This window comes from Bacillus rossius, chromosome 15 (assembly GCF_032445375.1).
Source record: "Bacillus rossius redtenbacheri isolate Brsri chromosome 15, Brsri_v3, whole genome shotgun sequence".
NCBI classification, from domain to species: Eukaryota; Metazoa; Arthropoda; class Insecta; order Phasmatodea; family Bacillidae; genus Bacillus; species Bacillus rossius.
In genome coordinates, this window is record NC_086342.1 from 40,881,290 (window position 1) to 41,025,468 (window position 144,179).

A 144,179-nucleotide genomic window follows, 5' to 3' on the forward strand; every position below is an offset into this window, starting at 1 on the left:
TGGAACGGGAGGACATGTTGCCACCCGGACCCAACGCCAAACCCCACCATCCAATGGCCACCTGTTCGCGAATAACTACTGATGCCAACCAAACCGACCCACCACCTGACACAGTGACCAAAGTAGACCAGCGAGTCATGACGGCCCAACGACAGTCTCCGGAGATGACACGACGACGACTCCAAGCGGAGGATGAGCAACAGACAGCATGGCAAACCTGGGATGGCAGGGTCATGAACCGAGCACCTGGAGAGGTGGGGTCATGGATGATGTACGTGCCTCCCGAAGCAGGCGAGGCCGTCTTGCAGTTCTGCCACGACCACGACCTGGCGGGGCACCCCGGCACGTACCAGATGCGAAACGCGGTCTGCCAACACTACCACTGGCCCGGCGTGGCATGAGACATCCGGTAATACGTTCGGGAGTGCGAGGTGTGCCAGGTCACAAGGCACGCCGACGCGACAAAGAGCAGCAACAGCACCCACGACAACTAACCCATGCCTTCCAAACCATCGCTCTCGACCTAATGGTACCCTACCCCCGATCCACCAGAGGAAAAAGGTTCCTCCTAGTGGTGACTGATATGTTCACGCGGTGGACGGAGGCCTACCCATGCAGCAATGCGAGAGCTGCCACCGTTATTCACCTCATGACCAGAGAATTCCTGCCTCGGTGGAGCTATCCAAAATTGGCCTTGACTGATAACAGCAGCCATTTCATCGGCAAGCAATGGAAGGACTGGTGCACTCGAATGAGAATACAACACCACACCACACCGGCTTACCACCCCAGAGCCAACCCCACCGAGCGCAGGAATCAGGATCTGAAGATTCAGCTCTACATTAGTCTAGGCGAAGACCACACACAATGGGATCAACAAATCGCCGATGCCCTGTTCTACACACGTCGTCGCGTGAACGCAGCGACTGGCCACACACCAGCCGAGATGGTGCAGGCGAGTGGGCCACGCACAGAACACCACAACCCGACAAAGGAGTGGGAGGCTGCGACCAGCGCAGAACAATGATGCACAAGGACACACGATGATGACAGACGATCTACTCCCAGGGAATCACACCTAAGACAACGCTGGAACCACCCCCGGTCGGTAGCAGGAGACCAAGTGTATACCCATGTCTACCCGCTATCAGTAGCACCCAGGAACTACTGCGCAGTTCTGGCCCCTCGCTGGAGCGGGCCGTACAAGGTGCAAAGGTGCAAAGGGAGGACTGCGTACTTGGTTCAATTTGGGGGTCGGCACGTCAAGAAGATCCAACGCGACAACCTACGACTCGCCATGGCACCTGGTGGACAACTCCCAGAAGAATCCGACCACGACGAGACACCCTACGCAGACGAGATTGCTGACCCCGATTACCTGGTCGCAGAGGAGCCTGAACCAGCCAGGTGGGCCAACGACCCAGACAACCGACCACATACACCAGGGAAGACATCGACGACCAAGCGACACTAAGGGACCCACGACGTACCGACTATAATGTAGCCACGACGTCACAACAACCAAGACAAGAGACCTATCATGGCCACCTCACCATCTCTGACGTATCACAAGAAGAGACGGAACACCAACCAGAGGACACACCAGCCATCATAGAAGAGCCTGACGACATAACACCAGGCAACTCCGAACAGAGGATACAACTCTACACACCCGGACCACAAATTACGGACGTGTCTCATGGTTGTAAATAGCGCAATGCCCATCATGGAGGAAGCCAACGAAGAGATGGACGAGGTGCCAGGTATCCCTGAGCGGAGTCGACAGCCCTACTCAAACGAGGCACCTGTCAACCATGATTCAAACACTCCACACACACCAATAACAGAGGACCGACAATCTGCAATAGTAACCACACACACCCCACACGAACGAGGAGCGACACCCACCGAACCACCACAACTCAGCACGACAAGACCAGTGAGAGAAAGGCGACGCCCTGGGTACCTGGCCGAGTATGATCTCGGGAGACCCCAGAAAGCCCAGAGTGGCAACCGGGACTCTGAAACAACGATGGAGGAGGATCGACCCCCGGTGACCGTAAACTACCAACTGCAACCACCAAGAGCACCACCAGCGTGGACATGTTGCCAAAACTAAGGCCTCACCACCACGAACAAAACCACAACACCATCGCACCGCCTCCCGGCCCAGCTGCCATCTCACCACCGGGGCGGCGCCCACCGGGCAGACCATACGAGCCACAGCACCAGGTCCAGAGAGCAGACCCTATAAGCTGCAGCACTAGGTCCAGAGTGCAGACCCTATCAGCCGCAGCCCACACAGGTACCCTGACGCTGAACCAACATCATGCTAGGAATGTAACCACACCGCGGAGCCTAATCGCGTGCAAGACCGGGCTTCTTCAGGGGGGGGGGGGGGGGCTTTTGATGTCATACCGCCAGAAGTAATCCGAGTCCGGTCGCAGCCCGCCAGTATTGGCTCCCACTGGTGGAACGCACCCCTAGCAAATCTAACCCATTTCAAGCGCGGAGCTGTGACGCAAGTACTCCCAGTGTTACAATTTTGCCACAGAACTCCACCTAGCGCGAACAACCATTAATTAATCGTTGAAGGCACTCGTAAAACAATCCCATTTAATAAACACATTATTCGAAAAGTATGTCGTAGCACACGAGTGCAAGACCCCTCAGGGCACAGTAATTAATGAACACCTTTAAGTTTCATCACGACCCAAGGGCTTAAATTAAGTGTAAGGTAAAGTGCTGAAGAAACATCCAGAACAAACCACAAACATAAACAGTACAAGTGGTTTTTAACATTTAATTGCGAGTCTTTCTTTTGACTCATTTTTCAAATAATAAAGTTTCAATGTTAGCAATCAAAAGTTTAGTCAGATTTTAGAAATGAAACTATCACCTGAATAATTAATCACACAAGGGTCATGTACATTTAGTGATTAAGTTATCAAAAATTAAACCGAATAATGGTAATCTCTTTCTTGACTCGTGGCTTGGCATGCGGTGGAACTGTTCTCTCTCTCTCTCTCCCCCCCCCCCCCCCCCGCCAACTCATACATGCCACCTCCGGCAGTTTTGATCAGCTTGCGGCCCAGGGTGAAAGTAATTGTTCCGTGGGAAGCCTTCAACTTGCAATTCTCTGATTCTTCACACTGGTAATTATAGTCATGTCTCAAACCTTCATTAAAGTCAACTATACACGTGACCATTGGTCGGTTTTTACGGTGCAGGGATTAACCCGGCCATCGTACATTTCTGCCTTAAGGCCACGGGCCACAGGGCCGCCTTAAGGACAGCCAATATCCGGACCTGGCCGGCTCCAGGAGACAGATCTTTAGTTAACGCAACCGAGCAAATGTCTGCCGGCCTCAACTACATCCCCTCGGGATTAATTTAATGTGAATAATTCACACATTCGAATTAGGTTTACCGCCTGTTATCTTTAATATACAGACGTGGCCAACTCCAAGTGACCACTAAACCTCCCCTATGACGAACTGCCCTAGGGAGAGATATTCGTACCACAATCAAGAGTATAGTGTCATGAAATTATCGTGTATCCATTTCTGTCCAAAGAAATAATCAAGTCTAGTGCCGTGTACAATCCATGTTCGTCAATAAATACATGAAACACACGATCATGTGTGCAAATGAGTGTTTCTGTTGCGTAGTTAGGCTCCAGCCATCTATGCTGAATAGGGAGTGCCATCATGTTTCATTAGCAGCTAGATTACACTATTAAATACAAGCCAAAGAGTCTAGGGAAGCACGCTAGGCCGATCGACCCATACAAATGGTTAGACGCACGAGCTAGCCTGGTGCTCTCCCGGAAAATCAAACCATAATCCACAACAAGCCCCTTAGACTCGCCGCGGGAATTGAGAACGAGACCCCGGCTGACGGCAAGACATTAGAACAGAGAATATTATCATGACACAAGAATTGTAAGGTTGTCGTAGGCTGGTCGACTAGTCCCTGAAATATTTCTATTTTGCCAGATACTCAGGGTTCGGTAAAGGGGGGTTCAGGCCGCGTGGCCGAGGTACTTAGTCTCCAGAATTAAAATTAAAAACAACTCGAATAAAGTTTCATGGTCCTTTATGCACAGTAATATGAACACTTTACATGGGGCTGCCGCATTTCCGCCTGTGACTATTTCTCTAGGGCGAAGCCCGGGTCCACGCACTTATATTGTACTGACAAATACGGGACGTCCCGCCCGTGACGAGTATTACCCACACTGCAAAGACTTGAATTCGCTATGACTCGCGTGCAATAAGATGGCTGTCTGACTGTACACCACAATGACCGGGAAGAAACGTAAAAGCACAGTACATGCGACTGCGAATGACCAGTTTACAAAAATACTCCGCGACTCGCAAAAATTAAGAGAAGAACACACTTGAGAAAAATGACAAGATGTGAGACGCGACTGAATGACAACATAACAAACTCGACTGAATGACAAGGCGACTGTAAAACTAAAAACACTTCTGCTCGGCAAAGTCTGAAGCTACAGCAAATACTGCGCCCGTTCCAATCTCACCGTCCCTGAGCGACGTCGCAAACACGTCCGTTGCCTCTCGTGCTGGGTCCACGACTGCCTCCCACACCCCTGGCCCGTCCGAGCACCCGTGTCTCTCCCCTCTCCGCGAGCCCGAGGAACATGCTGATTGGTCACAGGCGGAAGCCACGGCCTTGGCGCCCGGTGAACGAATAAAATACTTAAACAAATACATAAATCTTCAATACAAAATTAATTACAATAAAATATAAGCAAAATATATACAAAAAACGTAAAACAAAAAAAAAATATTTACAAGAAAATAATAAGTCAAATCCTGTAATGAGATAACACGTCGCACATCAGCTACACTTGCGTCGCACTGCACACGCAAGAGATGGTGCTGGCGAGGCATAACGGCCTGAAGGAGCCGGGGAGACATTGGGTTGACGTCAAATGCCCCTCCTCCGACGAGGCTGTTATGTCCGCCAACGCCTCTCATTTATCCACGAGTTTTCGTAGCCGCGCACTTCGTAGCACTGACTGTTGTAGTGGGGACGACATCTGGTACAGTGGGTCGTGAATTATATACCTCCTTAGTGACAAAATAAGGCAGTAGGCTCCTGACACTATCTCAGGGCTCCGATGGCAAGACAGGACAACACTGTGCCCATCTGCGAGCACACGAAGTCTCGCATATACCCTGGTGCCTGTCGTGTCCTAGTGTGACGTGTCAGTTTTGCGGGTGAAGTGCTAGAAAATGTGTTGGGTGAGGGTGGGGTAGATCATCCCCCACGAACGGTTCCAGCTGGCCATCGCCCGCCATCGAGAATGTCTCCTGGACATGACCCGGTCCAGCTGTTTCGCGGCAACTGCATCGCGGCGCCCGCCGCCCGAGTTGAGAGTAACATTCCCCTCCGCCAGCTTCCTCCTCGTCCGATGACGTCTCCGCCTCTGTCATGTCTGCAGACCCGTCTGTTCGTTCCTCGTCCGTCGGCAGGGGCGGTGAACCCATTCCGTCGTCTTCCTCCTCGTCATCGTCTGTCTCGGGATCCTTGATCCGGACCCAAAAGTCATAGTCAGGTAGGCTAATGTCTAGTGGCCACAGGGGCTCCCCAAGCCTCTGGGGCTCCTGGTGTCTCCCGGCCAGAATCTTGAACCATACTACCATCCTGGTTGTGACCCGTGGCCTGTCGTCTGTCGGCACTTGTCCGTCCATCGGGGGCTCCTGTGTATGCCCTTCGTCCGGCTCTTCAATCAACCCAGGAAGAGTCACGTCTGTCTGGCTGTCCTAAGTTGACCACTCGGACAACTTGATGGCCAGGTCCTCCTGCCTCTTCCGCCCACTATGTCCTGCCTGTGCCACCGCCTGCGGCTGGTCATGCCTCTCCTTGCCGTCCTGTCTCATGTTCTGTCCTTCCACCGGTCATTCACCCGCTCTTCTCGTCTGTTGTCAGCATCCCGCTCGTCCCGCGGCCCGTGAGAAACGCCCCTCGCGTCGTCTGATGAGGACCCGTCCTGTTTTCCCTGTCCTCGTCGTTAACCCGTCTCAAGTCGTCACTGTGTATTTTAGATGGGTGTCCACTTGGTGTGTGGATGTAGTAGGATGTCTCGCCTGCACGACGCAACACCATTCGGGGCCCATCCCACTTCGGGGCCAGCCCCGCCATGAACTTGTTGGCGCCCGATGACAGATGGTGCTGTCGGACGTACACTAGGTCGCCTGGCTCAAGAGGTTAGGGAGGGCGATTTGTCAGTGGAGTGTTGTGCTGCAGGTACTGCTCCTGCCGCTGACATGCCCGCTCTCTCATTTCAGAGAGTTCCACGTGGGGGTTCTCTCCCCATCTTCCCTCTGTCGCTGCCGCACCTACGCGGCACTCTCCCGGGAGGGCCAACTTTTGTCCCTGCACCAGCTCCACGGGCGAGTAGCCGGTGACGGCGCTCGTCCGCCGCCGTAGACAATATAACAGATTAGGAATGTGGACGTCCCATTTTGAATGGTCATTTCCCAACCGGAGGCGGAGCTGTGCCTTGATCTCCTGGTTCCGCCTCTCAGTTGGGTTGGCCTGTGGGTGGTAAGTGGGGGTCGTATGATGTTCGACACCCCACTTCTGGCAAGCCGTCTTCCACCTGGTTCCCCTGAACTGCCTGCCATTGTCACTCAGTAGCACTGCTGGGTAACCGAAGCAAAGGAACACCTGCCCTTCCAGCAGTGCCACCACAGTTCATGAACGTACGTTGGACACTGGGTATGCCTCAACCCACCTTGTGAAAAAATCTGTTACCACGACCAAGAACCGCTTCCCTCTTTTGCTACGTGGATATGGCCCCATTATGTCTAATGCCACGGTGTGAAAAGGCTGCTGGGGCCGACGGGGCCGTTGCTGTTCCTCTCCGTCTGATCTCCGCACCTTCCTATGCTGACAGATTGGACAACGGCGGACATACTTCCGGATGTCCCTTGTGATGCCTGGCCAACAGAATGTCTCCCTTGCGGCTTTCAGTGTCTGTTCCACTCCCAGGTGTCCTGCAAGAGAGTGGTCATGGAAGAAGGACATGCATGCCATCCGTGCCCCCTCCGACATGTAGATATTCCAGGACTCCATGTCCCCCGGGACTCGGACCAGCAGTACTCCCCCTCTGCAATGCCTGAAAGGTAGGTCCTCCGCATTTAACTCCTCCATCTCGCCAAGGTCGCCGCGTATCCCAGTTGCGCCCACTGCACTGCCTGTACGAAGTCTGAGAGTTTATTCACATAGCCCTGGTCAGTGTCAGGGCTGGCCTGCGTTGTCAGGTACAGGGCCACGGGCGACTGCCCCTCTATCGTGGACGAGACACCCCCTTGGGGTGGCACCAAGTCATCCCAGCTGCCTTCGTCCTCGAACACCATGGCTGGATCATGATGTCTGGACAACTTGTTTGCCAATTGATTTGTCCTCCCTGGTACATGTTCGACCTGAAAACCGAAGTTTTCAAGCGTCATGGCCTAGCGGGTGAATTTAGACTTCATCCCTTGCATTGAGTTCAACCATTTCAGGCACTGATTGTCCGTACAAAGAACAAATGACCTCCCCTCTAAGTGGTGATGGTACCTACCTACCGCTCATACTACTGCCTGGCACTCCTGTTCGTTGACATCATACTTGCGAGCAGCAGGCCCGAACTTAGCGCTTGCATACTCCAGTACCCGCCGCTGGCCCTCGGGCCCCAGCTGGTAGAGCACAGACCCCATGCCCACCTGGCTGGCGTCTCTCTGGAGGTACAGGGGCTCCTCCGGCCTCAGCCTGGCCAGTGTATGACACTCACGAAACAGGGCCTTGACAGCAGTCAGTGCCTGGTCCACAGCTTCTGTCCAACGGTACTTAGTTTTTGGGACAAGAGATCAGTCAGCGGTGCAGTTACTGTGGCAAAATCTGGAATAAATGTCCTGAGCCAATTTAGGAGCCCCATCAATCGTTGAAGCTGCTTCCTCATCCAGGGTAATGGCTTGGCCTCGAGGAGATCTAGGTGCTCGGATAGGGGGCGGCACCCATCCCCGTCGATAATGTGGCCGAGGAACCGAATCTCCTCCGCCTCGATGTGGCATTTCTTTGGCGCGCAGGTAAGACCATGTCTGGCCAGCCGCTCGAGAACCATGGCGAGGTTTTGCGCATGGTCCTCCCACGTGTCTTACCAGACGATGACATCGTCCAAGTAGGCAGTCACGAACTTTCTCACATGCACGTCAAGGACTATGACCATCATCGTCTGGAATGTCGCAGGGGCGTCCATCAGCCCGAACTTCATGGCACAGAACTGAAATCTGCTGCCATCGGGGGCGGTAAAGGCAGTCTTCGGTTGGTCCTCCTGGCGCACTGGCACCTGCCAGTACCCAGACTTCAGATCTAAGGAGGAGAAAATTTTGGCCTTTCCCAGGCCGGCCAAAGCATCCGTGATGTTTATCAAGGGTGGTGGAGCGGGAATCGTGATCGAGTTCACACAAAACCTCAGGGTCCCATCTTTTTTCTTTGCCAACACCACCCGACTGTTGTAGGGTGAGTCACTGGGTTCAATTACCCCGTTCCTTAACATTTCACTAATCTGTTCCTCAATTCCCTGCCGTGCCCCGTGCTCAGTGTCATGTGGCTTCACGAAGATGGGTGTGTGGGGCCTGGTGGGTATGGTGTGTTCGGCATAGGTGGTGCGGCGCAGCATGTCTGTTGCCGCAAACACCCGTGGTTGCTGCGCGAGCACGTCCTCAAACAGCGACACAAACTCCTGAGGCACGTTATTGCGAATGTCCCCTAGACTAAGGGGTGGGGAGGACTGGGGTGGAGGCCGTAGGCCGATCCGGTACAGGGTACGCCTGCCCTGCCGACCCACATGCACCTTACCTTCACTGACGTCTATTGCCGCGTCTTCCTGTATCAACCAAGCTAGGCCAAGTATCAGGTCCTCTCTCAGTCCCGGAATCACCAAGGTGGTTGTCTGACTTAATTTATCACGAATGCTGATGGTTACCTTGGCGCACCCAGACGTGGGTGCGTAAATTCCCTGCATTACCAGCTGGACATTCCCCTCGTACGGCTCCACATCCCCCTCTGGCACCAGGTGAGCAGCAACAAAGGTCTGGCTGGCCGCCGTGTCCACTAGGGCTCAAACAGGGCGCCCGTTCAGGTGGACTGGCACCCGGAGGAGCTCGGCTGTATCGTCCCCCAGCTGTCCGAGATAGTGGAGACGCGGCCCCGCGTCTGCCAGGAACAGCCGGGACGTCTGGTTACCCAGGTGGCTCGCCGGCGACATCTGCTGGTTCGGCGTTGATGGCTGGTGCCCTCGATGTGCTGGTAGCTCTGGGTGTTGTCGTATCCTTGGAGAACCTCGTGGTGGTGTCCAGGTCCTGCCTCGGCGATTCCTCTTGCTGATTGGTCCACATCAACGTAGTCCTGCCCTGCTGCTTCCGCCCGTCCGGTTGCGCTGAATTGTCCGGGCACTCTGGTGTCAACGTGACCTAACGGTTCGTGCGCCTCGTCACCGCACTTCGGTATAGTCATTTTGCCGTTCGCGTTTTCTGCGCTGCTGTGCCGGTGTTTTCTGTGGCGACCACATGATTCAGTCAAGCTGAAACTCCGGGAACAGAGGTTGACTGTATCACTGTTCCCTACTGGTATTTTACCGGCTGGCATCCCTCGTCTGCCATTTTCTTCCACACACGGTTTCTTGTCGGGAATTCCACGTGCCAATGATATTCTTCCGCGGGACAGAACAGGCACCTAGTTGGTCGGCTCCCAGTCACGCGTCTGTCGATGCGGCGCTCTTCCTGATGTGTCGCCAGGTCGTGTCTAGCCACCGATCTTGCTTGTGAATGATGCGGATGGGGCGGGGCCACGTAAAAGACAACTGCCCAGGTCTCTTCCCAATTTTTCTGTTCCGCGACAACAGATCTCTGCGCATTGTCCTTCGAAGCATCCTTGCACCTAATCACCTGTAAGTCCCCTTCTACACTGCGCGCGAGCTCCACAAACTCCCACAAGTCTAGTCCGATAGCACTGCGCAAAAACGACCTCAAAGTCGGATGCAACTGTTTGAAGATCATTGGCAACACCGCACTCAATGGTTGATTTGCGCCTAAACGTCGGTACAGGCACACTTTCCTATGAATAAATGCCTCCGCACTTTCCCGTTCCACCTGCGGCGTACAATAAAGCTGTCATTCGCAACTGAAGCGCGCCATTGGTCCGTCGTAGCGTCTCAACAATGTACGTTCGAACTCATCCCACTCCGCGAGAAAATGCCCGACCTCCGCTCACTATGTCTGTGGTGTCCCCTTAACTGTTGACTCACTTTTGACACCCATCTGTCCCGCGATATATCCTTCAAACTGTCCTTGCAAGTTTGGAGAAACATACGTGGATACTCATATGCCTCCCCCGAAAAACTTCGTAACAGTTCCGGCACCTCCACTACACGCATGACTACCGGTAATTGTCCATGCCCGCATTGCCCGCACTCAGTCACTTGTCTGCATGCTTTGCGCCACACTTCCCCCTGGCTACCTGCATCTGACTCTGTCGGTTGCTGCCCGTGACTGTTTTCCGCACTGTCTGTGTCCGTGTTTCCATGTTGCACTGTTATTTTTTCCGACTTCATCGTGCTACCCAAAGGACATGAGCAAGATACCGCGCCGATCAGTTCCGTCTGCGGTAATCCGTACCACTAGCACTGCCTGTAGTTATCTGCCATTATCCGTTACTCGTCTTCCCGACGTATATTCGATCTCCACCTTATCTCGTATTTTCCCGCGATGTTATCTCCCGCTGGTTGGCGATCTCTTCCCGTCGCGTGTTTTGTGATCCTGCGCGGCAAGCGATAAGCCCCGCTGCTCCGCCGCGCGAAATACGATGCCGGGGTGAGACGCTCAGCGTTATCTCGCTTCCGCGCCGCTGTGTCGCGCTCGTTTCCTGTGCAGCTGCTCCGATGTCTCACGATTGTCTCCGCATCTCGTTTCACCCCCAATGTCTGGAAAAAAAACTATGTCCGATGTCCCGCGAACTATGACTTTTGCCACTATTCAATATTCCGCATGTGTAGTCTTTTAACATAGACAAAGTTCGAAAACGTACGTACTTTGGCTAGGCCACACTAGTTCGGGCGCCACTTGTCGTAGGCTGGTCGACTAGTCCCTGAAATGTTTCTATTTTGCCGGCTACTCAGGGTTCGGAAGAGGGAGGATATGGGGGGTTCAGGCCGCGTGGCCGAGGTACTTAGTCTCCAGAATTAAAATTAAAAACAACTCGAATAAAGTTTCATGGTCCTTTATGCACAGTAATATGAACACTTTACATGGGGGTGCGGCGTTTCTGCCTGTGACTATTTCTCTAGGGCGAAGCCTGGGTCCACGCACTTATATTGTACTGACAAATACGGGACGTCCCGCCGGTGACGAGTATTACCCTCACTGCAAAGACTTGAATTCGCTATGACTCGCGTGCAATAAGATGGCTGTCTGACTGTACACCACAATGACCGGGAAGAAACGCAAAAGCACAGTACATGCGACGGCGAATGTCCAGTTTACAAAAATACTCCGCGACTCGCAAAAATTAAGAGAAGAACACACGTGAGAAAAATTACAAGATGAGAGATGCGACTGAATGACAACGTAACAAACTCGACTGAATGACAAGGCGACTGCAAAACTAAAAACACTTCTGCTCGGCAAAGTCTGAAACTACAGCAAATACTGCGCCCGTTCCAATCTCACCGTCCCTGAGCGACGTCGCAAACACGTCCGTTGCCTCTCGTGCCGGTTCTACGACTGCCTCCCACACTCTTGGTGCGCCCGAGCGCCCGCGACTCTCCCCTCTCCGCGAGCCCGAGGAACACACTGATTGGTCACAGGCGGAAGCCACAGCCATGGTGCCCGGTGAACAAATAAAAAACTTACACAAATACATAAATCTTCGATACAAAATTAATTACAATAAAATATAAGCAAAATATATACAAAAAACGTTAAACAAAAATATATTTACAATAAAATAATAAGTCAAATCCTGTAAAGAGTTAACACGTCGCACATCACCTACACTTGCGTCGCACTGCACACGCAAGAGATGGCGCTGGCGAGCCATAACGGCATGAAGGAGTCGGGGAGACACTTGGGTCGACATCAAGGTAAGCATGAGATTAAATACGAACATGAAATATTGACGTCACTCCCGCTGCCTGTTTAAGTTTTTAATTAAATATTAGCGTCGGAAAGGATCTCAGGGGTTTTAACGGGGTTTCGGCCTCGTGGCTGCAGGCAGGAGCACGTTGTGGTTCGGAACCTACCTGGGCTGTTCAGGCCACCCAGGACGCTTTGTAAATGATTGGTAAACGAGTTACAGGACACTGCACTTTATTCAGTATTGATACTCTTATTGATCCCGGTACTGGCCGCGTCCGTTGTCGGACCGCTGTTACACGCGTATCTCTGAACGTAAATGAAGCGCCCGACCAGGATAGGTTGCATAAGTAATATCGACAAGCTGAAACGGTGGGTACACGTCCCTATGAAGGATTTGGCGGATAGTCGCGGAGCTCCTATATTGTAACAACATAGGCAGACAAGTTAACATGAAGAGTAGCACCTCTGTTCAAGATTGTTTGCAATCTAACATGCGGCGAAATATTAATGTTTCGAAAATACGTAAATACGGTAAGCTGGAGACGTACACGTTACAGTCTCTTTTGGAATTGAAAGTTATTCAGTTAGATTACACGTTATGAGTTACACGTTTAAGATGGTGAAAATTAAAAGGCGAAGGTTAGTCAGTAAGCATTCAACACTCGTTACACAGAGTCTTCGATGATGAGAATTAATTGGATATGAAGCCGAAACTGCGTACCACTATTACGCTGTCCTTAAGCTGGACATGGAATTACGTAATATAAGTAAATTTCCCTGTTGGGATGAATTTAATAAGTTACGAGTCGCACGAAATATCGTGCGACTGGGGTGGGGTCGGCGCCGAGCTAGTTAAAGGATTTTAAAAGACTTACACTATTGCTGATATGGAGATGAAGCGCGAAAGTTGATGGCCCGACGTTCGCGGAGCGCCCGACCTCTTAGAGCTCTCGACGGTAACTGAGTTCGAGACCGCCCTGCGGCCTCGCGCCTAAACGCGTGGAGCGCGGGAAAACCGACCCGGCCAGTTTTGGACTTAAAGACAAGTTACACAATATATGCTTATAAGACAATTAGACATAATTTCCCTTACATGAATCCTCTTTTAAATTATTAATTTAGTTGTTTTAATTTGACAGAATAATTATATAATTAATTAGGCGCATTGCCACACCCGGCCGGGCGCTGACGTCGCTTTGGTGTTCGTCGCGGCGCACTTTCACACACTCGGCCGACATCACGCTCGGGCGTGTTCGGCGCACTTAAGAGTAAGTGTTGTTGTGACATAACGGCCTGTGCGAACCAGAGGGAGCACCGGTGGTCGGCGTCAATATATAGTGTTCCATTTAGCATTAAGGCACAATACAAGCACATACAAACAGGTCAAAACACGATCACTATGTGGGTCAAACAGGATATCAATTTTTTTGAGCTTACAAATGCAAGGGCACAATTTAGAAGTTACAGCTGAAAAATAAGACACAAGTGTCCAGCAACTCCAGAGGGAGCTGAAAATTTCATTACAAGTAAAAAAACAAACAAAAAATACATAGAAACCAAAGCTAAAGCAAGGCCTAACTAAAAAACTAGTTCACATAAGTGTATCATTCCAAAGTTCGCAATGACAAAATAAGTACGGGGAAACTAACATGATGACAAACTCACAAAGTTTAAATCCAGACAATAATTTTGATGTGGCAAACAGTAAAATATACTTTAGAGACTTTAAACTTCTAGGCTATAAGTTAAAGGTACGGCCATACACACCAGCTCAAAACATTCACCGTACTTACGTTATGTCATGCATGCATCTCCGACATTTGCCTTGCGGAATTCCCTCACTAACAATTTGCAAGAAACTATATGCGAATACCAAACACTCTACCCATGTAACCTTGGTCTGAGAAATCAATTAAATATATTGAAATTATGCTAGCAGTTGCTTAAATTCCCTAAAGAGGTGCCATCATTCCAGCGCAGCAGTGCACAAAAAGGAGGAAACATACCCTTATGGAAGGTTTGGAAGGAGGAGTGGGAAAAGGATGGTTGTTGCGTGCATGACAGTGTCGCGGTCTCTTCTCTGGTGAAGATGTGGAGATGGAGTGGACGTCGCTCGGTCGTTCGGTTGTCGTGTTGTTTGCCCGGCGCCAGCTCTTGGGTAGAGCAGCCTCACACTCTGAGGCAGAAGTGGACCGTTCGGCCCAGTGCAGCTGACAAGGAAGGTGCCATCGGTCTCGCAAGGAGTCGCTAGCAGAAAGTTTGGGACTAGTTAAGAGGGATGCCCGCGGTCTCATGCAGAGTCGCTAGCGGATGGGTACAAGTGAGAGGGGGAATGAGAGAGAGAGAGAGAGAAGGGAAGCCCGCGGTCTCACGAAGAGTCACTAGCAGGGGAGAAGGAGAGAGAGAGAAGGGTAAGCCAATGATACCATTATTTGCTGTGTTGGTATTTATTCTCCCAGATTGGCTAGGAGAGGGGAGAGCTGTCTATATATACATTTTACTTCTATAACTGTTCGTGTTAAATTTTTCATATTACTATCACTTTGGCTGATTTGCATTTACAATGTTATTCACAAGAATTCGAAACATGCTTACACTACACACTTAATAATCTTCATAAATATTTACAATCATAACATGTCTAACATAACATAACATTGTCTGTTCATATGTACAACTGCCATCTGGTGACGAGTGGTGGCACTACAATGGAATGTTGTGCTGTGGACAGGACTGTGACCCGGGTTTTTGTTTAAATAAAGAGGAGGTACGACGTCAACATCATGAAGAGGACGATTCTACTTCAGTAGATATTTGGAATTTTAAATTTAATCAACCATACATTAAAACTATCAAGTTACGAAGGTTTTGGTGGATGGCCGGAATTTTTCGGCCCATCTTATTGACTGAAGGTCACATGATTGTTGGATGGTCCATGTTGCTTGTTTGTTTGGCCGATTTACGGAAGGGGGGGGGGGGGGGGTTGAGTGTTGTACTATAGTATTGTTGGCTTTTGTATTGAGTTCGTAGCTGGTTTCCCGTCACTGGAGCCACCCTGTTGTCTTGTATAGTTGGAGACAACAATTTTCTGGTGTGATAGGGCATTTACTGATGTGGTGGCATAAACATTATACCAATTCACATAAATATTTTCACATCTTATCTATTTACCAGTATCAATATTTTTGTTGAGCTCACTACATTCTGACCCAGGATCTTTCAAATTTTAATAAATTATTTTCCATATAATTAGTTTTCAAAGAATCATGAACTGTTTTCAAAAATGTTTAGAACTATTACTTATGTTTTGATATAAATACCCGATTACACTCTCTCATGCGAATAAACTTACAGAATTCGACAACAGTCACAATTTTTGTCTATAGTATGAAAGTGTTGGTGATATTGGTGTATCTTCTGTGAAATGTTTGTTGACATTTATGTTTGTCTCTTGCGAGTATGTTAAGCCTACTACACACGGGACTCTTTCTTGTACAAGAAAGTGACCATCTAAAGTGTGCAAGAAAGTGACCTCTAACTTGTATACTAGCTAGTGTGAACCATACACACAACTCTCTTTGGTGAACAAGAAAGTTTGTAAACAATAGTGTTTCAACAATGGAGAAAAATTCTGACATTGAAGCAGTACTTGGTGTTGTAGGTGTTATTTGTGCTATACAAATAGCATGTGCATTGAAAAGTAGCAGATGGAGAAGGCGTAGGTGGTGGACAAGACCTTGGATACAGAGGCGTGATGAAGGGGCTGGCTGTGTACATAGGCTAGTGAACGAGGAGTTAAAAATGGAAGATCCAGAATCATACAAAAACTACCTCCGTATGGATGAGCAATCATTTCAAAAATTAAAAAGGGTAGTTGAATCACGCATTAAAAAAAAGAGCACAAATATGAGGCAAAGTATTTCTGTTGAGAAAAGGTAGGTATATGTTTATATGAGAAAAACATAACACTTGTAAGCATTTTGAATGAGTTACAGCAAGTATATTATATTTTCAGGTTGTCTGTTACATTGAGGTTTTTGGCAACGGGCGAAACTTACCAAAGTTTGAGCTTTGCATACAGAATACCTGCGTCCACATTGAGCGGAATCATTCCACCTACCTGTAGAGCTATTTATGATGCCTTAAAAGACGATTATTTAAAGGTAAGTAAACATAAATAGGTAACAAAAGTTTGGAAAACAGGATGAAAATAAATACAATTTAAAATACAAACAAATATGTTACATTTATCTTGCACACTTTTCTTAACAAAATTATTTAATATTCGGGATAGGTTATATTGTTCGTTGGTCGGCGTTTCCGCATATCTTGTAGTTGCGCTTCCATCACAACTGTTTGCAGTTTGTGTTGTGTTACCAGCCTTAACTCTTCATCGTGAATCTTTTCAAGCTGTTCAGCCAAAAATCTGACAAACAATTGTGTGCCGGATTCTGAGCGTGACTGGGAGCCAAGTCTGGACTGCACAGTATTCAAAATTGTATCTGCTTTTTCAAAAAGTGGTGCCATGTCGCTATTCACTTTCCTTCTTTTCCTACTTGGTCCAGAATTTATACTAGATGAACCGGAAGGGGCAGGCGACAAATCATAGGCAGTAACTGTCCCTTCATCTGGAACCTCTTGCATGCACACATCAATTGTTTCTTCGTGATCTACTGGAATAGACTGTTCGTGGGTGAGATCACTGGCAGGCAATGATTGTGAAAAAATCTGTGTTTCTTCATCCTGTAACAAGAGCGTGTACAAAAGGTACATGACAAACATTTATTTTACAGGTTCCCAACACTACAGAAGAATGGTTAAAGGTTTCTCGAGACTTTTATGATCAATGGAACTTCCCCAACTGCCTAGGGGCTATGGATGGAAAGCATATTCAGTTTCAAGTCCCCAGATGTTATGGATCATATTTTTATAACTACAAAGGTTTTAATAGTATTGTACTTTTGGCTGTTGTTGATGCAAATTATAGATTTCTCTTTCTCGATGTTGGTTGCAATGGCCGTGTTAGTGATGGTGGTGTGTATAATAATAGCGAATTAAGTTCATTAGTCAAGAACAATTCTCTTAACTTCCCACCACCAATGAATTTACCTAACACAAATATTGTATCGCCATTTACATTAGTTGCAGATGATGCATTTCCTTTACATCCGCATATAATGAAGCCATACAGTCAAAGGTTTGCGACAAAAGAGCACAAAGTATTTAATTATCGCTTAAGTCGTGCCAGGAGAGTGGTGGAAAACGCTTTTGGCATCCTGGCGAATAGGTTTCGCGTGCTCCTTACAAAAATTAATCTGTCAGTTGACAAGGTTCAAACTATAACACTCGCTGCTTGTGCACTTCACAATTATTTAATACAAGAACATTCAAGTAGTTACCTAAGTGGCATAGAAACTGAAGATACTCAAAATTCAACATTTAAACAAGGGTATAGTCTGAAAGGCCTTAGGGCACACATAGGCAATAGATGCCAAAATAGTGCAATTGAAATAAGAAACAAATTATGTGCTTATTTCAACAATATTGGCGCTGTGCCTTGGCAGTGGGAATGTGTCAATAAATTCAATTTCTAAATTAATGCAGTACACAAAAAAGGCACATCTGTTCCTAAACAAATAATGCATTACTTAATTTTTTTGCTTGCTAGCCTTGAAAGCATGACTGTGTATGTCATTTATTATCATAAATTTTGGAATACAGGTATACAGGTCTACAATTTCATAACCAAACTTTGTTGTAAATATGTATATGAGTGGAAATACACTTGAAGCAACCAGAAATTCCTTTAATAAATACTTATTGTTCATTGATGCTTGGTATAATTTATATCTGGTTCATCAGTTAATAAAGGTATTGTACTGTATTAGGCTGTAGGTGCTTGGCTTTATTTCCATGCTTGTAAATATATATTTGGTTAAGTTATTATTTAACATTAGTGATGTGGCCTTTGGCTTTATGTTTCACAAATTAATTTACTCATACATTTTACAGGATTGTGAATGTGTTTCTGCAATAAAAATAAATCTAAAACACTGTGTTTCCTATTATTTTACAAGAATGTACAAACAAAGATGTAATATTTTACTCAAACAACTTCTGTAATCAAAATAAGCACAAATTCATTGCAGTCATGTACCTGTATGCAGTGCAGGTATTTCATATTAAATCAATTACCCATAAATGTCTCATCACCGGGCAAACTCAGAACAAGGGAGACTCAATGCAGTCCTACATTGAGAAGGAGAAGAAAAACCCACCTCTACAGTCAGCAGTGTTCCAGATACATTCGCTGATGCTGGCTCTCTGCATTGCAACGAAGAAGGCATTGTTGACTCTCCTTTTCTGGCCTGGATGTGGTCTTTCACGAAACCCATCAGAGGAAACCACCATACTGTAGGTCTGTAAACACTGTCAGCTGCAGCACCACTTCGTTGACTTTGCTGTAATTTTTGAAGCTCATGACCATAGTGAGTCCGCAATGAAAGAAATTTTTTTTTTACATCGTCCACTGTTGTTTGAGGGCGCACCTTCTTAACTTCAACAACTACTTTTTCTAAAACATATTTTCTGGAGTGTTTATTCAGATATCCCGGAAGTTTGCTATTATACAGAACTTCGTGCTTTTTGTAGGTCTCAATTAAATATTCCACTGCTTCTTTCGTCCAGTCCGACATTTCACTACAAACACTTACCAGTTCCACACTCACAACTGTTTGTATTATTATTTATGATATTTATGTGTTTAGAGACTATTTAATAATCCATACCAAATACCAGCAATAACAATGTTTGTTTACATTAAAAACATTCGCGCGCGCAATAGTATTGTTTATTTACATTTGACTCGCTCACTAAAGAGAGCGAAAAATAGTACCTGCTCTAATCGATACTAGCTAGTATACACTTCAGATTATGCGAGTCGCGCGCATGCGAGTCGGGTGTTCACACGACACGATTTGGCTACTAGTCGAGGTAAGCAAGAAAGTGTACACCTTTCTGCTCACAAAAGAGTCCCGTGTGTAGTAGGCTTTATTTGAAAATGGCTATAATGCACTGAAAAGAAATGTCGGCACCATATCTTTGGCCTTACAAGTGTGCAGCTAGTGGTTGTAAATCGAGGGGCAAAAAAAATCGTTTGTTTCGTTTTCCTCAAGGAAATGGCCCTGCTGGAAAAGCTAGGTTAGTAGCTCTTTGAAGAATTCAAAGATGAGTACTAACTACTTTCCGAACTGCTGCAATTGTGCTCGTTTACGTTTTAGTTATCGTAGAAATGTCTATCGAGAACATACCTTGTCACTTAGGTCACAAATATTTAGAAATAATAGAACACACACTGCCTACGTCCATTCAGTTGCACGCAGCGAGTAGGTGTATTAAATTTCTTGTAATGGGGTTTTTAAACGTTTTTTTTTCAATTTCTTGATCTTCCGTGCTCCTTTGGCCTCCCTTCGACAACAATGCCATCAAGCACGTTCTACTCCTTCCCAGACTTTAGCAAGGAGCGCTTTCCTCTTCCCCTTCTTAAAACACTTTGTTACATCACTCCTTACGATCTCTTACTGCTGTCCCTGTTCCCAGCCCATTCCACCCTCCCTCATCCATCCCTTAAGGTCCCCGCCCACCCGGGCACACACACGGTGCGCAGAGCTTCAGAAAAAATGTGATTTATAAACTACACAAGATATCCGAGTGGGGTCTGCTTACGAAGGGCATTTAAGAGTTCGCCGAAGGCCGACAAGTACTTTTGTTTCCGTATCAGTTTTTAAACTGTATTTTTGGAAGAGTTAAAATGGGTAAAACACATGTTTTCAGAGTAATTTTTAGGCGTAAAACAACCGGTACAGATTCTTGAAAGCACTTACGGGACTTGCATTACCCCTTTATCATCATTTCTTGGCCTTATAATGTTACAGTCACCGCTCATATGCACGACGAGAAGACTGCGCGCCAGCTCAGAGGCGACACAGCGCTAGAAGCACCAGCGAGCGTCGCGCATACACCCCTGATGAGGCAGGCACTTTAATAGCCCCACCAGTCTTTCCATTTGCCTCCTACCTTGCAACCTGCTGCACTGGCTTTTCCGAGCCCAGATACAAAACTTTCCAAGGTCATTTGAATGATTTATTTAAAAATTAAATTAATAACTGGATTTGGTTGGTTCAGGGCCGAAATAATTTTGCTAAAGTAGGATTTTAAAAGGCTAGTAATAATCTGTAGGGATCATGGGTGCTAATTGTTAGTTCTGGAAGAGAGCCAGTTTTCTAAATAAAAATAATAAAAAGTTTAATTTTTTTAATTCCTGACATATTTAACAATTATTCTCTAAAAGGGCATTGTGATATTTAAATTAGTTTACAATTTAATGAATGGTGAGGTTAAGTTACCTATTAAAAATACTGTGATATTAAGAATAATTGGTTAGGTTACTTAGCTACATTAAAAATACTTTATAATAGTGTGGATGGTTTGTTATGTTATGTTAGTGATATTGAAAATACTTTAATGCATTTTTTGGGACATGTATTTACCAGATATACCACTTTCAGAAGTTATATCTTTTCAGAAGAGCACCTGTTCTAAAAATTTCCATTCTGAGACCTTGTGTCTTGTGTGGTATCGAACGGATCTATGAATAATAAATAAATAAATTTCCTTCCATACGAAAATAAGTTCATTATATTTCTTTTAATAAACTACTAAAAATGTTATTTATGCAGCAAAAACATATTTTAGTTATTGAAGCATACTTAGGTACATAAACCTAACTCATGTCTAAGTAGTATGTAGTTTCAGTAAAATTGTACTTATATGTTCAAAATTTGTATTTGGTACATTTTTTTTTCAATACTCTTGTACTGGTAAACATTGTCATCTTTATAATTAACTTTAATAAATATTGTTTCAGGGTCCAAAAATGGCTTGACTGTGCACAGAATCCTAAGGTAAACACCACGCATGCATACATGTGTGAGTTACATTTTAATGAGCGCCAATTTCGAGACAATGACAGAACTATGCTCATTTATAGAGCTGTGCCAACAATTAGATTGGAAAATGGTGTGTACGTGGACACGGAACCTCCTGTGAATTACTGTTTGCAGCTTCCTGAAGATGCATCTGTACAGCACTCTAAAGACACATCTGTAGAGCATCCTGAAGATTCTCCCACACAGTGTCCGGAAGATTCCTTTGTTAACTATTCTGAAAATGGTTCGTTGGTGTACTTAGAACATACTTCTTCACAGCATCCTGGAGATGATTGTGTAGAGTACACTGAAGATGATTATCTGCAGTACTCTGAAGATCCCGAAGATAACTCTGATCAGGTTCCTATCGTCACATCAGTTTACCGTACCGAAGATGCTTCTGCTGAGGAGACGTCACCGGGAGCGGACGGGTTCGATCACATCTACGCAAAACACTCCGAACTTCCAGAGAGTCAACTTTTCTACGCACAAGACATGGCTCAGACAGGCAATAAACAATATAATAGTTCCAAAAAAATTAAGAAAGCCTCGTTTACAGTGTACGTGATCACACCAAAATCCGAAGGGTCACCGGAAGTGATTTCGATTCCCCGGAAGGAAAAACGAAAATCGTCTGACAGGAGCACCAACTGGGACAAGGTTCAGGCCAGCGAATTAGGTTTTGAAGAAGCTTTCGTGACGGATGTGGATCAGGAGACGAGCTCCATGGTTCTGCACAGCAGCGCTTCCTGCAGACAAGTGACGGCCAGAGAGAAGAAGCTGATCATGCTGGTTTCCCACAGAGTGCGTTCCCTGAAGCAGGTCAGGAGGAAGTACGAGGGGCAGAGCCCGCCCCTGAGGAGCGTGTGCAGCGTGGACAGCCAGCCGGTGAGGGAGCTGGACGAGCTGTCTCAGTCCATGTCACTGGCCGCCACCAACTTCCTGGCATCGCGAGTGTTCGGCAGGAGGAGACAGCGCAAGGGCCGGAAGTGGTCTCTGGAGGACAAGGTGCATGCTCTGGCCTTGTACAAGAGGCTGCCCAAGTGCTACACTCTCCTGAGCACAGTCTTCGAGCTGCCCTCGAAGAAGAGCCTGAGCAACACTCTCGCCAGAATCTCCTGGCGACCGGGCTACAACAAAAACATTTTCGAATCCCTGGTGAAAACGGTGTCCGGCATGGACGCGATCGATCGCACGTGCCTTCTGCTGTTCGACGAAATGCCTCTCAAGGAACGACTGCAGTACGACAGTAGAACGGACTCTATCGTGGGTTTCGAAGACTGGGGGCACTTGGGTAAGCGTGATAAGTTTGGAAGCCACGCCCTGGTGTTCCTGTTGAAAGGACTGCGAAGGAAGTGGGTGCAGCCGGTGGCATTTTACGTCACGGCCGGGAGTTTGTCCGTGGAACTGCTGCGCTCGGTTCTTCAGTCGTGTTGGAGGGCGGGCCTGAACGTCGTCGCGACGGTGTGCAACATGAAGGCCAGCAACAGTCGCATGCTGAGACGCTTGGGTGCGACGGAGGACAATCCGTCGTTGCACATCGGCTGCAACTCTGTGGTCACGCTGTACAACCCCCCACAGCTCCTCAAGGCCACCAGGAACATGCTGTTCAAGCACAATGTTCTCGTGAAGCACAACGTGGCCGGCAGAACCAAGGAATCGACAGCGTCGTGGTCTGTGTTCGGTAAAGCCCGCGACATCGATCGTCGGCGGGAACCTTTCAGGATCCTGAGCAAACTGACGGACGACCACCTGGAGCCCCGAGGAGAGGCTGTGGAGAACGTGGCGATGGCAGCCCAGGTTCTGAGCAGCACTGTGGCCACCACGATCCGTCGCTTCGTGTCCGCCGGTGAGTCCTTGCGTTGTTTACACGTACACGCGTCAGTCAGTGCAAAGTAGACCTCGATGTCCAGATTTAGTCGATCCAGCTCTAAGAATACTTTAGATTTTGTATTTAAGGTCATTAAAAATATTACGTTGTATTGCCCAAATTAGTCAAAAATACTATTTAAAAAAAAACCATTTTTATGTCAGTACCTGTCAACCGTATAATTTATAACATCATGTTGTTGCTAAATTAATTATTAATATTTGATAGTGGTTGCATCTAAATTGTGCACACATGATTACCGGTGTTCTGGTTAGTGTTAATTCTTTAACATAGTCAGTTTCAGTATCAAAAGTGATGAAATAGTGTAGTACAGATGTACAAGTGTGGCAGGCCTGCTGGAGCCGAGCGCCCTGGCGACGGCCCACTTCGCCGGCCTGTGCGACGCGCTGTTGGACAGCCTGAACGGCACGGCGGCGCGGCCGCAGGGGGCGGGCGGGCGGCGCTGCCAGCTGCGGGCGGAGAGGGAGGCCCTGCACCTCAGCTTCTGGGAGCAGTGCGAGGGCGAGCTGAGGCAGTGGCGGGCGGGCAGCTTCCGGCCGGAGTGCCTGAGCGGCTGGGTGTCCACGCTGCGCGGCATGGCGCTGCTGTGGGCCCGGCTCAAGCAGCTGGGCTTCACGCGCGTCCAGCCCCGGGCCCTGAACCTTGACCTGCTCCACCACCTCTTCGCCTCCGTCCGGGCCAGCAGCGGCCGTACGGCCGACCCCACCGCGGCGCAGTTCGCCTCCGCCCTGAAGACCCTCGTGCTGAGCGGCCTGCCCTGCGTCCAGGAGTCGGACTGCGAGGAAGGGTGCGACGCGTTCCAGCTGCTGAGCGATCCGTGTGAGTGGGTCGCTCGTTCGCCCCGCAAGATGTGTGCTCACGGGACGTTCGGCTGTCCGAACGATGAGTTTTCCCTCGCGTACGTCGTGGACGGCATCGTGAAGGAACTGGACGGGAGCTGCGAGTGTGACGACTGCAGAGGTGCTCTGTTTGCCGCGACCCTCGAGGAACACGCTCGTTGCGCGGCCATGTTCTGGGCGACGTCCGACAGACGCCCGTCCAGGAGCCTGCTGAGGTGTGTCGCGCGGGCGTCGTGCCTGCTGGAGAGGGTGCTCCCCAACGTGGCGCACGCTGACGCCGTCTTGTCGCGCCTGGTGACTGCCATGAAGGAGCGCGTGAGCTTCGCCTGGCTGAGCGAGGCGTGCTCGCTGCATGCGGAGCACGTTCGCAACCTGATCCTGGTGACGCTGTGCCGTGCCTTGATACCGCGGTGGTGCAGGAACAGATGCCACCGGCTGTCGGACTGCACGGAGATACAGCTGCAGGTTTCCAGGGCAGCATTGCCGGAGCAGAGGTGACTGACGAGTGCTCTATCAGTTGCACGTGAATGCCACGCGGCTCTATTTCCTGAAAGATTACAGATTTGTTGGACATTAAAGCAATGTCTCATTATAGTGTTTTAAAATGACATTTCTTGTGTCTTTAGATATACAAAATAACACTAATAACTATTGGTGGCAACAGATGTGTGGTATGCTACATTTCCTTGTGTTTGTATCTTTGTATGCTACCATAAATTTTTTTATTGGTAACGGTTGCTATATGTCGCCATTTCCTAATGCGACCTTTATGAAATGATGTGCGAGCGATATAACAACAATTGGCACGAGGTCACCCGTGCTAGGTACGTAATAGCAGCATAAAAAATCTTGAATCAAGTTCATTCGGAACCATGACCATGGCAGATTATCAAGTGTCAGTATAGTTTTAACAGTAATACCACGTGTGAAATGTAACCTGTTAGGAAACACTGCTGAAATGAAAACAGACAGCAACGATAAACTCAGAACACTACAGAAATCTACCGAAAAAAATCTGAATGCCAGCGGTTCAATTGGTGCTAGGTTATACAAGGTGCCAAACCATAGACTGCAGAAATTAAGATATTTCACTGTTCTGGTGTGTTTATATTTGTATAGGCCACAGCTCTGGAAATTGCTTACCTCAATTTACAACTGTGGCAGAACTCAAACCACATATACATAAAACAGCTTGGAAAAACTGGCTATCTAGCTATATATAATAATAAAATAAAAGACGAAGCTATCTGGTTCAGTGAGTTTTTAGATGTGAAGTAATTCTGCACCGCATGAATAGTTGGCTGTTGAACTCAGCGTCTTGAGAGGGCTATCAACACATTCTTTCATTTTCAAAATAATTCTAACCTAAATTTCAAATTGTTACTAGTAATATTTATTATCCTTTTGTACATAATGCAATGGTGCATTTGAGTCACTTCTGAGCTTAAAGTAAATTTATTTTCCACAGACTCAAAGCCTATAAAAAAATTTAATTTGGCAAATTTTAATATGAAATTATTTTTTATAATCCCATCTCCCTTTTGTGAGTTTAAATTTTTATGGCTCTAAACCTCAATATTCAAGCCTGAAACACTGCTTTCAATATTCATCAATACTTACTTATGTAATATAAACTATATAATTAAAGTATATAAATTTTAAACAGTAATAACTTAAACCATTCATAAAATGTAATGTCATAAGTTAATATTTTTGTTTTAAAAAAAGTTACTCCTCAACTCCAATGCTGTGGAAGGCAATGAAAGGACGAATTTGATGGCAAAACTTGACCGTGGAGTCTTCTGGAAGAAAGAGTGTGTGTATAGTTGTATACATACCAGGTTTTATCGCATAATCGTCGCACATTTTATACTAAAATCAAGTTTGAAAAGTAGGGGTGTGATGTTTATGCGAGAAAAAAAAAATTGCCAGGTAAAGTTATTCATAAAAACTATTCATGGAAAGTAAGTTTATTTAAAAAGTGAAGTATAAAAGAGCACGCCAAACAATTTAAATTAATAACCTTTCTTCAACTTTAAATAGAAAAACAAAATCTGTGATCTGAATGCGAGCCTGAACTAACGCATAACTACCGTCATAGTACACACCACGAAAGAATGCGGGCCATCAAATGTAGTTAACTCGGCACTTGACAGAGCGCGCGTTGCATGCAATCGGCGAGATATCGATATTCGACTACGTGCGCGCGCTCTATACGGGAAGCAACATAACCAAACATGAAATATGCCAACATGTTCATAAGCGGTACACCGCGGCGACGCAGACGAACAGATAAACGTTATAACGTTTAAAAACATCTTTAAAAGAAAATTTACACATCAGACAACTTTGTATTACAGTTAATTAAATAAGTAAGTGGTAATGTCCGAATAAATATTAGACTTCTACTTTAAAATACATCGTTTTTACGGAAAAAATACCTACACAAAGAGCTCAGAATCTAATAGCGGGATCATGAACATCATGCAATGATTACGCGAGAGGTTTTTTCAATCCAAATTTTGACGCCCTAAAATATGGATGCGATGAGTATGCGATAAAAGAGGGTACATGTGAATATAAGAAGACCTGACCTAGCCAGAAGAACAATTCTCATACTGACTCCTACCACTATACAACGTGATCCCGTTCTAGTTCATTAACAGATCACTACTCAGTGGGCACAACCAATTAGAATGTTCTATGGTCGGGTACAAGATTATATGGAGAATTGCGTGCGGAAAAAAAAAAAAAAAAAAGTTTGAAATTCAATGAATGTCATTATTTCCCTACAAAGTTTGTACCAAAGTGCCTAAATTAGAAATAAATTATTTACATGCTGGTGCTTCTTGTATTAAATCACTTTTGTTTGAACTACACTTTGAATGTATCTGACATTTACGAACATATTTAATAATTTATCATAAAAATGCAGTACTATGTCGACATTACGCTATTTTAGGGGAATAAGTATTACAAAACAGTATTTGCAAATATAAAAACCCCCAAATTTTGCATACCCCTGAACATCGTACACTGCATTCAGAAGGAAATCAGTGTACCTACTTGATGCTGCAGTCACTCAAGCTAGTCCAGAACAGGTCTGAAAATAATTGTTGAAGTTATGCAACATAACTGTGCTTCATTCAGTGTATAAAACAGGATGCCATTCTGGAAACCAGGTGATTTATTTGATAGCCTTGAAAAGTCATGGAAATTCCTGTGATAACCTGAACGGAAAATATGCTCCTGTTTACAATCAACCAAAGTATGAAAGCATTTTACCCCCTGGATAGTTTTTTAGTGAACTAGTGTAGCAAGATTCTCCTTAAAACAAAGCAAGCAGAGAGAGAATACACCAGTTATGAGAATGTTTTTTTTTTTTTTTAAATTGCAAAATAGCCTAAAATAAGTATTTTGTATTATATACACATAAATGTATACTTTCAAATGTGTAGATATTATTATTAAATATATTGCTATTATAGATACACACTCAATAACTGAATATGAGTACAGTAGAATCTCGTTATAGCGAGCACGGTAATAGCGAGAACACGGCTATAACGAGGTATTTTTGAGGAATTTACGGCGTGATCGCTTGAATGGCGCTTTTGTTATTTGTCTGCTTTATCTCCACCCCTCTCGCTCGTCACTAGACATCTTGCCGTTGACGCCTGTCACATTCTTCAGCCGTGCAGTCGCCACCTAAGTGCGTGGCTTAAAAATAGAATCCCATCCTTTCTTTCTTTCATCAAACTTCCATTAGTTATCTGTGCCATGTGTAGACAAAGTTTGAGATTGGAACAGAAACAACGTAAGAAAGTATTTTTTACAAATTAGAAATATGTATGTTTTTGTTTTTATAATCACGTATTTTAATGTTTTTTTTTGGTCGTCATCTTAAAAGAGATAATATTAAAAAGCCGCTCTAATGAGATTTAATTGTTTCTTGGTTAACAAAAACTATTAATTATCAAGTATTGTTAATTGTTTATATTCTATTTATTATTATTTACGCATTACGCGACGTCATACTGTACGCGTACGCAATACGACTGGATTCGTTGCTGCAACATAACATAGCATGTTATGCAGTATCATAAGTAACGTAACGATAGTAACGAGTACTAATTGTTATAGTAACGGATACATACGGGTACACTTTTTTTCGTTACTTTTACACCTCTAGTAGGCACTACCGTATTTATTTCCGAATCGCTAGGGCAGTTTTCTTGTAACTTTTGTTTCGGTCAGTTGTTGGGGTATCTGTCCGGGAAAGGGGTGGTGATGGTTTGAGTTTAATCCCAAATTTATTTTCTAAAAAAAGTTGACAGGTTTCTTTAAATGAAAAAAGTATAGTTTTCCAGCGACTATTACGTTTGAGGCGTACGTGCATTGCCGCAGCCGCACTCCTGCTTTTTATGTAAAGAATTAAATTGTCGCGCTACACTAGCACCACCTGTTAGCAACATCTCGAACCAACATGGCCGCCAGCAGACAGCCCGCATCGACAATAGATAGCAGGACAATGCTGCGTCGGCCGCGGGCTGAGATGCTATACTTACGTGGCTTGGTAGGGTATTCTGGTTATTTTGACGCAATCGGTGATCGCATCTGTACTTATGGGGTATCGTTTTAAAGAGAATTCACACATCTGCTCACAGAAATTAAGATTTCGTTAATATAACCTGTTATTTTCCAATTATACAGGTTTAAACACAATTTTTATGCTATTTTCGGTTAATTTTTATTGTTTGGGGGCCAAAATTTGTCCAATTCGGTTATAGCGAGGACACTGTTATAGCGAGGATCAAACCCGGAACTGTGACACCTCGCTATAACGGGACTCTAGTGTAATAATTATTGGCTTGAAAGATTCACTGTGGTGAATAAACAGAACACAAAAGAAAATATAACTTTTCCAAGTGAATAATACCTACATATATATATATATATATATATATATATATATATATATATATATATATATATATATATATATATATATATATATATATATATATATATATATATAATCTATCTGGCTGTATTGAACTACTTACATTTACGAGACACAAACAGAATTCACTATATTTTAACAGAACACAAAATAATTACTCCACAGGTAAACTAAAAACCATTCCAACACTTTGCCCAATAAAATGTAAGAAAGTGTTCTAATATGGCGTAGCGAGATACGATGTACACGACTGTGCAACAGTTCATTCAATGTTCACAATTAATGATATAGATTTATTTTGATTTGCCGGGGATTCAGGTCTGGAGCAGAAAAACAGCCTCCCTAAACTACTGGATGTTATTTAACTTCTAAGTCACTCGGGGATTAAATAAATAAATTTTATCATGAGTGACATCAGTTACTATGGGCCAACATAGCGTACGTTAGTATCGTTGACATGGGCACACTATTATTTATGCCAAAATACGACTCGGCAGTGATTTATGTACATCACAAATCTTGTGAATCAGGTAGTTCATGCACGTATAATTTATGCCCACGCTCGGATTTTACATAATGTTTGTTTCTGTGGGGCAAGTCCCAGCGGAGAAACCCAGCATTCACAAGCTGGTCCCCAAAAACCTTCTTTTTCCCAGAATCCTCAGTGCCGGGCGCCTAAAACCACAAAAGTTCCAAACGGCTGCGCCACTGAGAAACTCTGGCCAATCACAAATGGCCATTTCAAAACGGTCTTTAAAAATTTGAATAAAAGCTTGTCATTGAAAACATTCACAAGCAATGTCTTGAAATGTGTTTGTAACACACAAAAACATACAGTAGAACCCCGATTTTGCAAACACGGATTTAACGAAAACAGCGATTTAACGTAAAGGTTTTCAGGAACCATCAAAAAAACACCAATTTATTAAAATAATAATATAGATTTCCAAAAAATGAAAGTAAATTGTAATGGAATCTTATTAAAAAATACACTCTGTGGTGTCAGTAATAGAATGGAGGTACTATATATTAATATGTGCCTTTGCATCATCTGTCTAAATACGAAAAAATTAAAAAAATTGTTCAAATTGCTTAAAAACTCCGGGCACTGTAACTAAATTGCGTAGGTGCGTGCCATTGCGCGCGCCTGGATAGAAAGACTGTCCGCGACACATGACGTCATGAAGGGTTTCTTTGTCCGCATCCCCCTCCCCCTCCCCTATCCCTGGCTTGACTCACCACGCTATCTTCCAAACATGTCCGCATAGTAACAGTGCTAGCCAATAATCACACGTTTCCAAATATTCCCTTTCCCATCCTCCAGGTTTTTTCAACTTGTGACCATGTCACACCAATACGCCATTATCATTATTCTCTAGAGGTGTAAAAGTAACGAAAAAAAGCGTACCCGTATGTATTCGTTACTATTACCTCATTTAGGGTAAAATTTCAATCCGGATTGAACCTGGAGTGGAGTGAGGAATCTATATTGAAATTTTACTTAACACTTTGTGTGAGATAATCCACTCCACTTGTTGAGGTGGACTGGACTGAAAAATCCGGATTGAGATTTTACTTTAAACACGGACTGGAGTGAAAAGAAAACACGCACGAGCAGGCTGCCGCCATATTGCATTGTTTGTTAGTGGTCTCGTTGCATTTCAGGAATAATTTGTGAAAATGGCAAAAAAAGAGCAGAGGAATGTGTGGACAGAGATGGAAGTACAACATTTTAAGTCCATGTTGACTCCAACTTCTATCTTGTTTATATTTCAATCTGGATTGTGATATTTACCATAAACGCATTTCGTCAGTCTATGTTCGTTACACATTCACTCCGAGTTCACTCCACTCCAGGTTCAATCCGGATTGAAATTTTACCCTAAACGAGGTATATAACAATTAGTACTCGTTACTATCGTATCGTTACGTTACTCGTTACTTCTGATACAGCTTAACATGCTATGTTATGTTGCAGCAACGAATCCAGTCGTATTGCGTACGTGTACAGTATGACGTCTCGTAAATAATAATAAATAGAATACAAACAATTAACAATATTTGATAATTAACAGTTTTTGTTAACCAAGAAACAATTAAATCTCATTAGAGCAGCTTTTTTAAATTATCTCTTTTAAGATAAGAACAAAAAAACGTGAAAATACGTGATAATAAAAAACAAAAAACATACATACTTCTAATTTGTAAACAATACTTTCTTACGTTGTTTCTGTTCCAATCTCAAACTTTGTCTACACACACAATACCTTTAATAAACAGTAAAAAACTTGAACAACGAATTTCCAAATTATACTTAACTTAATAAACAAACATCGTTCTTTGTAACGCAAAATCATCGAATATGCGCGTGCATGCGTAAAACATACGAAAAATGTGAGTAACGAAATGCAGCCGTGTGTAACGTTTTGTTACTCGTAACTAGATGGCGCACCCGTTACTCAGTACCGAATACATACGGTTTGCTACAGCTCTATTATTCTCAGTAAGAGTTTTGTGCGCGGTGTTTAGTTTTTGGAATATGGTTTTTATAAGTGCTGTTCGGACTTTGATTTTTTGCTTTTCTTCTTGGATTTTTACTACAGATTGCGATTGGAATTGACTACACTGCCTGTTGACGACCTGCTTAGCTTTTTTATTGGTACATGACTTTATATACTAACCATTTCTTTCTGGGGATTGTAAATAATTCATTGGTATCAAGACATCAAGATGAACGTAAATTTGAACATGTTAAGGCAACGAGAAAACTGGTGCGTATACCAATAAACTGGTATTAGAACTGGACACAACTGGAACACGGGCGGTGGAGCTTTTATTTTTTTCCGCTAAGCTCGCATCTATTGGCTGGCTGCTGATGGCAGGTCATGAGTCTGGGCGGAGCATAGAGTGAGTTATACTGCACATGTGCAGCTCAGAGAACAGAGAGAGCCAGCCGGCGGCTATGCCACGCCGTAACAACAGCTGATCAAGTACAATGACCTTTCTCCGCGCACGGCGCGCTATTGACGATATATTTCCATCAATTTGCTGCCATTTTTTTTTAAATTTTTTTACTGTGACATAATGTGTATGTAGCTCGTATTTGTTATAAACACTGCAGGTTGCGACTGTATTTTAATAAACTTTAAGGTATTTCTTACACTTTTCATATTTTTAAACTTTTTTTATTTCATGCCTCATTTTTCACGGTTTATGAAAATCTATATGTACGACCGTGGTGTACGTACGAACCGGGGGCCGTACGAGCAAGATCAAAAACGTTGAAGATGGAAAGTTGACAAAGTCTGAGATAGCTTGGCAGCTCAAGATATCAGCATCGACCCTGTCTACGATATGGAAACGTAGGGCCGCGATTATGAGTGCGGGAGTCATTGAAAATCGGTAAATTGGATTTAACGAAACATCGATTTAGAGTAAACATTTACGGTAACCATAGCACTTCGTTAAATCGGGGTTCTACTGTATAAGAGTTATTGTTCTGTTAAATGTAAACACCTAAACAAAAGCTGCAGGTTACCTAGTGATGGTCTCAGCAAAAGCAGTAATACAATTTCAGCAGCTTTGCACCGGTACAATTTAAAAATAGAATATTAGTCACAGAAATTTAAAAATTTTGGTCGTATAAAGTCAGAAAATTTTTATTACAAATTTGTGTATATACCCTGCCAAAAAAATCACGTGTATGTGTAACAAAATTTTTATTTATAAGGTACATATAGGTACAATACACACAAGATTTTAGACTTTACTAAGTAAAAAATACTTGAGAATTTTTTTTTTATTATAAAAAACTGTTCGATATACACACTAGTGACAATTTAATCAACAGCTGCCACTATCAAATAAACCCAATAAAAGTACATATAATCGTCACCTCAAGAAACAGGTATAAAATATGGCGGATATATAAAAAAGGAATGTGTGACCAGAGAGCCCTGGTGATAGTTGTGAGTACATGCGGGGGCGTGTGATGTCGCTGCTGGGGCCCGAGCTAAGGGCACGTCACGGCTGGCGTCGCCGCCGCGCCAGCCACGTCGCCAGCAGGTGCAGCGCCAGCGGCCAGCCGAGCACGAACACCGCCGTCGGCACGGACAGCTCCGCCAGCGGCCACCAGCCGGGCTGCCGTCTCTGCGGCACACACAGTCCTGCTGGCTGCCCGACTCTTCCATGCTGCAATGACTGCCGCATAACCAGCTTCCGAAAATGATGGAAAAACCAAACAAAATGTGTTCAAAAGCAGAAAATCTTATTAGAAGTGCGACTTTCGTGGGTTGAATAGTTATGACGATGTTCGGAAAATATACAGTAGTAAATTCTACATGGAATTACAAGTTTACTTACAGGATTTTCATTGCGGCAGGAACTTTTAGTGACAGTAAAAATACTACTGCAACATCGAAACAATTTTATAAAATAATTTGTATTAATTTAACGACGTTTCAGAAAAACTGACAAAAAGATTTCACATTCACATTTTAAAAACATAGTTTTTTTTAATTTTATTATTGTTAATGGCTGTGATTTAAACTGTATTTTAGTTCAGTAAAGGAAAGACACATTTACTGAAAATTTCCTCTCAAATCCAAAATTTTATAAACGTTTTTTCTAGTCAAGTCTATTTCGTCATAGATAAATGTGGCAAGTAAGCTGACTATCAATTTATACACAGGGGCAACTATTGTGTTCACTTCTTCTTAATGTCCTGAAAAGTGAGCCAGTGTTATCTGATGTAGTCCTGGTGTTATAAATTGGTTTAGTTTTATCCACTGTGAATGTTTGATGAAACAAAAACCAAAATAAAAGTTTCCCTCAAAGTTTAAAAAAAATATATTGTACTGTGCAGTTGAATACAGTAAAACCTTTTTGTTGCAACCCCATTTATTGCGACCACCTCTCTATTACAACCCGATTTTGAGGAACAGTGAAAAAATTGCCGAAAATCCGAAGAAAATCGGACAGAAAATAAGTTTCTTGTGGTGAGTAGTGTGTTACTGCGTTTCTCTTGCCGAGTGCTGTACTGCCGTAGGCAGCGCAGATCTAAAAATAGATACCACTTCCCGTCGACCGCTGTCAGCGCTTGACAACCCCCATTCCACGTCCCTTTGCCGGCAGGGTGCAGATAAAGGTTTTTGTGGCAACGTGTTTACGTTTAGCTTTTTGCGAGTGTCTAGTGTGGTACGCAGTTAAGGCAAAGAAAGCTACCTGCTGGATTTCTCTTGATTCTGATTACTATCGGTTGACGATACACAGGGACCGACTGGATGCACGCCCGCCTCGACTTGTTTTAACTGCCGCAGCGATGTTTATTTTGACAGCTCAAGCAATTATCTTTTCCCGTGGGTTGATAGAAAAAGGTAGCTTCACCCAGCATAAAAATAAAAGGCTACGCCACTTATTCCCCACGCAGGAAACACACTGGCTGCCGTCTGTCTCCCCCGCATTTATCTTTATTCTAACATTCCACGTCTCACCTCTCACGCAAGCAATAACGAAGCGACCACGCATTGGGCCGTTTTATGCTTTGTTTGGTGACAGCAGATTTATTTTATTCGGTATATTCGATTCCTTTTCATAGGACCCTTGCTATTAAAATACATTTATATTTAAGTTTGAAAGCTTGTAAATTCCTTGCCAGAGATGACTGAACTCGAACTTGGTGTGAAAAGTGACATATTTTGACCCCTCCCTCACCGCTTTAGTACCCCATTCATAATAGCCTAATTTTACGATAGAAGGGAGGGTGAAATGAGCATTTTCTCACTGAAGGTTTTTCAAAGGAGAGCGAAGGTAGGACACTAGATGGATTGTGTGTCTGGGAGGGATGAGCGAGCCTTGAAGAATGTGAACGAGGGGAGGGAGGGGTGAGCTCATGTGTCATCGTCATGAAGCCGCTGCCCCCAGCCAGCCGGGCGAGCTTCGTGTGCGCCCACTCGCGTTGCAGAACCTACAGCTGCCATATTTTTAAAGGAAATGTCCCATTATTTTTTTGTTATTCTTACATGAACATTATTGGAAGTATTTTAAGCCGACACAAAAATACGCTGTGTTAAAATTAACAGATTTTAATGATCTTTCATTTCGTTTTTTTATATATTTTTTCTTCTGATTTTCACATTTTGGTCAAAATGTTCAATTTTTGACGGTTCCCGCGAATGTATTCGTAAAATCACGGCTTTGTTAAATCTGCGGTTCATGACATCGGGGGTTCTAGTGTATTTAACTACGGAAAGCAGAAAACGTACATGTAAACTAACATATATTTTCTTTAGAGTTGGCCTGTAGGGCGACGGACTTGTCATGAAGGTTGAAGTGGGTTTAAAGCAAAGCCGTCTAACATTGTGAGTGACAGCATCCTGCCATTGTACGGCTGGTTTCTTAGCGAGCAGCGGTTTTTGGGGGGGGGGGGGGGGGGGGGGGGGTGTTTAAAACAACTGAAAATTTCTGAAAACAACTATTACGACCTCCCCTCTAATACGCCCCTATTCCTGGGAACCGTGAGGGGTCGTTTCAAAGAGGTTTGACTGTGTGTGTGTAAATAACTAACCTGTAATGATTTTTAATAAATATAACTTCATGAGTAAGTATAAATTGTTTAATCAAAATACGTCAGCAGTTGTGTGAAGGAAGTTCCGTGAACAGTGTAGTTATTGTACGTGTGCTGTGTCTGCCGCCCGACTGGTCATAGGATTGGAACTTGGACATTACATGACAGACCTTTCTTGTTGCTGATATCACTGACGAGGGTACCGTGTTTTCTCGCATAATCGTCGCACATTTTATACTAAAATAAAGTTTGAAAAGTAGGGGTGCGACGATTATGTGTAAAAAATTTTTTATGTTAGTTAAAGTTATTCATAAAAACAAAACCGTTCATGAAAAGTACGTTTATTTAAAAAAATGGTGGAGTATACAAGAGCACGCCAAACAATTTATATTAATAATTCATGCAACAAAAACCTTTCTTCAACTTTAAATATAAAAACAAAATCTATGGTCCGAACGCAAGCCACTTCAATATGTGACGTGAACTAACGCGTAAACTATCATTGTAGTACACATTTACCACGTAAGAGTGCGGGCCATCAAATGTAGATAACTCGGCACTCGAAAGATAGCGCGCGTTGCATGCAATCGGCGAGATATTGATATTTGACTACGTGTGCGCAGTCTATATGGGAAGCAACATAACCAAACATGAATGATGCCAACTAGCGCTGGCTACAGTTTTTTTAAGCGGTACACCGCGGCGACGCAGATGAACAGATAAAGGTTATAACGTTTAAAAACTTCTTTAAAAGAAAATTTACACATCAGACAGCCTTGTATTTCCATTAATTAAATAAGTAAAATATGTAGTTAATTTCCGAATAAATATTAGATTTCTACTTTAAAATACATTGTTTTATACGGAAAATATACCTACACAAAGCGGGACCAAAAACATCATGCGACGTTTACGCAAGAAGTTTTTGATCAAAATTTTGGTGCCCTTAAATATGGGTGCGACGATTATGCGAGTGCGAAAATTATGCGATAAAAGTGGGTATACAGTGAGCAGTTTTAATGTATAGTTAAATATGATGCAGGTCTAGAAAAAAATTGAAACTTGTTTGTTTGAATTTTTCACTATGTGTAAATAAATCAGTTTATAATAACGTTTTTGGAATATATTTTTGGACTCGTTTTAACTAAAATGCAGGAACACAGTAGCTGCTTACAAATTTCCTGTCTTTTCCTGTCTAGTGTATGTGTGCTTGGTAAAAGAGGCGAAGTTTCTTCTCCCGCACTTAGTGTGACCCCTTTTTTAGGCCACAAGGCGTGAGTGAAAGGAGCGTGAGTGTGGGTCTGTATCCGGTCGTCATTCACTGTGTATTATCCACCAGAAAAACATTTTCTTAGGTTGTTAGGCTTTAGGAGTCTTTGCTGTGTGTATGCGACCAGATGCTTTCCACGAGATTTGTACTAGTTCACTATACTTCACCGCCTTGTTCTGAACGAAACTGATCACAAAGCTGGCATACCAAGATTCTACCCCCTGATCTGAAAACTGTCAACTTTAACACCCGCGCAGTGTTTTGATTTTTACAGACATATTTATCAGTATCAGTGTGCTGTCTTTTCTAATCTATTTTTATAAACCTGCCGGACTATCTTCTCCGTAAAATACTTTAGCTGATAATCTGGGTGTTAGTAATGGTTCCGAATTGCTGTGTCTTCTCAACATTTACATGGCCAGATGTAGCGAAAAAATTCCACATAGATAACATTACGTAAATCTTGTGGAAATTTTCTCCCCGCCTAACGAGAAAATCTTCTTTGATCCCTAAAATTTTCCAGACTTTCGAGATCCCGTACAGCTGTATTTGTAAATGACTGAGTATTAGATTTCAAAGTGTTAGTTTTGAAATTCAAATTGAATATAAATAATAAAACTTTGTTTTTACATTAAAAAATTTGAATATTCGCACAGGCCTTGTAATAACACATTAAAGTTAGAAATTGACAGATTTAAAACCAAAAGATGCCATTACTAAAATCAATGTTTGTACTCACGTCGCCAAAGTTTGGTCCAAGGTTGTATGGTTTACCATAGCACATGGCATAAAAAAAAAGGTGGTTGTTTATAACATGCAAACGAATCTAGCATGACCACAGGCAATAACATATAATAAATACCATAATCTTGAAAATCCACAACATTCTCTTTAAACTGAATTGTTCTGTCTAACTGAACTTTATATGATAATTTCTACTAAATCCAGAGCTGTTAAAAATGTAAATTGCAGGAAAAAACTTCTGCATGAAGCGGGAAAAAATTTTACATATTTAATACTTTAGGGAATATGACTGTGCAAGTAAAAATAAAAATAATTAATAACTAGAATTCCAAATATCCCTGGCACATAAAAATTATGTTCTACTGTAGTCAAGACATCTTTAATCTGTGGGGAAACCTACATATAGTGTATTGATCTGAATATGAATCAGCTGAGTAACAAGAATCTTAATATTTGCATCTGCAGTTAAGTGTCACCGATAACCTAACAACTACGTGCAGACCTGCCAACATTCAAATTTAAAAAATCATGAGGTCCTCGATAAAAATTTTCTGGCCCATAAATACATGTCAGATATAAAAAACAACAAATGAGAATCTTTAAATTTAAGTGACATACCTGTACATATCCTACATGGTCTCTGCTTCAAAATTTATTTCACCAAATTATAGGTTGCAGATTTAATTTAGTTGAACATAATTTAGCGCTGTTGTGTAGTGATCATGCAGGGCCGCAACTAAAAAAGATGTAAAATAACATTCTGCTCGTGTAACACTACTATCACTGTTCACAGCAAAATTAAATTTTTTATTGGAAACAAAACACTTCATGTGTTAGTTGTGTTTTTTTGTAGCGACATGTTTCAAAATGTCTCCTCTTCCACTATGTGAGATAGAAAAATCAGCACGGCACACGCTACAAAATGCAAAATTGCTTCCTTTACATGACTCGAGTATTGATGGAAACTCGTTACTGTAAGCTTTCATAAAACTTGTTTTGTAACTTTTACAAACAAAATCTCGGGGCCCCGAAAAATCGGGAGGAAACACTATTTTGGCGTGAGGGTGTGAGATGGACCTTAAAATCGTGAGTCTCGCACCAAAATCATGAGAGTTGGCAGGTCTGTACGTGAAAACGAACTGATAAACTATCTAGAAGTTGGCCACAAAACAAGAAGAAATCACAATCACGGCCATCCATGCGGAGAAAAAAAAATGTTTAAAGCACGTAGTTGTGAAGTAATTCAACGTATCTGGATGCTTCTACTCTGGGGGACGAGGCTGGGAACAGCGTGGACGATGGTGGACGAGGCTGGGAACAGCGTGGATGATGGTGGACGAGGCTGGGAACAGCGTGGACGATGGGGGACGAGGCTGGGAACAGCGTGGACGATGGTGGACGAGGCTGGGAACAGCGTGGACGATGGTGGACGAGGCTGGGAACAGCGTGGACGATGGGGGACGAGGCTGGGAACAGCGTGGACGATGGGGGACGAGGCTGGGAACAGCGTGGACGATGGTGGACGATGCTGGGAACAGCGTGGACGATGGTGGACGAGGCTGGGAACAGCGTGGACGATGGGGGACGAGGCTGGGAACAGCCTGGACGATGGTGGACGAGGCTGGGAACAGCGTGGACGATGGTGGACGAGGCTGGGAACAGCGTGGACGATGGTGGACGAGGCTGGGAACAGCGTGGACGATGGTGGACGAGGCTGGGAACAGCGTGGACGATGGGGGACGAGGCTGGGAACAGCCTGGACGATGGGGGACGACGACTGACCTGCGCGGGCGCGAGGCTCGGCCCGCTCAGCGCGGACACCTCCAGGCTGCGCACGCGCGCAGTGACGCGGTCCAGGTCCCTCTGCAGGTGCAGCACCGTGTCGCGGATCTTCTCCGAGATGCCCGGGCTCAGCGACGGTGCGTCCTGCCCGGGGACCCTGCCGCCTGCACCTGCCGGCCACGCACACGCCCCGGGCTCTCGCCAACAAACACTCCCGGCCGATCAACCAGCCGGCTTCAGTCTGGGGCCGCGGATTTGGAGATCGATTTTTTTTTCCTACCTCATAGAAATCAAAAAAGATTTCTGCACGACGGTTTTCTGTTTTCTGATGTTTCACAGATAGACGTCTGCAAAAAATTTTGCCAATGACTTTCCCCTCTCCCTTGTCATTGTACTTTCCTGAATCCGTGTAGCAAACTTCCTTATTCTGGAGTAAAACAGATAGTTCGCCGCCCCCCCCAACCAGTGATCGGCCTCTGCGCCCTCTGCCCACGCTTTGAATGAGTGAAAAGAGCGAAATTATAGAAAATGTATTTCTCTCTTCCCACTGTCAACCCATACATGCCAGTCCTCCTACTGGTTGGAGTCTGCGAACTGGACTCTCAATTCAGGCGCTGAGAACCTCTAGACAACCCCGGTTGAAAAAGATTTAATGGGAGAGAACAATAAGATAACCAAGTTTACGTTAAGCTATAAATTCTTTGTCAAAATTATAATCCAAAATTAAATTTTAGTGTCAAAAATAAATCGGTGCAGATGATCCCAAATTTGTGGCACAATGTAATTTATTGTCAATATCACAATGAATCTGCAGGTGATCTCCAAGGGAGGGACTCACGCGAGGGGGACGCGTGTCGCGGCCGGCCCCGCTCCTGGTCCTCCGGCTCGGCACGGCCGCTCACCAGGGCCGGCGGCTTGTGGGCCTCGCGCTCCCTCGGCGCGGCCGCCACGCCGTTCGTGTGGGCGTGCTGCACGGCCCTCTTCCCCGTGCTGTCCTTCCTCAGGCGCTCCGGCTCCGCCTGAAACACCGCAGAGTCCAACACTGTCGCCCAGCATGTTGGCATACCATCATTCATTACAACAAGTTACTATATATATTTTAATTTTACTATTTTTTTATTATTTTTTCTAACACCATTCAATGGTGTTGAACTGCAACCTCATATGTCAAAAATGTTAATTTTACAGGGCAGTCAAAAAACACTTTTAAATTACTATATTTACTAAATATTAAACATTGACTGTTCATACATGTTTACAATCAAAGTAAACTCTTTAAAATTATGTAACCATAATTTTTCATTCAATCCATTTTTCTCATAAGTGACATACAAGTATGCTGTATGTAAATATTGGTGGAATGTTGACATACAAGGTTGCAGTTCAACACCATCAATATACTTAATACCATTGACAGTACTATCACAGTGTAGCTACACACCAATTATTATTTCACAGGAAAAAAAATATTTCTAGCAGCCTGTCACTATAGATAACAAGGCATTCCATAAAAAAATGTGCTATGCTCAAATGAGCCAAACATTCAAATATCAAATTTTTTTTTTTATTATTTTTTTGCAACAAGCAGCAGGAAAGTGTATTACCAAAATCCTCATTTCAAATTTTACTTTATAAAATATAATGTTTAAGATATATTTAAAAAAATTATCATTTCACAAGCTGTTACCTGACTGCTAGGCTAGGTGTAAATGAGACTTTAGTAATAATTGATTTTTTAATTATTTTTTTCTAGAACTTTTATTATGATTTAATTATAATGAATACAAAACTATAAAAATGGAAAATATAAAAAATTGGTTGTCTGTAAAGTTGGTTTACGGACGATAGTTTAACGTGACGTCATAACAAAACATTGATGAAATGATTGATCCAGAAGAAAAGGAAATATCATATTCGGCCTGAGACTGAGCCGTTATAGGTTTTTGCAACCAAACCATTTAGGCATTAAAAATATTATATTCTTTGAGGAAGAATTTTTTTTAAAATTTTTCTATCTTTTGTATGATAAAATCTACATCTGCATACTTTTATGAATAAAATTGAATCATTTTTATTGAATTATCACTATTTTGTATGGATACAAAGGAGTGAAATGAAATGTACAATTTAATTAATAAATTTACTTTTATTTGCATTCATTATTCAAATATATTTATTACTTTTGAAATGTTACGTGCGTCGTATTTATTTTTACAAGTTCAAAAAAAAAATATTTTGCACCTGCTGGGATTCAAACCGACAATCTTACAATTAGAAGATAGCGCCGCTGATCGCTCACCCACGAGGCCATTTTCGATAATTAATAGTTTCAGAGGTTATATATACATTTATAAAAATTTTGTTCACGGTAGGGGAATAATATTATTTCGTTTTTATAACTCGATTTTATAACAAATACGCATCCCAAATACACCAAACTTATTTATAATGTGTTACAATATTTTTTAAAACATTGTGCAAAAGATCCCGGTTGTAATTTGAATTATTATGTGTAACTGTAAAACACCATTGTTGGTTCAAAACGTATTTCAATATTCAACATTACTTTTAAATAACTGTACCGATTGTGCTGAAAATCGGCGGACAATCGTTAAATTACATAATATTAATAATTCAAACGACGAAAATATGATTGAAAAGTCAAATCGATGGTCGTTCCAATTGAGTGGAAGAGAGATGCCACGCATGCGTACAATGAGCAAATAGGACACATCCGTAGTGGGACACTTTTTCGTGCGTGCAGCCGGCGTTCATCGATTTATTAGACGTTGTCACGTCAAAATCAGGAACATTTGTGAAAATATTTTATTTCAATACAGCTCGGTATACAATATTTAATGATTTACTATATTTTCAGCAAACACACGTAAATTTTTACGATTTGATACTCTATAACAACCGACATACAGTTGACCATGTGACAAACATGACGTGCCCAAATGTAGACCATCTACTTTCAATGCTTGTACTTGCGACTTATTTGAAAACGCTAACTTTAAAGGAAACTGTAACTTTGTGTAAAAAGTTGAATCCAAATTGCATTAGGATTAGGATTACAGACAAACCTCATTAATATGAATCTGCTTAGTACAAAATTCCAGTTTATGCAAAGTTCTTTCACAGTTCCAGAAAAAGAAAGATGCTTTCCTATGTTATTCAGTACTTTTAATACGAAATATAGTTAATATGAAAGAAAAAAAAGTCTGGTAGTAAAATTAGTATTAACTGTTTAAAGTTCAAAATAAATAATCACATTTTCATACACAATCAAGTAAACAAAGATGTATGTATTCTACAGCGCAAATAAGTTGTAAAACAAGATGAAAAGTGTAACTCTAGTGGCGATGTTCGTAATTACAATGGAAAAGACGCCATTTTGTAAACTCTATATGTACCGTATTTATCGTTGGCAGCGCACATATGAAGAAGTTTGGATTATCTATGGTAATAAGTTTGAGTATTTTCTTTTGTTCGCATGTATGCCATAACCTGAATTTTGTGTGTGTGTTGTACTGTAAAATGATTGAAAAACGTAAACATAACAATATTACATTGAAAGTTGAAACTAAAATTATCAACGAAGTTGAAAATTGAGAGAAAAAAAAACTGTAATCGCTAGATAATTAACATCCCACACTTGTCCTTGTGAAAAAAAAAAAAAAAAATATATATATATATATATATATATATATATATATATATATATAAAATTCTTGAAAAGACAATCAGCTATTGCAAGCTAATGTAGGCATATAAAAAATACTATATATAAAGAATATATATACAAAGAATGAGATGTCTAAACATGAAGAAACACGTACAGCCGATTTGCCACGTTCTGGACCTATAATGCAGAATACTGTGAGGTGGACTGGAGCTTACCCCAATGCCCTAATAAAATGGCAGTTAAGCCACTTTTTCTAACTGCTCCGAAAGCAGTATTGTCTATAGCAAGGGAGCTGTTATTGGCTAGGAACTACTTTCTTGCGCCCTGATCCACCTAGTATTTAGCTTGAAACTTTTGCGTTGTGAACTAACTTGTAGGACGTCAATAATAGTGGTTAAACACTTTCTGAAATTATGCTTCGTTAGAATAAGTGAGCTTGCTAAACAGTGTTGAATTCAAATTCCCTTATTTGGAGTGTGGCGGAGGGATACGGAGTGCCGGCGGAAGAGGGGACAGAGGAAGAATAAGGGAAGATGGAGGATGGGACGCTGAGAGAAAACGTGGGTGTAAGGTGCACAGGGGAGGAGTAAGGAAGCGAGACTGCAAAAGGACTGGATCAACGTGTTGGAGTTGGTTGAGTGGAAGTGATGTGACAAACTCTTGTGTAGCCATTTCTCGGTAACCACTGAACCGCTGGAAAATCCCTTTGGTTGGGGAGTCGTGCAACAACCAATGGCGCCCGAAAAAACATGAGTCGGGGGTGGAAAACGTTACAATACGGCAGATTACTTAGCATTGAGGTTAAGGATTTCGGAATTCAAATTCAGCAGTGGTTGGCTACACTGGTTTATATAATACAGTGTATATAATATTCTAAATAGTATAAGAATTAGAAGGTAATCAATTTTTTATGTTGTAATGTTTTCCCAATAGTTTCGTTAATACAAACATCGTTATTGCAAAGTGCTAAACTTATGGTCCCTTAAGGTTTGTATAGATGAGGTTTGACTGTATAAAAAGTACCCTATGTCTATTACACAATGCAATTAGAATCAGTGCAGCCGTTTGAGCCTGAGGGAAAAACATTCAAACATACTTTCGCATTAAAGATTATAATTAAGATTAATAAAGTAAATTATGTCCTATCCCACGACGTAATTGACTTCTATACCAAATGTCATTAGAATACGTGCAGCAGTTTGAGCATGATTGATGAACAAACATTCAAACAAACATTCTTTTGAATTTGTAATACTTTTAGGATTAGGATTACAAAGTTGTGTCTAAAACTTTTGTACTCTCTGGCATATACCTGACAAGAAACCACACTGAAACCAGGACAGTGATAATGGCAGAATAAGGATATCATACATTGGAAAAACAGAGTAAATTCAATACCATAACCTGGAAGATTTTAAAATGCACCTTTGTTGCTATTTTTTTAAACCTTGAAATTGGGATGCTGCCTACAACTGACTTACTAGGAAGTGTAAATTAAGCAGGCATATCATTAGGCGGTAATTCAGGATGTTGTGTAAAATACAGTTGTGGCAAGTCAACCATCGCATTAAAATAAAACATTAATAATTACAGACAAACCATGATGTTAAGACTGCTGTTCATTTCAGGAAGACACCAGGCTCTTAATATATAAAACACAACATCCCCTCATTCAAAGCAAAGGCAACCAAATGGGTTAAACACACGGTATACACAAAATCTGTGCCGTATAACTGTACAGTTAATGAACTATCAATGAAAACCAATACAAAAAAAATTGACATCCTCAACTTTATCAAAAAATATATTTTGCTTCAAGTTAAGTGTCTCTTAAAAATCACCATTTTTTTATTAAGAAGACAACTGACTAATAAATATGGTATACATGAGGTTCATGTTCGACATGTTTGGAAATTTGAAACAGTATAAAAGAGGGTGAATTTCTGGATTTGCAAGGCATTGTCAGATGCATTCAGCTAATTCCAATCAGGGTGTCCACAGTTAGTACTTTCGTACTAGATCTAGTACTTTTATAAGTTTTTTAAGTGGTATAGTACAGATCTAGTACTTTTTTCTTTAATATAATATTATTACAGTAACTCCAATATGTTTTATTGTTAAGCGTAATTATTTTTAAAAACTACGGAATGTATGTGTGTGTTTGGTGTGATATATTTAAGTTAGAGCATTGCAGTGTCTTGATAACTTCCTAGATTGTTAAAACCATAACAAATTATAATTTTCAAATCTAGTGCTTCTTTCTCGCGGACAACATGGACTAGTTGTTCCGGGGACAGACCTCGACGGTGTCGATGAACTCCTCGTCCTCCTCGTCCTCCTCGTCCGGCCCCGGGGCGGGGGGCAGGGGCGAGGCGGAGTAGCTGCTGGCGGGGCTGACGTCCAGGCTGGAGAAGGCCCGGCGCACCGGCGACGTGTCCCGGGAGCAGACGGGCGAGCCGGGCTGCGAGCGCACGCGCTCTATCACGTTGCCGATCAGCAGCTCCAGGTCCTGCATGGGCACGTGGTCGTAGAACGAGCCCAGGCTGCCCAGGAAGTCCGCCACGTTGTCCGTGTACGACATGGTCTCCACTATCTGCGGCACGGCACGACACACCCCTGTAGGCTCCTGACATTATAACCCGTTTACCTTCCTCGCATTTGCTGTTCCGCCGAATACAGAATGAGGCAGAATGCAGTCCCCCAGTTCCAGAATCAACCAGAGGTGGCACAGGTGCCGTTAGGCCGGGGTAACAACGCAGTTCTCAGTGGACAGGTGAGCAACGGGGCTTTGTCGTGGAGAACACTTTTTTTAAAAACCGAGGAAAGTGCAGTGGCGACGCAAAGGGCCTTTCGCAGGCGGCTCAGTTTGAATCGTAACGACGGTGTTCCCAACACTAAAACCATTCGAAAAACGGATCAGTAATATCGGGATGGCAGGATCTGCTGTTCCTAAAAAAAAAACATGCCGGGCGACCTAAAAGTGTGAGAACTCCCGAAAACACAGGGGCAGTTAGGGTAACTGTTGAACTATCTCCAACACATTCCGCACAGAAACATGTTGCTGCCTTTGGATAGTCGTGCAGAACGATAAGGCAAATTTTGAACACGAACCTTCAGTTACACCCTTACAAGTTCATGATTGCCCAGGAATAGAGCCCACAAGGCTGTGTGAAACATTGAGATGCTTGCAATGCAATCCTAACAGAAAACAAGCAAAATTTTCATTACTGGGCAACTGCAAACCTTTGTAAACTACACCGAAAACCACTTCACATCCTTAAAGTGACAGTTTGTTGTGCTGTGTCCTTGATAGGCATATCTGAGCCTTATTTTTTTGAAGGATGTTAAACTGTGGCTGTGACTTCAGCACACTATTATAAGATTCTGAAGAACCTTTTACGCCCAAAAATGGAAGAGTTTGACAGGGAATATGTCAGAGACGTCTTCTCGTTTCAACAGGATGGAACCATGGCTTATACTGCCCATTCATTGTTCACGCAAAGTTTTGCAAGAAATTTTTCCTGGCGACCTGATTTCCTTGCTCCACAGTTTGAGCTCCTGTGTATTTTTTCAAAGCTGTGATTTACAAAGTTTGACCTTGAACCTTGGAAGCTCTGAAGGATGCAACTGAGGAAGCAATCACCGGGATTCCACAAGATATGCTGGCAAGTGTGGATGAAAACTTTATTGAACGGCTCAATATGTGCATTGCCCGCCAGGGCCACCACTCACAACGATATTATCTTTTAAAGTTAATAAAAAAAATTGCATAATATGTACTTTTCAATAATAAAAACCATTTTCTTTTATCTAGAACTGTTTTTTCACAATTCACCCGCCAAATCAGGGATTGCATTCTGCCCCACCCTGTATTATCAACAGATGTTCATGTGTAATTCATGTATGTAAAAATCATCATAATTATCTTCACTTGACTGACTTTCAAACCAAACAACTTCTTTAAATGCTTGTAAAATACAAAATAGGTAGGTACTGATGTGGCACAAATTTTGAAACATAATTTATTACGAGTGTAAAGCTCAGACGTTGAATGATGATAAAATAAAAAAGCTGTTCCTGTGCAGTTACAAAATGTCCTTAGTAAGAATAGATCCACACTGGATGTGATATATAAGTTTTATAAACATTACATTTTTTAATGATGTAAATAACGTGAACTAAAAAAAACAAACTGCACAAATAAATCTAGCAAAATTCCATTTAATACATTTATTACCATTTTAAAACCAACAATTATAAGAAAGTTTTAACTACATATTGCAACAGCCTTGAAGAATCAAGCTTGGAAAAAAATTCACATATAAAAAAATTTTTTGTCAGTAAAAACCATTTTGAGATAAGAAAAAATTATTAAATTTACTTTTAATGTACAAATACACTAGGGTCTCGATAATCCGAGCTCCGATAATCCGAGTTCCCAATAATCCGAGTCAGTTTCGGGGGTTATGAGAAAGAAAAAAATATGAATTTTGCAAACACACATACATGTAGGGACGGCCAGGGCTACGTTGAGGAGGAAGGCCTGATGGGGTGAGTTGGGTAAGTGACTGTACATAGCAGGTAGCGGCCCACCCCTGTCAGAAGTCGCAAGCATCTATTTTTATAACATTGGGGGAAACCCCTTTTCTCCGTCGGCCTAGATCCTCCACCCCCTCGTCACTTCCCCGCGTTCCCTCCAGAGGGTAATTGTTAGTTCCCATAAGTTCTTCGCCGTGAGCACATCTATGTAGTTACGTCCCAGTTATATTACGAACCAGTATGAGTAAAAGAAAACATACTGAAATATCATTAAGTGATAAATTAGAAGCGCTGACGCGGGTTGATAAAGGTGAGCCGCTAAAAACAATTGCGCGTGATTTAGGAGTGAGTGCTGTTACTGTGGGTGACTGGAGGCGCAACAGACAGAAATTGGAGTTATGGCAAACTCAAAAAAATCTTTCTCAGGCTACAACGTCCAGATCTCGTATGAAAAAAAGTGAGTACGAAAAAACAAGTGAAGCTTTGTTTTCATGGTTTTTAGCACAGCGGCAAAAAGGTGTCCCTCTTTCTGGGCCTATATTACAAGAAAAAGCGCAGTATTTTCGTAATAAATTACAAGAAGGTGAAAGCAATTTTAATGCCAGTAAAGGATGGCTGGATAAATGGAAAAAAAGATACGGTGTGCGGCAATTGCATATCACAGGAGAAAAGCTTTCAGCTGATGCTGCTGGTGCTGAAAACTATGTTCAAAAATTTCAAAGCATGATCGAAGAAGGGGGCTACACACATGATCAATTATATAACTGTGATGAGACTGGGTTAAATTTTAAAATGCTACCTGACAAGAGTCTAGCATCCAAAGACGAGATTTCCGCTCCTGGGCATAAAAAGAGCAAGGAACGAATTACTGTTATGCCATGTTCCAATGCCTCTGGGACACATAAGCTTCGTCCCTTGGTGATAGGAAAATCAAAAAAACCTAGAGCTTTTAAAAATGTAAATATGAACGCACTACCCGTCGCATACAAAAATCAAAAGAACTCGTGGATGAATACGACCATTTTTAAAAATTGGTTTTTCGAGGAATTTGTTCCTTCAGTAGAAACTTTTTTAAAAGAACGACAATTACCGAGAAAAGCACTGTTGGTTATTGACAACGCTCCATCCCATCCAAACGTAGAAGAGCTTTCAAGTGATGAAATTAAAACTGTTTTCCTGCCCCCAAATGTGACTAGCCTCATTCAACCTATGGACCAAGGCGTCATTGCGACAATAAAGAAAAAGTACAGACGCATGCTTCTGACATATATTTTGCAAGAAGAAGAAATTTCATTAGTAGATATGCTAAAAACAGTTAATATAAAAGACGTTATCTATTGGTTAGTTGATGCGTGGTCAGAAATTAAACAGGAAACTATACAGAAATCCTGGTCAAAACTTATAAAACTCAGAGTTTCACAAAGTGAAGAAGAAGAAATAGTTGAAGATGACTGTGATAATATGACTCTATTGAATTTAATGGTGACAATCCCTGGCTGCGAAATGGAATCCAGTGCTGAAGAGGTTAAGAAGTGGTTAGACAGTGATGAAATTGAAGAATTGACAGATGAGAAAATTATTGAAATGGTCAACAACCGGGATGAGGACACCGAAAAAGACGAACAAGAGGAAGAAGAAACCAACAAAAAAATTAGCCATGCAGATGGGTTTCTATGCTTAGAAAAGGCACTCGAATACGTGGAGCAGCAAGATGACGTCACGCCAAATGACGTAATGTTTTTTAAGAAGTGGAGCACACGAGCAGCTGAGAAGCGAGGAGCATTAAAAAAACAAAAAACAATAATAGATTATTTTAAAAAATAATAATTATGTATATATTTCTAATCTGCCTTTCAATATGTTTGTATTTTATTTTTATTAAAACATCGACATACTATGTATTAGAAATTGATTTTGCGTGTTTTTATTCGTATTTCCAATAATCCGAGGTTCTGATAATCCGAGTTGGCCCCGGTCCCATCAAGCTCGGATTATCGAGGTTCTAGTGTATATATATAAATAATTTTATTAATTTTCAAAGCAAAATGTTGAGTATGATATCTAATAGATTAGTGTGATTTGATTAGTAACTTTACACCAGACACAGTTAAATAGAATTTGAAGGAGTTGTATGTTAGGCTTGTCACAGAGGTGATTTCTTTTTTACCAAACAGCAAAGCCCCTGAAATGCATTTTGTTAAATGGTAGCCGTCACACAGGGTGCTGGCTCCACTGTGCAACATGTTTGGTGCACTATTAATTTTTCCCTTGATATTTTAGTACTGTAGCAACCATTCCACAATCTTTTAATGATTAAAAGCTGCACTCACTGCACTCATTACCTTTTGGGCTTTTGTCAATGTCTATTGCCTTTCGGTTCCTAAATTGACAGCCTCAGACTGAGTCACCCGCCTACGTATACGGACGAATTGTGTGTATGAATTTTTGAGAAAAAAATTGGAAAGATTTCAACCCCCTTGTCAAGAAAACAAATTACTAAGGTGAGTGTGATGAGACATGCACATAAAGAAATTAGTTTATATGCTATTTAAGTTCAGCCTTAGCTGCGTTTTTCATCGGTGTTGTAAATAACCAACAAAAATCATGTTTGGCTTTTAATTTAATTTAAGAACTGAATTTTATCACCACAAGAAGGAATCATATTGGAAACGGAAGGAGTCTTTGACCACCGAAAGACATCGACACAGCAGCGGCACGGCACACGAATGTAGGCGTGAAAGGACCGAGTGACTATCAGATACACGCGACTGCAGGCGTGAAAGGACCGAGCGACTATCAGATACACGCGACTGCAGGTGTGAAAGGACCGAGTTACTATCAGATACACGCGACTGCAGGTGTGAAAGGACCGAGCGACTATCAGATACACGCGACCGCAGGTGTGAAAGGACCGAGCGACTATCAGATACACGCGACTGCAGGCGTGAAAGGACCGAGCGACTATCAGATACACGCGACTGCAGGCGTGAAAGGACCGAGCGACTATCAGATACACGCGACTGCAGGCGTGAAAGGACCGAGCGACTATCAGATACACGCGACTGTACGCGTGAAAGGACCGAGCGACTATCAGATACACGCGACCGCAGGTGTGAAAGGACCGAGCGACTATCGGATACACGCGACCGCAGGTGTGAAAGGACCGAGCGACTATCAGATACACGCGACTGCAGGCGTGAAAGGACCGAGCGACGCTGCAACGCAGGGTCTCACCTTCTTGAGCTCCTCCACGTAGTTGTTCATGGCCTCCTCGCGGGACATGTTGCCCAGGCGGTTCCAAGCCTCCCACTTGACCTTCTTGATGACCTCCCAGAAGCCGGGGCGTGGCGCCACGCACGGGCCCTCCGTCGCCTGCTTGTAGTACGCGTAGAAGCGCAGCTGCAGGTCATGGGCCGGCTGGTACGAGCCTGCGGCACAGGGGGAGGGGGCGGTCGCCTCCAGCAGTGACACCGCCCACACCGGGCACCCAGCTGGCTGCTCACCTCGCCCACATCGCCAGCACTGTGCTTCCAGCTTTTTGGCGGGCCGTACACTCGTCATGCCCATCAAAGCCACGTCGATGTTCCGCAATCCGGTCAAACTACTTTTCTGGCACGACCCTGGTCCTGAATGCGCTGGATCCCAGACCTTGCACTGATTAGCGGAATAACCACAATTATAAAATCGGTATTACAATAGGGTTACCGTATTTGAAAAGAACTGACGTCGACCGCGGCTACGCCCTTTCTAAGCCCGATGTGTCTCGCCCCACCAGCACCCTCTATGGTCCCGTGTGCGTGTGTGTGATATCTGCCCCGAGGCGTACTTGGAGTCTGTGCTACGGCCGCCCTCTTATCTTGAGTAATTTAAATATAATTGTCAGCTTTGTTTTCTTTTTATATAAAACCCAAATAGTTTATGTTTTCAGGTTTTAGTATGTAAGGACTGGGCAGCACAAGCTCTGAACTATCCTCGTACTAGCAATTTACATCTGAATTTTAATAACTAGTATTTAAATAATTAAAGTATGTTTATAACTAAAATAATTATTTTTAAATTAATAGGTACTTAGTTTTTAAGAGGTAGTTTAACTGTTTCCTGCAGCCATGACACCCTTGCCTCAGGAGTCTCTTCCATTCGCCGCTTGGGGTAGGACGTCCTCAACGCACCTCGTTGACTTCAACTTGTTACACAACTGATCTGATAGCATCTGCCGTGTATTAAATATTCTTAAATCTTTTTATTTTTTCTTCAAGGCCTACTCCAGGCGGAAGATTGTTTAACGTAACTATTTAAGTTTGTACTGAGCATTTTCAACTAAACTACATGACTAACTTTCTAGGCAAGGCCACAAAGTGCCCTGGTCAGCACCTAAACTGATTATTTTGCAGTTTGATATGTAATGAATTTCTATTTTTCTTTTTGTGTAACTGTCAATCTTCATTGTACCACTCGACGTGAATAAAACATGTACCTTCTGCTGATTTGTGAGTATTTGTCCGTACAACCACGTGGAGGCATGTGGGACACCTAGAGAGCCCACCAGTGACCGTCAGCTAGAGTGCGACAGCGTTATCGCTGTCGAGAGCGGCTGGTAGGATGTATTTCCACAGCTTACAGGGGAATCGAGCCTAGCATCCACACGGACCACGTCACACGATGGCACCTATTGTTCCGAGCAACGTACCTGTTGCCTATCATGCATGTTCACCCAGGCAACCGAACAAAAGTAAGTTATTATGCACAGCCTTAAAAAGTAATCTGGTTTTTAAGTACCGATGATGTATGCAGCTGGTTAGCTACAATAAACATGTAAAATTTATTTTTTGGAGTAAAAGATTAAGTTGTAAAAAAAAATGGGTACATGTACGCACGTGAAAAGTTATACTTCTTTGGCATCATTAAAAAATAGTTTTTAATTGCATGCAAATAATTAATTACAATAAAATAATAAAAGGGCTGGAAAAAGATAGTCAACACAGTCAATAAAGTTCAGTTTAAATTTGAAAAATTAATAAATAAAATTTAGAGAATATTAAATATATATGACATAATTTATACTAAGTATTATAAGATTCTTAATTTTAAATATTTATTATTGATTATTTAATATTTTAAAAGAAAATAGATACATTTAATAATAAATTAAAAAAAAAATAATTTAAATTTATTCATTTTTTATATATTTATTATTTTCTTAATATTTATTATTTATTCAATTTAATAATAAATATTAAAAATTAATATTTTAATTTGATGTTCGATTTCAATTTTTATCACAATTTTTTTTATTAAATGTTTTAAAAAATGTATTTCTTTATTTTGTAAATATTAAAAAAACAATAATAAATCTTTAACATTAATAATTTAATAATATTTAGTATTAATTATATTAAATAATATTTTAATTTATATCAATAAATAATACATACGGATAGTTAACCTCAAATATATTGGAGCACTTGAAAAAGTATAAAAGCACAATTTTTTTACTAATATTTACGAATAGTAAATAATATTAATCAAAATATTTAATTTAAATCACTACTGAATATAATTTATTAGCACATATATAATTCACACTTGTATGAAACTAAAACACGTGTTGTGAATGTAGAAACTAGAAACATGTACTTATATAAATATTATAAATATGAAAACAGTGATCAGAGGTGACGAGCATGCCAACATGCGCGACTAATAGAGGTTATATTTCTATTTTGTTGGTAGCTTTTTTCGAGATTTAATGAGCGGTTTTGTGGGTAGCTTCAACCTGTTAATTTTGTGTTACAGTGATGCGCACACATTTTTAAATTTCACTCTCATCATTTTTTCGTTACTTGCCTAAAGAAGTATAACTTCAAAAAATCAAAGTGATTACTAGTAGCCGTTTGATAAATTGTTATTCAGTGACTTAAGTCTCAAATTTTCAGTGATGACAGAATCTGCAGAGTAATGACTGATGTCTGGAAACACTCTGGCAGACAAAGGGATTGATAGGTATCCCAACTAATTCAGCAGTGTTTGAAGAGCATGATTACACACGCATAACACCTACATAACTTGTTTTCTCCAGCTCCATGATATAAACGTCAAGACTTTGCTGAGTGTATTTTCTTGATCAATTATAAGGAAACACAGGTGAATTCAAATACTGACAGTAAAATTACTTTTATTCACAACTGTTAATCACAACAATTTTTTTTGTGTACGTAAATTATTGCAATAAATAACCTCAGGAAAGGTCCAACTAAAATGATGAAAAATGATAAAGCTTTTATTGAATTTTATGAACTGACACTATTTCCACGTAGCAATTAAAAAAAAGTCAGCTCAACCTTGCAGACAAAACTCATATGCAAGTCTTCCAATGTTTAGTTCAACACACCAATATGCCTGTGACAGCCCCCAATGTTTGCGAGAGTTCATATCATACAGACAAATCAAGCAAATCCGCCATCACTTAGAGATTTCCGAGACTTCCTCACAAGGCAGCACCGTGCTTAAGGTATATGTTATGTACTTACCTACCTTAGTTACATGTAGTATATTCCACGGTGTTGTAATGCATTATATTTCCTTTTTTTATTATCTTTTACTTTGTTTCAATTATTCACACTAGGTATAACTTCAGATTGTGTGTCTGTTGTCTGTGTCAATGTTTTAATTCATTTTGTTTTGTATTTGTTGTCATTTTTTTGTGTTTGTTTGTTTTTATGTATGGTGGCCACCACCCTGGCTCATCACTGTTGGTAGTCATCTCACAACTTTAATAAATAAATAAAATAAAATAAATAATATTTCTGTTCCAATCAACTTCCGTTCCACTCAAAAGATTACTCCCACCAAATGCTGTGAACCAAGAACTAAGATATTTACACATTGGAAATGCACGGTGACGGTACTGTTATCCCCGCCGGCGCGGCCCGTACCGGAGGCAGACTGCATTGTAATGCAGGAGAGAGAGTGCGTGCAGACACGAGGTCAGGGTATCCACTGCCAAGTAGTGTCGCACGCTTTCTCCAGACACGCGTGCACACCACTCGGATTCCTGGGTGGGCCCTACCTCTCATCCACTCCCTGGGTACTTTTGGGGAGCAGTTCCAAATGCATAAATAACAAGTGCAATTTTGTCTATATCTGTGCCTCTGTTTATTTTTCTTTTATAGATGAGGGAATATGAGTACACAAAACATTATCTTAATAACAATACATGGGTTTGGTGACAAAGTCGATTACTTAAAAATACCTGATTACTAATACATGGATACCAAAAAATTTGCTACATGGACTGGCCCTAATCAAAATATTATTAAGGTGTTTTATTTGCCATATTCAAACAATAAAAAATAAAAATAAACATAAAAATAAAGTAACTCAGAATTTTAATTCTTAGAATATAGCTTAATTAAAGTTGGGTAGTTATATAATTTTTCAGGATCTCTCAGGATCGTCGAAGTAGTAGCCTAACTGAGCCTGACAAAGATTAAGTGGGAGTGCACAGTGTGTGAGGAAAAGTTTTAAATTTTAGCTACAAAATTACTGCTAAAATAATAATTTAAAAGCAAATAAATATGCAATTGTGCCAAAAAAAATGCTAATTGGCAGCACATCGCTCATATGGTTCACAAACAAGTGCAGCTTTAAAACTTCTCAAAACACTTTCCCATTGCTGTACAAATAAATTTACTGACTTGAGTACTGCCTGACTGAATATCTGGCGATCTTCTGCAAACCAGGCCAAGCAGTTCAACATCTTGATAAAAGCAAGCAAACATATTCTCAATGGGTATTATGAACTGTTAGTGATGTTATTTAACAACTTCACAGCTTCATGTGAAGAATCAAAACTTTATGTAATTAGAGCCACCACACAGATAATCCTGCGGTCCAAAAGAAGGCAGCAGAATAGGCGGAAAGAAGACACTTTACATGAGGTACCTACTCAGTTTATACATCTCATTACATGATTAAATTTATTCATAAAAATGGCACACTTCAGAAGGGGAGGGGGGGGGGGGGGGAAATCCCTATTGCAATCATTGCAGCCATCAGCAAAGTGAAGCTTTGTCACACCTGTAGTCCTGGAGACGAAATGTCACCAGACAAGCCCTCGCCATCCAAGACCTACGTACAGGTGTGTGAGTCTGTGACTTGCACCTTTCCTAAAACCCAAGTAAACTGTAGGATATTGTTTGAACTCAACAGAGCTGATGGCTTTTTTAAATTTAAAAAAAAAAAATATGTATATATCATAGCCTAACTTTGCCGAGTTACGTGAAAAAGAATAAATTCCTGATTATAACTAAATACCTATTACTAGGGACCGGAATAATTCGCGGTTTCCATGGCCTTCAGGATAGACTGCACTTTCCCCTGTACCCTTGGGAAAATAACGCAAGTTCATTGGCTGCCGACTTGTAAGTCGTCTCAGCTGGTTTATCTGTGATTCGATCCTTCTTTGGTTAAAGGGTTTAGGGTTTATAACTGGTAGAGATTCGTCCAAATGAACAGTAAGCCAATAGCAAAATCATATAAAAGGTATATGTATTTGTATTCTAGTTTATCGCCGAATGAATCCGCGAATTTTTTCGGTCTCTACCTATTACTAATTACTATTAATTTACTGTAAGTAAATTACTAACAGTTATTACATTACCGATGAGAGGCATAAGTGAACTATGAATCCCTTGAATGTAAGTGCAATGTTACCAGATTCATCCATGGATTAGATGTGAATGATTGTTTCTTACGTAGGTTACCTGGAAATGCTAAGTTTTTGCCGGACTGGGTGATTGTCTAGAACAAGTGGAAAATTTAGGAGAAAATCTAATAAATGATTATTAGTGATAAAAAGTACCATAATAATTTATTTTATTTATTATGATATGTGACATTCCCACCAACAGTTATGACACTTATGGTTGGCATTTGTCAGTAATAAATTGTAAGGTTAGTAGAAAAAGGAGAGATTCAACTGTGTTAAAGATTGCCAGGGTCTGTGGATAATATTTTAATTAGTAGGTATATGTCAATGACTAGAAGGGAATCATAAAGGCTGTCTTGAAAATGCTTCAGTAGGTACTGTGGTGTTGGGATTTAAGTGAAGTAAGCAAAGTGAAGAGCATACTGAAGGAGATGGACTGTGGAGAAATATTTTTACAGAGAAAAAATATAATTTTTTTTAATACAACCATTGAATGTTAATATTTTACTCGTAAGGCATTTTGTCTTTGCAAAATGATAATTCTTGGTAGTGTAATGTATTGCTATATGAGTGTTGTTATATTGGAATTTATTAGCATGGAAAAAAAAAAAAAAAACAGACTAAAAATTTTTGGTTTTGAACAGAGGGTCTTGCTTTAGCATTTGACATGAGCGGAGAGTTTTGTCTTTAATGAGCTTCACTAATACAATATATTCAACTGAACTACTAAGACGCTGTCTATGAAACGACAGGAATTATAATTAAGCATTGTGTGTTGCTGGAAGATGTATTTATTTTGTGATGTGCAAGAATACATGTGGGGAAATGAACTTCCACTCACAATAAGTGAACTATTTTAACTGAAGTCGATCAGAACCGTTATTTAAGAATTGACTTCGACTAGTGATCAATTGGAGGTCGGTGTTACTTCGGTGAATCGTTGACAGCCTCAGAACAGAGTTCCGGAGCCGGAGTGGTCTACCGCTGCAGTAGAAGGATTTTGGCACTGTGACAGTCATCGTCGAAGTTTTGAAACTTCGGCAGATTCCAGTACTATCACCGTGGTGCTGCGGAGAAGGACCCATATCACAGTCATCAACGCTAAACGTAAACTATCATTTCCAATGTAAGAAATACGATGAAGCCCGATTGTAAATGTGGTGTGTGAATAAGGTACATTTTGTTATATTGCTATTTGTGTAGGGTTATAATGTGTTGTGTGCAATTTTGAATAGTGATATAAGTTCATTAGTTAACATACAAATGAAGTATTTCAGATTCTCATTTGTTTTACAGCCTATTTAGTGCTTTTATTCCACCTTGCATTTTTTTCCATAAACCTTGAGGATACCACAGATAACTATTCTTGTAATGTTATTCTTGAATAACGTCTTTATCGACTTTGCTAAGCCAAATAACTTTTGAAATGTTGATATTCAAGTGTTTGAAGCTAAGGATTTTGTAGGATCTAGAGTCAAGTAGCACATGTGATGGAGAAAAACTATCAAGTGACTGTTTATTGGATATTTGAGAGTTTGTTTGGCTGAATGACAGTTGGTGTTATCTATTTTAATATTCAATAGATGATGGTGTGCTAGCTTGAGAAGGAACATGCAATAAACTTAATTATAGAGTAAAGACAAAATAGTGAGTTGTTCTGTTTCCAATGAATGAAGAAATAGATAAGTACAATGGTTTGCTAGGTTAAATGTCATAAAAAAAAAGAAGATTGGTAATATAAAGTAGTTCAGCTGTTTGCTTTAATATTGGCAGGTATAGTCTTTCCATTTGATTTTATTTTCTGCTACTGAAATAGTGATGCATTGTAATTAATGTGATAGTAATTAAATATCCTAATATTCATGTGATAGATATGTTAGGTCAGCTACATTTACAATACTGTAAAATAGTGGTTGCATTAGACACATTAAAATACTTTGTTTATTGAGACACGAAGTACATACTCAAAACCACAATTTTTTTGAGCCTTTAGAATGTGAAATTACTGTACTAATTTTTTTTCTCTCACTGGTACATTGCATTTTCATACAGCATATGTCAAATATGTTTGTACATACTTATGCATACAAAATAATAAAAGCAAATAAGTTAATTACAATTATTTTAAATAACTTTCTTAATGCATTATCAACTAAATTTTTCGCCAAATATAGTCGAAATAATTAAATCCTTGTTCCCTCAAAATTTTAATTTAAACAAAACTTTCTCATGAAGATAAACAGATCTGCGACCATTTGTGACAAATAATAATATAATAATAAAGGGGAAAAGAATAAAAATCGACGTTTCTAGGGAAACTTATTCCACACTTACCATTCTTCGGTAGATTCCTTATTACATTAACAGCTGCATTAAACTTTTCTTCAGTAGTCATCTTTTTGCCACAATCATTCGATCAGCTGCTGAATATTGAATTGATGCCACATCAGAAATTACCACAACCACTCACGAAACAAACAAAACACATCTGACACTCAGCGCGCACGCAAACGTAATGAAAATCAGCATTACATAGCATCTTTGGCTAGGCGCTGCAATTCCATTTTGCCTTGTAAAATGATAAAGTAGAAAATAATTTAAAATTTCATGACGTAAGGCAACTACATTCATCTTCTTTTATTTTTAAACTTTCTATTCTGCATCAACAGTACGAGTTTACATTACACACTTTCAACCCATAGATTACTAACAGAAATAGGTTGCTTAAAGTCAATTGAAAGAAAAGGAATTTTCATTTGGATTCATGACTACTTCTGAAACTGCTAGGCTTCAAATCGAAGTCTATAACGTTTATAGACTTTGGAATAAAATCATTAAAATACATAGAATGATTTGAATAAAAACCTCTGATTCTACAGGAGCTGAGCTGTAGGAAAATCGTGACCAAAATAAATTAGAAATCCATTTATTGTATATAGAGGTAAAATGTGGGACTTTATGGTTTCATTACATATACCATGCCTTCAAAGGTGTGACTTGTTAACTTGACCAATTAGCAATAAGAACGTGCGCCAAAAATAAAAAAAATATGAACAGAATTTTTTCTATGCTTATACTAGAGGTACCTGGCATGTTTCGCAACACCAAGTTCAAAATATAGATATTGTTTGTTTACCTACTCTGTTTATTCAAATAATTTGGAAATATTTTCCCATCTGGTGTACGAAAGTACGAAAGTTTTCCGAAGTGTGCGCACGCCACATGTGAGAAGCACTGATTTTCCAAATTTAGTCCACATGTTTACAGTGACTGTCCTTGTGCCTTGTTTATGGTAATTGCAAAAGCGAGTCGCACCGGAAACTGCAAGCATGGGAACTCGACTGGCATATTTGTCGGAATGATTGTGATGCGTTGTAACTGATGCCAACCGCCGGTGCTCCCATTGGTCCGCTAAGACCGTTATGTCTCAACAACACTTACTATTAAGTGCATCCAACACGGCCGAGCGTGATGTCCGCCGAGTGAGTGTAAGTACACCGCGACGAACGCCAAGTCGATTACAGCGCCCGGCCGGGTGTGACAATGCGCTAAACTAAATCAGTAAATTATTCTTTTAACTCAAAAACAACCAAATTAATAACAATTAAAATATGATTAATTCAAGGGAAATTATGTACAATTGTCCAACAATCATATATTGTGAAATATGTCTTTTAAGGCCAAAACTGGTCGGAGCTGTTTTCCCGCGCTTCACGTGTCTAGGCGCGAGGTCGCAGGGCGCCCTCGCGTTCAGTTGCTGTCGGGGACTCGCTGGGGTCGGCCGCTTCGCGAACGCAGAGCCTTCAGATTTCGCGCCTCATCCAAGTCTCAGCAATAGTGTAAGTTCTTCAAATCCTTTAATCAGCTCTGCGCCGACCCCATTCAGTCGAACGTCTTTTCATACGACTCATTAACTAATCATTTTATCCCAACAGGGAGTTTTGCATTTATTACGTAATTTCCATGTCCAGAGTTTAAGGACAGTGTAATTGAGTACGCAGTTTTCCGGCTTCCAAAGCCAAGTAATCGTTATCATCGAAGGCTCTCAGCCAGCCACGAGTGTCGAGTTCTTACTCGCTAATTTACGTATCTAACTTTCATCATATTTAAATGTGTAACTTGTAATGTGCATTCTAACCACGTCATAACTGTTTAATTAGTGACTGTAACTTGTATGTTTTATCTAACCGGACCTACGCACTTTTCGGGACTTTTAATATTTTGCAACAAGCTAGATTGCAACTAACTATAGAACATTCATTCGTACGTGCTGTCGTACATAATAACGTCAATCTCTGCATAAGCTGCGGTAGCATTGCAACTCCGCGACTAACCGTCGCGTCTTTCACGTTGATAATCGGCCACTGTATAAGTCCTCACATACCACTTTACAACCTATCCTGGCCGCGCGCATCATCTACGCATAGAGACTCGCGTGCTGCGACGGTCAGACAACAGACACGGCCAGTACTTGGACCAGTGTGTGTAACGGTTCTCAATAAAGTACAGTGTCGTGTCAACCAGTTTATTATTTATTCATAAGGCGTCCTGGGTGGACAGAACAGCCCGGGTAGGTTTCGAACTACGACGTGCTCCTGCCTGCAGCCACGAGGCCGAACCCCCGTTAAAATCCCTGAGATCACTTTTCAAATTACTAACTACTTAAAAAAACTTAGACAGGCAGTGGGAGTAGCATCATAACAATACATCTTCACCTTTAAATTTTCCTTTTAAAATGTAGCTTCGATGAAATTGTTCATCATTTTCTTCACTGAAAGTATAATAACATTGCAAAGTTGCGGTTGACGTCGTCCGGCCGACGACCACCCCAGAGCCCGACCTGCACCCGCCAGTGTACGCTCCCGCTAACGAAACACACCCCTGGCCATGACCCACCCGAGTCAGGCGAGCCGAACAGCGATTAAAGGCAAACCCGCGAAAACCTGAGTAGACAAGAGAAGAACCATACCCATTCCTCCTGGAACATTAAATTAGGATTTTAGCGACAATAAAGTCTCTTCCAGACACACCCATTTAGAGTCTAGTGTAATGAGGTCAAACCTGGTGCAAGAGAGGCCGAGCCTCCCTCGGACGCCATGCCAGTTCGGCAGTTCAGCACAGCTCACGGACCGGGGCGGACCTACGTCCCACGGAGGGGCAACAGCCTTTGTCTTCATCGAAAGTAACGTCCGGTAAATATAGTCACTAATTAACAGAACCCCTTTTTTTTACTTAACCTCTCCGTGAGTACCCGGTCCCCATTTTCGGTCCAGGACCTAATCCGACCGCGTCAGTTTAAAGACACCCCGCACCACACTTGGTCAGCGGGGTTGATCTTCAGTATACGGCACGGGCCGCCTCCCGCAACTCACAGAACTTTACTTAAGGTCACGCGCACGGCGCTGACCACAAACCCGCAAGGGAGCTTGGACAAACTTAATTGCGGTGCGTGTTTCACCACAGTGGGCACAACATCCGCGCAGAGACATTCGTATACGGGATTGGCCGTCTCCAACCGTCCACCCCTTAATTCAGTGTATTTTGTTTCCCGGATTTTGTATTACTAACTTACGTTACCCGAGTAACGAGTGCCACGTAACTTGTGCGCGCCCCCTTAATTCAGTGTATTTTTGTGTCCCGTATTTTGTATTACTAACTTACGTTACCCGAGTAACGAGTGCCACGTAACTTGTGCGTACCCCCTTAATTCAGTGTGTTTTTGTGTCCCGTATTTTGTATTACTAACTTACGTTACCCGAGTAACGAGTGCCGCGTAACTTGTGCGCACCCCCCTAATTCAGTGTACTTTTGTGTCCCGCCTTTGTGTTACGAAATTACGTTACCCGTGTAACCAGTGAGACGTATGAGATGTAACAGCGTCCGAGGCCCACGTAACACGGAACACGAACAATACGGCGCCACGGAATAACGAGTAAACCCCCCCCCCCCCGGGGACCTCTGTAGAGTGTTGTATTGTGTACGACTCGCTCCTATGAATAAAAGGTACGACACCGCCACCTCAACTCCACGTCTCTTTTATTTAAACATCATCTCACGCAACACCGCCGCCGGCCCTAGTGGGCCACGCAGGGGCACATACATCCACGACTCCAAATTCACGACTAGAGCCGAGCTAGTCTGGCGCCCACCCGGACAATACGTATCAAGAGCCGCCTTTTCCCACCAGGAGCCACACCGGGACTCGAGCCCGAGACCCCGGACGACGGCAAATTATTGCTAGCTAATAAAAGTTTTGTTTGGAAGGAATAGAGAAAACGAAAGGGAATTGATATAAGAACTTCGAATAGGAAAGACATGATATTTTTATGACTGCAGAAATTGAAATTATAATTGGTGAAATATTTTGAAGAATGTTAAGAAATGATAATAAATAGTAATAATATTAATGATTTGAAGAGAGTTAGAGAAATAAAGAAGAATTATTATTTATAAGAAGATTTGAGTACTACAAGTCGATACCAGGAAGAGGACTACGAGTATAAACTACGAAGACTGAAATCAGATTAAGGCGTTTCCAGGACGAAGAAAGAAGTATTTCTAATTTACAACTGTACGAGAAGACGATCAACGCGAGGCGTTCCCAGGACGAAGACGATCAACTATAGGCGTTCCCAGGACGAAGACGATCAACGAGAGGCGTTCCCAGGACGAAGACGATCAACGATAGGCGTTCCCAGGACGAAGACGATCAACTATCGGCGTTCCCAGGACGAAGATGGTCATCTAGAGGCGTTTCCAGGACGAAGTTTGAAACAACGAAAGGCGTTCCCAGGACGAAGACTACTCGTTAATACTAGGCGTTCCCAGGACGAAGATACAAGACAACGAATGGGCGTGCCAAGGATGAAGATGCAGAAGATTCATTGCTGAGGTCCTGGCTGAAAGAAGGCAAACCTAGTAACACATAGTTCGTTACCACGGAACTATAATAACAGGTCGGTTATATAATGATGAATGAATGTCACCACATTTACTAGCTTGCAAAACTGACAATCGGGAATAATTAAGATCACTTGACATCCCCTACTAAATCTTTTACAATACCAGATTGCTAAAGTTAGAGACAACTTGAGTTAAAATTCACAAAATCGTTGTATACAAGCTAATCCAAGGTTTTACGAATTTTTCCACGATATACCCAACTCTACCCCTGAATAGTCCGGACAATAATAATTAATGGTGTGTATTACAAATTAATTAAAATAGAAGTAATTGTAATGATTATTCATTATTACAACTTCGTAGAAGTTGTTGGCGCCCACAAATCAAACTAAATGATTCGTTCTTTTGTTCTTATCATGTAAATACACCAGAACGAGTCTAAGTACTTTCGAGTCTTATCAAATTAAATATATTTATTAGAAATAATAAATAATTTGATAGATAAGGCCCGTTTAGTGTTGATCGCAGTATAGCGGGTAGAGTTTGTCGAAAATCACCAGACAATAAAATGTGTGCACCACCAAAGAGATGTTCATTTTTTCTCAAACTTTTTAGTGAACAATGAAGAGCTTCTAAAGCTTTTTTATTAGTACCATATAATAAGTTGCATGATTGTAATAATTTACCCATTCCAAAATTTTTGTTTATAAAGCATGCTGGTGTCTCAGTATTTTGAATATTCAATGGCAACTTCAAAGCCGAATGTGCTGTTCTACCACGATTAAAAATGGTTGCCACAATTCCAGATCATGCAATTGCCAGTGCAAATTCTTTTTGTGATCATATAAGCGAAATAATAAAAGTTATGCCTGTTTCGCTGGGAGCATCTGGAAAATAAAATCCATTAATTTTGATTCTAATTGTATGCATTATTTTGTTATGTTCTTCACATTGTTCTGGAACCAATTTTTTGAAGGTTAGTTTAGACAAATGTACTCAGTGCCATCACCCGACCTCTGATTAAGGCCCGGGAGGTACCTGACGGGCTCTACGGGCGTCGTGGTGCTGCTGATGTCTGGGGGGCGCCAGGCTAGTGCGATCCTAGGCCGTTGATGGTGGGTCGTGGGTACTCTGCCCCCGCGTGCCCCGCCAGGTACGCGGCTGAAACCTATCCTGAGTTGTGGTGCTCGGCCGTGTGGAGGACGGAAGGGTGCAGAATGACGGTAGATGACACAGTTTATATTAAACGGTGTTTAATTCACGTAATTTCCGGTGGTACGCGTAGGTACCTGGTACGCCCTACGCCTACACTATGCGGTACAAAGTCGCTAAACAAACCACGCTAATGTGCTGTGCAGCATCTACGCCGTATTATATTTACACTTTAAAACAAAACGCAACACTACAACAACCCTTGGATTTTACCGCGGCAGTCTCGCGGGAACGTGATTACTGTTTGCTGGAAACGGCCAGCGCCGAGAGTTAACGAGTCTGGGAGGGTTCGACGAGCGTGACCCTAAATTAACTGTAACATTTACGTGACGTTGGAGCCGGCAGGCGTATGCGCGGCGAATTAACTAAAAAACACTGTGGCTGGAGGCGGCCAGTACCGTAAGTGGCGTAATCCACGACACGGTGCGGAATCACTAAAAAGACGGTCGCGATAGGCCCGGTTCCGCGGAATACACGCCGAGTCGACGTGAGCAGCAGCGAATTAGAAGGTTACGTGATTACATTACTTACAGAAGGAGCGATCGGTGAGCACAAAAGTGAAGGCTGCTCACGGACGAACACGTCTTGACCCGGCGCGGAGTGGTTCGAGACTGCCGAACATGGCCGCCTCGCAAAAGGGGGGGGGGGGGGGGGGGGGAATTTCCTTTTCCTTATGAGACGACGCTAAAAACTTATATTATATTAATTGGTTGAATTATAACAAAAAAACACATTCCAGGAGCTTAAATAAAATCTAGCACCTGGTAATTGGGTGCTTAAGGCTTAACAGCTGTTTTGTATTATTTAATGATTTGAAATGTCGCACCAAGTTCGCGACTGTCAATATAGTGACAAATTGTCTCAATGTAAATTATTTAGGTTGGATTTCTCCTAACCTGACTTGATCAGGTTCACGGGCACTGTAATTAAGGCCAGTGGCCGCGGCGACTGGTAATGAGGTTCGTTGCCCACTCCGTGCGTGCGGTGCTCGCACGGATTACCTACGACGCACTTGCTTAATGCTTATGAATAATTACGATTGTTCTAGTGTCTCATTCATTGATTGTTTTATGAAATCGAGTCCTCGGGGTCTCGTGTCCTGAAGTTTATTCGAGTTTATTGAGGTCACGCCCGGGGCGCTAGTTTGACTCATTCCGGCTGGGCTAGGGGTGCGCTCCGAAAACGGGATCCGGTACTGGCGGTGCGGAGCACGGGCTTAGAGGCCATGGTCGGTACGACGTCATTAGTTCATCAATATCAATGTGTGTTTCTCGTTTTTGTACTGATGGAATAACTGTCGACATTTTAAGATATTTTTTTCACTATTTTCGCGAATCATTAATAGATATGAGTAGTAATTTATAGCACTGACTTTCTTATGTTTGTGAACCGAAAATTAAAGTGGTTTACAATCATAATTACTGTTTCTCGTCTGTTTCTGAAGCTCGGGATGCCTTTTTCCTTTTTACGGAGTTGGAAATCGTCCAATAGCTTTTTGTTTAGGTGGAATAATAGTAATGGGAGCATCAAGGTCAGTCATGTGAGCCAGATCAGGTTAATATATATATCGAGAGACACAATAGTGTAAATAAATAACGACTTGCACGAAATATCGAAACACAGCCGACCTGAGCAAACCCTAAGTAAAACTTGACATGGTATTATTTAATTGAAAAAGAATCCATTTTCATATACAATACTTCTAGGCATTTTATTACACATGGCATGTCTGATTGTGACATTTTGGCACGACAATTCATACATGAAGTTGTTATCAAATGTATCACATGCATGATACTAGGTGAGTGTCCTTGACCTGTAATTATTCTGTGAAAAAATTTGTTACCTTTCAGTCCGTAGAGCAGACTCACACAGGAAATGCAGAGTACCTTTGTGCTGCTGTGAGATCAGCCTCGTGCCGACGGAGCTAGTCCGTTGGCTCCTCTCCCTTGTCCGGCATGCCGTGTGACGTCCACTCTCCTAGCAACGACAAGGTATGGCCTTGCACTATTTTAGTGGGTTTCATTCCTTTTGGGGACATTTAACTCATTGGTGGAAGCAGAATAACACTTTCAGGTGTTGATCTCCACTGCGGCAAAGGTGAAAGGGGTCATTACCGAACTTGAGTCTCAGTTACACTTGTAGTTCCTAGTTCCTATGCCCCACTAGGTTGTTTGGGTTATAGTAAGCCGGTGTTGGCCAGTGGTAAAAATGCCTTGTGACACATAGATACCACCTTTTTTTCTGATAAGCTGACTCTGGTTTTTCATTAATATATCACTCAGGAACCCCCAACATCGTCAGTATGGGGGTAAATGTGGTGGATGGCACATTGGTGGTGGGGTAAGCTCTCTCTCAGCGTGAACACATATTCATTACGACCACCCAGAATAACTTCCTTCAAGATGTGAGGAAGTACGACCATCTGACATGTAGTGCGATTGAAATGAATGAGCTGATGGGTAAGTGCAGCTGCTGCTGTTCTCTCCCATCACTCCTCCACACTTTGCACACCTTCCGGATCTCGCAGTGGAGTATTCGCGCACATCTCTGGCAACTCCTGGATGGCTTGACACATCTAATCTTTTTTTCCTCTAGATGGGAGGCTAATATGTGACCATGCATGAACCCTACTACCTTTTTACACGCTTCTGGTGGTAGGTAAGTGTGCCACTCCTGGTCGACCTGCATTCCCAGTTGTACAGGATTCCTTCCATCACCATCCATGTGTCACTTGACTAATATCCATATTAGGCCTTCCATCATCCAATATAAAGGGAGGGACCCTAGATGATATGTATGGGCTTTGCCTCTTCCTGTAGGAGGGCAGGTGTAAGTCATGTTCCACCTCTAGGTTTAACTGTTGACACGTCATCATGTGTGCTGCTGGGAGTGTCCTCTATGATGGCTATAGGTCTCCTATTGATAATGATGTGGACCCGAATTAGCAGGTTGTCAGTTATAGTGAGTGACCCAGTATCAATGGTGGCTAGTCCAGTTGTGGGGGCTGGAATGCCAGTCTCTATTAACCTACTGCAAGTTTTCTACAGGGCAGTCTGTGTGCCAGTAGTTGTTGCCCTTGGGAAACCATCTGCACTGCATTGGCCTACTGCTGAGGCACTGGTTGTCTGTATTACTCCATGAATGCTCGGTGTCCTACTGTATTGTACTAGGTGGGTCTTCAATCATTTATGGTATCCCTTGTTGAATAACTTCATCCCAGGGCCCCAGTACGGAAGCATCGGTGGTCGTCACTGTATATAGGCTGACATTCCTGTCCGAGGAAAATGGCTGTCACTCCAGCAGGCACTGAATGGTTCTTTATGTCTCGACAATTTTTCCTGGGGTATTAATAAACTGTTTCACTGCAATACATAGGGCTGTAACTCTTACATCAGCAACAATTTTACTTATGCCAGTGATGTTACAGGAGCTTTATTATGTGTGATATGATGGTACAATTTTCTCTGTGACCAATATTTACTCCTCTTTCATGTCCTGGATCTTATCATGGAAAAGTTCCCTGCAGCTCATGATAGACTGGCTTTTGATGTATTGCTCTAGGGGTGTGGTGAACTCTCGAAATCGCATATTAAAGTTCCTAGAAAGGTTCCACCAGTCTCTGGTTTTGCTTAATTGCTGCCCGCTTCACCATTCTTACGCCTAGATGATGTAACAGTACTGCCACAGGCATGCCTTACACAGCTGCAGGAGCTCGCGCGGATATTTACGTGCAAGGCCTCTTAATTGTGTCAGCTGGCCACCTTTTTTAAAGCACTTGAAGTGGTATTCCAAGATGCAAGGTAAAGTAGCGAATAAGCATTGCCTTGTTAGATATAACCATAACCTAATTCGCGGGCCATATTCCAGAACATATTCAATTTGACAAGGAAAAAGACCGGCAACAATTTTAATAAATGGTGCCCTACACGAGGCTAGAAAATAGTTTCAACACATTCTGGTGGACATTTTGTAACCATCGATAAAATTGTTATGGCATAAAATAACTAAGATAGCAGCACCTTTGCTAAAAAAAAACTTTTTTTTTTCTAATTTTCTCACGTTCTTTTTAAGTACCTACTTGACAATTTTTTGTATGAAATGTATTCCATGACAGTTTCCCTATCATAAAGTTTCATTTGACATTCCAACATGCTTGATATGTCCCCCGATGATAACAAAAAACGACTATACAAAAGTTAATGGTGCCAGACGATGGTTCGCCATCTGGAATTTACCAAAATTATGAGCTCTTTGCATGCACGGAAAGTGGGCAACAGAACGGCAAAGATTAGGACAGCAAAATCCATTCCTTCAAATTAAGGGACTTGCTGTGTCTGATAATGCACTAGGAATACAGATAGAGTACAGTTTTAGAATATTCAACCCCTAAACTCTTATGTTTGTGCTTTGGAATACTGGACTTAATCAAATAAACAAATTAAATCTTGAATTATCAGGGGTGACGTCGACCCAGAGGCCACCCTAGCTCCTGCAGGCCGTTGTGACGCGTCACCGCCTTCTTCTGTGCGCGGGCGTGTGCGGGAGCCAGTGGTGCCACCTTCAATAAACCAGTGTCCCTCCGACGTAGTTTTTTTATGTATATTTTCTTTTCTTTCAGCAGGACATAATTTTTATTGTAAAAACTATAATATCGTCCATCATGTATAATTTAAATTAGAAGGGTAAATAACATGTATTTTATTATGCACGGGGTGAACAAGTCGCGGGTTCCCGTCCACGAGGACGTGAGGTGCGGGACGAGACGCGCGCGGGGAGGGGGTCGGCGCGAGGAGAGTCGGCAGTCGTGTCTGGAGAACCGCGGTGCAGAGACGTGACGGCCGCGAGCTCTCGCGAAGACGAGTGAAACGGGTGAGCATAGAGACCTACGGGCTTAACCAGAGTGACGCGGGGAATAGATCAGCAACAGTATTCGAGTCGTGTCAGGCAGTTCGGAACTATGGAGATTAGTATGTCAATTATTGCCAAGGGGACGCCTTATCGTAGATAGTTTAATTTTTTTTATTAGCGTTTCTTAATTTTTTCCTTTCCTCTCGTATGTATGTATATATATATCTTTATTCGCTTGTATAGTCGTGCATTGCCTAGGATAAAATAGTACCTTTGTGTCATGGACGAGACCTCGCCATATAAATGGGACAATTCAGAAACTGTGTCCGCAGGTAGTGCTTGCCTGAAGTCGCTATAGGACAGGAAATCAAAGCCTTGCCGGTTTGGGACAAACGCCATCGGTTAGCGCCGCGACGCCGTCACCTACTACTTCCCACATAGGCGGCCGTGTAAGGGGAAATTCTCGTGTAGTCAGGCCTCACCTAAGAACGGTCGTAGGCGGGAACTGCGATAGCCCCGTGCCAGTGCAAATAGTGGCCAATAAAAAGAGTGAGTGCCACGAAACCCTATGTAGTTTCATTATTAGCCGGCTAGATCCTCTTAACTGCCACGCGGCCCGAAACCCACCCCCAACTGAGCTAGCCCAAGAACCTACACAACCAATAAGGGGATCAGCCCGCACGGCGACAAGTGGCGCCCAACTAGATGGCAACGCATTTTCAAACTTTCAAATTTTCAAAACTTTCAAATTTTTCAAAACTTTCAAACTTTCGAAATTTTGTCTCAAAGTCTCAAACGGCGTAATTTGGCAAAGTGCGGGTTGCCAAGAACACGGACAAAGTGGGCGGAAAGGACATCACGGACATTATACGGACTGGAGTAGCGTGCGACGTAGCGCGAGTTGCGTCACGCGAACGGCGCGGGAGCTGCCTGGCGCGGCGGAGCGGCGGAAGCAGGCGGAAGGAGCGGCGCGGGAAAGAGAAGGAGACGCATCCACGCCGGGATCAGGTTCACGCGGGAGAGAGATAAGGCGGCGCGACCCACGCCGGGCTCTAATTCGCGCGGTATCGCGCTGCAGCTTATCGCGCGCCGAGAGGCGAGTTCGCCGACCGAGCCGAGAAGGATCGGATAACCAAGTGAAGCCGTGTGACGACCGGAAAAATGGAGGGACCGGATGAGACAAAGGCGAGGGTGATGGACACGTGTGTGGGGTGTGGACTTCCATTCAGGGGGAGACACGGACGGGACCTTTCGTGCGAATGCCCATGGGGACTAGCGGACGTGAAGAGTAGCGGGGAGAGTAATGACAGACAATCGGGGAGTCATTTACCGGGTCACCGCGACGAGGGCGTTAGAGAGCTCATAGGTCATGGTCATCCGAGTACAGTGATGCGAGTGGTCGAGGTGGCTAGCCCATTACCGGAGTTTGCGGGAGAACCGCACGAAAATCCGAGCGCGTTTGTAGCCGCGTGTGTGGACAGGCTTAGGGGAGTGCCACGAAGGGACTGGGTGACGAGAGTGTGTGGCCAGTTACGGGGCAGGGCGGCGAAATGGTGGACGGACACGGGGGACTATCTATCCGAGTGGGGAGAATTCTAGCGAGCACTAGAGAGGCGGTTCAACGGAACACTGGCACGAGCCGAGTGTCAGCGACAACTTTACAGTGTACCACAGGCCACAGGGGAGAGCGCCGAATCATTTATCTATAGGAAGGTGCGGTTGCACCGGCGAGTGGGGCCGGAGAGAACAGTGAGCGAGATCATGCCCGTAATATGCGAACAGTTGTTGCCGTCGCTACGCCCTTTTCTGCGACGGGCCGTGGACCTAGAGGTATCCGAGTTCGTGGAGCTGGCCCGGGAGACTGAAATGGACTTGGCAGCAAGTAGGAGGGAACTCTGGGCAAGAGAGTCACGACGGGAGCCGAGGATGACACCAGTGATGTCACAAGAGACTGTGGCACCCGAGGACGCAATGACATTGGTCCGATACAGGGGCGGGACCACACCACAAGGGCAGAGGACGACAGGGGGACCCACGCGGGAGACCAGAACACGGTCAGAGGAGCGGAGTACGAATCAGCGGACGAGTGACAACCGTCCACCCAGGTGTCAGTATTGCCGCAGCCCGGAGTATCACTGGCACGCGGAGTGTCCAACCAAGGCGGAGTTGTGGAGGAAGATGGAAAGGGAAGGACGCCATCCGGGAAACAGACAATAGGGGGCAGGGACAGAGTCAGCCACTGCCTCCTAGATACGAACCCGGACAACATGACAGAAAAGACCTCACCGAGCCCGAGGACGAGTCAGCCCAACGACGCCCGCCATGACACCAGCCACATGGACGAGAGGAACACAGGGACGTCGCCCGCCAAAAGTGACAGCCCCACTGGGCAGCTCGGAAGAGACACGAGGGACCACGGGAACCGCAGCACGGACACCACAGCAGACGGGGGAGCCAGTAGCAGTCCAACAGCAGGGGACAGGTCACCACCAGAGGAGCAGGGGGCTCCTCCAGCCGGACGAGGACTTGGAGCCACACGAGGACGAGGTGCAACTGGCAACGGAGGGGACAAGCGCGTCCACGTCTGGACGCGCACAGGTAACCATCGGTGTTCGTGACTTATCCAGTCGGACTAGCGCCCTGGTGATGCGTGGACTGCGGGAGGAGTTGATCCTGGGCCTGCCTTGGCTGGTCCAGGAGGACGCCGCCATTGACATCAAGGACAGTAAGTTGCACGTGGGCCGTCAGGGGCGCCGAACGCTGTACGGCGTGGGCCAGGCGGGCCCTGTTCCTCCCTCACCACAGATCCAGCTGGCAGACCTCACTCACGACGTGCCACCAAATTACACAGGGTTGTTCGAGGGCGTGTTGTCACAGCAACCGTTAGTGTTCGCGGCCACAGACATGCTGCGGCGGACAACGGTGACGGAACATGCCATCCCTACAAAGCCACACAGTCCCATATACGTAAAGCCGCGTGAGTTTGGACTCAAAGACCGTCAGGTAGTGCAGGAACAGATAACCGAAATGCTCCGGAACGGAGTAATAGAAGCTAGTGAATCTCCGTACAATAGCCAAATCGTCATGGCTAAGAAGAAGGACGGGACCTTGAGGTTCTGTGTGAACTTCAAACCCGTGAACTCTGTCACCATACCCGCCCCACCACCACTGATAAACATTGCAGACGCGTTGGCAGGCTTGGGGGACACCGGTATATTTACGTCACTTGATCTAAGGTCCGGGTATTGGCAAGTCCCCGTCAGGCAGGAAGACCGTCCTAAGACCGCGTTTACGGCCCCGGACGGACGCAGGTTTCAGTTCCGAGCCATGCCGTTCGGGCTGATGGACGCCCCCTCGACGTTCCAGGCCATGATGGTCCGCGTCCTGGATGGGTTCGTGGGCGACTTCGTCACGGCCTATCTGGACGACGTGATCGTCTGGTCACGGAAGTGGGAGGACCATGCGCATCACCTGGCATTGGTCCTCGAATGGCTGGCCAGACACGGGCTGACCTGCGCCCCGCACAAGTGCCATATCGGGGCAACGGAGATCAGATTCCTGGGGCATGTCGTCAGTGAGAAGGGGTGCCGCCCTCACCCGGAGCACCTGGACCTGATCGCGTCCAAGGCGGCTCCACGGACGAGAAAACAGCTGCAAAGACTCATGGGGCTCCTGAACTGGCTGCGGTCCTTCATACCGGACTTCGCAGCGGTGACGGCCCCCATGACGGACTTGCTATCCCCCAAAACAAAATACAGGTGGACCGCGGAGGCTGACCGCGCCCTGGCTGCTGTCAAGCGCTTGTTCAAGGACAGTCACACCCTCGCACGGCTGGTGCCGGGCGAACCCCTGTACCTACAAACGGACGCGAGTCAAGTAGGTATGGGGGCCGTGTTGTACCAGGTCGGACCCAATGGCGAGCGACGCGTGATGGAGTATTCCAGCGCCAAATTCGGGCCGGCCGCCCGGAACTACGATGTGAATGAACAGGAGTGCTTGGCAGTGGTGTGGGCTGTCAAGCGGTACCAACACCATCTGGAAGGGCGGGAGTTTACCCTTAGGACGGACAATCAGTGCTTAAAATGGTTGAACTCGATGCAAGGGAGGAAGAGTAAATTTACCCGGTGGGCTGTGACCCTCCAAAACTTTGCATTCACAGTGAAACACGTGCCAGGGAGGACTAACCAACTTGCCGATGAACTGTCACGACATCCTAACCCAGAGAACATCTTTGAGGACGAGGGCACGTGGGACGATCTGCTTCCTCCGTCAGGGCGGGCACCCGTCACGGGAGACCAGGTGGGGCCCGCGGCATTGTACGCGGTAACACAGGAGGAACCAGTCCCTGAACCCGAGGCAGTGGACACTCTCTCCCAGCTGATTAGCGCCGTGCAGCAGGTTCAGCGGGGGGACGACGTCTCGAAGGCCGCCGTGGAGGCATGCGGGAACCAGGTGGTACCGGACCAGCGCTGCGTGGACGGGGTCCTGCAGACGCGGGTGCCGGGAGGTGGGGATGCTTGGCGGACTCACGCCCCGAAGGGGGCCCGCACGGCCATACTGGGTTATTTCCATGACCACCAGTTAGCAGGCCACCCCGGGGCCGAACAAACCGCGGAGGCAATCAGGGTCTCTTTCCACTGGCCCGGCATGGGACACGATGTCCGGGAATACGTCCGACGCTGCCACACTTGCCAGCAGCGCAAGGCCCGGAGGACAGACGGCGAGGAGCAACAGCGACCTCGCCGCCCGCAACACCCATTCCACACACTAGCTCTAGATATAATGGGGCCCTATCCCCGCAGCAGCAAAGGCAAGCGCTTCCTTGTAGTACTAACAGACCTGTTCACCAGATGGGTCGAGGCCTATCCGGTCTCCAACGTCCGGTCGGGAACGTTGATAGCGCTGATCGACGGAGAGGTAGCCCCTCGCTTCGGGTACCCAGCGGTGCTCCTATCGGACAACGGATGTCAGTTCACGGGAGCCCGCTGGAAACAGGCCTGCAGAAGGTGGGGAGTGAGCCACCACACGACACCGACATATCACCCGAGGGCCAACCCAACCGAGAGACGGAACCAAGAGATAAAGGCTCAGCTCCGTCTCCGGTTGGGAGAGGACCATTCAAAATGGGATACCCATTTGCCGAACCTCTTATACTGTCTGAGGCGTCGTACGAGTGCCGCCACGGGCTACTCGCCGGCAGAGCTGGTCATGGGGCGGAACCTGGCGCTGCCAGGAGAATGCCGGGTAGAGGCGGCAGCCACAGAAGCCGGGTGGGGCGAATGTCTCAATACCGAGCTGACCAGAATGCAGGAGAGGGCTAGGCGGAGACAGGCCTATCTACAGCAAACGACACCACAGTCCACTAGACCTCCCCCTACTCTGAACCCCGGGGACCAAGTGTACGTCCGACAGCATCCTCTGTCGTCAAGGGCAAAGAACTTTTGTGCAGGTCTAGCCCCGAAATGGGCGGGCCCCAGGACTGTTCTGCGACAGGCGGGGGCCACATCGTACTAAATACGTACACCAAGCGGGAGGCCCGCAAAAATTCACAGAGACCAACTGCGCCTAGCCGCGGGGGAGAGACAAGCTCCAAGGGACACGGACAGGGGGGAGGGACCTGCCTCTACACCAGTCACCGACGCAAACCAAGCCAGCCATGACATGGACGGAAGGTGGGACGAGGACATGGCGGGACAGAAAGAACGAGGAGACGTGACAGAGACGCGACCGGCAGCCGACACAGGGGCAGCCATGAAAGGAACGGAGACAGGAGGGGCAGAAGAGAGCGTAATGGAACCAGCCAGGACATTTGGGGAACCAGACGAAACGACCGCCGACACAAACGTGATCCAGTTCATCACGGAACCGGACACGGACGGGGAGGACGAGGAGGGGAAAGACCCAGACACCCCTCTCTGGCCCCTCAATACGAGTCTGGCGGACTCGTCGTTCATTATGACCGTCACCGAACCTGACTCAGAGACAGAACGGGGAGACACAGAGGGGATGGAGGAAGAACTGATGGGGGTCCTGACAGGTGAACCAGGATCTTCGGTGTGGTCTGCCATCCCAACTACGAGGATGGGGGGAAAGGGCAGGACATTAGACCCCAACCGTTCACACAGCCCCTCACTTTCCAGAAGCGAATCTGGGGAAAACTCCCGACCTAGGAGGATACGGCGGGTACCCACCTACTTACGGGAATTTCAGTGCAATAACCTACCAAAGGCAAGCCACCACACGAACACAGGATCCCGACTCAGTGTCATGAGTTTACTGCCACCCTTAGCGAGACACCCGCACACGATACACACCAGAGGCCAAGACACTCCCTACCCTCCCGTATCCACGATCAACGAGTGCAACGGCAGATGCGACTAAGAGACGTTGACGCGCATAATGGCCTTGTGGGAGGGGGGGGGGCATTTGACGTCGACCCAGAGGCCACCCTAGCTCCTGCAGGCCGTTGTGACGCGTCACCGCCTTCTTCTGTGCGCGGGCGTGTGCGGGAGCCAGTGGTGCCACCTTCAATAAACCAGTGTCCCTCCGACGTAGTTTTTTATGTATATTTTCTTTTCTTTCAGCAGGACATAATTTTTATTGTAAAAACTATAATATCGTCCATCATGTATATGCACGGGGTGAACAAGTCGCGGGTTCCCGTCCACGAGGATGTGAGGTGCGGGACGAGACGCGCGCGGGGAGGGGGTCGGCGCGAGGAGAGTCGGCAGTCGTGTCTGGAGAACCGCGGTGCAGAGACGTGACGGCCGCGAGCTCTCGCGAAGACGAGTGAAACGGGTGAGCATAGAGACCTCCGGGCTTAACCAGAGTGACGCGGGGAATAGATCAGCAACAGTCTTCGAGTCGTGTCAGGCAGTTCGGAACTATGGAGTTTAGTATGTCAATTATTGCCAAGGGGACGCCTTATCGTAGATAGTTTAGTTTTTTTTTATTAGCATTTCTTAATTTTTTCCTTTCCTCTCGTATGTATGTATATATATCTTTATTCGCTTGTATAGTCGTGCATTGCCTAGGATAAAATAGTACCTTTGTGTCATGGACGAGACCTCGCCATATAAATGGGACAATTCAGAAACTGTGTCCGTAGGTAGTGCTTGCCTGAAGTCGCTATAGGACAGGAAATCAAAGCCTTGCCGGTTTGGGACAAACGCCATCGGTTAGCGCCGCGACGCCGTCACCTACTACTTCCCACATAGGCGGCCGTGTAAGGGGAAATTCTCGTGTAGTCAGGCCTCACCTAAGAACGGTCGTAGGCGGGAACTGCGATAGCCCCGTGCCAGTGCAAATAGTGGCCAATAAAAAGAGTGAGTGCCACGAAACCCTATGTAGTTTCATTATTAGCCGGCTAGATCCTCTTAACTGCCACGCGGCCCGAAACCCACCCCCAACTGAGCTAGCCCAAGAACCTACACAACCAATAAGGGGATCAGCCTGCACGGCGACAGGGGTAAAATATATATGCTTGACTACAGCCTAAATAAATTCGACCATGAGTGATGACATTTTTGTCTGTGTTAGTAACATTTCAAGACTACTAAATGAAGAAAATAAAATGTTAATAAATAAGACAGTAATTTATAAACACAACAACACCTCTATTTGTTTTTACCATCCTGATAATTAACAGTTCATAAATGGTACTGTTTTTTTATTATGGTAGTAGGAACAAAGGTTGGCAGGTGTGTTATAGAAACATGCCAAATTATGAACAGGGCTGGGTCCCAGGCTTTCAGTATTGCCTGAGGAGGTACAATACACCATGCTATGTAATATTTTTGAGGATATGATTAGCTTTTGACTTGTATTCATGTCTAAAAGTAAACATTTGGATAACTTACTGAGTTATAAAACACTGCCAAAATCCAAGCGAGTGCTGTACAAAATTTGATTTATTTAATCAAGCTGGCTTACTTTCACTGGACAGTGTAGCCCATGAAATTGCACTTACCTACTTTTCCTACACCAGCTACGAGTGTACCGGTGGAAAGAGTGGAAAGAAATGAAACTCAAATGTATGAATTTGCATAAATACCGTGAAAATGCCGGGCATATCTGCTGGCACAGTGTCGATCAGAGATAATTTCTATGAACCGACCGGAAAGTTCCCAAAGATCTTCCCTCTGCGCTCACAACTCAAAGGTTCAACAGGAAATGTGGTATAATGATGATCAAAACAGCTAATGACATAAGATAATGCCAGAACTCCTATGGGGCAATTGGCCATTTGTCAGTTTTCATTATCTCTCGTCGGGTCTGGATGCTTGCGTGCACCGCGGAGCTTCTAGCAGCTTTCAACAACAGTGTGAGTTTTTCTTAATCGTCTTTCAGCTGCTCCGTGGCTAGTCTCCCAGGACTGGCTTGAATTTACCAGTCGCGGAACTTAACAATTTGTGCCCGATTGAGAGACGCTTCATTGTTCTAAGTAAATTACCACCCGGTCGTGGGTTGTGTTCCGAGCTACAAATAACTCGCTTTTCATCAAAAGACATTCACAGTTTCGCTCGCACAGACCCATCACTTAGGTGACAAGTGCGCATTCACCTACATGAGACAAGAGCTGACATGGAAATTTTAACTGTACCATAAGTACGAGAATAAACATGGTACTTTAAACCATTATATAGTATGCCCATAAAAGAATGTCCTAGTTGTACATTTTAATAGTATGAACAGAAAGCGTTGTAGAGTGTTGGTTCAAAGTCACAATTAAAGAGTTACTGAGTTTTAGATAAGTGCATGCGCGAGTACTGCTTTGTTGTTTTCTCGCTTGCAGCGTCACCTATGCAAAATGACGTCTCCCGAGTGTAAAGAGTTTTGTGTTATGCAATTTTCTAACAGTGACTCTGTAATTTCGGTTCAACGTGTGTCTCGTTTGTACGAGAGTGATTAAAATTTTACATTCCTGACCGTTAGATTGGTCATAATGGTCGAGACAACAGATCACTTTTTCGCTGGCCTTCACATTCATCTGACATAATGGCGTCCGATGTTTTTTCCTTTGGGGTTTTACAAAAGATCGTGCCTACATTCCGCTGCTACCTAATTAATTGCCAGAGTTGAGACACAGAACTGAAGAGGCCATTGCTTCTATTCAGTGGCGGATCCAGGATTTTGGTTTGGGAGGGGCTTGACCCAGCTGAGGCTAGGCTTTATCAAGGCAAACACTAAAACAATAGTGGACCCAGATGGTTCTGGAGGGGGCTTGAGCCCCTTAGTCCCCCTTCTGGATCTGCTACTGCTTCCATTATTCCAAAGTGTGGGAATAATTGGTCTTTAGGTTGGATGTTTGCTGTATAACTACATGTACACATATTAAACATTTGTAACAAAAAAGTTAGTTTTCTTTCAATTTGATGTATGTTTTGTTGTAAATTGTCTAAGTGGTGCAGAGATAAGATACTGCACTTGCATTCTGGATAACTTGGTTTATAATCCAGTTTCCAATGATTTCTCTAGGATGGTTCTTTACTATAGGCCAAATCTGATTCCTTTCATAATAGCTCTGTTCTGTGTCAACTAGTTTTTTCGTCTCTAGCACCTTGCTATCAACGAGACAAATGTCCAGATTGTGCCGCAAATTAGCATTTTTTGACACAATTTTAAATTTGAATTTTATAAAATAATTTAACCAGTAATTTTGACTGCCTAAACTTAAACTTTTTCTTCTCTCTGTACACTCCCATTTAATCTTTGTCAGGTCAGTCTCCCCAATCCTTTTCCCAGCTCTAGTTCTGTTTTTTCTGAGCCTTTGTGAGTTAGAAGGTGCGCTCTTTTTATCCCCTCTTTGACGCAGTGACAAGAACTGCTATGTCCTGCAAGCTATCAGAGCAGCTTGGTTCTGAGAGCCAGCCTTATGGAGTGATTTCAGACACGATCACGAGTCGTTTCACTCAAGCCCTCGGCATGTCTCCGGACCCTGCCGAGAGAATTTCCCACTGCCCTAGCACTTTTCCACCATCCCCCCCCCCTTACAGCCTTTCCAGGTAAACATGCCCAGTTCTTTGACCGGCCACCAACCCCGGCCTTTCTCAAGGTTTCGATACTAGTCTTCGAATGTACTGCCTCTGCCCTCTCGTGGCGGATTTATTTCCCCAGGTTGTTTGAACTCTCGCTAAGCGCCTGCCACCTGGCGCCTCACGCAACAAGCAGTGCCCTGTAATTCATGTCCAAGCCACCAGAGTGCTGCACTAGTCCCCCCCCCCCCATAAGCTCCATGCTTTAGAAGTCGTCTCGTGCGAGTCGATCTTTCCTTGTTTCAGCCCCTCAGTAGATCGCGCTGCAATCGCTCAGTACCACAAACTTCGAAGATATCGAAGTCAGTATTTCTCGACCACCCCTTCGGAAATCTTTGGAAACTTTCGGTCCATAAGCCAACGTCCCCCTACTTTCTTTCCAAAGCCATCGCCTATCTTTAATTACAAGTCGATACCGTCATGGAGATAATCCGCGCCGCGACAGCAGACTGACAATCTCGAATCCTCGGCGAACAGAATTGCAAGACTTTAGTCGGTGTTCGCACAAATATATCGTCGGCTAGTCAAAGGATGTTGTTCCTAAACTCATTTTTATAATCAGTAATTATTCAGTCTGCATGTTTCAGTAGTGATAGTTATCCTTTGCTAAATTTTACTAATTATTTTAAATTATGGAAACGTCCGGAAAGACTGCTCGTGTTCGCGAGCTTCGCATCCTGGAGGGCTACCTTGCTGAGAGCTAGGAGCCACCGCTCCCTGTCTGGTGTGTTTTTTTGCCAAATCTTTATTCCCCTACCATCTCCATTTTTTGCTGGCATTTTATGCCAATTTACCGACTATCTGTGAACTAGTTCTGATCATGTTCGATTTGGGCTTGTTCACAGACAGGGTCCAAGAGCCGAGTGTGGATATAACTACACCACCCTCGACTCCTTCCTCCGGGAAGCAGGACGACTAAGGCGCCCCGGTACCATGTAACACGTCACCTGTGGCCAACTCACGTCAAATCTCCAGTTCTCCAGATTTTTTGTGATGTCTACTGCGTGACCATGAGATAACTACGTCAAAGAGACTGGAATGCCTGAAATTTTTTGCCTTAAATCACTCTAAGCACTAAATTTCATGGGATTGTTTATTTTAACCGATTTTTTCTGTTTCTGTTTTACTTATGCTAAATTAAACTTAATAGTAATATTCTAAATAAGGCCGGTTCATACTTTAAAGGTTGTCATTTAATATATATTAATATAATTTTGACATTTCTGCCTTCTGCCGAGGTGATGTTAAGGGTGTGGCTGTGCTTTTGGACGCCAACTAGCAATATTAACTACGTGCTAGTGCGTAGCCGATACTCTTGACTCAGGGCGTGAAGTCGCCACGTGGCCGGCAGGCAGTAAGGGTCGTTCCGACAGAGTTACCCCCGGCTGTTTTAGCCACCACGGACGCTATGCTACGGACGTTGTAACAGATACGCGGGGGCTCAATTTAAAGTGTTTTATTGTCAGGCGCGCTATACATGCGCTGCGTCGTTCATGGCCCGCTTACTGGGAGCCGCGCTCTACAGGCCACGTTTCTGATGGGTTGAAAACTCATGCAATTCCGGTAGAGATGGCAAGGGCGGAGGTCGAGAGGCTCGGCGGGCGACTCGCGACTAGTCTCCTTGGAGGGCAGTGATTAACTGGCGATGGCTGTGACGTCCGCACGACTCCCCAGCCTCGCTCCCGCGAAAACGTGTCGTGTGCAAAAGTAATCCCGGGCCATGCACGCCGCCTGATCGCGCTAAAGTCCAGAATTACAAATGATATTTAAACATAGCCATTACTCAATATTGTTATTAAGAGCGCTGAGAGTTAATTTCAAAGTCCAGATAATCAGGTCACCTAACAGTATCCCCGTGGTCGACTTTCGCGCGGGCGACAGTCGATTAGGCGGGGCAGCTTATGTTCGAGGCGTTGCACCACCCTGCACCCAGGTGCGTTCACGTCGCACACGCTCGGGGCGAGGCGGCTAAGCGCCATAGCGGTCTGTGCGGATTCGAGGAGTACTAATGGTTGGCGTCAATTTAATAAATTTATTATATTTTCCAACCCATTCGTTATATAATACAATTTCAATATATTTGTCAACCAATTAATTGAATGATATAATATATAATATATATTGACAAATATATATTATATATTTGTCAATACATATGTGGTGATATTGGTTTTAACCTCTTAGCAACCTCTTAGCAACCTCTTTGCATGAACATTGTTTAACCTTCAATATTACCTCTTATTCAAATCTATGTATTAATTCATGTAACAATCTAAGTCATGTTTTGTGCTTAATAAAGCCTTAGTTTCTGAAGATAAGGTTTATTATGTCAATTTATTAAGCACATTCTATCAAGAAACATTTAATACAAACAATGGACAAGTATTTCAAGCCCGAGAGATTTGAAGCAGATCACACAACTGGGAAAAGCTCCTCACAATGGAATCACTGGAAGAAAACATTCGAAGTCTTCACAGCTTCAATCAAGGCTTCTGAAGCTGATAAGCTGTTACTACTCTACAATCACGTGAGTCACAGTATATACGAACTTTTTAGCGAATGTACTTCTTATGCATCTGCAATCGAAAAGCTAGATTCACTCTTTATTAAACCTAAGAATGAAATATTTTCAAGGCATAAAATAATGAGCCGACACCAGCAACCTGATGAAAGTGTAAATCAATTCTTACAATCTTTGCGTCTCCTTAGCTCTGACTGCGAGTTCAAAGATGTTAAAGCAGCAGCTTATAGGGATGAATACATTAGAGATGCATTTATAAAAGGTCTCTCATCGAACAGTATCCGACAACGTTTGTTAGAAAACGCAACTCTTAGCCTGGATGAAGCATTTGCAAAAGCACGATCATTAGAATCAGCTCATATAATTTCTGAATCCTATATTCCTAGCCAGACACCTTTAGCCTCAACTGAGCCGGTTCAGCAACCAAATTCTCCTGTAACCGCAGCCAGCAGTAGTCAGAAATGTTTCTTCTGTGGGTTCCCTCGTCATCCTCGTTCTTCCTGTCCAGCGCGAGAAGCTACATACAAACTCTGTGGTAAGAAAGGCCATTATGCAAAAGTCTGTAGGTCAATTAAGCCCAAAGATCGTACTGCCGCCTTACCTGACTCTCCTCAAGACACAGATGACTTCTCAACTGTTGCTTGCCTTCCTGCTAAGTCTCTGGTTTTCCCTACTAACCAATCTAATCGTAATCGTAAGACCAAACCAACATCTTCCAAAACATCAGCTGCTTCTCCAACTAGCCTTTCCAAAACCATTGTCAAACTGAAAGTAAATGGTTTTCCAGCTGAAGGGCTAATAGACACGGGGAGTTCGGAGAGTTACATAAATGATGGTTTTGTCTCCAAACATAAATTAAAACAATATCCTACGTCATCTGAAGTAGCTATGGCATCGTCCTCTTTGGCCATGCCTATAAAAGCTTATTGTTCCGTAGATTTACAAATCTCGGACAATATATACAGAAAAACAAAGCTTAACGTTCTAAACAACTGTTGCGCAGATGTTATATTAGGGCACGATATCTTTAAGCAGCATTCCACTCTGTCGATAGTTTTTGGTGGTAATAAACCTGAACTGCAAATCAGTAGCTTAGCATGTGCCAAAGTCGGTCCGGCCACCCTCTTCGAACACTTAACACCAAATTGTAGACCTATCGCGATCAAGTCCAGACGACACTCAAACGAAGACGAAAAATACATTCAATCCCACATAGAAAAACTTCTCTCTGATGGTGTCATTGAAGAAAGCAACTCACCCTGGAGGGCGCAGGTACTAGTCGTGAGTGGAACACATCGAAAACGTATGGTCGTCGACTATTCTCAGACTATAAACCGATACACGATGTTAGACGCTTACCCAATCCCTTCCATAGAGAAAATAGTTTCCGATGTAGCTAAATATAATATCCACAGCACAATAGATCTCAAGAGCGCATATTATCAAATACCAATAACGGTTGAAGACAGTGACGTACCAACGGGTGTGCGAAGCTAAAAAAATTGATTATGTTTCTTTAACAAATTTTCACAACCGTCGAGTTCCGTCAGTTTAAAAAAAAATGAATTAGATGTTCTTGGTTCAAACAGCTAAAATTATCAAGGTAAATCAATGTAACTAGTTTATGTGTCGTAAATAAAAGTATAATTGCGTCTGTAACTAAAGTAGGTGTATTTTAGACCTAATGTGAGTGCGGCAGAGCCGTTGCAGGGTACAATTATTATTATACATACATTGATCACATTTTTACCCTACTAGACTATTAACTTATTCTAGAATGCTTGGAATTCTTTGTGTATGTATGTAACAAGTTTATCCAATTCAAAACAAAACAAAAAAACTCATTCAAAGTTAGTGTAGTGTAAATATATCAACAATTTGTTTTATATCATGTAAACGATTCAATAATTCTATATGTTTCTGTTGAAAGTTAAGTTGTGGTAAGTTCAAATTAAGTAAAAATTATGTATTAAGCCAGGATTGAAAGCACTCGGTGAGCGTGGACCACTGAGTGTTGGTGAAACATTACTACATCAGAGACTAACGTTTATATAAAATTTAATGCCCTGAAAGAATTCCAAACAGATATTTACTATTCAATAGTCTTGGGATCCCGAGAGTTAATTGAAATTAATTAGTTTAGTTATTCTAATAATTATAGAACAAGAGATTCAGATTTGGATTTAAATTATGACGCTGGTAAGTCTTTCAGGCGGAAATCAATGTTTTTATAAAAAAAAATAATGTTCGTGAAATTCAACAAACGGGAAACGTTCCAAATCGAAGACTGTACGGGGACTGGAAAAACAACCGACCTCAATGACAGTTATAGCCTCTACAGACGTATTGACTTCCTCGATGACCAGGACTCTGCGACGATCCGCGTGTAGCTGGCTCTCCTGCTCTGGATAGCTGGTAGGTCGTTGACTCAGTCCTCCTCTCGTACTGGACTGCTGGGCTGTTCTACTGCTCGGCTCGTGGGCCGCCTCCTTCTTAGTTTGCGCCGTCGAGTCGGTCCTTCTCGCGGACCGGCTGCTGGGTTGTCCTCCTGCTAGGCTCCCGAGACGTCTTCTTATTAGCTCGTGTCGTCAAAACTGCAGCACCTTTCCTATTTTAACGTGGTTCAGTCGTCGTCGATTGAATAATTGAATTGTCTCTCTCTCAAATCCTCAAGATATTTTAACCGTTCTTCTTTGCGTCGATTAAGGTAACATAATTAGGCAGATCTTCGTTCTAGTATAAAAGTTTCGTTGCATGTTCTTCCGTGAATTTTAGTGTTGAAATCTTCGACGATAATTAACAATTCTTATCAAAACACAATATTTTCAATAAAGTTACTTAATTCTTGGTATATATCGATAAATAAATCTTACCGTTACTAAAACAGCTCTTCGATATCTCTTTTAAGTATTAATTCAAATCATACGAAGTTTCCAGTTTGCTGCTAAAATTACGGACGCATATTATCAATGACCGAAAAATGGAACAAACCGAATATTCTAAAAGAATATTTTTACTTGTCCTTGTTTGCAATACGCGATTCTACAATTTTTCTTTAAACAAAAAAAAAATCAATGCTTTAACGCAAGCAAAATATAATCAAAATGAATCTCCTATTCTTTACAAATATAGTAATAAACAACAAATTTATTATTTAAAAAAAAAAAAAACCAAAGATAAGCATACTTCCAGAGACAAAATAAAGTTTTAGCTTATTTAAAATTTGTAAAGATTTGCATATCATAAATCAAACAATTTTTTTTTGTTTCGACTTCTGCAACCACCAAAATTGATCAATATAAATATTTCTATAAAGTACAAACGTTGACTTTATAGATTGCCCCTTCTTAGAAATGTCTATTATGTGCAGTTTAAACATACATAGAACAAACAGAATGACATTTCTAATACACATAGATAACAGAATCTACATCTTCATTATTATTTATCGTCCACCAAACGAGGTTGTCATATTCCTACATTTACTAAGACTAATGACTAAACTCATAATATCCTAACAAGAATATATTACATACATGTTGCAATAAATAAAAAAAAAACATACAAAGAATGCTAGGTCAACGTAAGGATATTTTAAACATATGTATAAATCATTCAATATTTTCGGTCACAACAGGTTTGTGATATTCTTTCAGTTGGGTAATGTTGTAATGTCCTATAATCTGCCTGGTGTTAAGGTCTGAGAGTTCATAACAATTATTCCGAATGACTTTAGTTATGAAGTATGGTCCGTCGAATAGTAGAAATAACTTCCGGGTAACGTATTGCCAGAACTGGCTGGTTGGATTGGTTCTTTTTAGTACCAGGTCTCCGCAATCGAAAGTAGTTTTTCCGGATAATTTCTGATGCTTCTTTCTCATGTCAGCAGCGGAGGTTAGTTTCGCCCTAACTAACTCCTCGGTTTCCCGTCGTATTTCGTTCAGTTCGTCTTGCTCTTCCTCAGCGACATCATGTTGTAATTTTGGTACCATTGTTTCTGGAATGATATTGGACGGTTTTCCGGTAAGCACTTCGTATGGCGTGGTGTTGGTAGAACTATGGATGGTATGATTAATAACACATTCAATAAATGGTAATTTAGTCATCCAACTTTGTTGTGCATCATAACAAAACGTGCGTAGCATGTTGCCTAGCGTGCGCATTAGTCGTTCTACCGGGTTACTTTGGGGATGTCTAACCGAAGACATGGTGGGTGTAATATGCATCTCCTTTAATCCTTCTTGCCATATCGAACTGGTAAATTGTGTACCGTGATCTGAAATAACCGCTTCGGGGTGACCCACTTCAGCCTCGAATCTCTTCATTTTCTGAGGGACGACCTTGCCGGAAGCATGTACTATTGGGTAGAGCTTGGCGTACTTAGAGAAAACATCTAAGACTACAAATACATATTTTACTCCTGCAGTTGAGCGAGGTAATGGTCCCAGTAAATCTACCGACAACAATTGCAAAGGTCCTCTAGGAATTATCGGTTGTGTTTCTCCAACTAAGTTGCATTGTGAATGCTTTGCTTATTGTTTTGGCATAGGTCGCACGATCTCGTAATTTTCACTACAATTTTGGGTAAGTTCGGACAGTATAATTTTCTACTTAAGGTAGCGGTCAATTTCTTGGAACCAATGTGGGCACAGTTATGATGTATTTCCCATGCAATATTCTTTACTAATTCTTTAGGTACGACCGGTTTCCATAAATCCTCGAATCGGGAACATAGTTTCTTTTGGTAAAATAAAATACCTTCGTTAGAAATGCAATATTTAGTATTGAGTTTGTGTTCTGGTACTATGTTTTGAAGTTTTCCCTTAATATTTTGACAAAATTCATCCCCATTTTGAAGTTGAGCTAAATTTAGGAAAGCATTCCTGATAACATCGTTGTTGGCCATTTGTTCCGCCACTAGATGAGCAACTAAGAATTCTTTCGGGTTACGATGATTCGGTTTTTCGTTTTCCACGACATCCGGTACCCGGCTAAGGTAATCCGCTGCCACATTTTCTTTGCCTTTAATATGGCAAATCTCAATGTCATATTCTTGTATAAGTAGACACCATCGAGTTAGCCTACTACCGAAAATTTTGCCAGTTTTAAGAAATAATAATGATTGATGATCAGTAAGCAGTTTTACATGTTCACCCAACAATAAGTCCCTAAATTTTTGTAAGGCCCATACAATTGCTAAAGTTTCTCGTTCTGTGACTGTATAATTTTTTTCGGCACTATTTAGTGTTCGGCTTGCCATTGCGACTGTTCGTTCTATATCTTCGTCATCGATTTGCGCTAATTTTGCACCTAGCGCATAAGCGGAAGCATCTGTATACAACAAAAAAACTCTACCTAGAATAGGGTGATGCAATACTTGTTCTTCAATGAAAATTTTCTTCAAGTCCTCGAATGCTTTCTTTTCTTCATCGCACCACTTCCATGTTTGTCCCTTCTTTAATAAACCGAAAAGTGGTACAGCTATTTTAGCTATCTTATCACTATAATTACGATAAAATCCGATCACGCCAAGAAAAGTTCTCAATTGTTTGACGTTCTTTGGTGTTGGAAAGTTAGTAATACTTTGTAATTTTTCGGGTGATGTTTTAATGCCGGTTGGTGTCAAAATATGGCCTAAGAAAGGTAATTCTTGGCGACAAAACACAGATTTCTTCAATTTTGCCGTCATGCCAGCGTCACGTAGCTTGGTCAAAACAATGCCGATATGGATAAAGTGTTCTTCCAAGGATGTCGAAGTTATAAGTATGTCATCGACATAAGCACGAGCGAAGTTTTTGCATTCCGGTCCTAATGTTTGGTCTAGACATCTCGTGAATTCAGCCACGGCATTGCATAACCCAAAAGGCATGACTCGAAACATGTACTGGAAATTTTTAAATAAAAAGGACGTGTATTTCCGTGATTCCTTCTTCAATGGAATTTGCCAATACCCGGCTGACAAATCTAAAGTTGTTAGAAATTTTACTCCTTGATATAAGCGTAGAATGTCTTTTGTCGGCCGTGGGCTTTCTCGGTCTCGTATGGTAATCTTGTTAATTTCCCGCGCATCCAGACATAGGCGTACGGAACCGTCCTTCTTTCTGACGCACAGGATAGCATTGGTGTATGGGCTAGGAGCTCGTTCAACTACCTTCCAGTCTAACATCAATTGTAAGTATTCTTCAGCTTCACTCAAAAATTTGGCTGGAATCGGGTAGGATTTTCTATGAAATGGCTCGCCTGGTTTCACCTCTATGCTAGCTTGGTATAATTTGTTTAGTCCAGGTTTGTCGGAAAATACGTCTTGGAAATGCTTTAAAACTTGAAATAGTTCCGTTTTCTCCTTGTCGCTAATCAGAGTAATTTCACTCATGGCATTACGCAAATCGTCATCGGTCGCATTTAAATTACTAGCCATGGTAGAGCATATCATAGCATACGAATTTACATCACGAAGTAGTGATACGCAGTTGTCCGTCACTTCCCATTTTTCCGTGGTGGTCGGGTTCTCTAAGCTATCCATAGCCGTAATCATCCATCCTCCGAAATCCATGATAATTTTGTATGTGGTCAAAAAATCGATTCCAAGTATAATTGGTTTTGCCAAACCTTTCACTATCAAAACAGGTACGCGCTTTACGCTACCTAATCCTTCAATTTCTAGCAAAGTCTGTTTATTAATAATGGGACTAGCCCTTGACGTTACTCCTAAAATTTTAATGGTCGGGACAGGCATACGTGGTAATTTGATTCCTGTACTTTCTATCATTTCTATACAATCTTCGCTAATACATGAAACTTCTGCTCCGCTGTCTAGTAGAACCGGTGATTTGACCCCATTTATGCTAAGTGTTATTTCAGGACACAAGGCTTCTTTTGCATTCCCGGCTTCGATGCACGGTTCGCTTAACAGAAAGTCGCGTTCGTTTTCTCTGAATATTACGGTATTTATTCTTTTCGTGATGACTGTGTTCGATTGGTTTTCTAGACAAGGTTCACGGTGATGTTTAGCCCCTTCCAAATTCGTATTAGGGAGTGGTGATAGGAGCTGTGATACGCCCTCCCTGCTTAGTTTTCCCTGCGGTTAACAAGTCCAGGTATCTGGTCAGGTTGCCATGTTGGTGTAATTCGACCAGACCTCTCTGAAGTAGTATGATTTGAGTCCACTCTTTGACTAAAATTAACACCATCATTATTTCGGTTACACTGCCATTTCGTGTCATTATCACAGTTACTTGGAGAAATAAATTGTCGATTATTTTCAACTCGCGATGTTCCTTGCTCGGTGTGGTTTGCAGTCGTTATTGCTTTCTCTGTCGGCTGAAAAATCTGTGCTTCTACTCGATATTGTTCGTGTGATGCATTCCGGTCACATGCGAATCCTTCTTCTATCGGATACGTATTAGTTTTTGGACCTGAACTCCAAACGGCCCCTTCCCGTCGTTGGTTAGGGTATTGTTCCCGGTTGTAATTACCCTGTTGTCTTTGGTTCCCATTAGTATGGTTCGGTTGATTCCAATAATCAAAGTTTCTGTATCGTCCCCTGTATCCTTTATGATACCATTGCTGTCTAGGTTGTTCTACGTTAAAAGCGTTTATGCGAGGTGATCTCTGTTCGTTATTCGTGGCTGTAGGTTTATTTCGCCAATTTTGGTACAATGGTGCGGGTGGATTATTGTTCTTCCGCTCGAACGTCTCCTTATTCACGCTAGTTCGGTCTAGTTTTTCTAGCCTGTCATAGTTCAGTAACTGTTCCTTAAAATCTACTATTCCGTTGTAATTTCGTCCGCTTAACTGTAACTGATATCTAACGGGTAGCTGTGATAGTATCATCGCTATAAATTCCTCGTCTTCCATGTTGCAGTTCAAATAGCGAGTTCTCTCATACATGTTGTTAATGTGTGCTTCTAGATTCTGGCTTCTTTTAGGGTCAAACTTATCAGAATGCAACTGAATACGTAAATTGCTTTGTATTCTGGTGCTCCAGAATTGTTGTATAAATGCCTTACGGAATGTACTATATTCAGTGATAGAATCTTTCAGTAATTCCCACCAATAGAATGCGGTGTCTTTTAGACAATGGCCAATGCTTTTCATCTTGTCTGTCTCGGCTAGGTTAAACGTATTACAATACTCTTCGAACTGGTTAATAAATTTTCTGGGATTTTCTGTGCTTTTCCCGGCAAAACTAGGTACGTTATCTAGCCATTTTCGAGCAGGATGATGCAGGGTCAACATGGAATCAGTAACTAACGGAACATTATTTCTAACTATAGTGACTGGTTCTACACTTATCCCAGTTGAACTAGCTACACTAATGTTTTCGCTTCTGTTGTTATTATTTTCATTGGGGACAGTTGATTTAGTAATATTCAACGCAGTGTTTTGTGTAAATTTCCTCTCGATTTCTTCTACTCGTATTTCTACTCGGTTTACTTTACTTTCTAAATCCTTCTGTACTTGACTGACATTTTCTTTTAACAGCGGTACCGTATTCTCTAGGGTTTCAATCCGCTCGTGTACAACAAAAAAGTTTTGTTCCATGGTCCGTTGTGTTTGTGTAACCTCCGTCCTAATTTGTTCCGTTTCTGCAGTCAAATTATTTAACGTCGTATTCAAGATTCGTACAATATTGTCTAGTCTATTGGCATTCTCCTGTTTTTCGCGTTCCCGTTCCTGTCTTTCGCGTTCACGTTCCTGTTTTTCCTCTTGTAGCACTCGAAACATTTGTTCCAGTGTCACGGTTTGGTGTTCATTTTCTGTTCGAGTCGTTTCCTCACCTCGTTGTAACTGTTGGTTATTCGGGACGTTCGTATTGTCATGGAGTTCCGACATCGTCTCTGCTCCTATTTCTCCCGTTTCTAGCCTTTCTTCAGCATTCGTTTCTGAATGTGTGCTACTGTTCTCTTCTAGCGCATTTCCTCTGAGGAAGTATGGTTCTCTATTTTCTCCAAATGGCATATTTTTCGATTTCCAGACTAAATGTGTCCTAACGTTCGTATTCTCCACGTCTCAGTGTAGTAGTCAGTGTGTTTCACCTAAATTCGAGCCTAAACGTTGGGCGCCAGAACTGACGTACCAACGGGTGTGTGAAGCTAAAAAAAATTGATTATGTTTCTTTAACAAATTTTCACAACCGTCGAGTTCCGTCAGTTAAAAAAAAAAAAATGAATTAGATGTTCTTGGTTCAAACAGCTAAAATTATCAAGGTAAATCAATGTAACTAGTTTATGTGTCGTAAATAAAAGTAAAATTGCGTCTGTAACTAAAGTAGGTGTATTTTAGACCTAATGTGAGTGCGGCAGAGCCGTTGAAGGGTACAATTATTATTATACATACATTGATCACATTTTTATCCTACTAGACTATTAACTTATTCTAGAATGCTTGGAATTCTTTGTGTATGTATGTAACAAGTTTATCCAATTCAAAACAAAACAAAAAAACTCATTCAAAGTTAGTGTAGTGTAAATATATCAACAATTTGTTTTATATCATGTAAACGATTCAATAATTCTATATGTTTCTGTTGAAAGTTAAGTTGTGGTAAGTTCAAATTAAGTAAAAATTATGTATTAAGCCAGGATTGAAAGCACTCAGTGAGCGTGGACCACTGAGTGTTGATGAAACATTACTACATCAGAGACTAACGTTTATATAAAATTTAATGCCCTGAAAGAATTCCAAACAGATATTTACTATTCAATAGTCTTGGGATCCCGAGAGTTAATTTAAATTAATTAGTTTAGTTATTCTAATAATTATAGAACAAGAGATTCAGATTTGGATTTAAATTATGACGCTGGTAAGTCTTTCAGGCGGAAATCAATGTTTTTATAAAAAAAAATAATGTTCGTGAAATTCAACAAACGGGAAACGTTCCAAATCGACGACTGGACGGGGACTGAAAAAAAAAAACCGACCTCAGTGACAGTTATAGCCTCTACAGACGTATTGACTTCCTCGATGACCAGGACTCTGCGACGATCCGCGTGTAGCTGGCTCTCCTGCTCTGGATAGCTGGTAGGTCGTTGACTCAGTCCTCCTCTCGTACTGGACTGCTGGGCTGTTCTACTGCTCGGCTCGTGGGCCGCCTCCTTCTTAGTTTGCGCCGTCGAGTCGGTCCTTCTCGCGGACCGGCTGCTGGGTTGTCCTCCTGCTAGGCTCCCGAGACGTCTTCTTATTAGCTCGTGTCGTCAAAACTGCAGCACCTTTCCTATTTTAACGTGGTTCAGTCGTCGTCGATTGAATAATTGAATTGTCTCTCTCTCAAATCCTCAAGATATTTTAACCGTTCTTCTTTGCGTCGATTAAGGTAACATAATTAGGCAGATCTTCGTTCTAGTATAAAAGTTTCGTTGCATGTTCTTCCGTGAATTTTAGTGTTGAAATCTTCGACGATAATTAACAATTCTTATCAAAACACAATATTTTCAATAAAGTTACTTAATTCTTGGTATATATCGATAAATAAATCTTACCGTTACTAAAACAGCTCTTCGATATCTCTTTTAAGTATTAATTCAAATCATACGAAGTTTCCAGTTTGCTGCTAAAATTACGGACGCATATTATCAATGACCGAAAAATGGAACAAACCGAATATTCTAAAAGAATATTTTTACTTGTCCTTGTTTGCAATACGCGATTCTACAATTTTTCTTTAAACAAAAAAAAATCAATGCTTTAACGCAAGCAAAATATAATCAAAATGAATCTCCTATTCTTTACAAATATAGTAATAAACAACAAATTTATTATTTAAAAAAAAAAAAAAACCAAAGATAAGCATACTTCCAGAGACAAAATAAAGTTTTAGCTTATTTAAAATTTGTAAAGATTTGCATATCATAAATCAAACAATTTTTTTTTGTTTCGACTTCTGCAACCACCAAAATTGATCAATATAAATATTTCTATAAAGTACAAACGTTGACTTTATAACAGGCCGTACACCGCCTTCGAGGCAGCAGGAAAACTCTGGCAATTCAAATGTATACCAATGGGCGTCACCAATGGAGTGTCTGCGTTCCAGAGGAAGATGGACGAGATCAAGACCAAAGAAAGACTACAAGGAGTTGACATCTACTTGGACGATGTGACGGTGAGCGGAAAAGACCAATCTGAACACGACTCCAATCTACGAAAATTTTTAGACGTCTGCAAGAAATATAATTTAACCATTAATCAAGAAAAATCCCATTTCAATTTGAAGTCTCTTAAGCTCCTCGGTTATCTCATCGTAAACAATATATTCAAACCAGATCCCGACAGACTTAAGCCACTGATTGATTTCCCTATCCCTAGAAACAAAGCATCCTTGCAACGAGCACTAGGGATGTTCGCTTATTATTCTAAATGGATTCCAAAATTTTCAGATAAAATACGTAGATTAGTGAACTGTAAAGTATTTCCTATGGCCCCTGAACTAATCCAAGACTTCAACAATTTACGGAACTGCATAGTTAAATCCTTCGTCGTTAACGTAGAGGAAGACATCCCATTCTGCGTCGAAACAGATGCCTCTGACGTCGCCATCGCCGCCACTCTGACTCAAAACCAGAGACCAGTAGCCTTCTTCTCGAGAACCCTCACTAAGAGCGAACAACACCATTCAGCTGTCGAGAAGGAAGCTTATGCGATCATTGAAGCCCTTCGGAAGTGGAGGCATTACTTGATAGGAAGAAAGTTTCAACTTATAACCGACCAGAAGTCTATTTCTTACATGTTTAACATTCGGCATCCTGGTAAAATCAAGAACGAAAAATTTACAAGATGGCGGTTAGAACTTGCTCCTTACAACTATGACATCATCTACAGACAGGGGAAGGAGAACGTGGCGGCTGACGCTCTCTCTAGGACTTGCGGCTCGCTCCATACCTTCGACAGACTTGTCCACTACCACAAGGCTTTGTGTCACCCAGGGATCACCCGGATGGCTCACTGGGTGAAGAATCAGAACCTTCCCTACTCCATCGACGAGATACGCCGAGTCACGTCTTCCTGCAGAACATGCTCCGAAATCAAACCTCGCTTTCACAACAAGCGGAGCACCCTCATCAAGGCCACCACACCCTTCGAACGGCTCAGCGTTGATTTTAAGGGACCATTACCATCCAACACTCCTCGGAAATATCTGTTAACGGTAGTCGACGAGTACTCCAGGTTCCCTTTTGCCATCCCTTGCAACGACCTATCCTCCACAACCGTCATTCAAGCACTAAATCAGATCTTTACACTCTTCGGATATCCTTCATACATTCACACAGACAGAGGCACATCCTTTATATCCAGAGAACTTCAATCATTCCTACATTCCAATGGAGTTGCTACTAGTCGTACTACACCATACAATCCGTGTGGAAATGGCCAAGTAGAACGTTACAATGGGATAATATGGAGAACTGTATCGCTGGCGCTGAAAACGAAGGGACTCGTGATAACGCAGTGGGAGAAGGTGTTACCTGAAGCGTTGCACTCCATCCGCACACTGCTCTGTACTGCTACTAACGCTACACCCCATGAACGTATGTTCTACCATAAGAGAAGGGCCAGTTCTGGAGTTACTCTTCCTTCGTGGCTTACTACACCAGGGAAAATTCTAATGAAGAATCATGTCCGTCAGAGTAAATATGACCCCCTGGTGCAAGAAGTAACTCTGCTTGAGGCGAACCCTGACTATGCTCTGGTTCAACTTCCAGCTGGTAAGGAGACAACAGTCAACCTCAGGCATCTCGCTCCTGCAGGGGATATTGTCAACAATGAATCTAACTTAGAAGACGTGAATTTTCCAAACCTCGCTGATGATCCTAATCAACACACTGAAGCATCTGAAGACACCCAGCTGAACCTCACTCCAGAAGATTCACCTGCGAAGAACATGAATGATCAAGACCTACCTCAAGTGAACCCAATTCGGACTCCACCCAGATCTCCTCCCAGACCTCAACCTCCACTCCGGAGATCTTCCCGCACCACTAGACCTTCTGAATATCTCAAGGACTATGTCCTTAAATGAAGAGGGGGCGAATGTGGTGATATTGGTTTTAACCTCTTAGCAACCTCTTAGCAATCTCTTTGCATGAACATTGTTTAACCTTCAATATTACCTCTTATTCAAATGTATGCATTAATTCATGTAACAATCTAAGTCATGTTTTGTGCTTAATAAAGCCTTAGTTTCTGAAGATAAGGTTTATTATGTCAACATATACATAAATTAGTTACCTTTTAACCTGTTTGTGGAATCCATGTTTTGTTGAATTATGTTAAAGTATCTAATTAATAGTCAAATAAATATAGAGCACTTATATTTAGACGAAATCACATTTGATATTATTTTGCCTTTGAAACTAAAAGATACACCAGTCTCCCAAAGTTATTTTTAGGGGACATTTTTACGGTACACCAATAAAAAGAAGAGAGTATGTGTAGCAAGATTCTAACCAGCTTAGTTGCAGTAGAATGTAGATGCTAAGGGTAATGTTAGAAGAAGAAGTAAACCTATGTTTACCTGGGTTAACTTAGCATTACCCAATTGTGTTGGGTAAGTTAAATAATCACTAAAACAAAATTTTAATGCAGCATTTACCAGTGTACACCTAGGTTTACCCAATTCTGGCTGGATAATGTTAAGCTTTGTGTCATTTTTGAGCACATTAGGTACAGTTAGATTAGGTTATGTAAGGTTAGGTTGTATTAGGTTGAATTAGTTTAGGTTGGATTAGGTTAGGTTGGATTAGGTTGGATTAGGTTAGGTTGGATTAGGTTAGGTGGGATTAGGTTAGGTTGGATTAGGTTAGGTTGGATTAGGTTAGGTTGGTTTAGGTTAGGTTGGTTTAGGTTAGGTTGGATTAGGTTAGGTTGGATTAGGTTAGGTTGGATTAGGTTAGGTTGGATTAGGTTAGGTTGGATTAGGTTAGGTTGGATTAGTTTAGGTTGAATTAGGTTAAACTGGATTATCAAATATTTGTTCTTTCTAGCATTACCCAGTCAGAATTGGGTAAACCTAGATGTACACGAGTAAAAGCTGAATTCATTTTTATTTCAGTGATCATTCGGACTTTTCTCAACATCCTTTAGGGCCGGTTTCACCAAGCAGGTTTAATTTTGTTACAAAACGAGATTTACAAAACTAGATGAAGTATAATCGTAAGTTTAATTACGACGTGTGTTTCACCATCGTTACACAAGTTTAAATTAATCGAGATTTCTAAAACTCGATTTATAAATGCCTTCCACATAAAAACACCCATTACCTAGCGAATATACCCTAATATCTGTCGGAGATACCCGAATATGTATTTTTTTCTTCTTCTTGTAGATGCAGCTTTTGGCCGAGCATAATTTATGGTGGCCGCATCAACCTAAAAAAAAACTTTTTATTTTTTTTGAAAAATTAGTAATACAGTGGGAATTGTCATATCGCATATAAACACGATTGGCAATGGTGCAGTTTCAGCTGTAATTAAAGAAAAGCGACAAAGAAGTCGAAATCTTTCGCCACATGAGAAGACAGTTTTGTTAGATCAGTCTCTGTGCAGACTGTTTCGACAGACGGAAATGGGTTCTGAAGTCCACTTCATCATAGTTTTCAAAATAATTACTCTTTTCGCGAATTGTACGAGGTCGACGCAAGGGAATAAAATCATCTCCATCCGAATCTTCTTCAAATATAACATTGTAAGCTGCTCGAGCCATTTGTTTACATACGTTAAGCGAGATTAGCTGCGCAAACTGGATGAACTTGGCCAGTTAATATAAAATCTCGCTTTACTCTGGAAAATCGAGATTACCCACGTGGTGAAACGCAGAATCGACTAAACGAGTTTCAATATAAACTCGTTTAGTCGATTCTGCGTTTCACCACGAGCGTAATCTCGATTTTCCAGAGTAAAGCGAGATTTTATATTAACTGGCCAAGTTCTTCCAGTTTGCGCAGCTAATCTCGCTTAACGTATGTAAACAAATGGCTCGAGCAGCTTACAATGTTATATATGAAGAAGAAGAAGATTCGGATGGAGAAAAAAAAGGCCACTGCAACCAAAACAATCAGCATGAATGCCATAAAATACCTTACCTGTGCATAACGTTTCAATTCGGTTGTCGGCATGTAGCTTTCTCGTCAGTTTCTCCCACGACGATTTCAGCTGGTCTGGCATTCGGTGGTATTGATTGCAAATCGAATTGAATTCGGCCGCAATAATCTCCCATTCTTTCGCCTTCTGCTTTGTGTGACAGCATCTGTACGACGATTTTCAATCACAGAGAAGTGTTCCGTTACCTGATCTAATAAAACTGTCTTCTCATGTGGCGAAAGATTTCGTCTTCTTTGTCGCTTTTCTTTAATTGCAGCTGCAACTGCACCATTGCCAATCATGTTTATATGCGATATGACAATTTCCACGGTATTACTAAATTTAAAAAAAAATAAAAACAAGTTTTTTTTAGGTTGGTGAGGCCACCATAAATTACGCTCGGTCAAAAGCTACATCTGCAAGAGGGAAAAAAATACATATTCGGGAACGTATCTCCGACAGATATTAGGGTATATTCGCTGGGTAATGGGTCTTTTTATGTGGAAGGCATTTATAAATCGAGTTTTGGAAATCTCGATTAATTTAAAATGTAACGATGGTGAAACACACGTCGGGATTAAACTTACGATTATTCTTCATCTAGTTTTGTAAATCTCGTTTTGTAACAAAATTAAACCTGCTTGGTGAAACCGGCCCTTAGTAACGTTAAGTTAAACCGGGTAAACCAAAGTTTAATTTCGTCTTCTTTTCTTCTTCTTCTTCTGCTTCTTCTTATGCTTCTTCTTCTGCTTCTTCTTAGATTCTTCTTCTTCTTCTAGAATTACCCGAGATATGGACATTTTCTAGTTTGCTACATTTCTTAAAACACAAAGCTAATGGTTTGAAAATAATATGGAAATAATTATTTACGCATTACAGGAAAGTAAAATGGTTATTCTCTTCTATATTAGAATCTTCAAATATTATATTTGTGTGCCTGTGCAATTATTATATGTTAAGCCATCACAAACATGTCTGCTCATAAATATGAGACAGTAAAAAGTATATAATGGTAGAAATTTATGACATAGCATACTCCCTGACATGTCAAACAATTTTAAGATAAATACACAAAAAAGTAATTATAGCATAAAAATATATTGAAAATTACCGAATACATCTTAAATTTAAGTAAGAATTTCGAGACAGTCAAAAATGTTTGTAATTGATAACTACATGACTGATACAGCAGTAGCATACATGTTAATAAGTAATGGAATATGTGGGTTTAACATAAAAAAATATATAAATTGTTTTATGTAGGAAAGTTAAAGAAAAGCACACTGTTATTTTAAATATTTAACTATGGCTTTAAACATTCATAATATATATGTGCACCCATGAAGCACTGTTAATGAAGGCGATGGTGGTGGTGTAGTCCCGGCCTCTCCTGGAGACGAGAAGTGTTCGACTCGAAGGCGCCGGCAGCTACCGGGGCGGCTTGTCGCACATGCAGGCGGAGCCGCCCTTGCCCTGCACGCACAGCTGCTTGCACAGGAGGTGGTTGACGTCGGCGCCGTTGCCAGGGTCGGGGTTGCGTGGATCCTGCGCTGTTCCTGGCCCCGGCGAGTCCCGGGCGAGCTGGCCCGGCGAGTCCCGGGCGAGCGAGCGGGAGCTCGCCCCGGCGAGAAGGGCGGCCAGCAGGAGGGCCAACCACAGGTGGCTCATTACGCTGTCTGCAGCTCCTGCGACACGTGGTAATGTCAGTGAGCCGAGCAGTGCATGACCCCTAATACCCCATATCCCACATAGCACAACTTGCAGTGCAAGCTTCACACATCGAGCTATATCCAAGCCTTATTTGAACCACGGAACATTGCCCATGCTTGCAGGCTTGCCACGACAATCTCGAGTCAATACTATTTTGCTTTCTGGGGCAAGGATACTGTTGGCCCAAAGACCATGGCCTGACCATCGACAAAAACCAAGGGCCTGGGGAAAAATATCAGTGTTGGGCCCTTCATATTGTATTATGTACACTTTTACAAACCACATAAATAAAACACATATATAAAGACTGTAAAGGTTATCCTGAACATAACTGTGAACTTTATCTCTTCCTGTCCCATTACTTGTGAGATTCTCCTATGCATATTATCAACAATACACTGTAGTCGCCCAGTGTAGAACCAAGTATTCTAAACATCTGGAAGATCAACCAGGCCCCTCCTGTTGCAAGAGCGTCCCCTCCCCCCTGTCCGCAGAAGTGCATACAGACTTTGCATATTCTGATATTTAATATCTGTACACAGGAGGTAAAGTACACCATGTCACCAAATTTTAATTTTGTAGGATATGCAAGTTTTTGAGTCATTACCACATGCATAGTGTCCTTTGTCTCCAAATAAACCAGAATATGCCTATGTTCGCTATTAATAGTAACTGAACATTGTGCTCTATACCACTATCTAAACTCTATTTCATGGTAAAAGGTAATAGTTGTGTTTCCTTCATCTATATTCTTCAGAATTAATAAATATATCATTTATCACATTGAAATCAAAAGTGAGCGAGTCTTTCAGTACTTGCTTGTTTTGTGTTACATCTAACCTCGGTAACGAGAAAATTCACGTGTTCTCACATTGCAAATAAACTTATAATGCGATAATCAGGCCTCAGACACGAAATTTGTAGTATAATTCATTAAAAATAATTCCGATCGTGATAAATATACGCCAAATATATTTTCAAATAAATTCTTGGAGGAGAATCACACGTAGTTTTTACACCCGCAACTAGAATTCGCTGACGTCAACGTAAACGTTTTTTGCCATCATGATGCGCAGAGAGCAGCATGTTCTCTATGAGGACTATCGAACCATTCGATTAGCGGACGGAAATTTTAAACTATCATGAAACAGCTTCGATAAAAGCGGAAAATACATGAAAAAAATACTACATCCCGGCTGTTTACCTTGTTTTCTCAATGAATATTATTAAAATAGTGCCTGTGTTGTTAGAATTTATAACACAGTCAATATTATAACGTTTCCTTAGTCATTGTGAACTTTGTTTCGCGCCGTCTACCATAGATAGCAGCACTGTCGACAGCTAGTAATAAAAATTGGTTGTCTGTAAAGTCGGTTTATGGACGATAGTTTAACGTGACAACGTCATAACAAAAATTGATGATATGATTGCATTCTTTTATAAATAAAATTGAATCATTTTTATTTTAATAATAAAAGAATAAATACTTGAAATTATACTACCTAGTAATCAGATTTTTAAAATGCAAGAATAATGAACATCCATTTGCCGAAATTGTTGTTGTAATAAGCAATGAAAACCACATTAACTTTTCACTTCACTTTATAAACAGTCGACGAAACAGTTCACGTGTAGATGATTTGTAATTAATTTTAAAAACTGGCGTTTAGCTATAATGTTTAAATAAAATTATGAACAAGTTTTCATATAAATATATTGTAATCAAATATCTATCATCAATTATATGAATCACCATAATTTTTTAGCCAATTGTAACATAACCTATTATTACTGCACTCACCGACAGCGTAACGGAACACAGCGTAACGGAACAATGAGCGTAACGGGACACAGCGCAACGGAACAATGTGCATAACGGGACACAGCGTAACGGATAAATGTGCGCAACGGGACACTTTTTCGTGCGTGCAGCCGGCGTTCATCGATTTATTAGACGTTGTCACGTCAAAAAATTACCTAGTTAAGGAAAATGCCAATTAAAATGTTTCAGTCTCTAGAGAATGTAAATACAAATACGCAACCAATAAACACCAAACTTGAACATAATAAGCAGAATAAAATATTATAAAAATTCCACAAAATGTCTCAATTCCCCACGGTACCAAGGTTTTAAAATATACATTGAACGGAAATAAAAGTTTAACATACCGGCCGGTCGTAATTCATGACGGTAAAATTATTTTGCAAGCAAAACTAAAATGAAACTAATCCAAAGATTCCACTGAAACACCCGCGAATAAACGTTAAAATTAAATTGACTAATAAACAAACGACAACAAGTTAATTCGAAGACTCATTTCCAAAGAAAATACATGAATGATGTGTACTTCTCCCTGCTTCCTGTTACTCGAGTTTCGAGTGACCCTTCAACCCGATTTTAAATAAATTTGTTATTTGTCTCGTGTGTTCCGATATCGACTTCTAGCGTTAATTTTAATTTAAGGCACGTGTAATGTACGTAAAAAATATGTATACTTATTTTAACTTTGACCCTGATACCAATCTAGAGATAAAATCCATCGCCTCTGATTTAGTTAAAATATACTTGAGACGGATAACACAATTCCTGATAGCAGATTAAGCTTTTGACAGGCCTACCAATTAAAATTTTGCAGCAAGTTGAACCATTCTCCACACTTCCATATTGCTGCTTACTTCGGCAAGCTTGAGTCAGACTTGCGTCAGCTGGAATCAAGCCTACCACAAGTATGAAGCTACCTTGGCAAGCCTACCTCAGTCCTATAGCAAAGCTAACACCGATAGCTCGCTGCAAGCTAAATGCTATGTGAAGTGAGATGCTCGAAGAAAAATAAATAAAATATGAAAATTTTTCTTTAAACTCGTATGTACAGTCATTTCAATAAAATATAATCAATAAATTTAAATAATTTTTTTAGCTTTGGTTTATTAAAATTTACAGAAAATCGGGGTTGTTAAAATTGTATAGTAAATATGCTGTTAAATGCAAAATTGGTATTTTACTACCTTAAGACATACAGATTGTTCGGTGACTCACTAGAAGTATTTCGGGAGGTTATTCCCATTGTAAATATGCAAGTCACTTGTAGCCTAGCTCAACTCCTGTTTCAATTCACGAAAAACAATATTAAAAATGTTATGAAAGCAAAGTACCAAAAATGATTTAAAACTAAACTACAACTAAGGGAATGGTCTTTTACTTTACGCAGTTATCTTTCCAATTACTCAATTTTCAATAATACCATCTTCCGCTCATCAAATTAATCAGGGGTGACCGCATATTATTGCATACAAAAGTGTTTCCTCTGATGTTATCAGTGGCGCACCCAGGGGGGGTGGGTTGGGGGTTTAAACCCCCTCCGAAAATGTGAAGAAAAAATCTAGAATGGAAAAAGTAAAAACATTCCCAGTCCCAGCAAAATAGGTACGATGGTCTATGGGCAGCGCTCAATGTACCAAACTTTTTGAGATGTTTTCACGTCAGCGTATACATTATGGTGTCGCCAGACGACTATGCTTACCCCTGCAGCACCTAGCAATCTCTACCCGGCACCCCCTCCTCTAATCGTTATCCCTCGCTCTGTTAGTCGATGCGTTTTCATTTTCTCTTACTCAGTCTGTTTTCGGGTACCGTGTAACATTACCGAAGATTATGGGAACTGGGCAGTGTTCTTGTAACATTACCGAAGATTGTGGGAACTGGGCAGTGTTCTTCTTCGCGAATTTTAGAACCGATGTTGATAGTGAGTGCTGTATCAGAATGTCTAAACGTAAGCATGGTTTTAATTTACTGAACTACTTCTCCAAACGACCAAAGCCAGGAACTAGTTATGATGCGAACATGAAGGTAAGCGGCTTGCAGGTAATTGATAGATTTCTCATTTGTGTGTCAGCTACTATACTGTGTTTCAAGTAATTGTCCATTTTTTTATGTTGCTCTTCCGAGAAAAGTGCCTGTAAACACAAACAGGAGAGCACCGACCCTGTTTTTTTTTTTTTAAGAAGCCGGGAAGTATTAGGATTAAGCACCACTACCACTACAATGGAGAGGGCGCACGTCTTTCTCGGAAGACAATCGTCAAAACACGGACAACTTACATGAAACACAGTAAACCTGCAGTTCATGATGATGGATAGATCCGTGGCAGGAATGCAGGTTGGACAGAGGCACTTGTGATATCACGTGGCTCTAGTCACCAGAGAGCATACATTACTGTGCAATACAAAAACATTAATTCGCATTTCTAGACGAATAATTAACAGTAGATTATAGCAGCGCAGATGGAATACTTGGAATGGAATAAGTGAAATCATTAGAGTTTCGACGTACGAGACTTGCTTGATCGTTCAAACCAATCATATTGCCTTGTCATGAATAAGAGTTTTTTAGTAGTGTTTTTTAATAGTGTACCACGAACATTTCATTTAGCTGTCTGCAATATGTATCATCAACTGTATTTGACAGAACTGATGCAGCATTGTTAAATATGAGGCATTCGTTTCCTGGAAGGACAGATGGAAGATTAGAACAAGTCTATTTTCATAATTCCTTCAAATGCAGTGACACAATTCTTTTACTGATGCTGTGTATTAATTATTTACTTTGCTATGTATTAAACTAGATTAGATTTAGACAAAAAAGAGTATTCCTGAAAATTAGAGACTTACAAAATAACTATAACCAGTAAAAGATTTATAATATATTACCTTTAAAGTGTGTAATGTGCGAACTTTAACACATAGTGTAAAAATTGTAGTTACTTCATTTCGATATATATTTTTCCTTTCCTTTGGCTTCGGGCCTTCAGTAGTAAAGATTGGTGATCGCTGATCAGTGTTATTGTAGTATTACATTTGTAGTCTGCTACCGTGAATTACTTAATTTTTTTACAAATTGGTTTGTGTTATATAAAAACTAAGAATTGTTTGTGCGCTACGTTTATCTCAATTTTTGCATTATTCTGGACTGTATTTCTGCAGTTTTAACTAGACATTATATGTGTGAATTTTATACCCTTTGTTTTTACTCGTAGAGTGAACTTAATTTGTGTGTGTGAATGCAGTAAAAAGCAAACCATCATTGTCAGTGATTTAAGTTGCACAGAATGTGTATTTTAATGCATGCTATGATTCTCATGGTATTATAATAATACTGATTTTGAGCGGACGAGACCCTGGGTTTAATAAAGGTATCTTTGTTTGATTATTGTCTAACACAAAATTTAGTACCGTACCTACTAAAAATTCTTTTTTTCTACCAGCAGTATATTCAATAATTAGATACAAAAACTTCTTAAATAGCACAATTTTTCACCTAGAAATCCAAATTTTCCCGGGAGAGGACCGGTGTTCTTTCATAAAAAAAAAAACAAACTTAAAACACCCCCCGAAAAAAATTCCTGGGTGCTCCTCTGGATGTTATAGATTTTATTTTGCCATTTATTGATAATATGTATAACCTTTTGACTAAAAACAATCCTCGTCTTTCAACCGACTAGGATGTGCCATATCGTACAAAACCTGCAAAAGATCTAGCGCCAGTGATAACTTAAAATAACTATCATAGCTAAGGTGCCTTATGACAACCGACACATAAGTATAAATAGAAGTGAAGGGAATTTGATTTTCTGCATATCCATAACTATGAAACCACGGGGAAGGCAGAATTGCAGCTAATATTTGGTATAAACTGTTATATCTTTGACTGGTGTTATGCACACGGAGAACAGAAAACAGGGCAACAAAATTCGTCTCAGAGCAGCTGACATGTGAGCCCAGATAACGCGTGCAGAGTGCACCAGTACACCAGAGTACTATTGTGTCTGTGTACCAATAAACCAGTGCACCAGTGCGCGTGTGAACTGGTGTAAAAGTAAACCAGTGAAAATTACAGCATTGCACTAGGTTACCAGTGTACCAGTACACCAGTGAACAGCACACAAGCACAACAGTGTACCAGTACACTAGTGCACCAGTGTGAAAATGCACTAGGACACCAGTGTACCAGTGCACCAGTGTTTGACATGTTTTACTCAGTGTTCTCTCCGAGGTTTCAACCCGAAACCTAGAACCTTTACTTTTGTGACATTTATTTAGTAAATATTTATGTATTAGTGAAGTGAGTTCGTCTTATTTATTACAGGCCTTTTTTCCCACCCCCCAGAAGAAATAGGCAACCTATGGAATTATTATTTTGTTTTGCTTAGTATTTTTATAAACTATTTTATTTAGGCTTTAGTAAGTAAAAAAAAAGTCAGTCATGGGGACTGTCGACAGAAGTGAAAACTTAAAATTTTGTTTTTAAATGTGTAATATAAAATCATTTCTACGTCAAATGTACGCAAGAAAATGATTTTGGTATTACATATATCACTAGCATGTTGGTGACGCGAACACATAAGTTTTGCCCCTACCAACAATAACTTTAAAACTAGAAGAAATGAATTTTTTTAATTGAAAGAATAAAAAATTATTAACAAATCTACAAATAATCAACATTATCTCTAATAAATCAATAACCTGACATTTGAAGAAATTCACATCGTAAATAAATAAACAAAAGAGAAAACATAACCTCAACTTAACTACCTAAAAAATATCCAATACTCGCAATATGTACCACACAATTAAGTTAAAGTTTCCTTGGAAAATAAAGATAAAATTAAAAACTTGTATCTTTAAAAATAGAATAAATTAAATTTTTATCCTTGAGATATAAAAAAATTTACACGTCACGTGACTATGTCGATGACGACTTACATGATTTTTACTCCCTATCCAAACCTTCCTATAGAAGTTTTCACTTCAAAATGATCTGAGGATAGCCGAAATGAAACTGAAATGGTAGACCACAGGAAGGCTTTGGTTTTAGAATGCCAAGTAGTTACTTAAAATACTCTGAAAAAAATGTTAATATTTTGTTGTATGTTTGAATGTATTTTGGTCGTTGAACACATTTAGGTCGAGGCATATTGTTTTTGCGTGTGATGCACCGGGTGTGTCGGAAGTAGTTCCACGCGTCGTCACAGAGTAACGCAGCACATCTCGCAGGTTCGCGAGGAAAAGAAACAAGAAGGAACTGTGTCAGTGGAGTGAACTCTCTTCATATTTCTGACACGCACTCACGCGGCTGTAGACAAACGACATCCTCCAGCGCCTGGGAGTAGCTAAGCGCCCTTCTGCACCGAGAGCAAGTACGGAGTACCCTCACTCGCCCCTCCTCCCTTCACGAGGGGGGAGGGGGTGTACCTCAGATCCCCCCTCGCAAGCCAAGACACTTCGTCAAACCCCTCCAGACACTTATAATCGACTGCTGTTTTTTTTCACTCCGTCGCTATCTTCCCCTCCGTAGGGCTCAACTCCCGGCGGGCCGCCCTTCACTTGGCGAAGATAAAAAAGGGAGGCTTAAATCCCTTCAACACCCTTTCAGAGCGCGGCCCCTGGTGTTTATACAACACCACAATTACCTCAGTATCTGGGCGCGGCGGGGCGGCCGGCGGTCCCAGGGGACAAATAAGGGGCCCGCTTGATCCGCGCGCATTAGCATACCCGCGCGCTGGCTCGCCGCAGCGCCTGGCCCTCGCCCGCACTGCACCGGTGCGCGCCGGGTTGCCGCGCCCGCAGGGGCTGCCCGCTCAACGTGCCGCCTCACCGAGGATGGCTATCACGCTCTCGCCGTGGAGTAGCGAGCTGCTCGAAATATTCACTCCGAATAATTTGTGACTGCTCCGAAATATCAAGTATTAGATTAATTATTTATGACATTGAATTTTAAATTTTTGACTTGACAACGTCTAATAAATGGATGAACACCGGCTGCACGCACGAAAAAGTATCACGTTACGCACATTGTCCCGTTACGATGTGTCCCGTTACACTCATTGTACGCTTGCGCCGCATCTATCTCTCTTACACTCGATTAGCCTATGCGTCCTGGTGATTCATATAATTGATGATAGAGATTTGATTACAGTTTATTTATATGAAATCTTGTTCATAATTATATTTAAACTTTATAGCTAAACACAAGTTTTTAAAATTAATTACAAGTCATCTACACGTGAACTGTTTCGTCGACTGTTTATAAAGTGAAGTGAAAAGTTAATGTGGTTTTCATTGCTTAATACAACAACATTTTCGGCAATAAAGGTTAATTATTCTTGCATTTTAAAAATCTGATTACTTGTATAATTTCAAGTATTTATTCTTTTATTATTAAAAAAAAGTAGCATCTCTCGGCGAGTGCAGTAATAATAGGTAATGTTACAATTGACTAAAAAAATTATGGTGATTCATATAATTGATGATATATATTTGATTACAGTTTATTTATATGAAAACTTATTCATAATTATATTTAAACTTTATAGCTAAAAGCTGTTTTTAAAATTAATTGAAAGTCATCTACACGTGAACTGATTCAATTTTATTCATAAAAGTATGCAATCATTTCATCAATGTTTTATTATGACGTTGTCACGTTATACTATCGTCCGTAAACCAACTTTACAGACAACAAATTTTTTTTTCCGCAGAATCTAATTCTTGGGGAGGGATGGGGTTAGGGCTGGAGCTATTTTCACTTGTTTTTCCCCTCAAAGTCTTTCCTTTTGTTTGAAATGAATTAGTAACTAAGGGAAGGGAGCTATGTCGCACCAGAAGAATGTAAAATGATCTCCTGGCCCTGGTGCCGGTGCGTGGATTGTGGATGGGGGGGGGGGGGGGGGGGGGGGTCAATGACCGACCATCGTGACGTCACGGTGGCCATCGTGGTGTCAAATTTACTCAAAATTCCTCAATAATCTTTAAAATTCTTTAAACTTTCCCTATTTTGAGGAAACATTTCCCGTTTTTAGGGAAAATGTCCGGTTTTATTCCTCAAAAATGTAAAAATTAAAAAAATCCAAATGCCTCAATATATTTGCTATAGAAAAAACGAAAATTCCCAAAAGCTGTTTTAGACTCCTAAAAGCTAGCCGCCATAAGCTCCAGAAATCATGACCTAGATCTTAACCGTAATCTTGAAATTCTTTTATTTTTTACCAAACAATTTCTAAAAATATAAAAAGATTGTTTACTTTAAATGTTTAGTTGCCAATGACGAATTTGCATTTATAATCAAGAGCACACGGAGAAAGTGTTCATGTAGAAGAGTAGAATTTACGTAATACATTTTTGAAGAATTTTTGGTTTGTAATTTTTTTTCTCGGACCTGTCACTTTTATGGTAATTTTAATAAATTTTTCTTTTTTTTTGCATCAGTCATGGGTATAATTAAGCACTGTATACGATCGAATCAATCGTCATTTGTAAAAGTAATTTTTTTGACGATTGTTACAATTTTTCCTGAATTTCTAGCAAAATAATTACAGATTTTCAAGATGGTGGCCACGATGGCCGGCAAGATGGCGGATATCAAGGTAATAAATATCATTGTACTCTAGCCGGTAAAACTTAAACTAATATGGTGGCAGCACCCTCTAGCAGACGAAAACAATATGCCGAATCTAAGATCGCAGCCTCCAGAAGATGAAAACAACATAGCCACCATGACATCATACGGACCGATGTAATATCTGCCCTTGACATTAGTGGTGGGGGACGATTTTATTAAATATTTTATTTATGAATTAAATTTTTTCCCGATTTTCAAGATGGCGGCCTTGATATCCATATTAAAAATGACAGTAGGTTCTAGAATTCAATATGGCGGGTAACTAATATTTCGGTACTACACTCTAGCAGACGAGAACAATATGTCGGATTAAAGATGGCGGCCTCCAGCAGGCGATAAAAGATTGTTGTTATGACATCATACTGTTTGGCACAATATCTATAGTAGAATTAGTGGTGGGATGTCAGTCTGCCGGTGGCTTGTGTGGAGGAAGAATCCGTCATCATTTTTTAATCGATCGCTCTCGTCTGGTTAGGACCGAGGACTACATGATGCACGTATGTCTTTTATTAAAATGCATTCAAATGAGTTTTTATTAGATTTAAATTAATTACAGTTAAAATTGGATAATAAAGAATTTTCAATATGCAGCCAGTTTTCCAAAATGGCGGAGTTTTTAAAATAAAATTCAATTAATACAATGTTTTATTTATTAAAAAAATTCATTTTAAAATTGGATAGTAATTAAGGATTTTCAAGGTGGCTGCCATAACGAAAATTGCAACAATAATTTCGTACACATACAATATGGCGACCATGACGAAAAGTGCAGCATTCTAAAATTCAAGATGGTGTGCGTAATGAGAAGTGTAATATTGTAGAATGCAAGATGGCGGAATGGTTTTTATTTAAATTAAATTAAATTATTTTTTATATTATTTTCTATAAATTTATAAAATTTGCCGCATTAAAATCGGGTATAATTACGTATTTTCAATATGGCGGTCATAACAAAAATGCCACGATGGTGATTGAGGTCAAAGTCAAGGTCAAGTTCAAAATAAAAACTCCCCAAATAGAGGCTTATTGGAGGCTTGCCCATGGGGAATTCAAGCCTCAATGGGGACTTTTTTTTTGTTTCAGTTATAAAAACGGGAATTTTGTACCGGAATTTCCAGTCATTTTGAGTCATTTTTGAGGAATTTTGATGAAATGTGACACCAAAAATGGCCGCCGTGAAGTCACTATCCAAGAGGGCGGACATCTGCACCACGCATCACTCTCCTACTCCTGCGCTCGGACCACCATTACGATACTACTTACATACAAAAGTTTACATACAAATACAAATTATTTATATTCTTTTCAGTGATTCATATCAAACACTGGTCCATATGATTAAAAAGTTAATTTTTTGTTAATATTATCAAATGCATGTCCGGTTGCTTGTAAGTTTCCATTGACTCGGGCGTGGAGTATCTGTGGAAGGTTTAGTAGCCTCCTGGCCGTATGTATAATTTTGTGTTCCCGTATGTATAATTTATTTTAATTATAAATTATAACATTATTATTTAACCAATAAATTAGATTTATCACTAACTATATATTATTTTACAAAAAAATAATTTTTATACAAGTATTTTTATTAGTACAGAAAATTGGGTATTTATTTAAATTTTTTAAAAATTTTATCGAATTTGTACTTTCCCAACTGTATTTATTATATAAATTCCAGTTTCTTTTAAACACTTTATTTCCCTTAATTATTTGCATGCAAAATTATAGTTAGTGATAAATTACGTCAAGTAAAAGTACACGCACCCAAATTGTTGTATTTTTTTTTGACGTGACAACGTATAATAAATCGATGAACGCCGGCTGCACGCACGAAAAAGTGTCCCGTTACTCACATTGTCGGGTTACGCGGTGTCCCGTTACGCTCATTGTACGTTTGCGCCGCATCTATATCTCTTCCACTCGCTTGGAACAACCATCGATTTGACTTTTTAGTGGGCACATTAAACTTGAAACACTCCCATTCGTTTCCTACTTTCCTATCATCGTCCTATCGTTAACAGAATAACACAGATTGGAAGAAGTTAAATAGAAAACACGTATAAAAGTTATAGTTAAAATCATCTCTTCGTTAAAGTAATAAACATATATGAATTAATGAGTGCAAATAAAAGTAAATTTATCAATTAAATTGTAGATTTCATTTCACTCCTTCTTTGTATCCATACAAAATAGTGATAAGTCAATAAAAATGATTCAATTTTATTCATAAAAGTATGCAATCATTTCATCAATGTTTTGTTATGACGTTGTCACGTTAAACTATCGTCCGTAAACAGACTTTACAGACAACCAATTTTTTTTTAAATGTATTTCCACACGGAATGAAATGCCACGCGTGAGGGATGGCCGGAAGGGTTGGCCGGGCGCAATGACAGCTGCTCGCTGCAGCGCTGCGAGCCGTGGACCCCCCCTCCCCCTGACGTCGCCGTGTCTCGGGGAGCCAAGGACATACTGTACAGGACATAGGGTCGGGGCTGCGCGGCCGAAGCAGCAATAACTCGCCGGCGCGCGCCCTTCCTGCTCCGGCGCGTCTCTCGCAGCCAGCTTTTAATCAAAACTCCCCCCCCCCCCCTCTTCCACCACCCTCCCGGCGCCCCGGGGGAAGGGGGTTGCCTATTGTGTCGTCGGGCGCCAGATGCTGACTTACCCCTGTCCGTCTCCCCCCCCCCCCAAAACCCTGCGAAAACATTTCCCTCCAGCTTATCACACCCCCCACTCCACACCGGCCACATCCCAACCTATTGATCTACGCAAACACATCTCAAGAATTTACATCAGTTTTTTTTTTTAAATTTTTTTGAAGTGAAAACTTCTTTAGCCGCGTTAAGCGATTTTTTTGATAGGGGGAAAACTTATATGGGTTCGCGTCACCGACATGCTAGTGACGTGTTGCGCCAGACTGGCGAATCGCAGCGGCCTGTGTACATGTATACGCTTATATACACTAATACATTGTATATACTCGACTGTATCATGTGCGTGTTGGACTCTTTTTTTGCATGGGTAAAATCTTGTGAGTTCGCATCACCGACATGCTGTAGTAGCAGCAAGTGAAGTAGTTAATTTGACCACGTGAATACATGACTTAGGTCTGACATCACTGGTTAGTCATAGCTAGGTAATGAATTTTTACGTAATTTTGACATATCACTGACATCTGTTGTGACAAAAAACGATGTAAGGATAAATTATATCATGCTGACATTGTACTGATGTAATACCAAAATCATTTTCTTACGTACATTTGACGTAGAAATGATATATTACACATTTAAAAACAAAGTTTTAAGTTTTCACTTCCGTTAAAAGTCCCCATGACTGGCTATTTTTTTTGGTGTGTAACATCATAAAAAAACACTGTTGTTGAAACGTTTCTGTGGTATACTTTGAGCGATGAGCACTCAGGTGTACAGCGTCGTGCGACTCTTGTCTATAAACGAAGCTATGCGATTATTGGCGGACGGTCGGAAACAATATCAGTGTTTTAGAAATTTCCATAAATTAAAATCTAATTCCAAAAGGGGCTCTCATCTCGAATGGAAAAAGGTCGAATATTGTGTAATATTCCTTAGAAAATTAAATACGTCTGGTTTTCCTGGAGTTATTTATTGTTCATGTACACGTACTAGATAAGTAAAAAAAATGTTTATTATAATGAAGTCACTTGAGAAAGCTCATTATGTAATGTAATCTCTTCATAGCGATCTATGTACATGGACGTGCATTTGGGTTAGTAATTGTGTACATGACGTCACTTCCTTGTCTCCAGTTCCGCCCGGGTAACCAACGAGGCAAGACAAGGCCTTCTTCTGCTTACCAGCACGCATCTGCTCCAGCAGTACAGGGCGTCAATATAAGACTGTCCCAGTTCCAATGGTATACCAAATTCAGACATGCACAAAAATCATACATCAGATTGAAGGTAAACTAACCTAGTTTTTCTTACAAATGTCAAATACGCGCATTTTTATTCATTCCGCACACATCCAACCTAATGTTCAATTCTCCCCGAACTTTGGTTAACACGTCCGGAGTAATGGAAGCAATAGCCTCTTCAATTCCGTGTCTCAACTCTGGCTGATCATCAGGTAGCGGCGGAACGTAGACACGATCTTCTATAAAGCCCCATGGCGTAATGTCAGGTGAACGTGGAGACCAGTGGAAAAAGAGCTCTGTCGTCTCGACCATTACGACCAATCCAACGGTCAGGGACTTCGACGTTCAACCACTCTCGCACAAAGAGATTCCAATGTGGAGGGGCTCCATCCTGTTGCCAAATAGAGTTTACAGTTTAACCTTTTACTAGAGACCGGAAAAATTCGTGGGTTTGATGACCTACAGGATGGACTCCATGATCCTCTATGCACTCGGCCGAATTGCATCCGCTCATTGGTTACTGACTCGTAGCACCTGTTAACTGGGATGCTCGTGATTCGCTACTTATTTTGTTTACATTTTTTCATTGGCCCAAAGTCCTTCTGATATACTGTGGCCCAATCACCTAAGCAGCAAAAATGCAAACTTTTTGGATTCTAGCCTATCGTGAAATGAACCCGCGAATTTTTCAGGTCTCTACCTTTTACTAATTGGGGAAAGAGCCATTCTTTCTCAACGCAAGCGAGAAAATTACAAATTAGTATTCGCGCATGCGCTTATCTAGAACCTTTTTGACTAACTATTTCTTTAATTGTGACCTTGCCAACTCTCTACAACGCTTATAGTTGGTACTATTATGGGACATTCTTATATGGACATACATACTCTACTTCACTAAGTCATAAGTCACAGCTGTGCAAGCCAGCCTTGAAGTGACCCCAAGGCTGGACTGCAAACTTCGTGAGAAACGCAAGAGTGCAAGAACGCAAGAACGCAAGAGCGCAAGAACGCAAGAGCGCAAGAGCGCAAGAACGTAAGAACGCAAAAACGCAAGAGCGCAAGAGCGCAAGAACATAAGAACGCAAGAACGCAAGAACGCAAGAGCGCAAGAGCGCAAGGTCTGAAAACGCTACTGACACGATGTCCCCAACATTAAACAGAAAAAATAATTACGTTTACAAAAAGAATATTTGGAAGACACTTGCCAAGAGTCCCCTTCCTCTGAGGCGAGAAATTTACATTTCAGCTTTTCAATGTTTGTAACAGTCGTTTAAAATTACGCACCTTGCGATAATCAAACTTTTTTCTTCGTGTTATACGTACAGTTGTACAGTATTTAAATGAAAGTACCTGACTTGACAAAACGACCAAAAAATGTCCCATCCCCCCACGTTTTAATAGTTTTATAGAGTTTTGAATGCTATTAGGTCGCAATCACTACTGTTACTCAATGCCCAATTCTACTAAGCAAATCTAAAACATAATCAAAGTAGAGTTGAACTGATTATTCCATAGACTAATCACCGCGATTAGAGAATTTAGACTGACCTAACATGAACCAACCACTGCATTTTAATTTATTTACGTTTACTTACCAATTGGGCTGCTTGGTGACGTTATTTCTCTTGTTGCTCTGTGTTTAGAAATTGAGCTCGAATGACACGAGTGTTCATAATTTTCTTGCCTTATTTCGGGGGGGAGGGGGGGGGGGGTTGAACCCCCAAAACACCCCCCCCCCTTTGGGTACGCCTATGTCACACGCTATGCCGACTTCACTTTCTTGGCATTACTGTTATTTAAGGGCTGATGCTGTAAAATTATCTCTATAGTTATCTTCCATTTTTTTTGTTTCGCTCCAAACCGCCAGGATATTTACTTAAAATTATCATATTACAGTACGAAAATCACACGAGTGTTCATAATCATGATTTCTGGCATGACATTTTACAGCTCGCAAACAACTTTACAGTAAACTAGTGGACCCAACAGACGTTGTTCTGTTCAAACGTTTTAAATTCGAAAATTTACAGGAAATTTCCCTGAATCTAATAGCAGTACCATCTGCCGGGTCGAACTGAAATAAAAACAAAATATTTTTGAATATTCGATAACGCGATCACAGCGCTTCCTACCGGATCCGATGTAAAACATCCAAAGTTCAACAACATTAATTAAATAAATAAATTAAAAAAAACATTATTTATCGGATTGAATTGTGAATGTAAACCATAATTGCATCCACCTGAACACACACTTTAAAGCGGACCCAACAAACGTCCTGTTCAAACGTTTTAATCCAAAAAAATTATATATATTTTTTAAATAAATTATTAATTAAAAATACAAAACTTCAATTTTAAATATACTTTAAACTATAAATGTCATAATGTTATAATTTATTTTACAAACTTATATTTTTATTTTCAAAGAGGCGTTCAATACGTCATAAGTTGCATAGAATAAAATGAGAACTGACAATTTAAAATTGTAGGTGAAGTTGGTTGTTATTGAATGCACGTGTATACATAATTAAAAGTAATGAAAAATCGTGTCGAAAACTCACGTCAATACTGCACCTTACATATTTTGCACAATGTTTATATTTATTACACTTTAAAACGTAGAATAAAATGAGAATTGACAATTTAAATTGGTATTGACTGCACGTGTAGGATACATCATTAAAATTCACGAAAAATCATGTAAAATACTCACTTCAATACTGCACCTCACAAATTTGCACAATGTAAATTTTTAATTACACTTTAAAATGTTATTTCAATAAATAATAATATAATATTCTTAATAGGCAATTCTATTTTAATTTTAATGTAATAACAACACTAAGCTAAGACGCAAGTAACCGATATGCGAAAATGCAATAAAATTAAATAATCATAGAATCCATCCACAGATTAACAACACATAAATAAATACAAATACACAAAACACACACACATATATACTGTGAACATAAACCATCCAAAGATCAACGACAATTTATAAATACAAAATTAATTAAATAAACATTTTCCAGTGGACTGAATTGTGAATCTAAACCATTCTCGAATCCACCTGAAGACACAAAAAAAAAAAATCATCAAAATCAGTCCAGCCGTTTAGGAGGAGTTCAGTCAAACACACACACACACACACACACACACACACACACACACACACACACACGGACAGAAGAATTCTATATACCGTAAATATCAAAAGTATAAATTTGCGACCGAACAAAGAATATGCAAATGCAAGCAATGATGAGATCATGAAATCCCCAGCATGGCATCTGAGACCGAACCTGAGATAATTGCGGCTCCTGAATCACTCGGCGCGCATTGGCCGAGTCGTCAGGGATAAGAACGGGACCATTGACCTCGTGTGACCAGTGTGACGTCTCTGCGGCCATCTTCACAGGGGCCTGTCACACCATTTATTTCTCTTCACTTTGGTGCATTTCTGTTCATTTATATTTTTAACAATCATTTAGTTCGATTCGTTAGTTTTCAATTCATTTCGTTACATTTGGTTGAGTTTAATTTTCAATTTGTTTCGTTTCAGATTATATCGTTTGTTTAACTTTGAAATGTGTAAAAAGGTATCATTTCAATATATTTCAATCTTTTCTTTTGATTTATTTTCAGTTACAATTCAAAATATCGTTTCATTGAATTCGTTTCAATTTAAATAGTTTTTTTCCCATTGATTTCGGTTTTATTTTTGATTCCATTTCATGTAGTTTTACTGGGTTTCATTTATTTCTCTTCTTTTAGGGTTCATTTCTGTTCATTGATATTGTTAACACTGTTAGTTAAGTGTTTGCACGGGGACGCACCAAAACGCCGAAATACCACAACGCTTAAATACCAAATTGACCACAACGCCGACAGCTAGAAAACTACTGTGTACCACAACGCCGAATTACCACAAGCCGAAATACACTAACGCCGAAAAATGTCATTGCAGGACAGCCACAAAGGTTAGGTTAGGTTAGACTAGGTTAGGTTAGACTAGGTTAGGTTAGACTAGGTTAGGTTAGACTAGGTTAGGTTAGACTAGGTTAGTTTAGACTAGGTTAGGTTAGGTTAGGCTAGGTTAGGTTAGGCTAGGCTAGGCTAGGCTAGGTTAAGTTAGGTTAGGTTATATTACGCTAGGTTAGGTTAGGTTAGGTAAGGTTAGGTTTTATTGTGGTATTTCGGCGTTAAGGTACATTTAAGAAACATACACAAATTCATTCAGTTGTTATTTCGACGTTGTGGTACACAGCAGTTTTCTAGCTGTCGGCGTTGTGGTCATTTTTGACATTCGGCGTTATGGTATTTCGGCGTTGTGGTAACGACCCTGTTTGCACAGTTGGTCGAACTGTGGTGTATACCAACCCTTGAGCGCGCTTCATCTCAACAACTGCCACCTCGCAACAGCTATGCACGGGTCCGGTCTTTCCCGCGATAACCAGGTGTCCGTACGCCCATGCAAATTACACGTTGCAACACAGTTAGCTTTGTTATCACGCAATCACTGCACTCATCACAGAGATAAGCCGTGAGTGGCAAACGTTCCAATAACCTCGTTGACCTACCGAAGACACAGTTGAACTGCCTTCAATCGTTGACCGTTTCAGAGACCGAAAATCAGAAATTTTTGAAGTGAAACTTCTAATGAGACTTCCAACAAGGTTGCGTTAAACGTTGACGCTACCATGGAGGGGGTATGAAAGCACTGTTGCGTTAAACGTTCAACGCTCCTGGGGAGGGGGAATAGAAAGAGACAGAGCGAGAGTGAATGTGTGGCACTCAAACGCATGCGCGTAGTATACCTGTTACAGGCCAGCGCGAGCGTTAGCAACGAGTAGCGTCCAATATTCCCAGCACATGCGCGTGGTATTCTTGCTATGCAGCGAAGTAAACAATGTGAGCGTCGTGAAATTAGCTGAAATACGTTCTTGTTGTTCTATTTTATTGTTCTATTTTAATTTATAATATTCATTACTTCATTTACTTGTTATTTTTTAAGTTTGATTTGATACAACATGATTTCACAAAAAATCAATTTCTACCCCTTCCTATTTTCATTTCCACATTACGAAGTTTCACTTCTTCCGCGCGGAGGGACTCCACGCACTATTTTTGATGTGATAACGTCTTATAAATCGATGAACGCCGGCTGCACGCACTAAAAAACATGACTCATTGTCACGTTCCGCCTGAGCCGAGCGTGCAAGAACCGGCCAACCACCGTGCGAGAAAATCCTCTATAATATCAAAACAGGTTAAGGCGGGTTTTTTAAAAGCAAAAATTAAAAAAAAGTTGATTTATTTGTCCAATTTCGTCATTTAAAATTAACTATTTATTGACATTGATTTGATTTCAGTTTATTTCTATAAATAATTGTTCGTGATTATACTTATTTATACAAATTATTTAAATTAAATTTGCAAAATCTGTATATTATATTTGAAAATTAAAAAGTATGCATTTTTTCATCCATGTTTTCTTATAACGTTATCACGTAAAATTATCGTCCGTAAACCGACTTTACAGACAACCCCCCCCCCCCTTTTTTTTAAACCTGAAACCTCTCTGTAACAATTTGTGACGTCCTCTTGACTTTCGTTAAGATAATACGTATTGCATGCAACTATTTTTAAAATGAGGCATGCATTTCTCATGATTAGTGGTGAACCGAGTAGTATTAGGCAAATTAATCGCTTTTCTTTGGCCACCACTTGTTAATGACTAACCAATTAAAGAATTTGTTACAAATTTTAAATATGTACACTACGCATTTATCCAAACAGTTCCCTAAAGTTCCTATCAGTCAATGAATTACTTACACAAAAAAATTCATACATAGTTATTACTAAAAATATGTTAAAAAATATCTAAAATAAACGTTGTTGTATTATTTAACTATAATTCATATAGTAAATTTGTAATTGTTAGCATTAATAATGCCTTATATCACAAATATGTCTTAAAAATGTATTTCTGTTTGCGATAAGGTAGATAATTACTTTTAAATCGTATTAAAGATTAGATAAGATAATATTCTAGCCCCTCAAAAACACATTGTTTTAATTTTAAGCATTACGACATATATGTGTCAATCAACTCGAAATTGCTCGATTTTGTTGACGTTAATTACACAAAATTTTGCAAGGAAAATCAATTGAGACAAGTTATGCAGAAAAAACCAGTACTTAAAAATTCAATTTATTATGTCAGATACATCTCTGAGTAGTTAAAAATTGAATTAACACATTCAAAGGAAAGTTTTACTCTTATAATACTTATAGCTACCATAATGATCAACAATTTTTTTGGGGTAGCTTCTAAACATGTTTTAAATATATCTGACACTAGTTACAAAGGTGTAAACTCCTGTGGCTTGAATGGTTTCTGTATTTACCACTCAGCTATAAATATTTGGTTTGGAATAATATTCAAGACACTTATCTCATTTATATTAAAAATATTTTCATATTTTGAAAAAAAAAATATTTTTTATGCAAAACAGATTTTTTTTTCGTGATACTATAACGCTTATATGCGGAGACCAGAGAAAATCGTTGGTTCAATGACCTGTAGGTTAGACTTGATGTATTGTGTTTTCTGGAACCTTATCCATTTGGTCAATGGCCTCGTCTTGTGTTGAACAACTCGAGTGTATTTAGTGTGTTATGATTTGTTTTCGGTTTAAACTACTGTATCACGATAGTATGAAAACTGATGATTCGCATGGAATCGATGTGATTTTCTATGACTTGATGTAAGCTTTTGGACATACGCCATTGCAAAGCACACGTATGTCTGTAGAAGAAAACTACAAAAAACACAAAAGACAAAAACACAAATTAAGCAAAAAAATTTTTTTTAGTTCAATATTTTTGTGCTGTCATCATTTGTGTTTTTTTTTTCGTTCTGTTAGTCCATTTTACTTTGTTTTTCTTTGTTTGTTGACCATTTTCCTGTTATGGAATATTATGTGGTGTTTATATCCTGTTGACAACAGCAATTTTTTGCTTAATGTGTGTTTTTGTCTTTGCTGTGTTTTGTAGTTTTCTTCTACAGACATACATGTGCTTTGCAATGGCGTATGTCCAAAAGCTTACATCAAGTCATGCACTCCCATTGCACAAATCTTTCAAAGATAATAGTGATTTTCTATTCCAAAAACTGTGCTGGTCAACAAACAAAAAACCATTTCTCGATAGCTGCGTACATGTATGCAGTGATGAAGTTTTCACGTATACGAAGTATAACTCATAATTTTCTCATGACTGAACACAGTCAAAATTAAGAGGATGATGCTCATTCGGTGAGACAGAGAGCCGTAGCTTGAGCCATGAAGTCAGAACCAGTTTATGTTCCTGAGCAGCATTTGTAGGCTACCTTATAAGAAGTGGGAAAAACCCGGAAAACCCTACAGAGTCCATGAAATCTGCCATTAAGACACCGATGATCAGCTGAACTTGGCCTTCGGATAACGAAAAAATTCCGATGGAGAGCGAGTCAAGATTCCAGAAGTTAAAGTGCTGAAGGTGGAGAAGAAACAATTTGGGAATCTCTTCAACAAGACTTCCTACGAAGAAGATGAATTCAAACAAGCTGAAGTCTTGCAGTCTGCATGGGCAAATAAACACTGCAGGGTGTCAATCATTGAGTTGCAAAAAACATACCAAAGGAAAATAGGAATATCCGAGTAAAAAGGTCTATTTATTGTCTCTGCTTAGGAATATATGTATTTCAATTTGTTATTTTATAGTAATTTATAACTGAAAGGTCTTGTATACTGTTTAACAACTTCAGGTTTTGTTATACTTGTTGGTCTGCAATCAGGATTTATAGTCTGGAATTTCTCAAAGAGTTTTTATTAAAATTAAAGTCTTAGTTTCTAGATAAAACTTCGTTTGTGGCATAACTTTACTTTTATTAGAAGGGTAAATAAAGCAGCGGAGTATCATTCAATTGTGTAAGCTACTTAAATTTATTGATAATAGTTTTGTAACAGTTTATTTTTTTTAAATTAAAAAGTATCAGCTTATGACTATTTAGAAACTTATAATTTCGTAATAATGATTGGACTAAAATCAGGATTTAAAGCATAATTAAATAATTTAAGTAAAAGTTTTCAGAAATATTTTTGTCTGTGAGAATATATTTTTAATTTCCATAGAGACTTAACACAAAAACTGAATAATACTTTTCGCAAGAACAGTGTTATAAATTAAAAAAAAATTGGTTGTCTGTAAAGTCGGTTTACGGACGATAGTTTAACGAGACGTCATAAAAAATCATTGATGAAATGATTGCATACTTTTATGAATACAGTTGAATAATTTTTATTGAATTATCACTATTTTGTATGGATACAAAGAAGAAGTGAAATGAAATCTACAATTTAATTGATAAATTTACTTTTATTTGCACTCATTAATTCAAATATGTTTATTACTTTAACGAAGAGATTATTTTAACTATAACTTTTATACACGTTTACTATTTAACTTCTTCCAATCTGTGTTATTCTGTTAAGGATAGGACGATGATAGGAAAAGTAGGAAACGAATGGGAGTGTTTCAAAGATGATGTGAAGGAAAATGGCTTACCCAACACCAAGATGCAGTAAAAAATAATATATTTGCACCACGGACTCTGCAGCAATGCTAGGAGGAACGGGTTAGCAAAGAACAATAAAAATGTTACATTAAAATGCATGAAAACAGAATTACGCCACGGACTCGGTCGCAATGCTAGGAGGTTCAGGTTAGCAAAAAGCAATATAAAATGAGCGTAACGGGACACAGCGAAACGACACAATGTGCGTAACAGGACACTTTTTCGTGCGTGCAGCCGGCGTTCATCTATTTATTAGACGTTGTCACGTCAAAAAAAATTCAAATTTTATTAATAAATATATCTAAAAAATATCCTTAAATTCAGGAATTTCTCGGGATTAATTTGTAACCAGTATTCTCAGTAATTTTAAAGGATGGGGGATATGAAATATTTTTAAAGGTGTAGTTCAAGAATCTGCCGCTAGTAGAGCGCGGCGTCACTCTCGGTTCTTCTCTCCGCCACTGATGTCCACATTGCTTCTTCGCTGTCGTTCGTTCCACGTCCCGCCACTTAATCCTGACGCCTTAAGGCCGGTCCACACGCAGCGTTTTGTACACAGTTTTGACAGCGCAGGCAAAACTGTGCAAACAAATGGTTGCAGTTTAGCCGTGTCCACACAACACAGTTTGCAGCCAAGTTTTATCCCATCAGTTGCGAGAATTCCTTACTTTGGCCAATTCTTTCCGGTATACCGACCTCAAAGAATTAATTTTTTTTTGTGATTTTATATCTGTTGCTGGTTGCTGAGGAATTAACAATTTAAGATGTGGCTATCCTGACCCAACCAAAAGTTCACACGATTTCACAATATTTTTTTAATGTTGCTATACCAACCCAACAGACCGTCCACAACAATTAAAGGTAGCTGCGGTGGCGTTAATACGTAAGTACGAGCAAACTTAAGACGTATAACTGCGCATGCGCGTTTGCGAATAAACATAACAAGTCCGATCCCTTTCTGGCCAGGAGTTATCATTTTCCCACGATGTGCAAGGCTAGGGGAAACCATCGCAGTATCATCGTACGTATATCCACAACCTCTGAGTTTCCCGAGAGAGAGAGAGAGAGAGAGAGAGAGAGAGAGAGAGAGAGAGAGAGAGAGAGAGAGAGAGAGAGAGAGAGAGAGAGAGAGAGAGTTGTGTCCCACTTGGCTTCCGGATATCTTCAGCTTAGTTGTCTTCAACAGTCAAGGTCAAGACTGTTGCTGTCGTCACCAATGGCATCCTGGGCTGTGTCAGCAGTTACCCAGCGAACACCCGTGAGCCACGCAGCGCACAGACGTTTAACGTCCTTCGACATCGAGTTTAAGAGACCCGCCTCGTCAGGGGCGTATCTGTGTCAGCGAGGCGGGATAATAAGCGCGACGCTCGCTGGTGCTTCTAGCGCGGTGTCTCCTCTGGACTGGCGCGCAGTCTTCTCCCAGTGCATATGAGCGGTGACCGTAACATTATATTGTAGAGTAATGAAGACAAAGGTGTAATGCAAGTCCCTTAAGTGCTTTCAATGATCTGTACCGGTTGTTTTACGCCAAAACATTACTCTGAAAACATGCGTTTTAGCCATTTTAACTCTTCTAAAAATACGGTTTAAAAACTTAACCCGAAATCAAAAGTACTTTTCGGCCCTCGGCGAACTCTTAAATGCTTTTCGTAAGCAGACCCCCCTCGGATATCTTGAGTATTTTATAAATCGCGTTGTTTTTCCTGAAGTCCTGCGCACCGTGTGTGTGCCGGGTAGGCGGGGGCCTGAACGTCTCTGGTTACCTTCATTGAAGCACTCATACCAGAAATGGGTCTCAATCACACGACACCTGGGCCGACCAGGTTCTAAAACACCAGCGAGAACGTAATGTCATCATCGGCCGCTGCTTCTGTGATAGTTCTCGCCTCAAGAGAACCGAAATTCATTTGCAAAAAAAAAAAAAAGGGGGTTGTCTGTAAAGTCGGTTTACGGACGATAATTTTACGTGATAACGTCATAAGAAAACATTGATGAAAAATTGCACACTTTTTTAATTTTCAAATATTATTTACAGTTTTTTCAAAAATTAAATTTAAATAATTTGTTTGAATATAATCACGAACAATTAATTAAAAAGCCCGCCTTAAACCTGTTTGATATTATAGAAGATTTTCTCGCACGGTGGTTGGCCGGTTCTTGCACGCTCGGCTCAGGCGGAACGTGACAATTTTTCGTGCGTGCAGCCGGCGTTCATCGATTTGTAAGACGTTATCACGTCAAAAAACCATCTTAAATTTGATGAAATACAGATTTAATAACAGTTTAAACTGACTTAAAAGCGAAGCATGAGTTTATTGGGCTGCCGAAACGGCAGTAGTTAGAAAACTGATAAAAAAAGATATATATTTATCTAAGAATCTAGCATCGTTATCAATTAAATTAATCGAGGAAAAATAAATCACAAGTGCTGTGTGATAGCTGCGAGAATTGTACAAAGGAAACTTGGCAAATATCGAAGAGATAAGACAGGTTTTATGGCTCTTGATCCGAAAACAAAAGTGTCAGTGATATGAAATATATAACAATGTAAACGACATACTAATGCGAGTTGACGTTCAAGTCTACAAATTTCCACATCTGTTTCGAGGTCACTTCATTTCTTCTAAGAAGTTTAAAAGAATTTTGACTTAACATTTAACATGAAAACAATTTTAGTATGCAACTTTATCACAAAATATGAATTCAGATATGTTGCTCTAAACGGCTAAACTCTTTGAACTGCAACAATTTTATCTCTCGCTAATGCTTTAATCGTTTTCAAATGTATATAAGTAATTAAAAGGAATCTATAAGGAAATACAAATGTGCATTCTAAAGAATGTGACTTTTAAGCACTTGCTAAATCAATCTTAACAAAACATTTTGTAATGTTCTTTCACAACTTAATTAAAATTAATCAGTTTTGAACCTAAATTAGTCTATGCTTTTATTTCATAAGCTTTGTAGTATTTTTCTGCAAAAATCTAACATGATGGTATTCAAGTAATAGTTCTGAGACACGTGGATAATGATAGAGGTAGAAGAACATATAAAGAACGGCCGTGGATCTCGAAAGTATTTTTGGTACTAATAGAATAGCAAGTCTGCCTATAATAATAACAATAATAATTATAAATTTACCAAAAAATGTACGAACAAACACAAAGAAAACCAAAGAGTAAAAAAAAAAAATATACTTAACTAGCTGCCCGACGCGGCTTCGCACGGCTATACTAATGGAAAAAAAAAATTAAGCCACATCTCCCATTTACAGTAATGGTAAATAAAAAAAAGTTCAGTGAAAATTTATTACAATACTGTATAATGTACCGGAGAGAAAATGAATAGCACCGATGGTTTCCCGACTCGTGTACGCTACGTACAACTGATGTACCCGTACTTCGCTACGGCAGTCTACAGGCAGATCACTCTTGCGCCGCTCATTATAGCTACATGCCCCTCCTTGTGGGTACGCCACTGCCGCGCGATGCCCGATGCCATGGAGACGCAGAAGGCATGAACAATGCAAAATCCTGTTCTCATGCAGACAAAGTACCCACTGTTGCCTGGTTTTAACCACCCATGAGATCTAATTTTCGAAAAATGTCATCCTGCGTAACATAAGGAACATTACTGTGAAGTTCCAAATCTGTAAAATATATATACTTGAAAAAAAGAACAATTTTTTATATTTAAAGTACCCGAAAAATTTCAACGGTGATTATGACTGCACTAGAAATGAAATAGTCGTTGCCATAGAGACGAATGAAGCATCAACAAAGCAACAGCCGTTGCAATGGTGATTTCCTACCAAAAATTGGACATTTTTATATATTACGTCCCCGAAACTCCCCTTGGGATCGGTTTTCCGCAGAATCCGTTCTTAGTGAGCGTCTACATCACAAAATGAGTAACTATGCTAAATTTCAAGTCAATCGGGAGTATAGTTTTAGAGATCACGTGATGAGTGAGTCAGTGAATGGTATTTCGCTTAATAAACTTCTAGCGCCTGAGGCATTGTCAACACACACATCGCACGTGTACTGCATGTTATATCTAACCCCCTCCAACGCATTCGATACTAAATTGGACTTTTAGTAAGGATCCCTAATGTTATTGATAATATAATATAGCCTATAGCCTTCCTCGATAAATGTACTATCCAAAACTGAAATTATTTTTCAAACCGGACCAGTGGTTCCTGAGATTAGCGCGTTCAAACAAACAAACAAACAAACAAACTCTTCAGCTTTATAAAATTAGTATGGATTCTGCAATCCAACTTGTCTCCCCGCAAAAAATGTAAGTACATTAACGTAGGAGTGGCGGGAACTAAGGAAGTTCTGTGCAGTTCTGTAGCGTGCAACACAGCCCCTGCAGATAGCTTTTTACAATACTTACACACTGTATATATTTGTTTGTGAATAGAACATACAAATTCATGTTAAATTGCATATATTTGTAGAATTTTTAACGAGACAACTGATATGCTACAAAAAAGCGTTCGCAGTAAAACTGGGATCAGATTCTTTCCTGGAAATTTATGGTATTATTTAATAAATCAATTAATTTTATACACATATTTACATGAATATTGAATACTGAAGAGTTATTTAATATTTGTTACAATAAAATTTCAAAATAGTGCATTGTCTTAAATAAAAAATAGTATCACTTCTAGCATGCATACATAGTAGCATTTACACATTTTTTTTCAAGGTGTAAATGATAATAATCTCAAAGTGATTAAACTTTTTTAAAAGAGTGACACTAATACCTGTGACCAGGCTCAATCACGGGACGAACTTTACGTCGCACTGAGGCGCGTGATTCTGACCGCCGAGTGCCGGCAGAGAGTGATGTGGCCAGTGTAACCGCTCCTGCGGGGAGAGCGTGTCGAGCCTACCTTGCAGTCCCCCAGGTGTGCGCTCAGCAGCCGGTGTTTCACCAAGCAATGAGAGGCGTGATTCTGACCGCCGAGTGCCGGCAGAGAGTGATTTGGCCAGTGTAACCGCTCCTGCGGGGAGAGCGTGTCAAGCCTACCTTGCAGTCCCCCAGGTATGCGCTCAGCAGCCGGTGTTTCACCAAGCTATGAGAGGCGTGATTCTGACCGCCGAGTGCCGGCAGAGAGTGATTTGGCCAGTGTAACCGCTCCTGCGGGGAGAGCGTGTCGAGCCTACCTTGCAGTCCCCCAGGTATGCGCTCAGCAGCCGGTGTCTCACCAAGCAATGAGAGGCGTGATTCTGACCACCGAAGGCCGGCAGAGAGTGATGTGGCCAGTGTAACCGCTCCTGCGGGGAGAGCGTGTCGAGCCTACCTTGCAGTCCCCCAGGTATGCGCTCAGCAGCCGGTGTCTCACCAAGCAATGAGAGGCGTGATTCTGACCGCCGAAGGCCGGCAGAGAGTGATGTGGCCAGTGTAACCGCTCCTGCGGGGAGAGCGTGTCGAGCCTACATTGCAGTCCCCCAGGTATGCGCTCAGCAGCCGGTGTCTCACCAAGCAATGAGAGGCGTGATTCTGACCGCCGAAGGCCGGCAGAGAGTGATGTGGCCAGTGTAACCGCTCCTGCGGGGAGAGCGTGTCGAGCCTACCTTGCAGTCCCCCAGGTATGCGCTCAGCAGCCGGTGTCTCACCAAGCAATGAGAGGCGTGATTCTGACCACCGAAGGCCGGCAGAGAGTGATGTGGCCAGTGTAACCGCTCCTGCGGGGAGAGCGTGTCGAGCCTACCTTGCAGTCCCCCAGGTATGCGCTCAGCAGCCGGTGTCTCACCAAGCAATGAGAGGCGTGATTCTGACCGCCGAAGGCCGGCAGAGAGTGATGTGGCCAGTGTAACCGCTCCTGCGGGGAGAGCGTGTCGAGACTACCTTGCAGTCCCCCAGGTATGCGCTCAGCAGCCGGTGTCTCACCAAGCAATGAGAGGCGTGATTCTGACCGCCGAAGGCCGGCAGAGAGTGATGTGGCCAGTGTAACCGCTCTTACGAGTAGAGCGTGTCGAGCCTACCTTGCAGTCCCCCAGGTATGCGCTCAGCAGCCGGTGTCTCACCAAGCAATGAGAGGCGTGATTCTGACCGCCGAAGGCCGGCAGAGAGTGATGTGGCCAGTGTAACCGCTCCTGCGGGGAGAGCGTGTCGAGCCTACCTTGCAGTCCCCCAGGTATGCGCTCAGCAGCCGGTGTCTCACCAAGCAATGAGAGGCGTGATTCTGACCGCCGAAGGCCGGCAGAGAGTGATGTGGCCAGTGTAACCGCTCCTGCGGGGAGAGCGTGTCGAGCCTACCTTGCAGTCCCCCAGGTATGCGCTCAGCAGCCGGTGTCTCACCAAGCAATGAGAGGCGTGATTCTGACCGCCGAAGGCCGGCAGAGAGTGATGTGGCCAGTGTACCCGCTCCTGCGGGGAGAGCGTGTCGAGCCTACATTGCAGTCCCCCAGGTATGCGCTTAGCAGCCGGTGTCTCACCAAGCAATGAGAGGCGTGATTCTGACCGCCGAGTGCCGGCAGAGAGTGATGTGGCCAGTGTAACTGCTCCTGCGGGGAGAGCGTGTCGAGCCTAACTTGCAGTCCCCCAGGTATGCGCTCAGCAGCCGGTGTCTCACCAAGAAATGAGAGGTGTGATTCTGACCGCCGAGTGACGGCAGAGAGTGATGTGGCCAGTGTAACCGCTCCTGCGGGGAGAGCGTGTCGAGCCTACCTTGCAGTCCCCCAGGTATGCGCTCAGCAGCCGGTGTCTCACCAAGCAATGAGAGGCGTGATTCTGACCGCCGAAGGCCGGCAGAGAGTGATGTGGCCAGTGTAACCGCTCCTGCGGGGAGAGCGTGTCGAGCCTACCTTGCAGTCCCCCAGGTATGCGCTCAGCAGCCGGTGTCTCACCAAGCAATGAGAGGCGTGATTCTGACCGCTGAGTGCCGGCAGAGAGTGATTTGGCCAGTGTAACCGCTCCTGCGGGGAGAGCGTGTCGAGCCTACCTTGCAGTCCCCCAGGTAAGCGCTCAGCAGCCGGTGTCTCACCAAGCAATGAGAGGCATGATTCTGACCGCCGAGTGCCGGCAGAGAGTGATTTGGCCAGTGTAACCGCTCCTGCGGGGAGAGCGTGTCGAGCCTACCTTGCAGTCCCCCAGGTATGCGCTCAGCAGCCGGTGTCTCACCAAGCAATGAGAGGCAAGATTCTGACCACCGAAGGCCGGCAGAGAGTGATGTGGCCAGTGTAACCGCTCCTGCGGGGAGAGCGTGTCGAGCCTACCCTGCAGTCCCCCAGGTATGCGCTCAGCAGCCGGTGTCTCACCAAGCAATGAGAGGCGTGATTCTGACCGCCGAAGGCCGGCAGAGAGTGATGTGGCCAGTGTAACCGCTCTTGCGAGTAGAGCGTGTCGAGCCTACCTTGCAGTCCCCCAGGTATGCGCTCAGCAGCCGGTGTCTCATTAAGCAATGAGAGGTGTGATTCTGACCGCCGAGTGACGGCAGAGAGTGATGTGGCCAGTGCAACCGCTCCTGCGGGGAGAGCGTGTCGAGCCTACCTTGCAGTCCCCCAGGTATGCGCTCAGCAGCCGGTGTCTCACCAAGCAATGAGAGGCGGGATTCTGACCGCCGAAGGCCGGCAGAGAGTGATGTGGCCAGTGTAACAGCTCCTGCGGGGAGAGAGTGTCGAGCCTACCTTGCAGTCCCCCCGGTATGCGCTCAGCAGCCGGTGTCTCACCAAGCAATGAGAGGCGTGATTCTGACCGCCGAAGGCCGGCAGAGAGTGATGTGGCCAGTGTAACCGCTCCTGCGGGGAGAGCGTGTCGAGCCTACCTTGCAGTCCCCCAGGTATGCGCTCAGCAGCCGGTGTCTCACCAAGCAATGAGAGGTGTGATTCTGACCGCCGAAGGCCGGCAGAGAGTGATGTGGCCAGTGTAACCGCTCCTGAGGGGAGAGCGTGTCGAGCCTACCTTGCAGTCCCCCAGGTATGCGCTCAGCAGCCGGTGTCTAACCAAGCAATGAGAGGCGTGATTCTGACCGCCGAAGGCCGGCAGAGAGTGATGTGGCCAGTGTAACCGCTCCTGCGAGGAGAGCGTGTCAAGCCTACCTTGCAGTCTCCCAGGTATGCGCTCAGCAGCCGGTGTCTCACCAAGCAATGAGAGGCGTGATTCTGACCGCCGAGTGCCGGCAGAGAGTGATGTGGCCAGTGTAACCGCTCCTGGGAGGAGAGCGTGTTGAGCCTACCTTGCAGTGCCTCAGGTATGCGCTCAGCAGCCGGTGTCTCACCAAGCAATGAGAGGCGTGATTCTGACCGCCGAAGGCCGGCAGAGAGTGATGTGGCCAGTGTAACCGCTCCTGCGGGGAGAGCGTGTCGAGCCTACCTTGCAGTCCCCCAGGTATGCGCTCAGCAGCCGGTGTCTCACCAAGCAATGAGAGGCTGATTCTGACCGCCGAGTGCAGGCAGAGAGTGATGTGGCCAGTGTAACCGCTCCTGCGGGGAGAGCGTGTCGAGCCTACCTTGCAGTCCCCCAGGTATGCGCTCAGCAGCCGGTGTCTCACCAAGCAATGAGAGGCGTGATTCTGACCGCCGAAGGCCGGCAGAGAGTGATGTGGCCAGTGTAACCGCTCCTGCGGGGAGAGCGTGTCGAGCCTACCTTGCAGTCCCCCAGGTATGCGCGTAGCAGCCGGTGTCTCACCAAGCAATGAGAGGCGTGATTCTGACCGCCGAGTGCCGTCAGAGAGTGATGTGGCCAGTGTAACCGCTCCTGCGGGGAGAGCGTGTCGAGCCTACCTTGCAGTCCCCCAGGTATGCGCTCAGCAGCCGGTGTCTCACCAAGCAATGAGAGGTGTGATTCTGACCGCCGAGTGACGGCAGAGAGTGATGTGGCCAGTGTAACCGCTCCTGCGGGGAGAGCGTGTCGAGCCTACCTTGCAGTCCCCCAGGTATGCGCTCAGCAGCCGGTGTCTCACCAAGCAATGAGAGGCGTGATTCTGACCGCCGAAGGCCGGCAGAGAGTGATGTGGCCAGTGTAACCGCTCCTGCGGGGAGAGCGTGTCGAGCCTACCTTGCAGTCCCCCAGGTATGCGCGTAGCAGCCGGTGTCTCACCAAGCAATGAGAGGCGTGATTCTGACCGCCGAGTGCCGGCAGAGAGTGATGTGGCCAGTGTAACCGCTCCTGCGGGGAGAGCGTGTCGAGCCTACCTTGCAGTCCCCCAGGTATGCGCGTAGCAGCCGGTGTCTCACCAAGCAATGAGAGGCGTGATTCTGACCGCCGAGTGCCGGCAGAGAGTGATGTGGCCAGTGTAACCGCTCCTGGGAGGAGAGCGTGTTGAGCCTACCTTGCAGTGCCTCAGGTATGCGCTCAGCAGCCGGTGTCTCACCAAGCAATGAGAGGCTGATTCTGACCGCCGAGTGCAGGCAGAGAGTGATGTGGCCAGTGTAACCGCTCCTGCGGGGAGAGGTGTCGAGCCTACCTTGCAGTCCCCCAGGTATGCGCTCAGCAGCCGGTGTCTCACCAAGCAATGAGAGGCTGATTCTGACCGCCGAGTGCCGGTAGAGAGTGATGTGGCCAGTGTAACCGCTCCTGCGGGGAGAGGTGTCGAGCCTACCTTGCAGTCCCCCAGGTATGCGCTCAGCAGCCGGTGTCTCACCAAGCAATGAGAGTCGTGATTCTGACCGCCGAGTGCCGGTAGAGAGTGATGTGGCCAGTGTAACCGCTCCTGCGGGGAGAGGTGTCGAGCCTACCTTGCAGTCCCCCAGGTATGCGCTCAGCAGCCGGTGTCTCACCAAGCAATGAGAGGCTGATTCTGACCGCCGAGTGCCGGTAGAGAGTGATGTGGCCAGTGTAACCGCTCCTGCGGGGAGAGGTGTCGAGCCTACCTTGCAGTCCCCCAGGTATGCGCTCAGCAGCCGGTGTCTCACCAAGCAATGAGAGTCGTGATTCTGACCGCCGAGTGCCGGTAGAGAGTGATGTGGCCAGTGTAACCGCTCCTGCGGGGAGAGGTGTCGAGCCTACCTTGCAGTCCCCCAGGTATGCGCTCAGCAGCCGGTGTCTCACCAAGCAATGAGAGGCTGATTCTGACCGCCGAGTGCCGGTAGAGAGTGATGTGGCCAGTGTAACCGCTCCTGCGGGGAGAGGTGTCGAGCCTACCTTGCAGTCCCCCAGGTATGCGCTCAGCAGCCGGTGTCTCACCAAGCAATGAGAGGCTGATTCTGACCGCCGAGTGCCGGTAGAGAGTGATGTGGCCAGTGTAACCGCTCCTGCGGGGAGAGGTGTCGAGCCTACCTTGCAGTCCCCCAGGTATGCGCTCAGCAGCCGGTGTCTCGACAAGCAATGAGAGGCGTGATTCTGACCGCCGAGTGCCGGCAGAGAGTGATGTGGCCAGTGTAACCTCTCCTGCGGGGAGAGCGTGTCGAGCCTACCTTGCAGTCCCCCAGGTATGCGCTCAGCAGCCGGTGTCTCACCAAGCAATGAGAGGCTGATTCTGACCGCCGAGTGCCGGTAGAGAGTGATGTGGCCAGTGTAACCGCTCCTGCGGGGAGAGGTGTCGAGCCTACCTTGCAGTCCCCCAGGTATGCGCTCAGCAGCCGGTGTCTCACCAAGCAATGAGAGGCTGATTCTGACCGCCGAGTGCCGGTAGAGAGTGATGTGGCCAGTGTAACCGCTCCTGCGGGGAGAGGTGTCGAGCCTACCTTGCAGTCCCCCAGGTATGCGCTCAGCAGCCGGTGTCTCGACAAGCAATGAGAGGCGTGATTCTGACCGCCGAGTGCCGGCAGAGAGTGATGTGGCCAGTGTAACCTCTCCTGCGGGGAGAGCGTGTCGAGCCTACCTTGCAGTCCCCCAGGTATGCGCTCAGCAGCCGGTGTCTCACCAAGCAATGAGAGGCTGATTCTGACCGCCGAGTGCCGGTAGAGAGTGATGTGGCCAGTGTAACCGCTCCTGCGGGGAGAGGTGTCGAGCCTACCTTGCAGTCCCCCAGGTATGCGCTCAGCAGCCGGTGTCTCACCAAGCAATGAGAGGCTGATTCTGACCGCCGAGTGCCGGTAGAGAGTGATGTGGCCAGTGTAACCGCTCCTGCGGGGAGAGGTGTCGAGCCTACCTTGCAGTCCCCCAGGTATGCGCTCAGCAGCCGGTGTCTCACCAAGCAATGAGAGGCTGATTCTGACCGCCGAGTGCCGGTAGAGAGTGATGTGGCCAGTGTAACCGCTCCTGCGGGGAGAGGTGTCGAGCCTACCTTGCAGTCCCCCAGGTATGCGCTCAGCAGCCGGTGTCTCGACAAGCAATGAGAGGCGTGATTCTGACCGCCGAGTGCCGGCAGAGAGTGATGTGGCCAGTGTAACCTCTCCTGCGGGGAGAGCGTGTCGAGCCTACCTTGCAGTCCCCCAGGTATGCGCTCAGCAGCCGGTGTCTCACCAAGCAATGAGAGGCTGATTCTGACCGCCGAGTGCCGGTAGAGAGTGATGTGGCCAGTGTAACCGCTCCTGCGGGGAGAGGTGTCGAGCCTACCTTGCAGTCCCCCAGGTATGCGCTCAGCAGCCGGTGTCTCGACAAGCAATGAGAGGCGTGATTCTGACCGCCGAGTGCCGGCAGAGAGTGATGTGGCCAGTGTAACCTCTCCTGCGGGGAGAGCGTGTCGAGCCTACCTTGCAGTCCCCCAGGTATGCGCTCAGCAGCCGGTGTCTCACCAAGCAATGAGAGGCTGATTCTGACCGCCGAGTGCCGGTAGAGAGTGATGTGGCCAGTGTAACCGCTCCTGCGGGGAGAGGTGTCGAGCCTACCTTGCAGTCCCCCAGGTATGCGCTCAGCAGCCGGTGTCTCACCAAGCAATGAGAGGCTGATTCTGACCGCCGAGTGCCGGTAGAGAGTGATGTGGCCAGTGTAACCGCTCCTGCGGGGAGAGGTGTCGAGCCTACCTTGCAGTCCCCCAGGTATGCGCTCAGCAGCCGGTGTCTCGACAAGCAATGAGAGGCGTGATTCTGACCGCCGAGTGCCGGCAGAGAGTGATGTGGCCAGTGTAACCTCTCCTGCGGGGAGAGCGTGTCGAGCCTACCTTGCAGTCCCCCAGGTATGCGCTCAGCAGCCGGTGTCTCACCAAGCAATGAGAGGCTGATTCTGACCGCCGAGTGCCGGTAGAGAGTGATGTGGCCAGTGTAACCGCTCCTGCGGGGAGAGGTGTCGAGCCTACCTTGCAGTCCCCCAGGTATGCGCTCAGCAGCCGGTGTCTCACCAAGCAATGAGAGGCTGATTCTGACCGCCGAGTGCCGGTAGAGAGTGATGTGGCCAGTGTAACCGCTCCTGCGGGGAGAGGTGTCGAGCCTACCTTGCAGTCCCCCAGGTATGCGCTCAGCAGCCGGTGTCTCACCAAGCAATGAGAGGCTGATTCTGACCGCCGAGTGCCGGTAGAGAGTGATGTGGCCAGTGTAACCGCTCCTGCGGGGAGAGGTGTCGAGCCTACCTTGCAGTCCCCCAGGTATGCGCTCAGCAGCCGGTGTCTCACCAAGCAATGAGAGGCTGATTCTGACCGCCGAGTGCCGGTAGAGAGTGATGTGGCCAGTGTAACCGCTCCTGCGGGGAGAGCGTGTCGAGCCTACCTTGCAGTCCCCCAGGTATGCGCTCAGCAGCCGGTGTCTCGACAAGCAATGAGGGTCTCTCGACACTCTATTCGCTTTTTAATCGGCGGCCGGCAGATAGGAGATAGCGGGTGCGATATGCGACCCTTTAGTCGATAGCCTTTTGGAGCCTGCCCACCTAGCTTTCACAGTTATGTCACACAACGACTAATAGCTAATAGCTAATAGTAAATAGGTAATGATTTTTTTTTGAAGTGGACAAGTTGGATGATACTTAGCCGGCCACGCTGGCTCATCCGGTAAAACCGCAGTCTATTAATTTTTTTTTTCAATTTTTACACATATTGTTCCTGAATGCCAAATTTTATTTATGACATAAAAATGTAACGAATTTATTCCCACAAATAGATAGTTGGATTTGCTCCCTTGACTTATTGAAAAATTATAACACAAAAATCACGAATGTTTTGCAGCAGTTATTTTTCCCCTTTCGTCTCTTCAAAATATAAGAATATTGATTAATTTCAATAATTAACTAAACAAAAAAAAGTAACTCTTTATATAGTACCATTTGTGAACATTCAAATTTTTTATAGACAAATATATGCCTTTAAGACTGAAAAAATTTTTATTACTGAACTTACAGGAAACTAAGATAAACACAACATTATCTAAAATTAAGAAATTGTATCAAACGTTTGGTTTGACCTGTACATCCTTGTGTGTTTCTCGGTGAATGAAAGGGTTTCTTTCAGGTGGTGGCTCATCGGGGGCTCACGCATTACAGCAACTCTGTGCGGAAGAACACTTGTCCTGGACGACTCCGTCAAACAAGGCAATGGCTTCTATTGCTGCCGGCTGCCAGATACAAGGGATACGTGGCTTGTTGCAGTCTAGGTTCACTTCTCGGCTCAAGATGTCCGCCTCCTCTCCGAGATCAATGCTCAACAACGAGGGGAGTTTCTGTTGGAAACGTGGATCTGAAGTGTTCGGTTTTGGCAAATCCTGTTTGCGAAGCGAGCGAGGTAGGAATGATGTCATTTCTGAAGCGTGAAAAATCTTACTTACATTTACACTTGAGATAATAGTTATCTACACGTCACCTGTCACACATTCACATACTTACCATACGTCAAGAAACAAGAGCAACTCTATTGCTATTTTCAGTACGAATTTCATGTTTATCGACTGATGTCCTTCGCTCTTTGTACCTGAATTTAAGTATTCATAAATGAGTAATTTTCCTGGATCTTTTTGAGCCTGATGTATAAAATATATTGTAAGACTCCATCAAATGATTTAAGTCTGTTTGCAATAGTGCTTATTTTAAAAATAAAATTAATAATATTTTACGAGTTGTTTATAAAATACGAAAGCTATTTTAAATAGAATTAAAATATGTTTATATTTATTGAGTTTCAGAAAGGCAACATATAATGCTTTGCATGCACATATTATTAATGTATTAAAACTATAATCAATACAGAAAATTATAAGGTGCTTAATTTAATGTAAATATTTTTTTATGTAGGAAATCCTTGCAATACCAGAACATATTGTAATGGTTTAATATAATGCTATTATTATAAATTTTATTAATGTTAAAAATTATATGGAAAAGTGTAGTAATGATGAAAAAGTCTTCAAAATAACTAATTTATAATTAAATATTTTATATTTTAGTCCCTTGATATTAGAAAATTAATCTTGATTTCTCAAACAGTCCAAATAATTTACTTATTTTTCCTTGGATAAATATCTGTGTCCTATGTTTCAAAAGACACGATTCTCATAGATGCATGTTTTAGTGGAAGAAGTTAAAGTTTAATAATATCCATGAAAAGTTAAAAATAATTTTATGGCTTTAAATGTAAATTTTATGTTAGAGTAAAATAATGTAGATTTGAACAAAATCTTTGTATATAACTGTTCATTTAATTCACTCTCACAAGCTCGATTATAGTATATATCACATGTCGAAGAAATTTAGTTGTTTGTAAATTTCTACCCCTAGCTACAATCTACTCTGGACAATGGCTAAAGTTTTGTTACACACATCTATACTGACAGCAGAGATAAGATGTGTGGGAATTAAATTTGTGTATTTATAAGGTGCATGATGAGAAATGTAACAAAGTGTAATTCAAGAAGACAATATGTACAAGACACAAGGTAAAATATAGTAACACACAAAACCTATAGCCAATAAAGAACGATAAATTATCTGGCCAAATGTAGCATATTACAAGTGAATATTTAAACTATAAATAAAATTAAAACTAATAGTTTAACTGCAGGAAAAATTATTATCAAATCTAGACTGAAATTTAGCAATATTTCAAAAACCTAAAATCTCATTAAAATGTTAATGCATTCTTAATCAAAGTAATGTTTTAACATGTTATATCTCCAAGTTGTACTGCTTATTTGCAATGTGTAGTGAAGAACAAAAGTATTGTCATTACGAGGCAGACAGGTTAAAAAGAGTGTTCTATAAGGAAAGGAGTGACACATGAATACGTATAATGTATCCTGGGAAACCAAATACTTAAAAAATAATAGGCTGGAAAAAATGAATATAGAAAACTATTTTGTGTACTATTTTAAATGAAGAATTACACTGAGCTGAAAAATTTCTATAGGCATATTTATACATACAACAAATACACAGAACTTATTATTCTCTTTCTCTCTTTACTTTTGTTAAATCACTACACAGTATAAAACAAAGTCGCTTCCCGCTGTCTGTCTGTCCCTATGTATGCTTTGATCTTTAAAACTACGCAACGGATTTTGATGCGTTTTTTTATATTCATTTATATTCAAGAGAAAGGTTTATATGTATAATACATGCATAAAATAGTAGAGAAACACTGATAATTTTAGAGGTTTCTAATCTGATGTAAATAAACTCAATTTTTTGCGCTTACATTGCAAACGCTGGCTGAATCCTACGAGATAGATCAAAATAATGTACTACAGTATTGTACACCTTAAAAAGGTCTACAAATAAGTCCGCAATGGTATATGTCTATCTCTTAGGGATAACCCACAATAACCATTTTTTATCCTTTACTTTTTAAGAGAAATAATGGCTTATTTACGAAGCTATTTTAAGCAATACAGCATTAATCCATATACAATTTAGTACCTTAAATACATTGTGCATTTAATTGATCTATATTATGTTTGTATTGTATAATGATAAAAAATCTGTGAACGTTGTATATAAAGACATTCTGTAGTATATTTAGTATCAACATTGCACCCGTGCGAAGTCGGGGCGGGTAGCTAGTTTCTGATATAATAAATTATTTGACAAAGGTTTATTCACTAAACTGTAATAAACTATTAAAACAAATGTCTTTTATGATTTTAGTTACAAATATTTTAACATATTCCACGAAATATAATAGGCAAAAAAACAACTTAAATTTAATAATAAATCTTAATAAAACTGCTCATATTGCGTGTGGGAAGGCATATCTATTTTCGATCGTCTTTTGTTCAGAGTCCCGCCGAAAATACCATGCTTATTGTTTTAATCGAAGATTGCTGTAACTTATGACAATGGATACGGAATATGAAATTGTAGCTTTTACTCCCGATGAGAAAACTGTTATTTGTGATTTGTAAGATAATATAAACAAAGTAATCCAACACAAAAAAAAAAAATGCGTTTTTCAAACTTCTCCCAATGTTGTAAATAAGTATATACACAGAACGTCTCTTACAATGGCTTTTTAAAACGATTCATTTTAAAACGCCTGATCCTAATGCAAAGCACCGCCATTTTGAGGTCATTTTGCTGCGTTTCCAGATTTCCGTTTAGTATAACTTTTTACTCGGAGAATCTATGACGTTCGTTTGAGTTTCAATCGTCAGCTATCGTCAAAATCTATCGATTGAATATATAAAAAAATTAGTGTAAAATAGTTACAGTGAATATATATGGTGTTAAAATTAAAAAAAAAACGTAGTTTATATTTTGTATAGAAAATATTACCTGTTACGTACACGTATTCACGTACAACACACGGCCGTGTCCATGACACAGCCACATTCAGGTATCGGGACAGTAACTCCATGTTTCCTTGTTAGCATTACTCATGACCAGTTACACCATTGCGAGTCTCTAACGGAGCTTCACTGATGGTAGTTATAAAATGATCATAGGATTAGCATTCCGAACGTTGCGCCTAAAGAAACGGGGATTCGTTGAACATATGATCGCGTGGACGTAAGTTCATCCGACTGCACAAAGCGGCAACAGTGATGGCGAACAGTTGGGATTATTTCCATCGGCTGGAGTAGTATACAATAGTATTTCCTAGATCAGGCCTCAGGCGGTGGTGCTGTGGTGCCGACCGCCATCTTGGATTGAGACGTCACGGCGGCCATCTTGGATAAGCGTAACGGGACACAGCGTAACGGGACATAACGTAACGGGACAAGTAGATCACGGCAGCCATCTTGGATCCGCCATCTGTAAATCGAGCGCCCCACTCATGATGAAATGTTCGTCTCTGTCACCATATTGATTATTTTCTGTTCCGCTGCAGGCCGCCATCTTGGATACCGTCGACTTTGTTTCTGTTGTTTGTTCCTAGATAGCGCCAGCGTCGCTCTTGATTTTTTTCTGTTCCACTGGAGGCCGCCATCTTGGATACCGTCGATTTTGTTTCTGTTGTTTGTTCCTAGATAGCGCCAGCATCGCTCTTGATTTTTTTTGTTCCGCCGCAGGCCGCCATCTTGGATACTGTCGACTTTGTTTCTGTCGTTTGTTCCTAGAGAGCGCCAGCATCGCTCTGTCTCATCACATAAGGTCGATGTTCCATTACCTACCATAGTTATTATGAACCTTATCGACATTTTAAATTTTATTTTTTATGAAAAATATATTGGAAACGCTGTGATTTGAACCATCGCAGCTCTGATCTCTAGGTTGGAAAACATACGCCTTTAACCGCTCGGCCATCGAGACATTTACCAGACCGAAGATTAAATAAGGTTTATATAAAAATAACATGCATATTTGGACTTGTAATTTTTTTTAATTTAAAGTAATAATAGCACCACCTGTTCGAGACAGACCTACCATCTTGTCATTTGGCCGCCATCTTGAAAATCCATAATTTTTATGCTAGAGATGCGGGAAAAAGTTCAAAATTCATTAAATAAATTGACAATAAATATAATGATTGATTATATCGATTCCCGTTCTTGGTTCGAAACCGGTGAGGGTAAAAAATAAAAAAAACATCAGATCCTTCCTCCACAGAAGCCACCTACAGACCGATCTACCGTCACCAATTCCAAGGTTCATATATCGTCAGCTGATATAACATCATGTCCGCCATCTTGTCTTCATACGCTGGAGACCACCATCTTGTTTTCGTCGGCTAGAGTGTGCCGATACCATGTTAGTATAATTATCTGGTCACCACACCATTGACCTTGACCTTTGACCTTGACCTTGAAATTTGACCTTGACCTTGAAATTTGACCTTGACCTTGAAATTTGACCTTGACCTTGAAATTTGACCCTGACCTTGAAATTTGACCTTGACCTTGAAATTTGACCTTGACCTTGAAATTTGACCCTGACCTTGAAATTTGACCTTGACCTTGACTTTTAAATTTGACCTTGACCTTCAAATTTGACCTTGACTTTGAAGTTTGACTTTGTCCTTGTCGACCATCATGGACCCGACATTTAATGTTCAGTAGATGCTACCAGGAGCTACCACCTGCTGGAGTACGTCATCTTGTTGTGTACTCATATTATAGAGTACATTTCCATCTGGATAATTTCATTCTAACCCGCTACAGTGCAGTAAACATTTATTACCGAAATGCCCCCCGCCATCTTGAAATTCGGACGCCATCTTGAAATCATGTAATAATGTAGCTAGAAAAGCGGGAAAAAATCCAAAATTCATCAAAAAAATCACTCATTAATTTACATATCGATTCGATACGCTCCAGTCCTTGGTTCGATACCCGATCGTTGCAATAATGTTTAATCTTATGTAAAAAAAATAATTTAAATAAACCATGTTCAACATTCGTAAAGAGACTCTAAATCCTCTACGACCACCATCCTATCAGACATCAAGACCACCAAATTGGAAATGTGTAATTTTAATGCTAGAGATCCGGGAAATAGTTCAGAAATCATTAAATAAATTTGTAATCCATATACTGATTGATTAGATCGACTTAGGTCCTTGGTTCGATCCCTGGCCGATACAAAACAACTTTAATTTAAAAAATACTAAATAAGTGTTAGGTTTGAGAAAATAAAAACACCACAAGTTCTTTTAAAAAAAATTTAATTCATACTACACTACTACAAGTACAAAAAAATACACAGACAAATTACTAAAGTTTTGTGGATTTCTCGACATCTGCATCTGCCACCCACGAATTAAAGCGAGGTGGAAAGCCCCACCACTTGACGTAGGACCGTCCATTTCTTCGTTTTATAATCTTCTCCACCAAGTACGTATCGGGATACAACGTAGGCTGAATCTCTTCGGCATAGAAGCCTCCATGGATAGGTTTGTGGTCCAAATCTTCGAGGTAGTAGGTCCTAGGCTCTGATTCACGAACATGTGTCACACGGAAAAGTTCGGGACTCCAGTTTGCAGTGAAACCTTTCTCGAAGATACCTTTCTGCTTGGAGATTCGCACAATGTCACCGACGTTAGCTTTACGCTTTCGTGGATCTTTCTTCTTCGTGTTGGAAAACACTGTTTGAAGCAGGCGATTGTCCGTTACGTCCTTTGGCTTCATTTTCGTGGTAGAATGCAGCGTGGAATTATACTCACACTTAACTTTCTCGATAGCATTTTTTATAATGTAGATGTAAGCTGTCGTGACGTGAAATTAGTTTTTTGCACTTATTGCACTGAAACAGTATTCTTTGAGCATTATTCTGACAGCTGCTTCTTTCATGTCTGCGCGCATTCGTAGGTTTAGTAAAAGATGCGCCACAATATTTGCATTGCTGATGATGAAACTTCAGCTGATGGTGGAACAGCACGTATCGTTGTCTCCTCTGCAGCAGGTATCGGGATCTTCACAGCTGTCGTCACCTCAGCCATTGAGCCCTCCGCTGCCATGGTCTCCTCTGCTAATGGTATCGGGATCTCCGTCTCCATCATCGTTGCTGCCATCGAGGTCCCCGCTGCTGACGGTAAACTTTCTATTCCGGTCGACATAACTAAATCTCACGAAACTTAATGTAGAGAGCACGTCCGTACAGCACCGCGGCCAGAGGTGAACTGCGGGTCCAGTCGTCCGAACCTCGCTTATATACCCACGGTCTACTGGTATGCTACATGAGTCAAAATAATGTCTGTATTTAAAATTATTTTTTTATTAGGTACCTAAAAATTATAGAAATAAAAAACACACGAGTTCAAGTTTTACACATTTATTTATAAAACATACACAAATACACATTAGGTTAAGGAATCAAGCATTTTCACAAGCAAAGTCTTTAATGCCGCACGAACTAACTCGTCGACTCTGGTTCCAACTGGTTCGCAGGCCACGGGATCAGGAACACAGGTTTCCAGCTGGTCATCTTCTGCGATGTCGACAACTCCGACAAGACATGGTCGATGACGTCTGTGACCACGTCTACACCTGGGCTTTGGCTCAGTGCTAGTTGGGACAGATTCACTGCCTGAACTGCGACGACGAGACGCACACCGTTTGGACGTCTGCGTAGAAGCATCACAGGCCGCAACAGTTTTCAACACGTCCATGTTTGGTGTTGCACGTGCAGACGAGGCGACTACCTCAGCGATGCTGGCAGAAAGGATTGTGTGTGGTCTCATGTGATAGACGGCACAGTTTCCAGGTTCGCAACAATCTACCAGCTGCTGGGTCGGTTCGTAGGACACAGGAAAGTGCGCAAACCGCCAATGCTGAGCGCCTTAATCACAGGTTTCTGTATATGTACGTAGATACCCGGAATCCCAGTAGCTGTACTCGACACTGCTGAAGCTAGGTCTTGCGCTCACGTACACGTTAGCAGGATGAAACGTAAACATCTTCTTGCAGGTCGAACGACAACTGAAGGCACGTACGTAGGCGCGCCATTTATATATATGCAGGCTCCTACTAACACTGTGTGTGCCATTTCTGCATTAACTGCGAGTTTGTACAGGCACAGACACGTTCAAACTTGTCACGTAGCTGCACGGCGTATATTGCACTAAGCTTGCGCAGGGAAGGACAACCGTAGTCGGTCTGTATATCCACAATTTCAGCTGCTCCGACGTCACACAGTTCTCGTAGCCATTTCTTCTGTTCAGGTCCGGCGACGTAGATTATTTCGTTTTGCAGTAGTAAATCTTCAATAGTGTTTTTCACTTGGTGGTACGGAATTTTTCCTTCGTCCCACTCTAGTCCATGATAATATTTACATAGCCATTCATTCGACCGTTTACTTTTTTCGTCTAGTAGTTTCCACGGATACGGAGGTCGGAAAGTGCGTGTTCGAGTCCGGCCGTCGTGAGTGACGTCAATTTCCTTGAGCACGAATCCGTTTTGGCTCTGGAAACCTTGCAGGTTGCAGTACATCTTGTCGCTAGCAATGCTCGGTCGTAACTAAATTATCATAGAAAACGAAACGGTATTTATGTCAGAATTTTCACAAGTTTGTCTCGACAATTGTACGATGCAAGCCGATCGTGAAGTATCAGACAAAAAGCATAGGTGTTTGGCGGAATATTTCCGCTAGTCGTTATCTCGATCCTACAGTCGATGATGTTTGAATTTATACGATCATCCTGTTTGGAAACGTAAAACACCATTAACGGTGCCTTGTTCTTGAAACTGTCGGGACTCAGTATCGGTGACTGTATCCGACCGTAGTAAGCTTGCTGAAACTTGGCATACATTTGATATGCTAGAAGAAATCTTCCACTTTCAAAATCCATGTTCATGTCAACGTACGGATAACTTTCGCTGTTTAAAAATATTTTTACATTACGTATTTGACAGTTATCGAATACGGAGCGACTTACTCCCGCATTAAGCTGTCTTCCGGTCTGAAGTCCGACGATGATGTATCTTGGTTTTTCCGTAGCGAAGCTGGACTTTACTATCCAATTGATACGCTGACTATGAGGCAAGCCAGGATAAGTTTCCAGGCTCCAGGATCGGAATGGCACATCGAAGTTCTTGCCATTTTCTATGTTCTTCAACATCTTGACTCGCTCAACGGTGCTCACTTGGATGTGGGGCAGCATCCACTCGATAGACTGAAGTGTTAGCGAAACATCTTGAGGGTTTTCAGCAGCGGCGACAATTGCATTAATGTGCGTGTTGGCTAGAAGCAGTACGAGCTCTTGTTTCGAATTAATGATTATATGCTTGTAGTCCTCAGCGAATCCGAGAAGCATGGACAGAGGAACACAAACTTCGAACTTCCCTTCGGCATAAACCGGAAGCTTATATTCATCCTCGAGAGCCCAACCGGCCATCTTTGCAGCAGACAGTTCATTTGGCGTGAGCGAAAGGTAATTTTCATAGCAGATGTTATGCCTACATCTCTCGTCTGGTCTACCTCGACACCATTGAGTACATAAGTAATGCGCTCGATTAGGTGAAGAATACCATTGCAGGATATTGACGTCGTTGTCGGGTGCGTACCATCCGCTTTTGTAAGCGTGCCTCTTATACGTAGAAATGACTGCGAAGGTAAAGTACAAATATCTTGGTGCTGTACAGCAATGCGTACTTCCGATGGTAGTGCGTACGGTCCGAGCAGGAAAGGCTGGTACTCGTGCAATTCCATTTTCGTAATGCTGTCATCAAAAATGACTGGATCTTCCACGTTGAGGATTTCGTCTTCCATATTTATTCGGCACTTGTCCAATACTGAGAAGATCCGGTCATTTTTGAAGACAGCATTACGAAAATGGAATTGCACGAGTACCAGCCTTTCCTGCTCGGACCGTACGCACTACCATCGGAAGTACGCATTGCTGTACAGCACCAAGATATTTGTACTTTACCTTCGCAGTCATTTCTACGTATAAGAGGCACGCTTACAAAAGCGGATGGTACGCACCCGACAACGACATCAATATCCTGCAATGGTATTCTTTACCTAATCGAGCGCATTACTTATGTACTCAATGGTGTCGAGGTAGACCAGACGAGAGATGTAGGCATAACATCTGCTATGAAAAATTACCTTTCGCTCACGCCAAATGAACTGTCTGCTGCAAAGATGGCCGGTTGGGCTCTCGAGGATGAATATAAGCTTCCGGTTTATGCCGAAGGGAAGTTCGAAGTTTGTGTTCCTCTGTCCATGCTTCTTGGATTCGCTGAGGACTACAAGCATATAATCATTAATTCGAAACAAGAGCTCGTACTGCTTCTAGCCAACACGCACATTAATGCAATTGTCGCCGCTGCTGAAAACCCTCAAGATGTTTCGCTAACACTTCAGTCTATCGAGTGGATGCTGCCCCACATCTTTTACTAAACCTACGAATGCGCGCAGACATGAAAGAAGCAGCTGTCAGAATAATGCTCAAAGAATACTGTTTCAGTGCAATAAGTGCAAAAAACTAATTTCACGTCTCGACAGCTTACATCTACATTATAAAAAATGCTATCGAGAAAGTTAAGTGTGAGTATAATTCCACGCTGCATTCTACCACGAAAATGAAGCCAAAGGACGTAACGGACAATCGCCTGCTTCAAACAGTGTTTTCCAGCACGAAGAAGAAAGATCCACGAAAGCGTAAAGCTAACGTCGGTGACATTGTGCGAATCTCCAAGCAGAAAGGTATCTTCGAAAAAGGTTTCACTGCAAACTGGAGTCCCGAACTTTTCCGTGTGACACATGTTCGTGAATCAGAGCCTAGGATCTACTACCTCGAAGATTTGGACCACAAACCTATCCATGGAGGCTTCTATGCCGAAGAAATTCAGCCTACGTTGTATCCCGATACGTACTTGGTGGAGAAGATTATAAAACGAAGAAATGGACGGTCCTACGTCAAGTGGTGGGGCTTTCCACCTCGCTTTAATTCGTGGGTGGCAGATGCAGATGTCGAGAAATCCACAAAACTTTAGTATTTTGTCTGTGTATTTTTTTGTACTTGTAGTAGTGTAGTATGTAATAATTTTTTTTTAAAAGAACTTGTGGTGTTTTTATTTTCTCAAACCTAACACTTTTTTAGTATTTTTTAAATTAAAGTTGTTTTGTATCGGCCA

At 42.4% G+C, this 144,179-nt stretch overlaps 2 protein-coding genes across 4 annotated transcripts; one reads left to right on the forward strand and one right to left on the reverse strand.

The window, feature by feature from the left end:
- Positions 1–15,571: 15,571 nt before the first annotated feature.
- On the forward strand, positions 15,572–26,714 carry LOC134539428 (uncharacterized). The gene is made up of 4 exons (XM_063381459.1): positions 15,572–15,614; positions 19,203–19,352; positions 21,079–22,988; positions 23,361–26,714. Exons 2-4 carry the CDS (start codon positions 19,237–19,239, stop codon positions 24,365–24,367), a joined length of 3,033 nt encoding a protein of 1,010 aa, XP_063237529.1. The 5' UTR covers positions 15,572–15,614; positions 19,203–19,236; the 3' UTR covers positions 24,368–26,714.
- A 5,902-nt stretch (positions 26,715–32,616) lies between these two features.
- On the reverse strand, positions 32,617–58,817 carry LOC134539429 (acyl-CoA-binding domain-containing protein 4). Of its 3 annotated transcripts, none has more exons than XM_063381461.1 (6): positions 58,462–58,817; positions 50,655–50,848; positions 45,181–45,474; positions 40,032–40,212; positions 39,194–39,357; positions 32,617–33,032 (listed from the first exon to the last, which is right to left on the reverse strand). In XM_063381461.1, exons 1-6 carry the CDS (start codon positions 58,520–58,522, stop codon positions 32,856–32,858), a joined length of 1,071 nt encoding a protein of 356 aa, XP_063237531.1. In that variant the 5' UTR covers positions 58,523–58,817; the 3' UTR covers positions 32,617–32,855. The 3 variants fall into 3 exon arrangements, with proteins under 3 accessions (XP_063237531.1, XP_063237532.1, XP_063237530.1); XM_063381462.1 differs by having other exon boundaries at positions 32,617–32,981; positions 39,194–39,363; XM_063381460.1 differs by having other exon boundaries at positions 39,194–39,363.
- Between the last annotated feature and the right edge of the window lie 85,362 nt (positions 58,818–144,179).

Excerpts from the sequence above, each read along its gene's own strand:
- LOC134539428 (XM_063381459.1), top strand. The coding sequence starts at position 19,237 with ATGTCGGCACCATATCTTTGGCCTTACAAGTGTGCAGCTAGTGGTTGT. Across the intron at positions 19,353-21,078 it reads GGCCCTGCTGGAAAAGCTAG|GGTCCAAAAATGGCTTGACT; the intron begins GTTAGTAGCTCT and ends ATATTGTTTCAG. Across the intron at positions 22,989-23,360 it reads CCGTCGCTTCGTGTCCGCCG|GCCTGCTGGAGCCGAGCGCC; the intron begins GTGAGTCCTTGC and ends CAAGTGTGGCAG.
- LOC134539429 (XM_063381460.1), bottom strand. The coding sequence starts at position 58,522 with ATGACTACTGAAGAAAAGTTTAATGCAGCTGTTAATGTAATAAGGAAT. Across the intron at positions 39,364-40,031 it reads GCGACACGCGTCCCCCTCGC|GTGCAGGCGGCAGGGTCCCC; the intron begins GTGAGTCCCTCC and ends CGTGGCCGGCAG. Across the intron at positions 33,033-39,193 it reads CGAGCCTCGCGCCCGCGCAG|TCATTGCAGCATGGAAGAGT; the intron begins GTCAGTCGTCGT and ends GTTATGCGGCAG.